Genomic DNA, 104,147 nt, shown 5'->3' on the forward strand with positions numbered 1-104,147 from the left:
GTATATCCGCATCTCGTTGCTTGGGTATATTGGTCAGTAGCTATACATGGTATATGCAGCCGAAGGACGACCTTCATAAACGACAGCCTAACTTGTAGTATAAAGGATTTATTAGTAATCAATATTCCGCTACTATAAACGATTGAATGCCACTCAAATGCCCCATTAAGTACAGACAGTACCAAGTAGTATAGCAGTAACGTTGGTCTGCACTCCATGGAAGGGTCTCAACTCTCAGTCTCGGTCTAAATGTTGGGATTTGTGTCTTTTGTCAAAATGAGCCATTTTCTGGGTAACCAGTCACACAATATCCAATCGTTCGTGAGGGATTCATGAAATAGGATAATGTAATACATTTAATCAATTATTGGCAACAAAAATGTGAATCTTATTAAAATGCGTACTATTGAAAATAAACATGTCTGTTTAATGTATTATAAATATCATTATATCATAACATCTGTGACACCTGTCATTGTGCACAAGCTTGATATAATGTAATGTTTTCTTGGTCACGTGGACTCAGATACTGAATAAACCATTTGTTAAAATTCTTGTTAAAATCAAATTACGATGCCCGCTACGAGTACACAGATCTTTGTTTACCAGAAGCGAGAAGTAATGTATACATTTATATTGTTTTAAAAGATTTCTCTGTAATAATGTAAACATTAAATTTTTAAATTGACAGATACATTACGTTATATTTCCCAGGAAAACAAAATATTATATCAAAATTTCTACCAGCCGCATGCGACAATCCTTTAAAGTATGTATTTCTAATTTGATCCATTAAACCGATACCATACAGCTTACAATATCTAGAAACAAAGTCCTGCTTTTAATATTCAATAACCGAAGTAGGAAAATATTAATAAGAATGTATATCAGGACTAACGCCATTTCCAAGAATCCTTTTCAAATATTTTATTCTATTTTTGTCCTCAAATTACATCTGTGAAATGAACGCTGGTCGTTAATTATGCATCATCTCGATCACGTGATCACACCTTTGTCGAATAGAGCTCATTAGTGCAAACCGAAGCGAGACTGTTGGGTTCAAAGTATTTCTAATGACGAAAAATACCCCCAACAGGGAGAGAGCTCTCTCGACATACGGGCACTATCGATCGGTAATTATCCACACAAAGGTAGCCAACATCTCCCCCAACCCCTAGCCCTAGCCCATACCCCTCCCAAATTGACGAAGAATCGAAATACTGTAATTATTGAACTATGGGGTTTACCAAACGGAGAAATGAACTTCCTAACGTATTGCTTTTTATACTGTATGTATATAATTATGTCGCTCGTATCGATATCACGCAGATCTAATTTTCATTTAACTTCTTACACAAAAGAAGCCAAGTTTAAATTTTCGAATAAAAGTGCTGTTTTTCTGAAAATATGAAAAAACTTTGTAAAGTAAGATTGTTCAAAGTGTGAATTCGTACAATGTATACATCATAGGCGGATCCAGAGGGGGTTGGGGTGGGTGATGCACACCCCACCCTTTGTCCTGAAATTTTATTAAATGACCAGTGAAACGCTCCTGAAAATGAAGTGTGCACCCCCCTTTCTCAATAGTGTGCCCCCCCTTTTTTTTTCTAAAAAAGCTGTATCCGCCCCTGTACATGGAAGAATTTCGGATCGGGTTTACAGATAGTAGACTGTTTCATCAAAAGAAGCAAATTGCCAAATCACAAAGGTGTCTGTTTAAAAGAGAAATGCTGTGCAGTACAAAACGGTTTTAACACATTAAGTTCCAATCAAACAAGTCGTAGTACTGTATCTGTTGTTCGTGTTAATAGCAAATTTGGCAATGGCATGTTTAGGGTAAAAGTCACTGAAAACCTGTGTCTGGAGATGTGCAAAGGTTTACCTAATGTAAACAATATAATCTATTAACAGAGAGGCCAGATCAGTCTCAGCTGCATATTAGACTTGTGGGATTCTTGAACATTGGTAGCGGATACACTTTCATCTGTATTTAATATCATAGACCTTTCACGTTATAGACATTTTATACAGTGTTATTTTATTATTGGTTCTAATTTTGAACTTTTGTTGCCAAAAAGAAGGATTTATGAAATTTGAAAACTTCTACTATTTTACAACACCCTGCGCACATTGCATATGTTTTGATCGTCACTCTCTTCTTATACCTCTACTCTTACATCAGGACAGTGCGAACAGGAATATACCCCTGTGTACCGAGGATGGATGGAAATGCACCGGCTACCCATTTCAAGAACATATTACTTGTGGCTCAAATAACCAAGAAAGGTAAGTCTTATTTAGAATAATGTTTTACTTCATTTTTAAATGTATAAAATGTGACTTCATCTACAATACATTGATGTACAATATGACTTCATACATGGTACAAGCTTCTACCAGCTCGCTACTACTACAACTGAAGGGTCTATGTACAGTGGATTTCAATGACCCGTGAACTTATCTAAGGCAATAAATTAAAGCAGATTAAACACTACAACATTCAAACAGTAAAATATATTATATCTCGCTATAGACAAGGTTCATAAATATATTGCACATGGTACCCGCCTGTTATCGTCACGGAATGACAATGATGAAGATATTCTTCCATACATAAATAGATACACTCTCACACACACAAAAGTAGGTTCGCAAAACGCTCACTGCTAAAACACATAGCCAAATTGCCGTTCATCTTATGACTGAAGCTATAAGCTGAGCGGCCTGCATGAATGGTTATTTCTAAAAATATGTTGGAAATCGATTTCCATACCAGCGTCGGTTTAAGTGCTTGTATGGCTTTCGCCTTATTTGATAATGAACAGCTGTAAATTTGCCCTTAACAGAATCAAGCCAAATGAATCATATATTTCGGAATAAAATTAAATTAAATGTAGAGCATTTTGTATTGCCTCATCAACAATGAGCGAAATTGCGAACAAACTAACATTTGATAAGAACACACATATTTACACATTCATATTCACAATTTGACTAGCTGGGACTCATCCTTGCTTACAAGTATCATACGATATCACCCGTAAGCTCAGTACAAAAATAGCACTTGGAAATATTTCACTAATAACTTAATAACTATACACGAAATGTCAGCGTCGGGCGACATTTCAAAATCAGTGTCTGCGACAGCTCTGTCCTTTGTTTCGCATTGTCCATGCTGTGGAAACATTCCTCGGTGTTCGTTCTGAATGATTAATGTCAAATATGTATAATTTAGCAGCACATCTCTGGAAAACCTTTATAGGGTGGTATAATAACGGTGGTGAATTTGGCTTACCCTTACCCCGGCCCGAACAAAGGGCAACAGATTGGGACAAGCGGCCATAGATCTTCGTATCGATTATTGTTATCAATTATGCAGCATCCGGGCGAAACAATGTCAGGACGAAAACGCCATATTGAAGTCAGTGTTTGGAAGTCTTTGTACAGTTGAGACAGATTTCTCCCGTTGATTTCTGTATTTCATATGAATCTATGAAACCGTCGAAGTTGATAAATGAATGAATAGTACACAAACAACAACAGATGAATGTCAACCACTTTCTCGCAAGAATTCTCTCATTGGATTTGGCAGTGGTAATCTCTCGATACAATTTTCCTCATTAAGGTTGGTAAGAATAGTCGCTCGGCAGCGGTCTTGCAGGTTGGAAAAACTTCGCCACTTTAACCCCAAGGTCATTTCTGTCTTAGCAGCTGTGGAGCAGACGATAGGATACAAACCTTCGGATATTTTCTTCAGTTCCGTGAATGCAACTCCCAAACACTCTCCGTCTTTGAAATATGTCAGTGTTCCTGTAGACCAGTCGAATAACATACCCACTATTGTCGACTCGTTTTCCTGGAATGGAGAACAATACCGCCTCCATTTGCCATTATGCCAGAGAAGCCCCTTGTGTGAAAGTCCCCAACTGTGCTCATCTTCCCCGAGCAGGTTTACAAATGCATCCACATGCAGACGGGCATGTTTTGTTCCGAGTCCAAACATCATGCTGGTTCCAAATATCCTCTGAGAAATCTTGATCTCCCAGTAGTGTCTTCCATAGTTCAGGGGTTTGGTACCCCGAACACCGGCGGTTCCGTTGCTCCAGTTTGGATGGAAATGTGCCGTCTGCATCTTTTTGCCATACAATCTTACTTCGTGAGATTTGTCCCGTCTGCTCCATGCCCACCGGGCCTCGCAGCCGTCTTTCAATGAATCTGGCATATTGCTGGAAGATTTATAGTTGTCGTCTGCTCCAAGTGTTTAAGCCGGCTGTTTGGGTGTGTTCCACTCGCGGTGTTGGACGGTATCCACGGGTGCAACCGCCCCTCCACCCACCCGGTCCAGGCCTAACATGCATTGTGCGTCCCAAGCTTGCCTTTTATACGTCTTTTGGAACCGTTAGGCAAACTGGCCTAGCCCTCGGTAGCAACTGCCGACCTTGAAACAAAGAGCGCACCGCACAGCGAGAACGAATCGTGTTGTGTACGCCTGTCGCCCATCCTTTCATCCCTGCGGGAATATGGTCGCGCGCCGGCCACGTGTCGATAACGAGTTATCAGTGAATGTAGGGACCGCCCATTGCTGGAATAGGGGTGACAGCCTGAGGTATTGTTTCCCCGGTCTCAGAACCAGCCCCTAAACCTGCCTGATTTTGTTGCTGATAGACATCTTCTATACAATCACGATGGAGCAAAGAATATCATCTTTCTAGCATGTGCATGTGCCATTTGTTTAATATAGGAGGGTCCATGGAAAGAGTTTCTGTTATATTTGGCAGTTTGCCGCCGGGAAATATGCTAACACTAATGATCCCGCTTAAGTCATTCACCGATTTGGGGAAATACCAGAAAAAGGTACCGAACAAAACAAGCGAATTTGTAAAGCAATATAATCATATTTACAACGAATTATATTTTTATTGCCTGTTACTTACAACAAACAATATGCTGTATAAATAGTTATCAAATTATCAAATGTTTAAATAAATATATTTTGAATGTTTGAGCAGCTGTTAAGCATGCGGTTCTGGTTCACAGGCAGGTTGAGATCGATAGTCGTATTCAATATTATCAGTTTTTGCTGAAACGTTATATATTTATGGTTTCCTGTTTTGTCAGCGAGTTGATCGTTACGTCTTTATGGGCATATTGATCGGGTTGGCAGAATTTGAAATAAGACAAGTCGATCGGCGTGCCTAATCGGCAGTCCAACATTGGTGTGCGACATGGGACAAAGCAGCCAGTCAGGCCAGCGTTCCCAGGAGATGCTGTTTAAGTCTATGTTAAAGAGGTGGCTTAGTCTGTAGCGGTCTCACAGTACCCGAATCGTATTAATTCCGTTCTACCCAGGATCAGGTTCTGAATTTTCCACCTCACTGGGGCTTCTTTCATGTGCAGTTCTTTGTTTCTGTCAAAATTAAATAGTTAGCGTTTTACTATTGTATTTGACGCACGATGGCCATAGCGCTAACATCTCGTGTCTGTGTGCGTGCGTGCGTACGTGTGTTTAGTGCCCAATCAAAGCATCCTCGTTTGTAGAGGGTATTAAATCTATAATGAATACCTTGGCCCTATTCGCCATAATAGCTTTGTTCTGGAAGTTATGTCGCCTATGCCTTCCCGTCTTGTCACTTTATAACTTACCAAGGCATTTTCCCCGTTCACTACAATACTTTGACAGCTTTCTTTCGTATGGTGCTCTGACACTGAATTTGTCCTGCGTGTCGTGGTTCCTTGATTAAACACATGGATGTTTAACCAAACACGGCTGTATCGAAGTTGAAAGGCTTTTAAGGACGTACATACATACTTCGAGTTATCCGATGTTCGACACAACCGAAAAAAATATAAGAATAAAACGGATGGTACTTCGAGACAACCTGCTCATTCCCTTCAGACACTCTTTACCCCCGACGTTTAATTGCAACGATAATAACGGGGAGAATTATGCTCATAAAAATCGATGCGCAATGTTTAATTGAGAACCAGCGTTTAAAAGGGAAATGCGGCACAATTCTTTACAGAATGAAAATATAGGTACTCTGCATAAGTGAGGATGCCATCAAATATGAAGAACGGGGTGTGCTAGTTCCGTGTCTGTATGTTTATATGTGCTTACATGTGCGAATCCCAAAGCATTCATGGGAATTCCATTATCCGTTCAGATGTTACCAAGCGTCTAAGTGTATGTTACCTTGGCCAAAAACGGAAATATCATTACACTTTTTCTATACATTTCTTTTTCAAAAGGAAAACCTTTAAGAACGTTAAGGAGACAAATATTTGCTAATGTACTTTAAGACATAAAAACGTCAGTTTGACGCCGACCATACATTTTCATCCAGCTTGACATTCGAAAATGCCATATTGCCATTTTCTCATGAAAAATGAGACAACACATACTTAAACAAAATATAACTGTCCATTTTTGTCACACCCCTTGCAAATTATTTTCTCATGTTACAATATGAACCTGTCATAATTTCAGAGTAACAATACCCACCCCCACCCTTCCCCGGCTAGTATCCCCCAAAATATACCCCATGCCTACCAACATCCCCTCCCAGCTAGCACGGGGCGTACACATTGAGCCATACATCCGCTAGATGAACATGACCTGAAGGAGACCAGAAATAATATACCGAGTTTATTTTCACTTTGGAAAAATAGGAACTTGTTAAATTTGACTATGTATGTTTGATCATTACACATTCTTACAACAGATTTTAAAAAAATAATCTGATTTTGGAAAATTTTATGTAAAATATATTGATACAATGAAAACGGTGGTAAAATATGGATTTGCAACCATTAGACCCCTGGTTTTCAAAGATTAAATTCAAAGATAAAAATGTTTGTTGTGCAATTTAATTTTTTTTAAAACTTATATTATAGTTTATTTAAAATAAATAACACAATGTAGAAGTGTCCTTTGAATGTTAAGCGTTAGTACAGTTACTATTGTGGATATGATATCGCTTATGTAAGATATTTTCAATTAAAAATCAAACAAATGATAAAACCTAGAGGTATGGATTCTTTTGAAGAGGAACACCTTTTATGTATAGACAATTTCTTTAGTGTAGTGGATGCAACGTTTCGGTGTAGATCCTAACACCGTTATCAAGCAAAATGGTGTTAGGATCTACACCGAAACGTCGCATCCACTGCTATAAAGAAGTTGTCTACCCATAAAAAGTGTTCCTCTTCTTAATACCAGCTTCTAAATGCCACTTAAGGAAGTTATGGATTCTTTTGTTTCTCAGTACATGTATATGTTGAATATTTCCGAAATATTTCCGCATGTCCATGTGTATATGGATAAGCATTAAATAGACATTGGTACAGCTAAAGTTGTTCTGCTAATGCGTTGAGATAGTGTCAGCTGGTGTAGCCTCTCATCAGTGCGCTTCACCAGCTGGTGGTGAGTTGGGGTAATTTGAGCAGCATCAAGATGTTGTATAGGTGTAATATATTTGTCACAGGATACCCGCCACGGCTGTGAGTTCGCGTGGGGTAGGGGGAAGGAAATATAACGCACGACCCCACCCCACCCCCCTAGTGGAACACGCTGGGAACTGCTTTCAGCGTTAACACGGCTGTTGCATTCCTACTGAATAACCAAATGCTGGAATACGACAAAAGGGTTGTCCTTTGAACAGTTGAAACGAATCAACACGTGATAAGAATTCAACTTTCCTTATTTTGACTATTGTTTGGGTTTATTCCGGGTGGGGCCACGTGTTTTACTTGTCAATGACTTGGTATCCTAGCAGGGGCCCCAGATGTCACGTGTAGCAAATGTTATTGGCTGAAACTAAAGCTGCTTTGTCTCTTGAGGGCAAGTTAATCAGTTGGTTGCGTAAATCCGAGCACCGTCTACACACGAACACGATCTAAGTATGTTGAGGCGGAAGGCGGAGAAGCCGTGATGACTTTGAAGCCTCAGATTTCCCTGATCTGCTTTTAACCTCGTCCATCACCCAGTCCGATTTTACCGTTAGCTTTTGTCTGAGGGTTTGTCCCAGGAGATTTAGACCAGCTCTTTGTATCGGTCGCGTGGACGCTAAGTCAATAATGAGTGAAAATGACCACCGGACAGGCTGACCACAGCTGTCGTCTGCTTGGTGTGATTTGACCAGCTGTCGCGTGCCACGTGCAACGAGCAGACGATAATGGTGTAGGGTCAGTGAGGTAATAATTTATGACAAATACGTGTTGTCAACACCTGATTCCAAAATCAAGCCAGACCTTACCTAATACAGACGCAATCGACACAGGTGACCGGCCGACCTGCTGGTACAAATTTGACTTGTATATGTAATGGTTGTCAATTACAGGAAGCACCCCATCGCGACCTAGCCAGCCAACGAACAGGTACAGCCAAACTGACGCATACAATGCAGGATTTGAAGAGAATATTTAATTATAGCGTCACAGGTTTTTCGGCGAAATGAATGGTCTATGAGACAAAGGATTAAATATGCAACTTTACGTGACAATTTCCAAATTGAAAAAAAGCTAATTTAGAAATCTATCCGTAAAAGAACTTAATGTGAAACCAAGAAACAAAAAACAATCTTCACTCAATAACTGGTCTTCTTGAACTGTGAGATGAAGTGTCTTCAAGATCATTCTCTAACTCACTGTGCCACACAACCATAGGGGCATGTCTCGCTTAGAAACGACGTTAGAAATACATATAGGTGTATAGACCCAACCCTATTACTATATAAAAGGAAAGGGATGTAACGACGAAACCACCCTCTCCTCAATCAAAGTTAGATTTCACCACGTAAAAATATTTTTAAGGCCCCGCCGTGGCCTTACAATCGAAAGCTAGATGATTTCCCTACAAAATGAGCTATAAATGGGTCACAATCGGGTCATTATTTCAAAAGTTATACGCCACAGCTCATCGAAAACAGTCAAGACAGCGAAAACTCACCTTCTAAATTCGTTTATTAATTTCCAGTTCCGTTGACAGCACCTATGTAGAGCTAGATTCGATCGGCGACCATATTCCACGGGTCTACAAACTGATTGCAACATCTACATATCATTTCCTCGGCAGTAAGCAGGCATTTTCTCCAAAATCATCGGCAATCATACTCACTTGTCGGCCATAGAGTCTCCTCTTATTGCAAGAATACGTTTCTAGGGAACTATTCCATCCCGGGGGATTCGACTTAAAGGTGTTCCATGACAGAAAATATTACGAAACACACAACAATAATCTAGCCTTTTTTCAAGAGAAGGAAATTGTTACGTCAGTATTATGGTTAAAACGATTTTGAGTACTGGACCATTTTCTTCAGTTGTGCTATGTACTATGTACATAGAATTTTACCGAGTGTCTTTGGTGTAAAAAATATCACAACTTCTAATGTTGCAGGGGCTTATACAGCTTTTTGAGAAGGGTTGGTGGGGTGGATATGAACACTCTTGAGAAAGTGGGGTGCACACTTCATTTTCACCCTGATTCAATGGTCATTTAATAAACTTTCAAGACAAGGGGGGGGGGGGGATGCGCACCCCTGCAACCCACTCACCCCTACTGTAAACAGTATAAACTGGGCCCCGTCTCATATCGCGATATACGCAAGCTGACGGCACACAAAGAGTAAGTTGGTTGGTTGTTTAACGCCGTACTCAGCATTATTACCCACGTAGTCAACGTATGGGTAGTTGCATACTAATTTCGTACGTCACACGAGTGTCGTATCGCGTTGACCTGTGTCGTAACGACTTGACCTGAGATTGTAACGATTTGATTGGATAACCGATGACCTCTCAATTAGGTCACATTCTGACGTAACTATTTTTTCATTCATAACAAACACGTGAATTCATTCTACAACTTAAATGCATTGTGGGAATGTAAACATTGCAAACGTTGCCGTGTCGCTGTTTAATTGTGAGTCGAACTGAGACATTATATCCGTCGAAAAACATAAACGCACTGTTTCCACCAGTGATGTTAGCCGAATGAAGCAACTGGAAACCCAGAAACGAGGTGCTACGGAGTAGTTTACTCGGTCAGATACCACAGGAAGGACACTCGTTTCGTATAATTCGTATGTAATGAGACCTCGTGTAGTATTCTCTATATACACCAGCGGCGGTCTGTAAATAATCCGGTCTGGATCAGACAATCCAGTGACAAACGTCATGAGCATTGATCTACGCAATTGGAATACGATGATACTGTCAACCAATTCAGCGAGCCTGACCACCCGATACCGTTAGTCCTCTTACGACAAGCATGGGTTACTGAAGACCAATTCTAACCCGGATCTTCACGGGCCCGCACAAAGTGAGACTTGAGGCTCAGGGGCCCGTTTCACAAAGCGATCGTAGGAGTTACGATCATCTTAGCGCTACGATCGCTTTGTGGAACGGTTTTTGTAATGTGTAATGAAAGTAATGCCCCTCACTTACCACGTAGAGACAAAGTGTCAACAACACGTATAGCATAAAATGTCAGGTTTCTGTACGATTCTCCTAAAAATGTGTAATATTTTTCATGCCCCTCCTACAGAGACTACAGAGATTCATATACTATTTGGAGACGCTACCGTAAAGTGATTCTTTACCCTAAAACACCGTTAGCTCGAAAGTTTTTCTTTGTCTTAAAACACCGTTAGATCGAAAGGTTTTCTTTATCTTTAAAAACCGTTTGATCGTTTGAAAACAACACCCTCAGAAAGGTTTCTTTCTTAAACAACGTTAGCACGAAAGGTTTTCTTTCTCTTAAAACACCGTTAGATCGAAAGATTTTCTTTACGTTAAAACACCGTTAGCTCGAAAGGTTTTCTTTATCTCAAAACACCGTTAGATCGAAAGGTTTTCTTTCTCTTAAAACACCGTCAGATCGAAAGATTTTCTTCATCTTAAAACACCGTTAGATCGATATAATTCTAAGAATGCTACTCCCATTAAATCACTGCAACAGATCCTGGTATATCCCGGCTTGTTTTGGCAGTGGTGTATCAGAGGTAGACATCGGTATGAATTATAGTCCAATGACTGAAACTATGGATAACTCGATACTTGTACCGTTCAAGTGAGTTTTATAATCAGTTTGTAGCATCGGCCCATGTACAAAAAGTAATACAAAATAATACAGTGCGTAATAGCAATAGGCAGACATTTAAGTTGTCAGTTTACAGAAGATCGACATTTAAGAGCTGATTTGATACATTTAGCACAATTCAATAAAAGTACCATGTCATTAGAAGTTATTAACTTTATGAATTTACAATCATTTGTTAAATTAATCCAATAGAGGTAAATACGTTTTAGTGTTACATATTTATCACATTCAAACAGGAAATGGACTTCATCTTCATTTCTATTACTATTACACATCTCAAGAATTATATATTGGCAAGAATTATAGTCCAGTGACTGAAACAATGGATACTTGTAGCTGAACCGCATAACATGATGCGGATGAGAATCCAATGTATATAACAATCCTAATTTGAATAGTTTCTGGGGCGGTGGGGTAGTCTTGTGGTTAAAGCGTTGGCTCGTCACGCCGAAGACCCGGGTTCGAATCCCACATGGGTACAATGAGTGAAGCCCATTTCTGGTGTCCCCCGCCGTGATATTGCTGGAATATTGCTTAAAGCGGCGTAAAACCAAACTCAGTCAGTCAGTCAGAATAGTTTCTCTTACCGCAAATAGCTGCAAAACTGCTGATGCGTCCTTAAGCATACTCACTCACACACTCGAATAATTTAGAGACAAACAACAGCTCGCCCTATATCCATATTCATTAGTGTTTCACAGTAGTTATTAATTCAAACAGGACGATTTAGTAAAATTCCTAGGGAAAACAGACTTTGTAAATTTTGTAATCTGAAACTAAAAGAAGACGAGTACCGTTGTATTTTAATATGCCCGTTGTGTCTCAGTTTCGTTGTAATAATAAATGCACCTCTATATGTGTATCAATATCCAAATATTGATAAGTTTAACAAGACATTGACTTTGATTGTTTCCCAGTATCTGTCTGCCTCTACGTATCATGCATGTGAACTTCAATGTGATAAGATGTATGAATCGACAGGGTCCCGATCAGCAAACACGTGATCGTAACGTTACGACCTGTCGCAAGTTAATCATAGATTTACGAATGTCGTATCTCTACGAACGTTTTGTGGATCGGGACCTTGGATATTTCAGTATTTAATTAAGGATATGGTGTGTTGCTGAAGATCACTTCTGGATCTTCACAGGTAATGGGCATTACACACATGGAAAACAATATCTGATGCGTCAAGTCAGATCACCAGATCTGCTTTGCAGTCTTCACTCCTGTGACAGGCCCCGCGGGTGAAAGCGAAAGAGAAAGTAGGTTTTCGCATGCACATATCTCAAATGCGCCTATAATTATACAGGTCACGACAGCGTTCCGCAACAAGCTACGTCATTACCAGTGTAAGCAGAGGACAAACAGGATTTGTTTACTCGACACGTAATTATGGAGTTAAACATGATAGTTTTATAAGTAGCGAGTTTGTGTAATCAAACATACGACGTGACGAATCTAAAACAGTTAAGGGGGCGGGTCGGTGCCCCTTTGCGAAGGGAAGGTTAGTCCCAGATTTGACAATGGCGTAAGTGAATGAGCCTCGCTGATGGGAACAGCTTTAAAATGTAGTCAGCTATGTGTACCAGTGTGAGTGTTGGGATCGAAAATACTATACCCTCCTGCACTACTGAGAGCTACGAAGGGGTCGACGGTTGGGGTGGGTAGGTGGTACTTTACATATCTCAGAGGTGGAGTGTAAAAATAGCTTATGCTTAAGACTTGAGGGTTGAGGCTGAATGTTATGGTATGGTTGAAGTGGCATGTCCTGCGTTTGGGTGAGCGTGGGGCTGCGTTTGACTGTGCACAGTTGATGGTGTTCATCTTGGGGTGAGGGTGGGGCTGCGTTTGACTGTGTGTTGGGGTGGTCATCTTGGGGTGAGTGTAGGACTGCGTTTGAGGCAAGGCAACTGGGTGTTGGGGGTCGACAAAGTGGGGTGGATGAGCTGCCTGTGGAAGGTGGATCGTGGATGGTGGGGTGGAGTGTGGGGTGGGGTGGGTGGGGTATGGTGGGGTGGAGTGTGGGGTATGGTGCGTGGAGAATGAGGTTTAGTGTGTGGAGGTTAAGGGGCGTGGGCTGCATTGTGTGGTTTTGGGGTGTATGGGGTGCAGAGCCTGGGTTGTAGTTTCGTGTGTATGGGGCGTGGTGTGTAGGTGTGGGTGGGGTGCAAGGTTTGCGGTGTGCAAGTATGTCGTGGCATTTACCAATATTTCCTGAGGATTTGGCCCTGTATAAAACTTTGCACACTAACATAACCCCCTGCTTTTCACAAAGGCTGTATCTTTGCGTTATGTCATCCTCAGTTATCCAGTGTAGATTATTATTGTCATGATGACGATACCCTAGACCAATAGCTCCATTTCACCACCTCCATCATTCCTGCACAGCAACGCACTCACGTGTAAGAACAGTTTGATTGGACATTTTGATCTTAATCCGACTCTGAACCTAACAACGAAAGTGAATGGGTCAAGGTATTTGTCACAACAAGATAGGGAAGTAATACACTTGATAACTAATGATTACTTTGAGTAATGTTCCCTTTGAAGAGTGAGTGCGTGAGTAATTTGGCCTTTATTCTGCCTTTCACAATATTCCAGCAAAATCACTGTGGGGACACCAGAAATGAGCTTCACAGGTTACACCCATGTGGAGAATCGAATCGGCAATGAGCAAACACGAGAAAATACACACATTATATCAGTGGTATGGATTAAAAACTGAACATATATATAAAACAATGCTTGTAGGAATTTAAAGATTCTTTGACTAAATGATTATTTTGTTTATATAAGCTGAATCATCAATTCATGTTTTAGCACAAGGGCAATAACCTAGACAAGATGGATGTCATGATGGATGCAACCATGGAAGATACCCCAATCTTTCAACAAATCCGTGTATGTATCAGTTAAAGAACACAATTAACAATTTTAGGGAAAGTAATACATGGGCCATTCAAATGACTTTGATTAATGAATTCTCTAAGGACTGAAAGGAATAACCAGTACCCAATAATGGTGATAAAGAGGATTTACAAAAATAAATAAATAAATCGTTACTAGATGTTCCAATAATAATGTGTCTTGGGACCAGAACAACAGATGTAGCCTACTTTCCTCCTGCCTCTTTTTGAACATAAAAAGGTATTTTTTACAAGAAAAAATAAATCAAAAGAATAGAAAACAAAACAAAAGAAAGAATTTATTTTCTTAGTTTCTTGCTCTTTCTACAGAATTTCAGTAATTCATATAGAGGCTTTAAATCTGTTGGAGTTTCCCTGTATATCATGTGTAAATGTTAAATAGATTAGGTTACTAGGTTACTTCCTGATTCTCATCTATTTCTTCATAAGAACAAGTTATGCTCAGATGATTATTAAGTAGTATTGTTGCATTCAGTGTTTTGATAATCTAATCAGGAAAGACCTTTTAATTCAGTGATGTTTATATTTGAAGTTATGTGGTGAAATCTATTATGAACTGTGTTATTTATACCTTTAAAACCTCATTTTAATATTTTTAAAAATAGTTTGGAAACAAAATGGCTGTACAGATACTTACACCAACCATAGCTATGATATTAAATTTAGCATGTAAAATTTTCATTTTCAGACCAATATTGAGTTAGCATCAACATCAACAGCAACAGCAACAAGACCAACACCAACAGCCAAACCTGTGTGTAAGTATATTGATAACCATAAATCTATCACCAAAGTGGTGCTCCAAACACACAGTCAACTTTCAACAGGGTCAACAGAGTTGCTTCCCTTGAATTACACAGTTCTTACTTTGAGTATTGGAATAGCTTTCAGTTTCTGTTTCCAGAGACCAAATTTAATAAATATTTTGTATTCACCCAATTGATGATTGCTCAAAGGTGATTCCAGTGTTACTGATGAGAGAAAACACATGTGTGTAAGAGAAAAACAAGATACACTGTAACAGATACCAGATGAAAAAAATTAAAATCTGTTTGGCATAAATCAGAGTGAGTGAGTGAGTTGTGTTTTACGCTGCTTTTTGCAATATTCCAGCAATATCAGGGCGGGGGACACCAGAAACGGGCCTCACACATTGTACCCATGTGGGAAATGGAAACCAGGTCTTCCGCACGATGAGCCAATGCTTTAACCACTAGGCTACCCCACCGCCCACCTCAGAAAGAACAAACACACTTTCACAAGCCCCCAAGTTTAGCAATGACCATCTCAGAAACAAGAACCAATTGCCATGCCTCTTTGATTGCATCTTCAATTTCACAACAAACAAGCATCAATGCTACATAACTGATTACTTTGTTGAATACTATCTTCAATACAACTGTAAATACCTGATAGCATCCCATATCTCCATTATCAGAAAAAAATGTTGTTTTGATTTAATCCTTTACAACAATCATAAACCAAATGTGTCAATCATGAATTAAATGTATCGAGGACTTGCAAGCACTATGATGTTATTTATGATTATATCATCCGGTATTTGCCCAAAATCTCATATTGTGTTTCCAAAATGTGTGGTATTTTCAGCTGAACTGTTTTTAACTTGCAATGCTACTTCCCTGCAGGCATCTTACACTGGGACAATGAGAGGACGGCCAATAAACTACGAGCCGAGCTTGGAGAACAAAGCATTTGTACAGAAGAAGACTTGTCCAGTAAGGTTTAGATATAACTTTTCTGTAACAACCTCACCAAAAAATCACTGAGTGTCCAGATCTCATGTAGAAGTAAATTGAAATTTCTGTTTTGTTTGCAGCAATAAAATTATTTTTTGAGTATGTACAGTTTATCATTAAAAATCATTTCATGTTTCTCTTGTCCTTGGCTGTAGACTACCTTTCCTGTAATGTATTTTTTTTAGCACTTTTAAGAAATATCTAATTCAACTCAAATTTTGCTGTTGCTTATGATATGCTATTCCTGGTATGTCAGATGTGCACAGGAATGAACATGGCATGGGTCTTCCCAGATTTTGATCCTCAGGGGTGTTGGCGAAACAGGTTGCTATAACATTAGAATGAAGTTTACATCTCATAGATTTGTAACAAAAGAAGTAAAGAAATGAAATACCAAAGACTGTAGTCTTTCCTCTCTATCCAGTCATGAGCAATATCAGAAACAAAATGTTTTCCATGAAATATGAATAAGTACTGAGCAGTGAATATGTCACTCTGTTGAATGAAATCAAGTAAATTCTTTTTTCATATTTCAGCAATTTGCTTTCGAGAACATGTCAACTTTGAAGCCTTGTATCTCATTGTCGATTCAAGAATGGCAGAAAAGTTTATGAGAGAGCGAGTATTTGATGCCCTGAAATGGTTGGACAGTAAGTTGGATATTAACTTGTTTAAATCATAGGTGTAAATGAGTGTAAACATTAGACCAGGCTGATTTAGGCTGGATTGTTTTCTTCCATAATTACTCCAAAAGAAGACTGAGGAGGTACTGTTGGGTTCTCAAGTTATGATCACAGGGACAGAATTACACAATGCCATTTTAGAAAGTGGTCAAATGTAACATATGTTATATTGGGATTACATTTTCTTAGTAAAGTACTTTAGTGGAAGTCATGGTAGCTGAGCGGGTTAGGCGATTAGCTTACTTTGTGTGCAGGGGATTAGGTGCCTGAGGGTGTGGGTTTGAATCAGGATGGAGCTCAACCAAAAAAAGGACTAGAATTTGTACTTTACTAAGAAAGTGTAATCCCAAATATAACCTATGTTACAGGGACAGAAGTTCTGATCTTATTTAAATCAGATCTTTGACACCAAAACCTTTCTGCATCAAGACAGACAATTACTCCATAGGACTGTTGATACGTGAACTTTGAAATCAGCCGATCCACGTCAAGGCTCCTAAATTCTCTCAACAAGATTCAGATCACTACTTCTGATTTCTTTGTTATGAAACAAGCTTAGACTGTTCAGAATGTAAATAATAAAGGTTACACCATTGGGACAAAAAGGGAACACCATTGAAGGAATGTTTTTTTTATTTCAATGGGTATACTTGTGTGTAAAATGAGAATCAAGGTGGTAAAGAAATTATGCCAAATATTATTTGTATTTGTTACTTCATTCAGACAGAGCTGTCAGATTTCACTTCGGGTTTGCCAGAAGCAATCTTCTCCTTGCAGGTTGTCAGATCTTCATGTGGAGATTCTAGTAACAAAAGGCTTTTTTGGAAAGTAGCTGATTATACAATGACATTTATGTATGTACATCCATCCACTCCCCCTTCCATCCATACATTCATCCATCCAGTCCCCTTCCATCCATCCATTCATCCATCCATCAGTCCCCTTCCATCCATACATTCATCCATCAGTCCCCCTTCCATCCATACATTCATCCATCCATACTCCTTCCATCCATCATCATTCATCCATCATCCATACATTCTTCCATCCATACATTCATCCATCCAGTCATCCCTTCCATCCATCCATTCATCCATCATCCAGTCCCTTCCATCCATACATTCATCCATCAGTCCCCTTCCATCCATACATTCATCCATCCCCCCTTCCATCCATACATTCATCCATCCACTCCCCTTCCATCCATACATTCATCCATCCACTCCCCCTTCCATCCATACATTCATCCATCCAGTCCCCTTCCATCCATACATTCATCCATCCAGTCCCTTCCATCCATACATTCATCAATCCGCTCCCCTTCCATCCATACATTCATCCATCCACTTCTTCCATCCATACATTCATCCATCCACTCCTTCCATCCATACATTCATCCATCCACTCCCCTTCCATCCATACATTCATCCATCCGCTCCCCTTCCATCCATACATTCATCTATCCACTCCCTTCCATCCATACATTCATCTATCCATCCACTTCTTCCATCCATACATTCATCCATCCACTTCTGCAATCCATACATTCATCCATCCACTCCCCTTCCATCCATACATTCATCCATCCACTCCACCTTCCATCCATACATTCATCCATCCACTCCCTTCCATCTATACATTCATCCATCCACTCCCCTTCCATCCATCCACTCCCCTTCCATCCATACATTCATCCATCCAGTCCCCTTCCATCCATACATTCATCCATCCACTCCCCCTTCCATCCATACATTCATCCATCCACTCCCCTTCCATCCATACATTCATCCATTCACTCCCCCTTCCATCCATACATTCATCCATCCACTCCCTTCCATCCATACATTCATCCATCCAGTCCCTTCCATCCATACATTCATCCATCCACTCCCCTTCCACCCATACATTCATCCATCGACTCCCTTCCATCCATACATTCATCCATCCTCTCCCCTTCCATCCATACATTCATCCATCCACTCCCCCTTCCATCCATCCGCTCCCCTTCCATCCATACATTCATCCATCCAGTCCCCTTCCATCCATACATTCATCCATCCACTCCCTTCCATCCATACATTCATCCATCCACTCCCCTTCCATCCATACATTCATCCATCCGCTCCCCTTCCATCCATACATTCATCCATCCGCTCCCCTTCCATCCATCCATTCATCCATCCTCTCCCCTTCCATCCATACATTCATCCATCCTCTCCCCTTCCATCCATACATTCATCCATCCACTCCCCTTCCATCCATCCGCCCCCTTCCATCCATACATTCATCCATCCAGTCCCCTTCCATCCATACATTCATCCATCCACTCCCTTCCATCCATACATTCATCCATCCACTCCCCCTTCCATCCATACATTCATCCATCCGCTCCCCTTCCATCCATACATTCATCCATCCGCTCCCCCTTCCATCCATACATTCATCCATCCTCTCCCCCTTCCATCCATACATTCATCCATCCACTCCCCCTTCCATCCATACATTCATCCATCCACTCCCCCTTCCAACCATACATTCATCCTCCCTCTCCCCCTTCCATCCATTATGCAAAACAACCCGCATGAACAATAATGGACCATACAGATTTCAGTATCAGCTTGCAGGTGTACTAAACAGATAAAAGACTGGTCATGTGATATGCAAGTTATCTTGTTGCAGTGGTTTTATGATAATTGAAATGCAGCTATTCACATCTTATCCAATGACCATGTTAATCTCATTCATATCACATCCTGTGCTATGGTACCGGTTCTCTGTTTGATGCTATTGGTTATAACTGCTTGGAATGACATCATGACTGTATATTGTATTAATACTTCCTACCTCGAGGATTACAGGCTTCTTTTGATGTAAAGAAACTAACTGTTATTAAATTATATCCTTTGTATAATAGAATACATAATCAAGCCTCTTGGGCCTCTAATTTGTAACCTGTTAAAGAATAAATGTACTGTTGATTAATTACCGAATGATTGGTTTGGTTGGTTTGTTGCTGCACTCAGCAATATTCCAGCTATATGATGACAGTCTGTAAATAATCGAGTCTAGAATAGACAATCCTGCGATCAGCATGAGCATCGATCTACGCAATTGGGATACGATGACATGTGCCAACCAGGTCAGCGAGCCGGACCACTCAGTCCTGTTAGTCTCCTCTTACGACAACCAGGTCAGCGAGCCGGACCACTCAGTCCTGTTAGTCTCCTCTTACGACAACCAGGTCAGCGAGCCGGACCACTCAGTCCTGTTAGTCTCCTCTTACGACAACCAGGTCAGCGAGCCGGACCACTCAGTCCTGTTAGTCTCCTCTTAAGACAACCATGTCAGCGAGCCGGACCACCCAGTCCTGTTAGTCACCTCTTACGACAACCAGGTCAGCGAGCCGGACCACCCAGTCCTGTTAGTCACCTCTTACGACAACCAGGTCAGCGAGCCGGACCACCCAGTCCTGTTAGTCACCTCTTACGACAACCAGGTCAGCGAGCCGGACCACCCAGTCCTGTTAGTCATCTCTTACGACAACCAGGTCAGCGAGCCGGACCACCCAGTCCTGTTAGTCACCTCTTACGACAACAATGTCAACATGGATTGCGGAAGACCAATTCTAACACAGATCTCTACGGGTCTATTACTGAATGAACACTTACATATACACACGTTCTCTTCAAAAAGGGGGGACTTTTTAACTTACGACTGAAAAAAAGTGGGAGATATATCGGAGTCAATCAATGTTGATATGATAATAATGAATGTTTTAAGAGTGCATCACCACTTGCACTTCCTTATGACCATAGCTGTTTGTACAGTAATCGCTTTTAAAAGATGACTGGTGTCTAAAATTTGCATGTGTATGATTTTCATTTTCAAACCAGAAAATGGTTAGAAACAAACACTAACAACTGTGTGATGCAAGATGATTGTCAAAATTAATGGTCTACAGTGATTTATTGACCTCCTGGAAAACCATCAAAATCAAGAATGACACCCCATGGGGCTACTGCGTTGTGCACATGCATCCCATGTTGGGGTGGTGTTAAAGAGAAATGGTGGCGTGTTCTTCAAATGTCTGTCTTTGAAAAGTTTTTTAATGCTTATACTTCCTATCCAAATTGATAGTTCAGGGCCCCGATTTTCGAATCTCTCTTAGCGTTAAGATAGTCGTAAGTGCCGTACATTAACATTAACTTACGACTCTCTTAGTGCTAAGAGAGCTTCGAAAATCTAGGCCCAGGTTCCCCTACTTTTTTTTAAGAGTATAGTTAGCAAACAAATTAGCATTACATTTCTCATCAATCTTACAAGGTTATATCAACTCTTATTTTTTACCTGCTTATATTCTTCTGTTTTCATCAGGATTTTCTGATCTTGGGAAGCCTATATATGTCATAGATGACATTAATGATGAGAGGAAATTCAATACAACATTTTACCGCCTTCCTCAATCAGCCGAAGCATACCACTGGCAGGCTGGAAACAACTCACAGGAACCTTTAAGTATGTAGAGTAATTCCTCTGTAACTATGTTACAATACTAGAGATGGTGGTGCTGATGGGGTCTGGTTTCAATATGATGTAGTAGTAGTAGTAGTAGTAGTAGTAGTAGTAGTAGTAGTAGTAGTAGTAGTAGTAGTAGTAGTAGTAGTAGTAGTAGTAGTAGTAGCAGTAGTAGCAGTAGTAGTAGTAGTAGTAGTAGTAGTAGTAGTAGTAGTAGTAGTAGTAGTAGTAGTAGTAGTAGTAGTAGTAGTAGTAGTAGTAGTAGTAGTAGTAGTAGTAGTAGTAGTAGTAGTAGCAGTAGTAGTAGTAGTAGCAGTAGTAGCAGTAGTAGTATTAGCAGCAATGGCCATTGTCGAAGATGTAGCTAGAGAAGTAAATATGGTATAAGTACTGGTGATATTGCCACTTGTTTCAGTCATGACAATTCGTGTAATGTGATTGTGTCATTTGAACCAGACAATTCGTGTAATGTGATTGTGTCATTTGAACCAGACAATTCAGTGTAATGTGATTGTGTCATTTGAACCAGACAATTCAAGTAATGTGATTGTGTCATTTGAACCAGACAATTCAAGTAATGTGATTGTGTCATTTGAACCAGACAATTCAGTGTAATGTGATTGTGTCATTTGAACCAGACAATTCAGTGTAATGTGATTGTGTCATTTGAACCAGACAATTCAAGTAATGTGATTGTGTCATTTGAACCAGACAATTCAAATAATGTGATTGTGTCATTTGAACCAGACAATTCAGTGTAATGTGATTGTGTCATTTGAACCAGACAATTCAAGTAATGTGATTGTGTCATTTGAACCAGACAATTCATGTAATGTGATTGTGTCATTTGAACCAGACAATTCAAGTAATGTGATTGTGTCATTTGAACCAGACAATTCAAATAATGTGATTGTGTCATTTGAACCAGACAATTCAAGTAATATGATTGTGTCATTTGAACCAGACAATTCAAATAATGTGATTGTGTCATTTGAACCAGACAATTCAAGTAATGTGATTGTGTCATTTGAACCAGACAATTCAGTGTAATGTGATTGTGTCATTTGAACCAGACAATTGAAGTAATGTGATTGTGTCATTTGAACCAGACAATTCAAGTAATGTGATTGTGTCATTTGAACCAGACAATTCAAGTAATGTGATTGTGTCATTTGAACCAGACAATTCAAATAATGTGATTGTGTCATTTGAACCAGACAATTCAAGTAATGTCATTGTGTCATTTGAACCAGACAATTCAAATAATGTGATTGTGTCATTTGAACCAGACAATTCAGTGTAATGTCATTGTGTCATTTGAACCAGACAATTCAAGTAATGTGATTGTGTCATTTGAACCAGACAATTCGTGTAATGTGATTGTGTCATTTGAACCAGACAATTGAAGTAATGTGATTGTGTCATTTGAACCAGACAATTCAAGTAATGTGATTGTGTCATTTGAACCAGACAATTCAAGTAACATTTGAACCAGACAATTCAAATAATGTGATTGTGTCATTTGAACCAGACAATTCAGTGTAATGTGATTTTGTCATTTGAACCAGACAATTGAAGTAATGTGATTGTGTCATTTGAACTAGACAATTCAAATAATGTGATTGTGTCATTTGAACCAGACAATTCAAGTAATGTGATTGTGTCATTTGAACCAGACAATTCAGTGTAATGTGATTGTGTCATTTGAACCAGACAATTCAAGTAATGTGATTGTGTTATTTGAACCCGACAATTGAAGTAATGTGATTGTGTCATTTTAACCCGACAATTGAAGTAATGTGATTGTGTCATTTGAACCAGACAATTGAAGTAATGTGATTGTGTCATTTGTACCAGACAATTCAAATAATGTGATTGTGTCGTTTGAACCAGACAATTGAAGTAATGTGATTGTGTCATTTGAACCCGACAATTCAAGTAATGTGATTGTGTCATTTGAACCAGACAATTGAAGTAATGTCATTGTGTCATTTGAACCCGACAATTCAAGTAATGTGATTGTGTCATTTGAACCAGACAATTGAAGTAATGTCATTGTGTCATTTGAACCAGACACCAATTAGTGATATGCATAACAGGATGGAGACATAATGCACGGAATAATCGAAGACACAGGGTGTACCAGACAAAAAGTGTATTCATTGAACTTGAAGGCCTATTTGGTCCCATCTATCCCTGAAACTTGGAAGGAGTTATCTCCCTTGCGAGGGAGTTCAGATCCATTATGAGTGTGACAATCACTCTCACTTTATTTGATGCTGTCTTGATATTATTGGACTATCTGACAGGCTGCTAACTTTGTTTCAGCTAATTCTTTTGTCCAGATTGGTTTGGAAAATGAGTGTACACTCAAGACGGATGATCTTGGGTGTAATTATATCACACAGATTGGGGAGTCAACAAACATTGCCAACATCCATATTGGTAGGTACTGATACATCAATCATGACAGTTTTACTGGACTACAACCCCTTTGAGTTAAGTCTCCTGTCTCATCTGCAACAAGAATTTAAGGTTTATAGGCTTTTCATAATTCCTTACTAATGAATACATGCAGTGGGATAGGCTTGTGGGTTTATGTGTTTGCTAATTATGCCAAAGAACCAGGCTTATTTCCTCATGAGGTACAATCTGTAACACCTGTTTCTGTTGATATTGCTGGAAAATAGGTAAACATGGATATAAGAACATAGTCACTTAATAATGAGTCATTAAGCCATATATTTGTTATCATGAAATGACCAGTGTAAGGGTGTTTGACTGTAAATATTGGCTGTCATTGACTTGTAGAGACACATAATTTCAAATGGGTACAATGTGAAAGAACCTTTCTGGTGTCCCCTGCTGTGATTTTGTTGGAATATTGCTAAAAGCTGCGTAAAACAATACTCACTCACTCACTCACTTGTCATTTCTGCACTTACCATGTATTATCCTTCCTGTAACAGGAAATGCTACATCGGATAACAGAGCAAAAATAACCATCACATCCATGGAACAGGATTCCAACACTGAGAGGAGACTCTTCAAGATTTTCAAGGATAATCAGTGTATCATCAATAGTTATCTCCCCCTGAATGGTGCTCTTCTGACCTCTGTAGAGAAAGGCTCCATTATTCTCAACCTCAAGCTGGACTCAACCATCAGCGTGCAAGATTTTCTCCAGCACAAACTGAAGGAGATTCTCACATGCCTGCTGAGTATTGTGAAGGATAAACTGAGGCTTAATGTCCATGTTGACAGTCAGTTCTCGGTTGACCTGAAGGATGTCATGTCTGGACATAAAGGTAAGCTAGTTGTCGTTGGACCTAGTTGTAAAATCATAAATCTATGGCACATGTCACAAGCATGGAACGCATGTGATGTGGCCGGTAACAAAATATGGGTGCCACATACAACTCTCTACATATAGACAGTGGAGAAGCAGCTTTCTGGTGAAATAAAACAGAAATATAAGGCTGTCGGCAACAACTATTTTAGTTACACAATTATTTTAGCTAAACAACCTTCTGTCAAAGTGTCTTAAGAGCTTAATGCAAAGATGTATCAATTTTATTGATTTCAAACGATCTTGAAGGGCAAAATCAAAATCAAAATCACGTATTAAAAAATGTGTTACATAATAACTCGAGGATTTTGAATACATAATTTGGGCAGGGAATTGAGGTCTCCAGTTTTGAGTGACCATCACTGAAGGTCATAGTCACTGGTATGTTTGACAGTTAGAAGACATGCATGTCAGGAGGGCTAACCACCCAATCCTGTTCTAATGACAAGCATGGGCTACTGAATACCATTTCTAAACCAGATCTTCAGATTTGTTTCTTTGATTGAATGCCACACTCAACAATATTCCTGCCACATCACAGAGCACTTGACGGGAAATCAAACATTCCTTATGTTTTGAAACATATTTTATTTACGTATTTTGATAACAGGAAGTTCTCCTGGTATTTGTATTTTCACAATTTGTGTAGTTTTGTGTCTTTTTTCAGGACAACCTGCTGTCACTAAACCCAAAACGTTCACCGATAAAAAGATTCAGACTAAGCTGACATGGATCAAATCAAATCCCAAAATGATTCACAGTCCATCACCTAGTACCAGTACTACTGTCCTGCCACCCAAAATATCAAACAAAGAAACACCACCAACAAAACTAATGGACCCCCCTTCTCGGAGTGAAACAGCTTCTCTTTCATCCACACCTTCCAAGTCAGATGATGACACTGAAAAAGTAATAAAAGCTCCAAAATACAAACCTCAAACAAAGTCACCTTTGAAAAGTTCAGATTGGTCCGACCTTGACCTTGGTAAAAAGGCAACAATGTCCAAACTATCAACATCAAGACCTTCACCAGGGAAAACATCTGTTTCTCCAGCTAAAGACAAACCACAAGCAGTAAAAACACCAAATAAGGTGAGATAATGAATGTAACAGAATAACTTAGGACTGTTGGAGAGTAACCTTTGATCTACTAGGAATAATGGATGATCCATTCCTATGTCCAAGTTAATTGTCCAAGTTTATTGATTTTCCATAATTTAATTCAATTATGAGGAGAGTCTTTTGAATTCTTATTACTTTTTGTTATTCCGAATTTTAAGACTAGCACAGCATTCAATTCCATATTCTACTAAAAATATCACAATACATCATATTCATTTACAAACAGTCAAAATGTGCCTGTCTCTGTTTCAGATAAAAGCTTGCCATAAATTATTCAGAGGACAACTTCCATATTTTGAAAGACCACAAACCAAGACAAGCGGCTACTTTAAGATAGCAACGGTCCTTGACTATGAAGACTCGGTAGAGTACTTTCCGCTCTATGTTGGCAAGTCAGATGACATCGGTCACCGACTTGACCAACTTTTCAAAAGTCAACCAGACACTGTCACCAGCTCTTCATCTCCATCATCCATTGACACATACCTAGCAGGACTGACACCAGAGGAGTATGAAAACATCTCCGTGTTCTGGGTGGACAGAACACAGGACCAACACCAGTGCAAGGGGCGCTCCATGCGTGACTGTTTCATCAGGAAATGGGGTGCTCAGCTGCATTTCATGGACAAAGATGAAGATTGGTCTGAAGGGGAGGAAACAAGAGTAACACATACTGCCAGGAAAGTAATTATTCCTGGTAAGAAGTCTGTGCGGTCTGGGTTTTCATCATCTCAAAAGAAGCCTTATGTCTCTCCTACTCAGAAGACATTCAGGTCATCTCAGCTGTACAGACCCCCGGCAAGTAGAAACAGGGATGTTGTGGACAACCTTAAACATGAGTCTGAATACAGAATCATGGCTCCAGCATATGCTTCAATCTTAGAATACCTTCCTAAGAGTTCTGTTGGTGGTCCAAGAAGCACATCCAGCACAACATCGGGATCCAGCACAACATCGGGATCCAGCACAACATCGAGATACTCCGATTTAGAAACTAAATACAGTCTAAAGAGAACACCCTTTGATTCTAGCCCGGCAGACATACCGCTCAAATTGAAGAAACCGAAATTAGAGAGAGAGTTGCCATCATGAAATCAATGAGCGTCTCTAGAAGGATGCATCAAGTTTCAAGGAATACTAGTGTATGTTAATCTATATCGAAGTCCTCAATGTTCCAACTGTCTTCAGTAACTAGTACATACTTCGGTCTGGGAAGGTCACCAGATGATTGACATCACGGATACCAGGGCAGCATGACAGACAATCATAGTCAATTGCAATGGACCAGAAATTTCATACCACATACTGATTTCAATATAACATTTACAAAATTTATATGTATTTCAGTTTACAAAATACTTAAATGAAAGATGAAAAATACTTAGTGTAAATGAAGCACGAAAAATGAGTTTCAGTTGCAGTAAAATAGATATGCTCGACGACGATGATATGCTGGCACTGTTTCTCCGCGCAGACATACATGACTTAACTGAAATAATTGACTATGATACATGGGAATACATAATACTTTCATTTTCTCACTTCGTATGGAATCTAAAGAAACATCTGATGTACATCTATTAAACACAGCCCTACTGCCCACAAATTGTACATTGTAAATTATCTATTAATGAGCAGTCTAACATATACTTCCATTTTGTTACAAATGTTGTTCCATTTTGTTTAATGTATGTGATGTATTGTAAATAATGTTATAGAGCAACAATGTGAACTATGTTTTATACAATTTTATACATTTTTATACTGTTTCAAATAAATGCAATTCATACATTTCATATACTAGTATGTGTATATTAAATGATAGTTTATAAAAGTCACTTGTTACATGGATATCTGGCAAAGGTAAACACACCCCATAACCATAAATTAACTGCATGTTCCTTGCTTATAAATACTGCGGTAGCATCTGCATAGCTTCACTCTTAAACTGCAGTCAGACTTGTTGGTCATATTTTGTTACTGTTTAGGTAAGACCTTGCATTATATTTTTCATGTATTACTTGACTTGCATTTAATGTATGAAAGGTTACTAAATAGGTTTTAACTATATGTAACGTGTATGTACCTCTTGTCTATGCAACAAGCATACTTAATAAGTTATATTTTGACATTGCAGAATAAGTTATGATCAGAAATACTAGACTTTGACATGTATATGTAACTTGCTATTTCATAATATCATTTAGGTAGTTCTGTTTATGTAATTGTAATATACCTCGGGTATAAATGTAATCTATAACCATGTTGTCAATTTCTCAAATATGTGTTTGATTATGAATATATACTTACGGCATTATTCTTGTCTTTACAATAAACACTCTTGAACTGCAGTCAGACTTGTTGGTCATATTTTGTTATTGTTTAGTTTTAGATAACTTGTGAGATACAGGGAAACGGCCCGATCTCAGTAATGTATTTGCCTTTGTACGATCTTCGGATTCAACTCTGGAGGAAATAAAGACACATTCATTCATTCATTCATTCATGTGGCTTTATACATGTATGATTACAATAAAAGTATACAAAGTTCAGTTGCAAACGAACAGTTTCCTACATAAGCTGTTGTTGCTTTCTTTGTTGGGATATGATCATATGTGTGTGAGTCTTGTTGTGATATGGGTCTGGGGTCCCAATGAAGCTCCTGGTGGAACACCTTGTCTAACTTGCGTGCTGGTCTGCTTGTGGGGAATTACCTCAGCAAAGAGTCCGAAGTCACAAGAAGTTAATTACAATTTTAGTAACAAGAAACAGAATAACATGGGGTGGCCACAGAGAGTCGGTACAACCCTCTGGGCCGAGGGCTAGAGCTAACCTGTTTTGGGGGAGTCTAAACCCTACTGACAAACATTTGATTTTCAAACTATTTATCTAGAATTAAAACGATAAAGAGAATATAGCTGCGAGCAGTGATGGTCCTATTTGGCTATGCCCCCCAAAGAACCAGAGACCATATTATATGGTCTCTGAAAGAACTCAAATGGCCATTTAGAACTTCTACATTGTCAAATTTCTGGTTTGGGAAATACGTGAATTCTGTGAATAGAAGCAAAAATATCTGTCCACGTCCATAAGTCTGAGAGTCGATTATAAAATTCTGACAATCCGATAACTTAGATCATATTATATGGTTTCAGGGGAAATATTGATACCACGTGTCACCTGGTTCTTAAAAAAATAGTAAATGGTAATCTTGTATGGATCATGTCATTTCCAGTAAAAGGAAATGCTTCCTTCAATAACTTTAAAATTGAATAATCATCGAACTGAAAGTTTAGATAAATTAATTACAAAGCGTATTTTCTCGGATTTAAGTACTAGTACATCATTTGTAAATGACCCTCAAAACAGAGGAAACCTTTGCTCAAACAGCCAGGAAAACAGAAAATTTCAGGATCTCGGTTGAGATAACAGAACAAACGTTTCCAGTGGCTTATTTCAAGAATATATAAAAAAATTTATCAAGGACATTCTTCCATCTCACACCAGATCCTCGTCCATTGAAATGCAGCTATGGGAACATTTCAGCTATTTTAAGGATGCTTCTTAGACAAACAGAGAACATTAGTGCTAGGAATACCCAATCTTGACGATCTTGACAAACAGATCCCATATGGTGTAAAGGGGGAATAGATTTGAAAATAATATGAATTGGATCACTGAAAACTGGTGGTGAACGTGTCCTGCCCTACTGTGGCACCATCCATTAACAAAATGTTAGTCCTGTTAGTCTCCTCTTACGACAAGCATGGGTTGAGGTAGATCCTGTTAGTCTCCTCTTACGACAAGCATGGGTTGAGGCAGATCCTGTTAGTCTCCTCTTACGACAAGCATGGGTTGAGGTTGATCATGTTAGTCTCCTCTTACGACAAGCATGGGTTGAGGTAGATCCTGTTAGTCTCCTCTTACGACAAGCATGGGTTGAGGTTGATCCTGTTAGTCTCCTCTTACGACAAGCATGGGTTGAGGCAGATCCTGTTAGTCTCCTCTTACGACAAGCATGGGTTGAGGCAGATCCTGTTAGTCTCCTCTTACGACAAGCATGGGTTGATGGGTTGAGGTAGATCCTGTTAGTCTCCTCTTACGACAAGCATGGGTTGAGGCAGATCCTGTTAGTCTCCTCTTACGACAAGCATGGGTTGAGGTAGATCCTGTTAGTCTCCTCTTACGACAAGCATCCTGTTAGTCTCCTCTTACGACAAGCATGGGTTCAGGCAGATCCTGCTAGTCTCCTCTTACGACAAGCAGATCCTGAGGCAGATCCTGTTAGTCTCCCTCTACGACAAGCATGGGTTGAGGCAGATCATGTTAGTCTCCTCTTACGACAAGCATGGGTTGAGTCTCCTCTTAGATCCTGTTAGTCTCCTCTTACGACAATCATGGGTTGAGGTTGATCCTGTTAGTCTCCTCTTACGACAAGCATACGACAAGCATGGGTTGAGGCAGATCCTGTTAGTCTCCCTCTTACGACAGGCAGATCATGTTAGCTTACGACAAGCATGGGTTGAGTCTCCTCTTACGACAAGCATGGGTTGAGGCAGTTCCTGTTAGTCTCCTCTTACGACAAGCATGGGTTGAGGTAGATCCTGTTAGTCTCCTCTTACGACAAGCATGGGTTGAGGCAGATCATGTAAGTCTCCTCTTACGACAAGCATGGGTTGAGGTACACCAATTCTAACCCGGATCTTTACGGGTCCATTACTGAATGAACATAGTTCATCATAGTTACATTTTTTATCAATCGCTATCAGCTATATTTTTAAACCTGTCTATAGTCTTCAGTTTTCATTAGGGTTTTAGAATCTCGGGAAGAGTATATATGTCATGGATGATATTAAAAATTCTCGTGAAAATGAACTGTGTCGCAGTTTTTCGTCCAGTTACAAGCTGTAGCTTTAGTCTCTCAATTCGGGCATCTCTGTCCCTGTCAATACGTGTGTTTACCATTGTCGGTTTTAGGGCACCACATACGTGCACAGCGTTTCACAGCACCACCAAGACCTTTCTATCGTCTAGACCGTTTATCTGCTGTCTTAATCTTCTTGATTTCTTTTATGAACTGGTAAATGTTAGTTTGTGACCGGGGAATTCTCTTCTTTAGTCCATTGTGAAACCCCTCCAGGTGATTGTTGGAGCGAGGTCCAGTGTTCTCGTGCTGGTTCCAGATATTACAGGGAAATCTGTCGTCGTCTTCTACCCAGGTACTTGTTACATAGTTGTTGACCATCTGGACCTTGCTCCTTAACTTCAACCCAAGCATCTTGGACTTGATCCAGTGACAGTAGTGGCAAAGCTGCAGCTCGTCGGACGTGGCTCTGTACTGCAGGATTGTACATGTACTCTCGTACAAGACCCCTGTCAGCCACTTGAAACCACAAAGCTTCTTAAATACTTAAACCATTTATGGCATTATGTTATTGTTTACAAAATCATGAAAAATATATATATCGTCATATTGAAAGTGCTAAGAACATAGCTAACAGAATTGTGCTGTCTAATGTGAAGTTTTTGATAAGAATCATGGGACTGAAGGAGAGATAAAATACACGAACGTGCGTTTGTTGACATAACGGCTCTGACTGGTCCAACTGGGTGTTTCTGACGATCTTGCGGGCTTGTTGTGGAGATTGTACGTGCGCTTCCAACAGTTTTAGGAAATGTAATTAAAAATCGCTACGAGTAATAGTGATTAATATTATATCTATATGTAACTAATCAACTTTAATCTTTAACATATATTTCACATTTCTGGGAATATTTTAATCTGACCTTTTTTGGGTCATTCAAATATTTTTCAGAGCGAATTCATTTAAAGCTCCATTTGGGGTATGACAGAAGTTACACGGATGTTTCAGTTTGAGAAATATTTTAAAGTCATTTTTGAATTTCTGCTTTGGTATTTAATGTAGCTGGATTTTTTTATAAATTATATTTGCATATTCAATAAAACAAATCCCATTTGTGATTATTAAACCCTTTTCAGAAATATAATTGGAAATATAAGGTGAACACCTCGAAATAATTACGTCAGAATATGTTTTGAACAAGTATGTTTTTTTCTTCTTTATTTTTATCACGGAGGTTTAATTCTTTAACATAAATAAGCAAAAACATCTACCCCCACCCCACCCCCCAAAAAAAATCACACAAAAAACAACAACAATAAAACCAAAAAAACCCCCAAAAACAAAAAAACCACAAAAAACCCCCAAACAAACAACAAACAAACCCCAAACAACAAACAACAGCAATACAATGTATGAGTACTTTGGAATGAAACAGGAATAGAGTTATCATTCCTGTTTGAACTGGTTCACTACACCAATATGAAATCCTTCCAGAGGGGAAAGGGGCCGCTATTCGGCTTGTCCCGGAATAACACGAGTTGGTCACGAATGACTCCTAGCACTGATGGCAGCCGATTCCAAGTCTGTCTGGATCACTAAATAACCTGACATAAGTCTGCTTGGTCTTGTTGGGGAGCCGTGAGAATGGTGCCATCCACCAGACAATGAGTGAGTGAGTGAGTTTGGTTTTACGCCGCTTTTAGCAATATTCCAGCAATATCACGGCGGGGGACACCAGAAATGGGCTTCACACAATGTACCCATGTGGGGATTCGAACCCGGGTCTTCGGCGTGACGAGCCAACGCTTTAACCATTAGGCTACCCCACCGCCCCCACCAGACAATGAACAATGTACACCTGCAACCACAAGCTAGGGTAAACAACGAAAGTACCATCCATAAACATGATGTCAGACGAGTAAGTCATGTTTATACTACAAAAACACGTGTATGGTTGATCAAAGAAAGAAGATAAGTAAGCCATGTTTGTACAATCAAAACATGTATGGCTGATCAAAGAATTAAGACGATAAGTAAGTCATGTTTATCCAATCCGAAACATGTATGTTTGATCAAAGAATTAAGACGATAAGTAAGTCATGTTTATCCAATCCGAAACATGTATGTTTGATCAAAGAATTAAGACGATAAGTAAGTCATGTTTATCCAATCCGAAACATGTATGTTTGATCAAAGAAAAGAAGATAAGTAAGTCATGTTTATCCAATCAAAACACGTATGGTTGATCAAAGAAAGAAGATAAGTAAGTCATGTTTATGCAATCAAAACACGTATGGTTGATCAAAGAAAGAAGATAAGTAGGCATGTGTATCCAATCAAAACATCATGTCACACAGACAATGTACAAGATCTATTATTTTTTTTAATGTTAACAGCAGTTGGGTAACACACATTATTATGATGGGGTGGCAGAAGTGGCCATTATAATTATTGTAGGCGATATGAGGTGTAGGCGATATGAGGTATTGTATATCGATTGAAATCAGTGGACCGTACTAATCCTTAGAACAATGGACATTTAGGCTATTGTCTGTAATAGAAAAGTATGCCAGCAAATAAGGAGAAACGGTAAAGTTTATCACATCATTGCATATACCAACCGCAAATACAATATATACATGAATATGAATCATTTGACAAATATGTGGTGACATTTTAAAATTTTACTAATATTGCATCTAACATCAACTAGTACACGAATATGGATTATTTCGAAAAATACATGTATATACATGGTGAAATGTAAAGTTTTTATTGCAAATATCATCGGCAAATACATAAATATGCGTTAAATGTCATATATGTAGTTATCTTTATTTTAGATCGCACAAGGAAATAATGACTGAGGTAACTAATCACTATGAACTGTGTTCAATGTTGTCAGTGCGTGAACTTAGTGAACTCCACTTACACCAACAGATTATAATTAATCCTAATCCGCTTACAGCCAAGGCAAAAAGGGAACACACCCTTCCAGACCCGGCGCTTATTACCGGTACAATCGTTCTGTCTTTCAATATCGATATAACAAACCTGTCATAGGCATTACCAGGATCTTGCACAGGATCCCATACATATTTTATATATAAATACACATGAAAACCCTGATTGCAACTTCGACGATTACATAACGCAACTGGGATACGTTAGTTGATACTGTAAGCATGAACAAGAGTGTCGATGATATTGATGGGGATATTTTATTTTCTTCCAATAATATAGATAAGATTGCAACCGATTTAACATCCACAATAATGAAAATCTGCGATCAACATATACCAAATAAGACTGTCACTATTAGACCTGCAGATCCGCTCTGGATGACGAGTCAGATACGTTCTTTGATTCGGAAACGTAATCGCCTACATAAAATTGCAAAGAAATGTAACCATCCAACGAAGTGGGCTAACTTCAGATCAGCAAGAAATAGAGTTACTTCCGCTATTAGAACTGCTAAAAAAAATTTCGTTTCTAAAATCGGTACGAAAACGCGGTGGCGTCTGACGAAAGGGTTCATAAAATCACGTAACAATGACAATCAATTTGGGACAATTATCTTTAACGATACAATCTATAATGACCCTGAAGAAATCGCAAATGTCTTCAACAATTACTTTATCGCTCAGTCGACTATTGCTGATCCACATCGAGATTTGCCCGATACCGAGTTTCCTTGCAGCCCAAAATTAACTAACATCACTCTAACCCGCGATGACGTCAGAGATATTTTAATGTCACTGGACACATCAAAAGCGACCGGTCCGGATGGGATAGGAAATAAAGTACTTAGATATACCGCAAATAGTCTAACATCCATACTTACGAAGTTATTCAATTTGTCCCTTAGCCTGTCATTTTTTCCCAGTCCATGGAAAGAAGCATCGGTAATACCTATTCACAAGAAAGATAGCGTACATGACTGTTCAAACTACCGCCCTGTCGCACTCACATCCTGTTTATCGAAAGTCTTTGAGAAATGTGTATTTAAATATGTATTCAATTTCTTAAGAGATAACGACTTAATGACACATTTACAATCAGGATTCATGCCAGGAGACTCCACAACAAATCAATTAACCTTTTTGAACAACTTTATAGCCAAAGCTCTTGACGAAGGTAAAGAGGTTAGAGCAGTCTTCTGCGACATAAGTAAAGCCTTTGATAAGGTCTGGCATAGAGGAATTATTTATAAACTGAAAACCTATGGTATCCAAGGTTAACTATTACAATGGTTTGAAAGTTATTTAGAAAATAGAGTACAACGGGTCGCAATTAACGGCTATAAATCTGACAAGAAAACTGTACTAGCTGGAGTACCTCAGGGCTCTGTCCTTGGACCACTTCTTTTTCTGATATACATCAATGATTTTGTATGTGATGTTGACAGTAACATTCATCTCTTTGCGGATGACACCTCATTATATGTTATCATAGACGATCCATCAGTTGCTGCTACCTGTCTTAACAAAGATCTAGATAGAATTTCACAATGGGCCCGTAAGTGGCAGGTTACATTTCATCCAAATAAAACCGAAACTACTCAGTTCTCACGTAAAACGAAACCGTCTCTAAAACCGAACCTATTCATGGACGGAACAATCATAAAAGAAGTCAAAAGTCATAAACATTTAGGATTAACACTCCAAAGCGATTGTACGTGGAATGATCACACTAATGATATTGTACGTAAAGTTCGCCGTATGATCAGTTGTCTGAGGAGTTTTAAATACCGATTATCGCGTAAACCGTTGGATATTATGTATAAATCCTATATCTTGCCAATATTTGACTATTGTTCGCACATTTGGGATAACTGTACTTCTGAGCAATCGCGTACATTAGAAAATTTACATCTTGATGCTCTGAGAACTATATGTGGTGCCGTTCGTGGCACAAGTCATAACAAACTTTATAATGAAACCAAATCTCAGTCCATGCAAGATAGAAGGAATTGCCAGAAGTTAACTTTTTTCTATAAGATGTACAACAACCAATTGCCAAAATATCTTTGTGACCTGATCCCAAACTCCGTCTCCGGAACTACAAACTACAGCTTGAGGAATAACTCTGAAATACAAGGAATTTACAGTCGCACTGCCTCTTATGCTAAATCCTTTTTACCTGCCACAATAAATTTATGGAATGCCCTACCAAACTCCAAAGCGTCATGTAATCTCACACAATTTAAAAAACCTTATTAAAAACACTGAAAACAAGATTTACTTTAACCTTAATTATGGCACTCGCTTTTGCCAAATCGTTCACTGCCGCCTCAGGCTCGGATGTAGCGACCTAAACGCCGATAAGTATAACAGACATTTAATAGACAGCCCTTATTGTTCTTGTGGACATCAGAGTGAAAACGCCCTACACTATTTCCACACTTGCCGTAACTATACTCGGATAAGACTTAATATGTATTTTTACACTACCGGTTATAACCTGGATACTATTCTTAAGGGAAACAAAGAACTTACTCCATGTGTAAACCAGAAAATAGTTGAATCCGTCCACGATTATATAACCAAGACACAACGCTTTAAATTTTCTCAGGAAAATAATTAAATTTACTCAACAACCTTCTCATGATTGACTTATATTTCTACAATGGCTTGTGAGACACACACAACTGTAACTCTCTAACTTATGACTACTTAGAGAATAGTTGTATTTCATGTAATCAATATATATATATATATATATATATATATATATGTGTGTGTGTGTGTGTATATATATATATATATATTAAAAATATTATATTAATGCAATGGTCAGTATCGATGACGTCAAATCCTCCAATTTCATGTTGTATTATATGTTGCATGGGAGCGGTGTTAATATAAGCAGTAATGCTTGTTCACCAATCCCAGTTCATCTTCATGAATAAAAATATGTTTAAATCAACTGGGATACCGAACCCAGTCAGAGCGGGTGGGCGGGCACTTAAGTGTAACGAAGCCTTTCATTGGCTGGTTCATTTTGCCGATACGTTCAGGGCTCCGTTCCTCAAAGCGATCGTAGCGCTGCGACAGTCGTAAGTCTCTGTTAAAGTATGGGAGTTACGATCATCTTAGCGCTACGATCGCTTTGAGGAACGGGGCCCAGGGCTCTTTGTGTGTGTATATATGTCGGTCGATCCTACTAATTGGACAACATGGCCACATGTCTTGACTGGGAGTAATATAATATAACTATTCAAGACATTCCAAATATATATTGCAAAAGGCGAGACAATGGCGTCACAATGCCCAGTTTAATGTAACGCTTGTTCTCCGGCGGTACAAGGGTTTGTAACCGGTTTACAAGCAATCTACCAATCACAGCGCGTGTTGCAAACCGGGGTTGGAAATTATCCAGTCGTGTTTTTTTGTACCACAATATACGCGACGTCGTGAATATAGACGATTCGGAATATAGACGATTCGACTCCCGTATCGTATACACAACGTCGTTCATATAGACAATGTAGACGATTCGTGGGATTTGTAAATACATGCTCATTTTTTCTGCATTTGCGTTCGATTCAATCAACAAATACTGAGATGGTGAACTACTGTGTGGCTGGAAACTGTCGTGCGTCCAAGTACAAAGCAGGACTTGAAACTAACAATCTGAGTTTGCACCGGTTTCCGTCCGATCCAGTCATCCGAGAAAAATGGATTCAGTTTGTACGAGAGACGCGTTCATGGTGGCAACCTAACAAGCATGCGCGATTATGCTCAGATCATTTTAGTGATGGCTGCTGGGTGAAGAAGTTGAAAAAAGAGAATGCTGTTGTCAAATGCTATACCTTCGATGCATACTCCAAACACCGGTCCTCAACTTCAATACTTTCCTCAGCCTGCTCCGGCACCAGTCAAATCTCATTGTAAAGGTACCAGTGTGTATAAGGTTTTGCAATCAACAGACATCATAACATGTCGTATACAAGTATCACACCTGCCCGACTGCGTAATTGCATAATGTGACAGAGACAGATCTCAAGTGCACGAACCATAAATCAATGTGTTTTGTTTATGGTGTATAAGCCATAGCCAAATTGCATGTGGTCAATGTAATGTTGTGTATTGCATATTGTCATTAGCAGACATGCAGGCAGACACGGTGTACAGACTTTTCCCCATCAGGACAATTCCCCACTAGGCCAGTTCTCCACATGACATTTACCCATCTTGACTTTTCCCCACATCTGTTTTGTAACCAGTAGGGCAATATTCCCCACACCCATCCCAAATAATGAACAAACACAAGCTGAGATGGTATATAGTTAAGAAGGTACACATAAAATTAGTGACACAGTTCCTGACGCTTGTTCACAATAGCACAGAAATGTTCTTCATGCAGTGCTTGGGATTTGCCAGTGAAAACTCCATAGACACATGTAACAGGAGTGTTACCAAGTGGAGCTCGCATAAATGGTTATTCGGAATGAATTCCATTTCAGAAAATTTGGAATCTGACAGCATTTTACCAGAATATTAATACATTATTGTAAATCTCATTTTATCTTGGTGAAAGTTAATCTTGGAGAGGTTTATACCGTAATGTGGCCTTTGCTAGATGGGCTGATGGACACAAGAAATCAATTATTACTTTGGAAACTTTCCCATCATCTTGAGTCCCATCTTGAAAACCACAGGAAATCATTTTAAAAACATACTAGTGACCTTACTGACCAACATACCCCTAACATACAGATTAGTTAATCCCATCGCCCCTAATAAGTGAATACACATAATGCACATATTAGTTCCCATCGCATCTATTGTACTACAATTTTATGAGTGGGGAATTGTCCTACTGGTTATAAAACAGGTGTTGGGAAATGTCAAGATGGGGCAGACACATAGGTGTCAATAAAACAGAAATTGTGTTTTGTCTGGGACAGAGGCTGCTTATCACAATCAACATGTTGTTTTTTTCTAGAAGAAAAAATTACATTTAGGCAGTAGCATTCATAGATTTCTAGAAAGCCTTTGATTCTGTTGATCGATCAAAGCTATGGAATTATTATGTAAAACTGGTAAGGGAAGGAATATGTTAAATTCAATTATTAGTATATATCATTCACATTGTTTTCTCTCATCATAAGTGAATTGTCAGGTGAACTATCAAAACATAGTAAATACGGCATACAACTTTTTAGTTATTTGTTAGAAATTCTACATCTCATGTTTGCAGATGATGTTGTATTTGTATCGGATACTGTTCCCGGATTACAAAACCAACTCAACATATTACATGATTTTACAGAACACTCCGGTTAATGGGGAATCTTGATAAAAAAACAATATTGTTGTTTTCGAAGGGGTATGTGTGGGGGTGTGTGGGGAGACGCTTAGCTAAGCATGAACAGTGATTTTTAAATGAAAAAAGAATTGCTGTATTAAATAGTTATAAATACCTTGGTGTATTATATTCTTCAACTCATAAAATGGGAAGCTGGATTGCTAATTTAGCGACGAGAGCTAAACGTGCATTAATGAAAGTTATTATTAATCTAAGTAAAGTCAGAATGGTAAATTGTAATGTTTTCTTTAAAATATTTGACACACAAATACAACCAATCTTATTATATGGCGTCGAAATATGGGGTATGCACACATTTGATAAATTAGAAAAAGTTAATTTAATTGCATGTAAAAGATTTTTAAATGTTAGACCTCAAACCCCTAAGGCAATTCTATATGGGGAATACGGCAGGTATCTCTTTATGTAAAACATTAAGATATTGGCTACAAGTTTTATATATGCATGAAAACCGAATCCCACTTAAGGTATATAAAATGCAGTTATGTTTTTTAACTGGTTACACTACTTATGCATCATATATTCGTAGTATCTTATGCTCACATGGTTTTGGTTATGTATGGATGTTTCAATCTGTAGAAGATATATCCTCTTTTATTAATGCCTTTAAAACTGTTGCTATTAATATTTTCTTCCAATCTTGGACTTATACTCTGAATAATAGCTCCAGATATTGTATTTATCGTGAATATAACATCATTTTAGACCCTGAAAAATATTTAGATTGCATTATTGACAAACGACTTAGGAATATATGTGTTAAGTTCAGATGTGGTTTATTAAGATTAGGGGCGGTGGGGTAGCCTAGTGGTAAAAGCATTGTCTCGTCACGCCGAGGACCCGGGTTCGAATCCCCAAATGGTTACAATGTGTGAAGCCCATTTCTGGTGTCCCCCGCCGTGATGTTGCTGGAATATTGCTAAAAGCGGCGTAAAACCAAAACTCAGTCAGTCAGTTATTAAGATTAAAATATAACGAAGGGAGATGGTTAGGAATAGATAAATCTCAACGTTTATGCCCATATTGTAATAGGTATGAGTACCATATTTGTACCTTATTATAGCACTCTACGAATTAAATACTTTCCATATGTATATCATCAAACTCCGAACATGTATAAATTTAGATCTTTCTATTGATGGATAATGTACCAGTAGTAGTTTTACAAAGTTTAAGTAAATTCTTATGGCATTCATATAAATTAAGAGAGAGTATATGTAAAACTTGAGATGATAGATATCACATGTACAATATTTGTTCACCATCGTACTGGAAATAAACACTTGACTTTTCTCTGTTTCCATAGACATGAATTAAAACATTTCAGTTTTCAAGCTGAGCAATTTTTAACAATGAAACTTAGTATTTCTAATGCTACACTTTCTTGAAAAGTTATTTTGCAAATCTGCCAACCCCCAAAAAGCAAGATGTGAAAAAAATAAGAAAAAATATGGAACCAGTGTATTTTTATTACTGCAGACCCAAGAAAATTGACTATTTTAAAAGTATTAATCCTACCTACTTAACATTTTGTGTATAATGACCCCAAACCATTCAGTGTTTTCTGTATGCTTGTTATCCATACGTCCTAAACCAGGATTCTCTAGGGTTCCCTCGCTGTCACGTCTATCTGTTACTGGTTCAAACACGTAGGGGTCTACTTGGGTGTTGCTGTCAACTTCCTCCTCAGTAGAGTGTCCATCTTCTGAAAAGAATTCACATTCCATATCTAAAGCCATGTTTGGTGAACTCGAATCACTGTCAGAACCCGACATCTTACTCTTATTTGACAGTTAGAAAGTCTGACAATCCTAAACAACAACTTTGCTGTTAAGTATCGAACTGGGAAAGTGACTCTGTAAGAAGAACATGTGGTGAAACAGTCAAATGAATTTATAAATATAAACAGTTAAATCGGTAATCTACTGTCATAGCATATAAAAAGATTGCACCTGTGAAATATCAGCAAAACATTAGAAAAATAGCTCACATCAAAGCCTACTCCGAGTACTCACTGCCAGCAAAGGTTTTCCGTCTTGAAATGTCGAACGCCTCACTGGTTGACACATAGGTGAGTAGATCTAGATCCTTAACAAGGTTCTTTTATGCAACGAGTAGATTATTTACTTTTTGTTGTTTGTGTACACAACCAAGATAGACTTCTCGTGCTCACGACCTTATAATCCGGGCATCCCAGTTTAAATTGCACGAACCTATTCACTGCGCATGTGCTATGTGCGCAGCACAGCAGAGCTGTTGAAACCACTTTTCACCCAGCTGGGTTTTGTTTAGTGAATCGTTTGAACTCTGATTTCGGGGGAATTTTTTCATCACATTATTTTTCAAATTTATAAGTTGAATTTACTTTTTTGATACCAAAAGCAGAGACCATATAATAGAATGGTCTCTGCCAAAAGGTATCAGAATCTGCAAAGTTGTCTTTTGCGTTGCATGTAAGCTTTAAGCCATAGTATAAGGAAGGATGTTATGTAGAGTCGCTGCAAAAAGTGTGAAGGTGTGGATGAAGACAGTCCACAAGACATACATTTTGAAGATATATTTCTTTTTGAAATCCAGATTTGAATTTGCCACTGTCAGGCCTACCATGCAAACGGTGAACAAATCATCAAAACTGATCTCATATACACCAAAACAGAACAAAAACCACCAAAACTCCAACAATATCCTCTAAAACCGAAACAATACATCTGTAATGGAAGACAAATTGTTTGAAATGGAAACAAAACTTGCGTATCAGCTACAAAAGCGCACCAGAACGGTCACCGAGCGTACAAAACGGCATTCATAGCATCCCAACACGGTAGTCATAGCATCCCGAAACGGCATACAAATCTTCAAAGATGGCGGTGAGGGGAGACGTATAGGCTTTGGTACATAATTGTTTTTTCGTCACTATGAGTCTAATCTTGAAAATTTGATATCGGGATGTAGTTCATAAACCCCCTATTGTAGTAAGCTTCAAACCTATGTCCATACTTCTCAGTGTCAGGCTTGCAATTCTACACAATGTGGTCCCTCGTTCGACCGAACAGGATTTCTGAAGAGAAACATGACCACGGCATGTTGACAAGAAATCCTGTTCGGTCTAACGAGGGACCACATTGTCCACGCACGCACTTGAACGTCTATTTGGCCCCATCTATCACATGAGTTATCTCCCTTGCTAGGGATTTCGGATCCATTATGAGTGTATTTATAACAATATAAAAATATCACCCTTACCATTTTTTATCCTGTCTTCATATTATTGGACTATCTTACAGGCTTCTATTTGTGTTTCAGGTAATTCTTTTATCGAGATTGGTTTGCGAAATGAGTGTGAACTTCAGACGGATGATCTTGGATATAATTATTTCACACAGATTTGGGAGTCAACGGACATTGCCTTTGTCCATATTGGTAGGTACTGATACATCAACCATGACTGTTTTACTGGACTACAATCCCTTTGATTTAATTTTCTTGCAACAAGAATTTAAGGTTTATAAGCTTTCCATAATTCCTTAATAATGAGTACATGCGGTGGGATAGGCTTCTGGTTGATGTGTTTGCTAATTATGCCAAAGAACCAGGTTTATTTCCTCATGAGGTACAATCTGATACACCTGGTTCTGTTGATATTGCTGGAAAATAGGTAAACATGGTTATGGGTGAAATAATAACCGCCAAGCGAGTGGTTCGCTGTGATAACCCCCTTGAGGGAACCGAGAGGTGATTATCGAAGCGAATCACGAGCTTAAGGTTGTTATTTCGCATATACCACAAGGTCAAAAACATACTTATTTTAGTTGAATTATAATTAACTGCAATGTTCAGAACCTACAATGAGATAAATGTTTTGAATGGTTCTGTATTTTTTTATTGAAGATGTTTCCTGTAAAACATTGAGGTAGAGGCATAGGGTTTACAAACCCGATATGCTAAGGAAAAAGTTCTTCTCGAGGTGTGATACCGGGAAAAAGGTGAGGCGAAGCCGAGCCTTGTTCCCGGTATTGCACCGAGAGTTGGTCAGATAATATGCAATAACGAAAAATAATAGCTGTCTCCTACACAGAATACAATGTATGGAAAATACACTGTTGGCGAGATTTGTAACGAAATGTGCACAACTAAGTAAAGACTATGTTAATAACGAACAAATATGAAAAGGCATTCGCAGTCTCCTACATAGACATAAGTGATATATTGAAAAAAGAAAAAATTAACAGCGCAGCTTTTGCTCATTTTCTTTCGGGACTGTTAAAAATACAAACAAGCTTAACAAACGCCATTCAACACTTGAAATTGACAATGATTTTCAAAGATCTTGCATTGTATGCCAGGTAAGTGTGCGAGATACGTTGCTGCACCAGAATCTCGTGCAAGTAGGGCAATTAACAATCATGTGCAATGGAAAAGCACGTGATTTAAGCTGACAGTGTTATACAAGCCATCACAGCAAATGAATTCCGACATGGAGGTGCTTTTGGCTTCTCAGAGAGCTGCTACGACTCTGTTCCAGGCCGGTGTGGATTTTGAAGCAAACTGGTCATGTGGTAAGTATCGTACCCTACATAACATTGTCTATATCTGTACTTGTACTCAGTTGAAGCGTGGTGTTGTTCTTCCATTTTGTTCTAGGAAGGTGAGACCCGTGAACGTCTGGGAAAGAGTTCAGCCCGTACCCCCTCTTTTTACCTAGTATATTTGCTCCAGGAGGAATCCTTCCCCGGTGTATTATTCCAAAACTGAAATAAGTTCATTGATTGTTTTTTTATATCTGTTCTAGTTTATTGAATGTATATTTAGGGTGAGGTATGCATGTTGGTTTGTAATTTTGGTTTTTCATGGGGGTGGGGGGTACAGGCGGAACTCTTTCCAAGGTCTTGATTAGATTAGTGGCCTTCAGTAACCCATGCTTGTCGTGAGAGGCGACTAACGGGATTGGGTGGTCAGGCTCGCTGACTTGGTTGACACATGTCATTGGTTCCCAATTGCGCAGATCGATGCTCATGGTGTTGATCACTGGATTGTCTGGTCCAGACTCGATTATTTACAGACCGCCGCCATATAGCTGGAATATTGCTGAATTCGGCTTATAACTAAACTCACTAACTCACTTGGAAGGTGAGGTGGGTGGGTAGTGGGTGTCATCAATTTTCTTCACATGTACTGGGGGTCTGCAAGTTTGTGAAAATATTTTAAAAAATGCTGAGAAATTATAGGAAGAGGGAGGGGTACATAATATGCAGGGGGTTACTTACTTCGTCCATAATTTTTAGGGTGGTTGGGTAGGGGGATTATTCACATTGTACTTGCTTATCCATAAAACTCATCATCACCCCCACTAGCCATAAATTTTGAATGGTCCCTAGGGTACCCTTGAATTGGGCTTAAATTGGGTTGGGAAATTGAGTTGCCAGCACGACAGCATGAATTTGGGAAGTTATCTGATTGTTGAGAGTACCATTGGTTATTATACAACTGTTGCAGGTGTGCGGACGTAAAGGAAAGTAAATGAAGACCACATGAAGATGGTCAGCAGCATTCTCACAAGTAACAAGCCAAAAACAGAGGAAGTACGATGCAAAGCGGAACACAATGCTTCAACTCCAGAAGTATGTTTTCTTTCTCTCAGTGGAAACATAATTTTAGGGAATAAACATTCTCAATACTAACTCTTCTAATGAAATTAAACATTATTGGTCAGGGGAAATTGCACTGTTTATAGGCCAGAGTGCCCTACCGCCTTCCCATTCCATTGGTTATCTGTTTGTACTAAACCCAAGTCTATTGGTATTCGAGAAACTTGCTTGATACTGATGCATGTAATTTGTTGGTAGACGTCATTTTCACATTAACAGAATGTATCATAAAATTAATCATTGGGGTAAATCAAATTATTCATTACAAAAAAAATACCATGAGCATCCTGTTTAAATAACTATTTCATTTTTCAGATTATTCAAGTGACCCTGTGGAGAATCGAAAGGTGGAAGGAGGTCCCGCCGCTTCCAATTTATTAATTGCAGTGTGCAGATATTGTAAAAAATAAATAAAAATATTTTAATGGTTCTGTATTTTTGTATTCAATATGTTTCCAACAAAAACATTGAGGTAGAGGCATAGGGTTGTCAAACCCGATATGCTAAGGGAAAAGTTCTTCTCGAGGTGCGATACTGGGAAAAAGGTGAGGCGAAGCTGAGCCTTGTTCCCGGTATCGCACCGAGAGTTGGTCGGATAACCGCCCTAGGGGTTATATGATAACCACCCTAGGGGGTTATATGATAACCAACCTCTGGACAAGGTTGGTTATCCGATAACCAACCCCTTGAGAGGTGGTTCACAAAAAGAATAACCCAAGATATTGACCCGATAATCAACCCACGTGGTATATAAGAACATAGTCACTTAATAATGAGCCATTAAGCCATATATTTGTTGACATGAAATGACCAGTTAAAGGTTGTTTGACTGTAAATATTGGCTGTCACTGATAATTAATAAAATTTTTGCTGCCTTCAGAAATATCATGGTACGGGATACCAGAAATAGAATTCACACATTTTAAGGAATTTTGAGATCGAACATAGGCCTTCGTCAACCTGAATCTCATCACCTACATCTACAAGGGGCATTTAAACAGTAGTCAGCCTAACTATATTCTCGATGTCCAATGTTTGAAAAGTTTTGATTTTATTTTAAAGGAATCTTTAGCAAAGCCATATAAAACATTTCACATATGTGCGTAATGTGTTTAACAAGATATTAGTCATCACAACACATTGGGGTATAATATTTCTTTAATGAAAAATGATCTGTCATTTGGTACCTTATGGATAATCATATGCCCCCATATGACATCATGTGAAATAGGTTCAGATAGTATTGAATGACTACCCGTTATAATCAACATTCAAAGATTTGGATTGCTCGATTTATATTTAGATGGGGGCTGTTTTTCAAGGACACACACATTTTAATCTTTTAAAAGTGTGTCCAGATATAATTTCAAGCTAGCACTGTTTACAATATATTGAGAGCTGACACTTGTGTATTTAGTTTGGACTCTTTTCATTATGTATGAATAAGTGAAAACATTAGAATAAGTTATGTCCTTATGAAGGGGGTGAGTCACGGTTGGGTAGCCTAATGGTTAAAGCTTCCACTCGTTACTATGATGACCCTGGTTCGTTTCCCCACATGGGTACAATGTGGAAAGAACTTTTCTGGTGTCCCCTGTCATGATATTGCTGAAATATTGCTAAAGCTGTGTAAACCTGCTGCTGCTGCGTCATATCTGCACTTACCATGTATTATCCTTCCTTTAACAGGAGATGCTACATCAGATAACAGAGCAAAAATAACCATCACATCCATGGAACAGGATTTCAAAACTGAGAGGAGATTCTTCCAGACTTTCAAGGATAATCAGTGTGTCATCCCCCTGAATGGTGCTCTTCTGACTTCTGAAGAGGAAGGCTCCATTATTCTCGACCTCAAGCTGGACTCAGCGATCAGTATGCAAGATTTTCTCCAGCACAAACTGAAGGAGATTCTCACATGTCTGCTGAGTATTGTGAAGGATAAACTGAGGCTTAATGTCCGTGTTGACAGTCAGTTCTCGGTTGACGTGAAGGATGGCTTGTCTGGACATAGAGGTAAGCTAGTTGTGAATGGACCTGAGTGGTGTTGTAAAAGGCAATCTCAATGCGCAGGTTGTTGTTACTCCCATTCACTGACAGAAGCTGTTCTTTGTTGTTTGACGTAGTATTTAGCAATTTTAATGCTGAAGGAAAACCAAGTTCTATGGATAGTCAACTTCTTTGTTGCAATGAGTGCGATGTTTGAGTGCTGTCACTTGCTTGATAAATGTGTTAGTACCTACACCGATACGTCGCATTCACAATGAAGATGTTGACTATCCATAGAACTTGGTTTTCCTTCATCTATACAACTTCTAAAATGCCTCTCAAAGACGAATTTTAAAGCTGTATGACAGCAGTCTGTTAAATTGAGTCTAGATCAGACAATCCAGTGATCAACAGCACGAGCATCAATCTATGCAATTGGGATATGACATGTGTCAGCAAGTCTGATCACCTGTTCTCGTTAGTTGCCTCTCATGACAAGCATGGGTTGCTGAAGACCAAACCTAACTTGGATCTTCAGGGTTAAAACAGTTGAAATGCTAAAGTTGGTGTGTACATGGGTGATCAAATCTCAAAATGTTTTGAAAAATATTTGATTTATTTATTTTGATAACAGGAAGTTCTCCTGGTATTTGTATTTTACAATTTGTGTAGTTTTTTTGTCTTTTTTCAGGAGAACCTGCTGTCACTAAATCCAAAACGGTCACTGAGAAAGAGATTCAAACTAAGCTGACGTGGATCAAATCAACTCCCACAATGATTCACAGTCCATCACCTAGTGATCTGCCACCCAACATGTCAAACAAAGAAACACCACCAACAAACCTAATGGACACCCCTTCTCCGAGTGAAACAGCTTCTCTTTCATCCACACCTTCCAAGTCAGATGATGACACTGAAAAAGTAATGAAAAAAGCACAAAACTCAAACCCAGTCAGATAGTTACATTGAAAAGTCACCTTCTAAAAGTTCAGATTGGTCGGGCCTTGACTTTGTTAAAAAGGAAGCAGTGTCCCCACCATCACCTCCAAGATCTTCACCTGAGAAAACATCTGTTTCTTCAGCTAAAGACAAACCACAGGCAGTAATAACACCAAAAAAGGTGAGATAATGAATAGAACTTTGAATAAGTTAGAACTGTTTGAGTTGGAGAGTAACCTTTGAGCTACCAGGAATTGTGGATGATCCATTTCTTTGTAAAAGTTACAAGTTTTTCCTTATCCTGCTTATCTCCCTTACCCTTTCGATGGTTACTTGGAAACCTGAATCCCTTTGTTCCCAAGAACAGTCTAAATTCACTCACCCATCCGGGGCCCCACTTTCCTGCCAAAACCGTCTCACGTGACCTGAGCCAAGCTCTCCTCACTCTCTCCTTCATCGCCGGTTGGGCGGTTTCCTGGGTCCCTTATACTGCTTATATCCTTTATAATTTCAGCCAGATTTTCAAATTAAGGCCGTGAATTGTATTTTAGGACATTATATTATCATAACGGTATATTTAGTAACAGAGGAAGACTGCAGTTTCGACCGCTAAAACGCTTCCTCAGACCTTGTCTCGACAGTCTGCAGAAGGTATCCATCCCTCAGCACCCAAAGTCGTATCTACACTGGTGGACGGACAAGGCAAATGTCTGCGGCGGAACCTATTTGAAAGAACCGGCCTACAAATTTTATCTCTTCGTGGACACATCTCTACAAGGATGGGGAGCGCATTGCAACTAAGAGGTTGCATCGGGAACATGGTTGCCGGAAGAAAGGGCTCTATACATAAACTAGCTGGAATCAAGGCGGTCATCGAGGCAGTTCAACACTGGGCGCACCTGCTGAGGAATCAGTTCCTTATGATCTACACAGACAACTCAACAGTAGCCTTCTACATCAATCTACAAGGCTCAACGAGATCAGCGCCGCTGCTACAACTGACGTTCCAGCTCTTCAATCTAGCAGATGACCTCAACCTATGGATGAAGGCCTGCCACATTCCAGGGGCAAAGAACGTCTGAGTCAATGCCTTATCCAGACCGTTCTGACCATCACCCACAGAGTGGATGCTACATCCGGAAGCGTTCCAACTACTCACCAAAGACCAAGGCCGACCCCTCATACATCTGTTTGCGACACGCTTCAATCACTAAATTACGACTATCGTCTCACTGGTACCAGATCCTCAGGCCTGGGCTCTCGACGCTCTAGCCATACCATGGGAGAGACCAAACGCATACACGTTCCCACCGCTGATCCTGTTACCACAGTCTACACAAGATTGCCGAGACCAAAGTCCTACGACTGATTTCCAGAGAACCCGCGAGAACCTGGTTTCCAGACCAAATACAGCTCCTAGGAAAACCAACGCTGCGTTTACCAGATATTGGCCGAATCTACTGATCCAACCTCGCACAAGGCACCCTCACGGCAATCCACGAGGGCTCCAGCTATTCGCATAGAACGTATTACACACTGCCTGAAGAAAAGTCGGTACTCCAACAGAGCAGCTAAGGCAGTTACACTGGCCTTCAGACGATCAACTCACAACCTCCACGATGATAAGAGGAAGAGTTTCTACCAGTTTGCTGCACACAAGGGGTTTTCGGGCATGAAAGCATCACATCCGCAAGTAGCAGAGTACATGTGTCATCTGAGAGGTACTAGACAGCTGAAGGGATCTACACTCTAGACATATTTGGCAGCCATCAGCTCCGTACTCACCATGAATACGTGAGTCAAGCTCATTAAAGTACCTGAACTCATTGCTCTACTGAGGTCATTCAATCTTGAAGATCAGCAGCAGAAGTTAAGAAATCCAGCCTGGGACCTCAAAGTAGTGCTGCAACATCTGACCAGCGACAACTACGAGCCACTGAGACACACTACTTTGAGCTGCTAACACAGAGGACGCTCTTCCTCCTCACCCTAGCTACAGCTGTTCGAATGTCAGAGATATATGCCCTCGACTATGGACGAACCTGATTCGACTCAAGAGAGCATCCTGCAGTGGCACCTGGGACTTAGATGGGACTTCATAGCAAAAGAATCAGTTACCAGGTCAACCAGATAGACAATTCCATGTCCCAGCATTGTCTATGATCCTCAGACCAGATGATGCACGAGACCTGTCCCTGTGCCCAGTCCGAGCCTTGAAGATCTACTTAGAATGGACTGCTACAAGTAGGAGGAAATTCAAGCGTCTCTTCGTCCCGCTATCACCCACCACAACTAAGTCTCCCAAACAACGATCGTTTTGGATATAAAGAGCTGTCATCCTATGAGCCTACAGAGCAACAGGGTTGGATCTGCCCAGAGCCTTCACCCCACAAGAAGTTAGAGCATTAACCTGGACAATCGACCTGCATGGGAATTGTTCTTTATCATCCATCATGGAAGGCTGCCTTTGGAAGACGGACACAGTGTTCGCCAACCATTATCTTTGAGATATCGCTACAGAAGATGTATCCGGTATCCACCAGTTGTAGTACAGCAACTCACCAATCCAGCCAGACGATGAGAAACTCACCCTTATCATGTTGACTTGTTGATGCCACACTGTCACTCCTTTATAATGTCTATAAACATCTAGAGACACCTAAGTCATACATCAGGATCCTCTTCGTTGACTTTTCATCTGCGTTCAACACTATCCAGCCACATATCATGATACAGAAACTGTTAGACATGGGCGTTAACTCATACCTCATCAAGTGGATCGAAAACTTTCTTGTGGACAGACAGCAGTACGTGAAAGTTAACGGGGCTGTATCGAGTAAACGGACCACCAACACTGGTGCACCACAAGGCTGTGTAATATCTCCTGTTCTTTTCACCCTCTACACTCATGATTGTGCAAGCTCGAATTCAACCTGTTCAACTGTAAAGTTCGCAGATGATGCAGCAATTGTGGGCAAACTGAACGACACTGATTCTGAAGAACTGTATAAAGAGGACATTAATCATTTTACGACATGGTTTGCTGAAAACCACTTACTCTTAAATGTCACAAAAACAAAGGAACTGATAATTGACTTTCGGAGTAAACCCACAGAAATGCTTTCAGTGATAATCAACGGTGAATGTGTTGAGACTGTGTCAGAGTATAAGTATCTGGGAACCTTCATTGACTCTAAGCTGAACTGGAACTCGTAACACTGAAGCCCTATACTAAAAGTGTCAACAACGTCTTCATCTCATGCGTAAACTGAGATCTTTTAATGTTAACCCATCTGTGATGTGTCATCTTTATGTGTAGCATTTATTCAGAGTATTTTAACATTTTCCTTCCATTGTTGGACAACAGGTCTCTCTCAGTTAATCTCAAATCTAAAATAGACAAAATTATTAAAACTGCAGGGGCGTGTTTACAGGCTTGGGTAGCCCTAATGGTTAAAGCTATATGTTCACAATCTCTGTCATTTAAGACCCGAAGTTCGAATCCCACATGGGCACAATGTGTGTGAAGCCCATTTCTGGTGTCATGTCATGTAAAATCTGTTTGTATTCTCCCATAAGTTTTCACATGCAATACAGCAATTAATACTCCCTCGTTGTAACCCGTGTTAGGTGGTATAAACCTACACATGTTATTTGATGTTGCTGGAATATTGCTGTTTTAATTTTAATATTTGCAAAAGACAGACAACATGCACTAGGTGTGTGTGCTAATTATGATTCACATTGGCAAATTATAAAAGCGTAAAACCAAACTCAGTCAGTCAGTTAACACTGCAAGTAAATGGCCAATAGGATTTTGCATGACATAGCGATATCGCTGGAGTCAGATTTGAATGTTCATCGTCAATATAGCGCGGCTACATTTTCTATACAACTAACTGAAAATCGTTCCTCATATGACGCACTGCAGTGCTCTGGCTGACAGAGTTACGTAACCTGTCTGTGGTTTCGCGCTGACTTTTGGCCACTTTTAATCGCCGGTATTAATTAACCACAAGTTTTTAAAGAATAAATGGTGTTCATAAGACTAACCACAAATCTTTCATATGTGAATGGTAATGCGGGTCTCTCAAATCAAATCTAAAATAGACAAAATTGAATCAAGCTGTCAATATCATATCTGACCGTACTCACTACTTAAATTCAGATTTGAATACAACCTCCTCCCTTCAGGAATACAACCTCCTCCTTCAGGCCGCCGCAACAAGGTTCCAATTGTGAAAACTAAGAGAGCCTGTACATCCTTTATTCCAAGTACCATATCTCTCTTAATCAATGTGAAGATACCTAAATCAAAGAATTTATGTAAATATGTTTGGTATCTCTCTAATGTGTCAGTAGCTCTGCTGATGTAACACAAATTCCTGAAATGGCATTAAAGTATTATTCTATTCTATTCTATTCTACTGTCTTACGAGAAAAGACTCAGTTTCGTTAATAACCCTTACCTTAACAGATGGGTCATGATTCAGGTTTGGTAATAGTCCTTACTGTAACATATGGATCGTTCCAGATAACTAGACATCGAGGCGTACTAGTTTATCTTAAAATCCACAAAATCTACACGATTTACTTCCTTATTAACTTAAGAGAAGGTGGTCCCCCGATTGTCATCAGGATGTTTTGGCTGCAGTAGAAGAAGCCGTAAGAAGAGTTCCCAGGTGGTATATGATCAGACGCTATTTTGATCTAACAGTCACAGTGAATCCCGATAGGTGGCTGACCCATCACCCTTTCTGTCAGATTTGGTAAGCAATATAGCATGAGTCAGGATAAGGAAAAATATGTAATTTTATGATAAAATTGACATTTTATACTTATCATGACTCATGATCTGAAGGGCCCTCCCAACCATCCCATCTATGCACTACTGGCTTCACTGCAGGCCCTAGTGTGGGTATATACAGGAGAGAGTGAGGAGAGCTTGACTCAGGTCACGGAAAAGAGGGGCTCCCGATGGGTGAATGAATTTTGACTGTTCTTGGGAACAAAGGAATTCAAGTTTCCATGTAACCGTCGAAAGGGAAAGGGAGATAAACGATATAGCACGAGTCAGGATAAGTATAAAAAATCAATTTCATCATAAAAATTACATATTTTCCATAATTTAATTCAATTATGAAGACAGTCCTTTTATTTATTTTTGTTATTCTTAATTTTAAGAATGGCATAGCATTCAATCCCGTATTCCAGAATATTTCCTATAAAAATATAATACATCATATTTGTTTAAAAACAGTCAAAATGTGCCTGTTTCTGTTTCCAGATAAAAGCTTGCCATAAATTATTCATAGGGCAACTTCGATATTTTGAAAGACCACAAACCAAGATAAGCGGCTACTTTAAGATAGCAAGGGTCATTGACAATAAGGAATCAGGACAGTACCTACCGCTCTATGTTGGCAAGTCAGATGACATCGGTCACCGACTTGACCAACTTTTCAAAAGTCAACCAGACACTGTCCCCAGCTCTTCATCTCCATCATCCATTGACACATACCTAGCAGGACTGACACCCGAGGAGTACGAAAACATCTCCGTGTTCTGGGTGGACAGAACACAGGACCAACACCAGTGCAAGGGGTGCTCCATGCGTGACTGTTTCATCAGGGAATGGGGTGCTCAGCTGGAGTTCATGGACAAAGATGAAGATTGGTCTGAAGGGGAGGAAACAAGAGTAACAAATACTGCCAGGAAAGTCATTATTTTATGTCGTCAAAAGTCTAATGTGCAACCTGGGTTTTCATCATCTCCAAAGAAGCGTCGGGTGTCTCCTACTCAGAAGACATTCAGGTTATCTCAGCTGTTCAGACCTGTGGCAAGTAGAAACGGGGATGTTGTGGACAACCTTGAACATGAGTCTGCATACAGAATCATGACCCCAGAATGTGTTTCAGGGTCAGATTACAGTCCTAAGAATTCTGTTGGTGGTCCAAGTAGCACATCAGAATCCAGCACAACATTGGGATACTCCGATTTAAAAACTAAATACAGTCTCAAGAGAACACCCTTTGATTCTAGCCCAGCAGACATACCGCTCAAATTGAAGAAACCGAAATTAGAGAGAGAGTTGCCATCATGAAATCAATGAGCGTCTCTGGAAGGATGCATCAAGTTTCAAGGAATATGAGTGTGTGTTAATCTATACCAAAGTCCTCAATGTTCCATCTGTCTTCAGTAACTAATACATACTTAGGTCTGAGATGGTCACCAGATGATTGACATCACAGGCGACATCATGTAATGGCAGCCAACCACATTGCAATGGACCAGAAATTTCATACCACATACTGATGTTACGTAATTATGGAACATTTTACTAGTTACATTTACAAAATTTATGTGGATTTCAGTTTACAAAATACTAAAATGAAACACAAAAAATGAGTTTCATTTGACATACATGTATATATGTGCATGTGTGCTCACTCTCTTGCTCACACACACACACACACACACACACACACACACAGTCTTTCATTTATCATTACAATAAAAGTATACAAAGTTGCAAACAAAGAAATCCTTACATATGGGGTCTGTTGCTGTTATTTACCCTGCTGCATCATACCCACTATATATTCTATATATATATGGGGAATTGCATTTAATAAAGTCATGACCAGAGTCGTGTCCCAATTTCGGAGATCAATGCTCATGCTATTGATCACTTGATTGTCTGGTCAAGACTTGGTATTTTACAGACCGCCACCATATAGCTGGAATATTGCTGAGTGTGGCGTAAAACAAAATTCACTCACTCACTTGACCATACCAAACATAATAAAACTTGACATCAAAAAAGGTTTGTCATGGGTCTGCCTCCCTCATATAACAACTAAAAGACTTCTTCAACAAAGATACTCAACACATCAAAATTTTATTTCTGAAATGTTTTCTGTCGTCGTACATCAAAGACTGATGTTTAAAAAATGAATGGAAACTTTATCTGTATTTCTGTCACTTCTGAAAGCTTTCATGTACTGTTTTCATGATTCAGGGTTGCAAATAATGAAAAGATTACTGCTCTGAGTTTGAAAATGACGACTAATTGGTATAAAGACAAATCATCTGGGCATTATATAAAGTGGTCAATAGTAACATGTTATTTTTGTGTAACACTTTCTTAGTAAGTGCTACAATTTGACCACTTTTCTTTCATTTTGGTTTGTCTATTCATAGCTTTCAGCCATCAGAGAGCTGATATTGTGAGCTGGGGATTTTGTCTTTCAAGGAATTATAAAATTTTCTTATTTGGGTATATTTTTTATTACATTATAATAAATATGTACTTCACTGCTGTTTTGTGTTTGCTCTGAGATGAGTGAGTGAGTTTGGTCTTACGCCACTTTTAGCAGTATTCCAGCAATATCATGGCAGGGGACACCAGAAATGAACTTCACACTGCTCTGAGATGAAATGCTGGATTTATTCAGCATCAATTGTCAGTCTAATTTAAATCAGATCTTTTGTCCCTGCAGGAAGATATGTGGTTGCTTCCAGGTTCGACTTCCACCCTTAGAACCTCATGAAACAAACAGGGTAGAATATTCATTGTCAGCCTTGCATTACTGTGACATATTTTACAACACTTTTCATTAATTCTGGATTTTGTTAAAAACGTAACTAACAAAATAAAAGCAGTATGAAAAACACATACAGCAAACCTGACTTGTTACAGACAACTGTGGACAAAAGTTGAAATGCCTAATTTCCTATATAATATTACCCATAAACCCCCATGTGCACACAGACCTTTTACAGAACTGAGACAAGTATACCACAGCAACAAGGCCACTGAGGAATAAAAACACGCCAACACACATGGAAGTGAAGTAATAGCTTTATTACCTCAATTCATTAGCTTGTACATCATATTGTTTCGACAGCTATATACACACTACACCTACAACAAACATTGTATGATCAGAAAACTTATGAAAAAAACAAAGTCCTTCCTTAATCAGTTACCGCCTTTCACAGATATGGAAGCAGGACACTTTTCATGAAAATAGTTGTTGGATCATTCCACACATATTTACAGATAACTGATGCAAAACCTTTAGCTGTAAGAGACACTTTTCCCAACATGGCAGGGATAATTTTTTATTTATATCAGTGCACAACAATATTACTCCAGATGATTTGACACATGATACGTTTCATTTAATATACATACAAAGCATTTCACAAAATGACTTAATTGTCTGCATACTGTTTGTCTGGAAGAAGTCCCAGAGATTACCTTGATATATGTTAGAGTGAGAATGGTTCAATGCCACTTTTAACATTTACCTAGGGATCATTCATAATTTAGGGCTTTGGGGGTGATGATGTTTATGGAGAAGCATGTACAATGCACGTCATGTACAAAATCAATGATACCCCACCCCCCCAGTATATGTGTTAAAAATTGATGACCCCCCACCTCCCCAGAACTACGTTGGTGACCTTCCCTTAAAATCATCATCATCACACCCCCCCCTAGCCATAAATTATGAATGGTCCCCTATCACGGCAGGGAACACCAGGAACTGGCTTCAAACATTGTACCAGTGTGGGGAATGAACATGGGTCTTCAGCGTGACGAGGTTATGCTGGAACCACTTAGCTACCCTATTGCCAAAATGTGCCAAAGAAAGCAAAAGGGGTCTGTTGCACAAAGCTATCTTAGCATTGAGGTTATGATGATTCGCAAATTAGAACCTTCCTTATTATAGTCTCAGCACTAAGAGACTGCTTTGTGTAATAGGGCCCTGATCACATCTGTTTCTGCTGAGATATAGTAGAGAATTGAATTGAATTGAAAGTTTAACCTGCACTGATGTATGCTTCCTCTGTTTAGTTTTGTCTAACACACTCAGCAATATTCCAGCTACATGACAATGGTCTATTAATGATCCAGTCTGTGCAAGACAAACCGGTGATAGATATCGTGAGCAATGACCCACACTCTTAGGTATGATGACATGCAATCAATACTTCACAGGGCCTCTCTATGAATCCATTTGGCCACCTCACATAACACACATAGTTTACTGGTGCCAGCTCTAACTGGCAATCCCTGGGGGTTCAAGTGTTATTAACATGGAAACGCAGTATTCACTTTAACCTAGGTGAATCTTTTCTCAGTTTATTAAACAAAGGCCTTCACGTATGTTTTGATGCACTGATACCACCATCTTTGTAACACCTATCCTTATAGTGAGTGGGTGAGTGAGTGTGTTTAGTTTTATGCCGCTTTTAGCAATATTCCAGCAATATCACGGAGGGGGACACCAAAAATGAGCTTCAAACATTGTGCCCACGTGGGGAATCGAACCTGGGTCTTCGTTGTGACGAGCAAACGGCTTAATCACTAGGCTACCCCATAGTGAGTGAGTTGCTCAGATCCCTGATTATAACGTCCCTGTATGAAACAAGATCACTGTGACACAAATGTTCACCAAATTTGCGAAATCTATGAGCATGAATATGGTGCCAACAAACCAGCTATCAGAATCAGGCAGAATCTTGGATTTGAACCAACAGTGCTAAATCCTTGTCAACAAAGGGAGACAACTCTGCACCGCATATTACACACAGCCTCACAGGACCAGTCATGTCTCAGAATGCCAGGCCAAAGTGTTGTATTCAGTCAACTTGGATGGAATTCTGCATGAAGTTACTGTTCCTAGCTTCCAGTTCTATCCATACACTGAGGAGGCCTTCCTTAGGGCTTCTGTTTGATTTTTTTCAGAATGTTGCTTTGTTCCAGGGCAGCCTTCCGCTTTCTCTGCAAAATAAAGTACATGAATAATAAAACTGTCACCAGATGTGTGCAAGAACATGTTTGTGTGCGTCTGTGATGACTTGAGTCTGTTATACAAGAGCATGTTTCCAAAGATATTCTATGTGACTTAAGAATATTGGCACTACAACATATGTTTCTACGGGAAGTTACTTTTCACTAACTTTTATAAGAAAACTACACATCTGGTAATCACCAGTAATATTTGTGACATATTTGGTAGGTAACTGCTGAACAGCAAACCTAATTTTCTGAGCTTTATTTCCTTTGCAAATATAATGAACAAGTGTTGAGTAGATCTGTAAAGATTCTTTTCAGAGCATTATGACACAGATCCCAGAATGATATATGACTGTTCATGGTTTGGCATTGTTCATTATATGTCTGTTCATGGTATGGCATTGTTCATTATGTGTCTGTTCATGGTATGGCATTGTTCATTATGTGTCTGTTCATGGTATGGCATTGTTCATTATGTGTCTGTTCATGGTATGGCATTGTTCATTATGTGTCTGTTCATGGTATGGTATTGTTATGGTATTGTTCATTATGTGTCTGTTCATGGTATGGTATTGTTCATTATGTGTCTGTTCATGGTATGGTATTGTTCATGATGTGTCTGTTCATGTTCATTATGTGTCTGTTATGGTATTATGTGTCTGTTCATGATATGGTATTGTTCATAAAGTCTGTTCATGATATGTCTGTCCAGACCATATGACTCACATTATATGACTGTTCATGATATGGCTTTGTTCATGGTCATACTATTTCTGTTCATAAAATAACACCTATAAAGACCTTGGTATTACACAAGTAGGAGATTCTGTGAGAATAGGACAATAGATGGCATCAGTTGGGGGTTATAGATCGTATCAACTAGTGAACTGGCCAGTCTGTCCAGACCATATGACTCACATTAGGTGTTCCTGGAGCGCCTACTCCGACAACATCGATCGTCTCCAGGAGCTTCTTCTGTTTGTTGGGAGACTCTGCCGACTGGGGGTCAAAGATAGCACCTGCAGATGGAGGCGTGATGCTGGTGGATGCAGATCCTGGGTCAGGGGCTGGAGTGGAGGGAGCAGATGGGGGCAGGGATGGGGGCTCTGTCTTGATGACCATCCCTCCTATTGGAGTACCCAACGGGTCAATTTCTAATGGCTGGAAGAGATGAGTTGTAAATACTGTAGATATAAGACAATATATATTTAAGTTGCAAGACAGTTATAACCTAAGGCTCTGGGCCCTGTTTCACAATGAGATCATAGCACTATGACAGCTGTAATTTGATGTGAAAGATGGGAGATGACAGTGGTATGGTATGATCACCTTATGACTTTAACATTGCTAACAACATGGAACAACTTCATCGTTAATAACAACACTAAAAATTCCCCTATGCTGATATTCCTCTATGTCACAGCTAATACTGACACAAGAAGACGTTCCTGTTCCTATGTTACAGCTATACTGACACAGGAAGACGTTCCTGTTCCTCTATGTCACAGCAGTGTATGAAATAAGGCCCGTCTGACTGCCCGAGATGACAGTCTGACGGACAGTCTAAATTTTACAGCTCGCCGGCCCGATGGTCTGGTAATAATTTTAGATAACATGTTGTGAATTCACCATATCTTAAAATCTATTTTTCAAATTGAGCTTTGCATTTAGACTTGACAATTACTGTTTGAACATTGAACTGTCGTATCGCAAGCTCAAAGCGCTGCGTTGACATATATTATCACTAAAACAGTGTTTAAACAATAACTAAAAATTGAGTTATTTTCTTTGGATTGTCTGGTGTGGTTAAATCCATTTTGGGCTGGTAACATTTGAAGTTACCAGCCCAGATGTCTGGCTGGGTTTTTGGCTTATTTCATGCACTGGTCACAGCTCATACTGGATACATACCTGTGCGGAGCCATCTGGCTCCATTCTATGGCGTAGTGTCTGCAGCTCATATTCACAGTTAGCAAGAGCCAGCTTCAGCTCATACAACAACACAATGTCCTGCCGCAGCTCATTGAAGTGGTGAACAATATCTTCAGTTGGCATTGGGTTATATTCTGGAAAAATAGAAACATAAACATATTTGTCACCAGGAAAACTTCTTATGGGAAACAGGACCACAGTCATGATATTATAGTATTAGGAGGCACTAAATATACCTAACACAAATAATCAAGATGCATCTTCAAACATCCTTACAGGATTTATGACAATATGTTCTCTGCCAGTGAATTAAGCAAATTAAGCGTGTACATAACTACGTGGAAGGAGAGTACTGAAAGTTTTCAAAGTTCTGCTCCAGAAAGGAGCACTACCAATAAATTCAGTTGAAGCCAAACTTGTTTCCATTCAGAGCCCCAATTTATTAATCCCCTGATTCAAGTAGTAAAGAAATAAATCTCCACAACCCTGTCTCACTAATGTGTCATAAGTAAGGAGGATTCTCAGTCTTGTACCAAATGTTTGAAAGTCACAACTAAAGGCAATAGTTTCTAAATTGAGCCAACAAAATCTTACCAATTCCAAGTTCTTCAAGGACCTGTTCAATAGCTTTCAGTTTCTTCTGACCAATCGATGCAGGCAATTTCATCTAGGAGAAAAACAGGTTTGACTTAGACAGGACTGGCATTCCTTTTAATAACAAATATGAAGGAAACACTAAAGCACTTAAATTACTTTATTGGCACAGCAATGACAATTTTAACATATGTCCTCACCCTTTGACTCCTGAGAGAAACACCAGACTGTTTGAAATCTGCAAACTTGATCCCGCCTGAATCTGGTGTCGTCTGAAAGTAATGGAAATCATCAAAGATCAGGCTCAAATCCATCCAGGATTTGTAATGTTAAAAATATCATTTAATGTGTGAATTATATATTAGAATGTTTTCTGTGTGTAGTGGTTTATGTAAAAGTTTAGCAATACAGGTTTTCACACACCAATGATGACCATGTTGTCAAAAGATGTACACTGGTATCTGTACCGAAAAGAATAAAAACTAAAATCAACAAGTTAATCCTGTCTCCATTGATGAGAACCTATTTAGCCCTGAACATCCAGGTTTTGGGACTTCCAATGGGCATCTAAGATGCCCTGGACATCCCACAGGTATCTATGATGTCCTGGACATCTCATGGGTGTCAGTGATGTCCTTGGACATCCCACAGGTGCCTGTGATGTCCTTGGACATCCCAAGGGTGCCTGTGATGTCCTGGACATCCCACGGGTGCCTGTGATGTCCTGGACATCCCACGGGTGTCTATGATGTCCTGGACATTCCATGGGTGTCTATGATGCCCTGAACATCCCATGGGTGTCTAGGATGTCCTGGGCTTCACATGGGTGTCTATGAAGTCCTGGACTACCCATGGGTGTCTGTGATGTCCTTGACATCCCACGGGTTTCTGTGATGTCCTTGACATCCCACGGGTGTCTATGATGTCCTGGACATACCACGGGGGTCTGTGATGTCCTTGACATCCCATGGGTGTCTGTGATGTCCTGGACATACCACAGGGGTCTATGATGTCCTGGACATCCCATGGGTGACTATGATGTCCTGGACATACCACGGGTGTCTGTGATGTCCTTGACATCCCACGGGTGTCTGTGATGTCCTTGACATCCCGCGGGTGTCTGTGATGTCCTTGACATCCCATGGGTGTCTGTGATGTCCTGGACATCCCACGGGTGTCTGTGATGTCCTGGACATCCCACGGGTGTCTATGATGTCCTGGACATCCCACGGGTGTTGTGATGTCCTTGACATCCCACGGGTGTCTGTGATGTCCTGGACATACCACAGGGGTCTATGATGTCCTGGACATCCCATGGGTGTCTATGATGTCCTGGACATCCCACGGGTGTCTATGAGGCCTTGGACATCCAACGGGTGTCTGTGATGTCCTTGACATCCCATGGGTGTCTGTGATGTCCTTGACATCCCATGGGTGTCTATGATGTCCTGGACATCCCATGGGTGTCTATGATGCCTTGGACATCCCATGGGTGTCTATGAGGCCTTGGACATCCCATGGGTGTCTGTGATGTCCTGGACATACCACGGGGGTCTATGATGTCCTGGACATCCCATGGGTGTCTATGATGCCTTGGACATCCCATGGGTGTCTATGAGGCCTTGGACAACCCATGGGTGTCTATGATGTCCTGGACATCCCATGGGTGTCTATGATGCCTTGGACATCCCATGGGTGTCTATGAGGCCTTGGACAACCCATGGGTGTCTATGATGTCCTGGACATCCCATGGGTGTCTATGATGCTTTGGATCCATGTTCGCATTAATTCCACTTTCAGTACTAACCCCAATTTCCTTGATCTTCTGTTGTGGGTTGACCTTCTTCTTGGTTGTCTTCCTCTCTGTGCGCCGACTGTCAATGCTGCTGTCTGCTGCTGTGATGAGCTTCTGTAGATCTTGAGTTTTCTTTTCTCTCTCCTTCTTCCTCAGCTCAATCTTCTTCAGCTCTGCAATGAGGTAGTCTTCCTCCTCCACCTGATCAACAAACAGACCATGAAAACAAAATGGCTTCCATGTTCATGTGTCTGACTACTGTGAAAATCAACAAACCAATGTTTCACTTCCTTTATCAGAGTTATTTAATACAGAAAGCTGAGCTGAAGAGTATATTTGTTTGTTCAGTTCAATGATAGTTCAAGTTTTAAACACCTAGTTCTGATAATTGAGTCTGGACCAGACAATCCTGTTTATGACAGCATGAGTATCGATCCACACAAAAAGGATAAGATGACATGCAGCAACCGAATCACCCGATCAAATTACTCGCCTCCTAGTACAAGCATGGGTATCTGAACATAAGTTATAAAACAGATCTCCACAGGTGAGTGAGTGATTGAGTTGGGTTTTACGCTGCTTTTTGCAATATTCCAGAAATATCATGGCGGGGGACACCAGAAATGGGCTTCACACATTGTGCCCATGTGGGGAATCGAACCTGGGTCTTCGGCGTGACGAGTGAACGCTGTAACCACTCAGCTACCCAACCGCCCCAAATCTCCACAGGTGAAACCTTGAGATTTCCTCACCTGTTCCGGTGTTCTGTCAAACAACTTTATGAGTTGTAGTTTCCTCTTTCTCTCATGCTCTGCATCGAATGCTTTGATCTTTGGCTCGGAACCTTGCGGGGCACGAACCTGGAAGAGAAGGACGTAGCATCAAGAGAAATATGTCAATGAAGTGTTCAAAACATGTTGAATGAGGACAAACTAGCCCTGTCTGAAAAGAAAAGGGATTGTGAGTGCATTTGGTTTAATGCCTCGTATAGCAATATTCTAGCAAAATCAGAGTTGGGACACTAAAAATGTGCATCAAACATTTCCCCTTACAGGAATATACTGGTGTTTCATTGGTAAAGGAGTGCATACTTATTTTACATGTTTACTACTGAGAAATCAGTTGGAAATAAACTTGCTAACTATTGTAAGTTTTGCTGAATTTGTCAGTCACAAGGTCTTTTCTTCTCTTACCTTTGACAGGGTATTACATACATTGTAATACCTCTCCTTGAGGTCCTCAACACTGCGATCTCGGTACTTCTCTCTGTCCCATCGATCGTGAATGATGATGAATCGGAGATCAAAACGTTTACAGAGATCAAAGAGGTGATCAGTTTCCTGGCGTGGCCAGTTGTCGTCATGCAGATGCTGCTGATACTCAAGGTCAGAGTAGGTCGGCACATCCACACTCTGTAGACAGAAAGCAATGAGTCAAATACAACCTTACTTAAAACCTTCAACCATTGAACAAGATGTCTTTAACCTGAGATAGGGAATGTTGTTAAACACTGTTGTCTGCAATCTCAAGCTATATCAAAGACGTCTGTAAACAATGGAGATAGACAAGTGGTTGATATTACAAGCCAAATACCATGATGTCACAGAACAATGATACTCAAGCTTAAATTCATCATACATGAACACCTGATCAGATTTTGAGGCCTCTTGCTATAAGCAATAGGGTGCTGGGGACCTAATCTAACCAGGTCACCACATAGTGTCTGATAGCTAAATCTGTGAGTACCAACCTTTCCATGTACAGTAAATTATGGTTACCAGACACAATTTGCCTGAGAACAGATAAAGGTAAATCTAACTTACTTTGGTAGTTAAAATGGACAGATTTTTGACTGTCTTCAATTTGGTGTAACACTATGCCAACACACAATATGGCACCATGTGCTGGTGCTCTACCCAACCAAGCATCGTATAAAAGGCAATGGCAAACAAACAATTTATATTGCACAAATAGGGATCGTGTATGCTGATGATGTGCTTTTTTCAGGATCGCTTAACAGATGGGTATATGTAACATCAATTTTTAGGTATATACATTGGAGTTACCTTATACGTGGAGTCGTTTCATTAAAGAAATATGATAGATATATTAAGTAGATATACGGTAAGACATGTAATATTCCTCACCTTGTTGAAACGAGCAAATGGGTAGTCTCTCCCCTCATCTGCAACTCTTCGATAATGGTAGAAGATAGCACCATCCTGAAAGATTACTCTGATTCATCAGAATCCAACTTTTGTAATGACCATGTTCATCAGCAAAATATCAAACAATATAATAACGGCTGTGATTACTGATGACTCATATCAGGGCATGTTCAATGGGTCCTTGAAGTATGCTGCTTCATATCTGAACAATGAGACCATCAGTCTCCAACATTCATCATCTGAGTGGGAGTGTGTGTCATAACAGCAACAGTCAGATGGGACCTATTTCACACCTAAAATTTGCATTTTCAATTTAAAAATTGTCATTGTCACTCACTCACTCAATGTACCTTCGTGGAGAATAAACATCAATCTTTCCTAGAAATGAGTGAGTGATTATGGTTTTACGTCGCTTTTAACAATGTTCCAGCAATATCATGGTGGGGGACTCCAGAAATGGGTTTCACACATTGTGCCCATGTGGGAAATTGAACCCAGGTCTTCAGCATGACAAGCAGATGCTTTAATCACTAGACTACCCCACCGCCCTTCCCAGAAATGAAACAATGAAACAGGAATCGCAAACCATAACAAAAGTGGTTTCTTTACTAAGGCTGCAATGATTCAGTTCGATCCATCGAAAATTGAATCTGACACCTTAGTTTTGCTTTTCGATAACCATTATCACTATTTCGATTCAATATTTGAATACCTATTTAGATTATTTACACACAGCCAGAACGTAATTTTGACTCCAGCTCGAGCAGTTTGGAGAGCTGAAATAAGGTGAAACGTGATTGGTTGATGGGGGGCTAATTATAAAATGACAGTTGTTGTTAGTAGACATCACCAAGTTGACGATGGATTTCACGATAAAAAAAGCTGACTCTGAGAGTTAAATGAAATCTGATGATTTTACCTGTATGTAGAATTGAATCGAAAATGATCGTATCGAGGGTCCAATATCAAAAATCGAATCGAGGTCTGGGTGAATCGATGCAGCCCTATTCTTTACAAAGGACGCTATAGATTGCAAACCTTCCTGGCTGGATTAGTAAATGGCATCCATTTCCAGGGTCGAACTCTGCTGCTGCCGATCTTGGCCTTCATCTGTTTATAACCCTGATTGGTGTCAGAGGGGATGATGGGAGGAGCATCTCTGTATCCATAGCAAGAACATAAAAATGACATTAGCCTCAACAAGCTCCAAACAGGACATTAGTCAACAATGTACATTTGACATACATTATGATAATTACTGAATTCATGACCACAATGATCTCAATGAATTAAGCATCAGTTTTCATTCATTTTTTTCTCAGTTTGAATGCTATTGGTTAGTTTATCAATCATCAATTGTAACATGAACAGAACCATGTGCTTCAATCCAAGTAGGAATATGCTGTTGATTTGGACTGGATCATGGGTATCTTTCGTACTTTCCACAGCATATGAACACTTTTCCGGATTAGAATAAATTTTTACCCAATCACAAACCTAAAAACAAATTGAGCCATTACGTTGGTGGAACCATGCTTTATCATGTTTATCAGAAAAACTTTGATTTACTTGTTATTTTCAACATTATGCTAACCAAGCTGGAAAGATGGAAGCATGTGACGTCACTGAGTGTGTTATGACATAACAGCATTCTAGTGCCTAGTTGTTGTCTAAACTGCATCATATCAAGTATTTACTTCTCTATATGCCCTACATCACTTCAAGGTGCCTAGTTGTTGTTTGCACTCTATCACATTGTAACTGGGAGCACGTGTTTTCATTTCGTGAGGATCTAGACATTTTACTTCCGGGTGTTGGTCGTTAACTTACTTTAGGAACTGTACCCTTCATTGGTCATGGGTGCAGGAAATATATTTCCTGCATGGTTTGGGGTATCATACTGTTTTTGTTCTGTCTGTGGTCGAATTGTTTTCGCCGCCATTTTCTGTTGCAGTCAGGTTGTTTGGTATGAGCAGTTCTGATTGGTGGTGGGCAGATTGGCTGGCCAATCGTGTGTTGGGTGTTATGTAAGACGTAGGGCAGCTACTGGGTATTTAAGCGCGTAACATGAATTGTTCAGTGTCTGTATGATTGGCGACCGATCAGAGGTGAGGTAATACACCGTAATATGTCCCATGATGGGGCTATAAGATGTTCAATGGACGGAACAATGAGCCCCTATTCCATTCCCTGTTAGGTTTAAGTTTATTTTGGCCAATAAAGAGAAATTGAGTAAGACTGTGTAGTTTGGGGTAAATTGATTAGTGGGGACGGCCGGTTGGATTTTAGTGCTATGGTACACGCTAGACAGTAGGAATTTAGTAGACTTGTGTAGGAACAGTAGACTGTAGGTAGGATGTAGTGCTATTTTAAGAGGGTGGCTTATGTGAAGTTAAGAGGGTTGGGTTAGGAGAAAGTAGGTCTATATGCCCTACATCACTTCAAGGTGCCTAGTTGTTGTTTGCACTCTATCACATTGTAACTGGGAGCACGTGTTTTCATTTCGTGAGGATCTAGACATTTTACTTCCGGGTGTTGGTCGTTAACTTACTTTAGGAACTGTACCCTTCATTGGTCATGGGTGCAGGAAATATATTTCCTGCATGGTTTGGGGTATCATACTGTTTTTGTTCTGTCTGTGGTCGAATTGTTTTCGCCGCCATTTTCTGTTGCAGTCAGGTTGTTTGGTATGAGCAGTTCTGATTGGTGGTGGGCAGATTGGCTGGCCAATCGTGTGTTGGGTGTTATGTAAGACGTAGGGCAGCTACTGGGTATTTAAGCGTGAAACATGAATTGTTCAGTGTCTGTGTGATTGGCGACCGATCAGAGGTGAGGTAATACACCGTAATATGTCCCATGATGGGGCTATAAGATGTTCCGTGACGGAACAATGAGCCCCTATTCCATTCCCTGTTAGGCTTAAGTTTATTTTTGGCCAATAAAGAGAAATTGAGTAAGACTGTGTAGTTTGGGGTAAATTGATTAGTGGGGACGGCCGGTTGGATTTTAGTGCTATGGTACACGCTAGACAGTAGGAATTTAGTAGACTTGTGTAGGAACAGTAGACTGTAGGTAGGATGTAGTGCTATTTTAAGAGGGTGGCTTATGTGAAGTTAAGAGGGTTGGGTTAGGAGAAAGTAGGTTAGTGTATTAGTAAAATATTTTAAGTGACTGTGTTTGTATATCTTTTGTTCTCAGGAATTTGTTAGACTTGGTTTATTGTTTAAGTTGTTTCTGTTGAGTCTATAATTTGTTATAAATTATGTCTTTATTTGAGAAATTTGTTTTTTTTAATTGCTCCTCTGCATCCATGAACTGGGAACAGGACGGCTTTGATTCTGAATACACAAAACACAACGCAAAGCATCATGGTCGTATGTTGTAAAGCCGTTCCTGTTACAACATCAAAGTACCTACTTGTCTGTTCTAGATATACCTATTTGTATGCCCTACATCACTACAGGGTGCCCAGTTATCGTCTGTACTTCGTCACATCGAGGTACCTACTTGTTGTCAGTCCACAGTAGACCCCACAGCTCCCTGTGCATGCCCTCTGGTCGCTTAAAAGTCAGTTCAGACTTCTTTGGTTTTTTCTGAAATGTAACATTTAACATTCTTTCTATCACTGTTTATAAACCTTTGACATGTAAAACCTTCATAAAGCATGTTTTGTGGCATGTCATTATTAGCACTCACCTCAATGTGACCGTATACGAAAACATACTGATAGGCATGATAAGTGCTAAATCATTAAACATGCTATATAAGAACTGAACTTTCTAAAACATAGCCTACTAATCATACCAAACTCATAGACTATGTAAATAATCAAGACAAAGACTATAAATATGACAAACATGATGAATCACTACATAAATATATATTTTTCAAGACAGTGATGACTGGATAAACAGCCTTCAAATTACAAGCAAGACCATCAGCCCGAGACTGCCACGTTGTACTGAGGACATGTAAATAGATAAGTTAAAAATGTCACAAACATCTGAATTTGAAATACATAATGTCAATTTACCTATATTGACACTTACCTTTTTCCCATCATTCATTAAGGATTCTTTGGTGACCATTTCCTTTTCTGGAGCTTGCTCCAACTCAAGAATGTCTCGAACATCACTTCCAGCAGCCATTTTAGCGGAAAATTTTTAAACTGGTCTTCTCTTTCAGTAATACTAGTATTTGTATTTGAAGTGAAACTGGAAAACAAATATAAAACATACGAATTATAATTATGTATGTCATATTAATCATGTACATGGATTTCTTTCACTTATGTTCATGATATTTATCACTGTTTAGTGTGACAGGTCTTTACCATGATGACAATGTGGAAAGAGATCCTTCCGTTCCCCCAACCCTAAACCAAATTCTAAACCTAACCCTAACTTAAATTTTGGACTTTTAGTCATTTTGTGAGTTCTCTAGTAATTGTTGTGTTAAGTTTTGTTAATTATTTTAGTATATTTATAAATATTATTTGGGATGGGAGAACGGGAGGAACTCTTACCGATTAAGCTGTCAACCTCTAGCCGGATTAATTACATAACATTGATATACAGCCATATCATTCATTCTCACGTGAAACACTATCTATTCACAAGCCTGTGATTTGCTGTTGTAGTACATTGTTGTGTCACAAACGACAAAATAATAAAGCCTTTCGTATGTTGTCAGTGCTGAGGAAACCAAAGATAATATCGTCGAAAAACTCCATCAATCCAAGATGTTTACCTTGAGAAAGTTTACTGGACCATGCTTCAAAATGTCCTCTTCTTGTTCTACGTGACAAAACAATAATGCAGCAACTTCATATATCCTAAAATCGTGTTAGAGTTCGTATTTGTTGACAAAGCGAATAGATTTCATGGGCGCCGCCATTTTACCAGTAACAAAATTGGAAGGGTGTGTCGAAATGAGATCGTAACAAAAATATCTTTGTTCCATCTTTATTCACATAAGAATGTTGGTTTAATTTCAGTTATTATAATAATATAATAATTGGTATACAGATAGTCGTGATTTTATATATGCTCGTTTTATACGTTTTTCTAAAAACATGCAATTCGTTTTAGAGACACATTAGTATAATTTAAGTAGCCCTCCATGCCATGACAGGAGTTATGCCCCTTCAACAACCTTTGGCCTCATCAGAAGGACACCTGTGTTCGTCAAAATGAACACTTTTCAAAGGACATCAATTTTGATCAAACTGTCCAAAACAAAGCTGCAGCCTTCATCTTCACATGGAAGCCTGTCAAACTGTTTTAGTGTCAATAACTCTTATTCACTTGTTGCTAAATTTCATTCAAATAGCAAACACCTTTATTCACAAGTTGCAAAACATTACAAAATGAAGCCTTATCCAGTTTTAGATGCAGAAGTAGATGTGAATCAACCTAGTTATTCCAAAAACATAGCTGCCTCTAAAGAAAGAGAGAATTTGTTGTTAGAAATGTTGCAAAAAGCTCAAATGGGTGGTGGACAGAAAGCCATAGAGAGGCACACTAAACGAAATAAGAAACTGCTTGTTCAAGATAGATTAAAGTTATTGTTAGACAATGAACAGGAATTTCTTGAACTGTCCCCAGTTGCAGGTTTAGGAATGCAGTATGGGGATGTTCCAAAAGCAGGAGTGGTTACAGGTACAAAGTGTGGCCAATTTATTTGATACGGGTACCAATAGATGTATGTGCCTAACCTACATTCAATGACATAAATGTGTAACACATTTCTCGAACCCATACAAGATGTATCATAAATCATGTATAGTTAATCTGTATCATATAAATGTACATGCATTAATGAATATTTGAAACCATTAAAACTATAAAACCTCAATCACTGCAATAGATGATCCCAGAATGCAGTATGCTATCATATGGATGATATGTAAAAAATAATCTAATTGATGTCAGTTTTGAATTTGTAATTTTACAAATTATTTTGAATTTTGTCAAATTGCCACAGATTAGCCACATGCAGTGGCTCTTCACTCTTCTTTTTCCAATTTTTACCCCTTGTTTGCACCTCCTTGATGGCATGATACTGACCTCTTCACTCTTCTTTTTCCAATATTTACCCCTTGTTTGCACACTGGCATGTTTCTGTGTACAGGTATAGGCAGGGTGATGGGCAGGTACTGCATGATAGTGGCCAATGATGCTACAGTGAAAGGAGGCTCAGTGTATCCTGTAACACTGAAGAAGCAGCTGAGGGCACAAGAAATAGCTCACCAGAACAGACTGCCATGCATCTATGTTGTTGATTCAGGGGGAGCCTTTCTCCCACTACAGGTAAATAAACAAATGTCTTGATATGATACTTCGGAGTGTTTATGTACTGAAAAATGTGTGACAGTATATGTGAGTGAGGTTTGTTTTACGCCGCTTTTAGCAATATTCCAGCAATATCACAGCGGGGGACAAAAAAAAAGGGCTTCAAACATTGTACCCATGTGGGGAATCAAACCTGAGTCATCGACATGATGAGCGAACGCTTTAACCACTAGGCCACCCCACCGCCCTGACAGTATATGTGTATCACAGTACTTTGTGGCATGGACTGATTTATGGCACTACTTATGCACCAACCTGTAATCAGTATGTTCTATCAAGGTAATTCCTTTTCGGACATGACCACCTCTGTGCTCCAGTGGATAGAACAACAGCGAACTTCCTGGAGAGTGGAAGGTTATTGTTGTTTCCCTTCCTGGTGTTCAGCATTAAGGGGAGACAACACTGACTTGTCTCCTCAGAGTCAGTATGAAGTTTCTGAGTGATGTTGATGATTTGGAGATTTTATCTGCGCTTTCCAACATAATGCATATTTTGCACACATCCCCACCAGGCCAATTAGTGTTTGATCAGAAGACTGAAATACAGGGCAACCTGAAAGGCGTGTTAGGGTTGCACAATAAATTAAGTTTCTGAGTGAGGTATTAAGGTTAAAGTATGACATAGTATCTATGTGGACTGACACTATACAGCCATAGAAATCATATAAATATTGCCCCCTGCAATAGACTTGAATGTGAAATTAAACTCCGTTTCATCACACCTCACCTCACTCAGAACCATGTCTCCAGTCTGTACAGATGGCGTTGACGTATGCCTGTTTTCTTTAATGTGTTTACAGGCAGAGATATTTAATCCAGGTGGGCAGACATTCTACAACGAGGCTGTATTATCTTCCATGAAGATCCATCAGGTAAGGCTGCAAAATAGGCCAGTGTAACAGAAATTTGGTTTCTTATTTCTTTTTTGTTAGCGGAAAGCTTAGACTTTTTGTGATTATCTCCCTTAAATAACTTGCTTTCTGTCTGTGCATCTCGTGGAGACGTGTGCGTGAGAATGCCAGATATGGGAATTGTATCTTATAACAATATTGTTGGATGACAACATCGTTTTTATGTATCAAATGAAGATTGGAGAAACATTGAATACCTTTCCAGGGCTCGATTTAGTGCTTTGATACTTGCACTGGTGCAACCCAATATTACAAAGTGCAACCTAGTTATTAGTCTGACTTGCACTGGTGCAAGTCAAGTTTCTAGAATTATATCAACAATAAATCTAACATGATAAGCATAAATATGTCAGCTCATATTTCTTCTAAACTTTGAATAGCTATGGCTTCAAAAATTTGCTATTTATAGACACCTCTTGGCTATGACAGCTCGAGTAAACAGGAACCAGCTGTGTCTCTGTGTTGCTATGGTTTCATGGGTACAACATCACGGAAATATGTTTATGTGCACCGAAACCTCTGACGTTTTAGCACACTACGTTGCAACTGGAATTTGGCTGGTGCAACTAGATTTCTATCTTAGGTTGCACTTGGTGCAAGCAGGTTAACATCTCTTAAATCGAGCCCTGCTTTCAGACATGAACCTGTTGTGAGTGCACTAACAACCAATGATTGCATGACACTGACCAAAATATCAACTGTAATCATTATGTTTATTGTTAGAGGAGTGTCAGTGTTCTTGTCTTCAAGCAATGCACTTCATGCACAGAACTATGCTTTCAGGAGAGATTTCAAAAGATTGTGGAAAGTGTGTTGTTACTGTTTCTGTTTGTCTGCCAGTGATTGATAATGAAGGGCCTTGTTCAGCAAAGCAAAATTATAAGATGATTAAAGTTTGTGTTAAAGTATCAGAGTTACCATCACCTTAGCACTAAGATTGAACTAGGACCCTGGCTAATTGTGTCATCTCACCTGGAAGGTGGGGTGCTTCATGAGCTTGCTGCAGACCATGTTTATGTACTACAAGCTTAAGGGGCAGAGTTGTAATATTGCCCCTTCAATTAAGTTAAAACTATTGCGGTTAAGTGCTGCTTTGATAATATAGCTGTTGTGTCAGATTAATGTCAAGGATGAAAACTGTGAGTTCAGATCCCATGTTTGCCCTCATTATGAACATTTCAGGTTAAGGTTTTAGTTCAATAAATGAATTTCACTGTTGCATACCCTGGATCCATCGTTTGTTGGTCCAAAGTCCTAGTTTGTTTTTTGGTGTCCCCTGCCATGATATTGCTGGAATATTGCTTAAAGCGGCATAAAACTAAACTCACTCACTCACTGCACACTCTTTTGTAAAACGCCTGTAACCTGAATCCTGTTGGTCTTTCTTCTCCGTTTGAACTGACCCACCTTGACACATCCTCGATAATCTCCAGGGTGTACATAACGATCACTCTTCACTATACCCTGGATGCATCCACGGCTTGGCCCGATGATTTTATTACCTCCCTTGGCTGGCTTTTTATCCAATCAGGTGTCTACGCTGGGAAGTTGAGCATACCAAACACAACTCACTTTTGCTTCTAAAATTATCTAAAAGTTTAAACAAGACAACACAATTGATGTAGAGGTACTCTGAAAGAGGTAGAAGGAGATCTTTCATATATTTTTTAAAGTTTCAGATCTCTCAGTTTGTCTGTATTATTTACCCAAAATGTGAGTGGCACTGCGAACAAACCTTCGCGACTGTGACGCTATCTTTGTTGACACTGGCAAGCTCAGTTGTAACGGTGGCTTAGCTGATTGGCTACTGTGAGAATGCGGAGCCAGCCAAGGGAGGTAATAATATTATAGGGCCAAGCTATGGATGCATCCAGGGTATAGTGGAGATTGATCGTAACGTATACCCTAGATATTATCGAGGATGACCTTGGCATAACTGGTGTACTTTTTAAGCTATAAGCCCAACTTACTGATTCATCAAGTGAACTGGAAGGTACACATTTGTCTCCTCCTACAATCTGACCCCATGTAATACCTGTGTTGGTTATTTTCTACAAGGTTGCTATAGTCTGTGGCAGCTGTACTGCAGGAGGAGCGTACGTCCCGACCATGGCTGATGAGGCAGTGATAGTGCACAAGATGGGCACCATATTCCTTGGTGGTCCACCCTTAGTGCAGGCAGCCACAGGGGAGATAATCACAGCAGAGGACCTTGGGGGCGCCACTCTGCATTGCAAGTAGGTTGATGTCTTCATGTTTCTCCGTTCTCAATTTGAAGGCCATTTGAACTTACATGTAGTTCACCTCTATTGAATTTGATACTTTCAAACACTTACTCTTCATTACTTCATTTGTGAATTAATTTTACTTCAGTATACCTCATCAGTCTGCATATAAACTGTTGCTCTCTAAACCAGCCTCCATGCAGTCTGACACACGCTGAACCAGTGTCCATATGATAAGACGCTCTCATACAAGGCATCCATGTTATACAACACTATTTTAACCAACTTTCCTTTTATCTGACACATTTATAAGCAAACCTTCATATACAGAGATTATTAACTGAGTATCATTAATATCATATATTAGGAATAAAAATTGTATTATGAGAGCCTTTGACTTAATAATCTCTTTATCATGTAATGTCATTCTTAAAATTACTCTAAAAAAAGAAGCAAATCTTACGTGAATAATTATTATATGAAGGAAATCGAGCATTCATGTAAGAATACTTAGCGGTACACCAAGGTGGAGGTCGTTCATACATCATGTTCGCCCATGTAATGGAAAATCCCCTGTAAACTTGTGACGACGTCATCAATGAAACGTTAACGTTTTAGGATTCGCATGGCATGTACGGAGTTTCGTGAAAGTAGTTTATGTATTGACCTAATTTGGATATTTATCAGATTTGGATACCAAGTTTATTAGATTGCTTTATGGCACCGATAACACCTTTTATTACATGATAATGCTGGTTATCAGCTTTCAGCCTTCATATTATCTGAAACTCAATTGAAACATCTAGCATGCTATGTCGTTAATGTTTTGTTTGATTGCTCTAGAGTGAGCGGGTGCACAGATCACTTTGCCGCAGATGAAGATGAAGCATTTTCAATGGGAAGAGATATAATTGCCAGCCTTAATGTGGATTGTGCATCTGGTGTGACGAGGGAGCCGGAACAGCCACTGTACGACTCTAGTCAGTTACCAGGATTAGTGGCAGCAGGCAACAAGTCTATTGACATGCACAAGGTAAGGGCACCTGCTGTCTATTGACAATCAACCTGATTCAGTATTCAGACATGCATATGTTTGCCGAGGTCAAACTCCAACCCTGAGCACCTGCAGGTGATAACTACATGACTTTTGGCAGCAGCATGTATCATCAGTTATTTATTCCAAGAACATCTATTGCAGATTATTGGTAGAGTAGTCGATGGTAGCAGATTCCGAGAGTTTAAGAAGATGTACGGAGAAACATTGATAACAGGCTTTGGATTCATTGAGGGGTGAGTTGGGCATGTAAGACATTTTCAACACTGGCAGTCATAATTCAGGGCTGATTTGTCAGACTAACCCATTAGGTCTTTCTTAATGTTTTACAGACTTGTTTTCCTGTTAGCTTTTGAGATACCTCCAGTTGAAGAGTAACATCTAATATGCAGAAACTTAGGAATGGCTGAATTAGCTACTGTGAAAAAGGGTAATGACACATTAGGTTTACTTCAGTATAGTGACTATTGGTGTTGCTACAGGCATCTCACTGGCATCATTGCCAACCAAGGGAGGTTATCAACTGAAGCAGCAGTAAAAGGTTGCCACTTCGTCCAGCTGTGCGCAGAGAGACATGTGCCTATAGTCTTCTTACAGAACACGGACCCAGAGGAGCTGCCTCACAGTGATGGTAAGTGAGTGAGGAGGAATGAAGGAATGATAAAGAGTTAGGGACGTGGTGAATGAGTTATGTGTGTATGTGTTGTATTGTCCCGGTAGGTGCACACTGGGCTGGTACTCAGCAATATTCCAGCTATATGGCAGCGGTCTGTAAATAATTGAGACTGGACCAGACAATCCAGTGATCAACATCATGAGCATCAAATCTACATAACTGGGATACGATGACATGTGTCAGCTGAACAGCTCTGGGAACTGATGTTGGAGGTTGAGGGGTTACCTGTGAGTAATGACTAATCATGTGTTGTGTTCCAGGTGTGGCTATCAGTGAGCAGCTCAAGGCACAGGGCAAGATGTTCTCAGCTGTCAGCTGTGCTTCAGTTCCCAAGATTACAGTCATTGTTGGCAACGGCATTGGACCAACTCACTACATTATGGTGAGTGTTTATAAATTATGGTAACAGAGCCTGTCGTAAAATAATTGATTCTTTTTTAACTCTTTCTATTTTTTACAGCTAGTGTCTTTTTCTAAATTTTGGGCTTGTTTCTGTTTGTAAACAGGGTGGTCGAGCAGTGAGTCCAAACTTTCTCTTCACCTGGCCAAATGCTGTGACAGGCATAATGGAGCCCAAGACTCTGGCCAGTAACCTTGCTCAGGTGAGTAGCCAGTAGCCTCGCACAGATGAGTAGTCAGTAGCCTCAATAAGCATAGCCAGTAGCCTTGATCAGGTAAGTAGCCAGTAGCCTTGATCAGGTAAGTAACCAGTAACCTTGCTCAGGGTGAGTAGCCATTACCCATGTTCAGGTGAGAAGCCAGTATCCTCGTTCAGGTAAGTAGCCACTTCCCCTGTTCAGGCAAGTAGCCAGTAGCCTTGCACAGGTGAGTAGCCATTACCCCATTCTCTTCCTACAGAGGTTACTTGTCATATCTTCCTACGAACCTCTGTTCTAATACGGCCATATTCCCGGTGTCTCGTAAAATCCCCTAGCGGCAAAAAATCGCAACACAACTTATCTCCCTTCTTTCTATCCAACACGTTACATCGACTTAGATCCAACTTGACTAATACAAGCAAATGTGGGGCCACAAAAATCCCTCCTCAGCCGTGGACTTGTGTTGATGCGACACACAAGACATTTATAATGGCTAGTTTGTCCGTTGTCAACGAGGGCAATGGAGACGCCATTGATCCGCCATTACATGACTGAGTTCAGTTTAGAAGAGGTTCTAGTTTTCCCGAAGCATACGGATATTACCGAGGCCTTGTGAATGATCACTTTTTAATCATCACTGATTTCACAACTAAATCTGATTGCAGCCAATAACGAATCCTTAACATTCGCATCCATGAAAGGGCTGTATTAGAACAGAGGTTAGCAGGAAGATATGACAAGTAACCTCTGTGGGAAGAGAGTAGACAAACAAGTACCCAATACCTTCACACACATTGCCAGATAAAGGCTTGACAGATTGACTACAGTAATATAGATGAAGCTTTTCCTGATGTTCTTCCATTAAGTAACAATGTTTAGACATGTTCATTTTGTAGGTTATTGTGAGTGAGTGAGTGAGTTTAGTTTAGTTTTACGCTGCACTCAGCAATATTCCAGCTATATGGCGGAGGTCTGTAGATAATCGAGTCTGGACCAGACAATCCAGTGATCAACAGCATAAGCATCGATCTGTACAATTGGGAAACGATGACATGTGTCAACCAAGTCAGCGAGTCTGACCACCCGATCCCGTTAGTCGCCTCTTACAACAAGCATGGATTACTGAAGATCAATATTCTAACCCGGATCTTCACGGGTATTGTGACTTAGATGTTACTGATATCAGTTCATTCTTCCAGGAAAAGGCAGCTGCAACAGAAGAAATAGACGATGTAGAAAAACTTTCAGATGACTTGCGTGAAGTGTTCACAGGACGCATGTCTGCCCTGTTCACATCAACCAGAGTATTAGATGATGGAGTCATACTGCCTCAGGATACCAGGAAAGTAAGGACCATTTTCTAAAAATATTTCTTTTTCATTTTTTCATGTTTCTGAGACTTTCTCATGATATCTGAATAGAAGTTACATAACTAGTTACCCATCTTCCCCCTCTGTTGCAGGTTGTCAGTCAGTGTCTGGGTATTGTGTCGGCCTACCTGCCCCGACAGGACACCAAGTACCCTGTTTTACGGATGTGATACTACTTATGTTGCAGTATGTCACCACATACCTCATGTGAACATGGTTTTATCTAGATTTGCTAATATCAAGCCCAAGTCTGCAGCAGGTGGCAGTCAGAATGCCCAAATCTGAATTAAAAATTGCCCATTTCTGCACTAAGTGCACCTATACAAGGGTAAATAATTTACATCATTACTGGATCCGTGAAGATCTGGGTTACAAGCAACCCATGCTGCTGTAAGAGGCGACTAACAGGATCAGATGGTCAGGTTCGTGAACTTGGCTGACACATGTAATAATAATAATAATAATGTGTCCATTTATATAGCGCCAAACTCCACACTAGGTATACTCATAGCGCTAACAATCAAGGCACAGCACATTATTACCCCGGATAACCCAAGCTGCCTGTTAGGCGCTAGAAGGTTATAGTCATATGACTTTTTCCACCGGGTACCCATTTTCCTGCTGGGTGAACAGAGACAATTTTGAACAAACTCACTTGCCTAAGGTGAGACCACATGTGTCACATGTGCTTCTTTGTTGGGGCAGGACTCAAGAAACTCCTAGAAACTCTCAGGAGTCAAGCTGCCAAACACGGTCACCCATCCAAGGACTCTCCGAGCTTTTGTGACCTGAGCTTTGAGCACAGGACCACGCGCCACCACATGTCATCTTATCCCAATTGCGCTGATAACTTGGTTCACAAGAGCATACACATGTATGTCAATACTTCATTTTGATGGTTTTCAGTGAACCTATGCATGTTCCAAGAATTTGTTGTCATCAACCAGTTTGTGTCTATCTGGAATGACTGGTTTGGTGTTTCCTTTTTTTAGATGTTAAAGCAATGACAGTCTGAGTGTTTGCAAAACTTAGGAAAATTATTTCTAAAACACAAAAGATTCTTAAACAGGAATCAATATACATTCATGAATATGTATCTGTTTGAAATAAAAGCCTATCATGACACCCCTCTCCCAGGACAAAACTGGCATTATTCTTCATTCCTTGGGGAATGTGGGGAATGACATAAAATGGAAATTGCATGCATCAGTAACAGTGAAAACATTTGACATCTCTGGAACCATCATTTTCAGCTCAAGATAATTTTGTTTACACAATGCTTGTGCATGAGGGCGGACCTGTTTATTGTTAAAATATCATAAATAGTTATAATTAGTGGAAGCAAAAACGTCTAATGAAGTTATCAGAGAAAATATATGTAACAAATTTTGTATACCTCTTACACCTGTTGCTTCCACAGGAAGATTAAAGATATTGCCCTGGTTTGAATCACAATGCAGTGATTTATAGATTTTCGTTATCCAAACCTCTAACGAATTATTGGTTTGAGCTGTACTTGCAGAAAAAGATAATAAATAGATGTGTCTCTTTCATACTTAACTTAATGAAAAACAACATCATATTAGTCGTATTAATTATTCATGATTCATGTGAATCACTGACAGTTATTGATGTACTTCAAGTTTGTCTAATATGTTTAGTATTTTAGGAAAAACGAAAAATATATGATTATTTTTGTATGGCCTAACCAAAGACGTAAATGCATTTACATCTTTGGCCTAACAAATCAGCATGTGAGATGGGAAAAGTTATAACTAATGATTCCAGTGCTAGCATACATATGGTATATATGACAGCGACATTACTGGGGTTTCTTTTGATGCCATGGTTACCATGATTACTGTGTATCAAAGATACAACTTGTGTTACTTCTGTTTATTTTCGACAGGTGTTGTTTGTCAGTGCTATTCCCTTCTTGTTACATATTCCACCCGTGAAGATCCGGGTTGGAATTGGTCTTCAGTAACCCATGCTTGTTGTAAGAGGCAACTAAAGGGTGGTCAGACTACATGACTTGGTTGACATATGTCATCGTATCCCAATTGCGTAGATCGATGCTCATGCTATTGGGGGCGGTGGGGTAGTCTAGTGGTTAAAGCGTTGGCTCGTCACGCTGAAGACCCGGGTTCGAATCCCCACATGGGTACAATGAGTGAAGCCCTTTTCTGGTGTCCCCCGCCGTGATATTGCTGGAATATTGCTAAAAGCGGGGTAAAACCAAACTCAGTCTGTCAGTCATGCTATTGATTGTCTGGTCCAGACTCGATTATTTACAGACTGCCGCCATAGCTGGAATATTGCTGAGTGCAGTATAAAACTAAACTCACTCATTCACTCATACTCTTGATGTATCTATGTTACGTATAGTCTTCCCCGAAGTTACTGAGAAAGTTGTTTCGGCAAATATCTAATACATTTGTATAAACGATAGAAGTTTTACTTAAATGAATATGTTGAGATATGATTCTCTTACAGTCTAAGTGTCTTTTCAGTACTTTGTGAGACCTTGCCCTGCAATACACGACTGAATGGGCCTAGGTACACTACCGGTCAAAGTTTGTTGGAAATCCTTTGACAGCATATCCCAATATTCGACCACTTTTTTCTTCATATCCTCAATATTTCTAAGTCCTTTTTTGTTTATTCTGTCCTTCATCAGTCCCCACATATTCTGAATAGCCTTAAGATGTGGGCTGTAGCTGGGCCAGTCTAAAACTTGACCATTTTCGTCCGACAATCACTGTTTTGTGTACAGTAGCCTGCAGTGTGTTTTGGGTCGTTACCATGCTGGAAAATCCAATTATCTTCATAAAGTGTTCGGGCCGTTGGAAAGAGGTGACCATTTAAGATGTCAACATATCGTTCCTTCGTCAAATTTCCACACAACAGCGTCAGTCACTCCACGTGATGATATCCCACCCCACATGTGACATTTAGGGCTATGCCTTGGGCGTTGGCAGATAGGTTTCTCAGTATCTTTTGTCCAAAAGCCAGACAGAACTTTCATCAGAAAAGAAAACATTTTCCTAATCTTGATTTTCGTGAGCCCTACCCCACCAGTTAAAACGTCTTTCTTTTCGTGCGTCTTTCATCAATGGTGAAGGAATTCTGCGCTTTTTCACCCAGTTAGGGTTTTGTAATTCTTGTCAAAGGGTTTCATTACATACCCGAGGACGCCTCTATCAATCATCTCATTTTTGATATTCTCAGCGCATTTCAATTTTCCCCTACTCACAATCTGAACAAGTCACCGACGATCCGTAGACTAGTATATGCCAAGTTAAAAACGATTGAGGCATCAGTACATGATTAACAAGCAAGGGCAATAATTTCAACAAGCACAACGAAAACACGTCAATTTCACCAGGCAGTGTTATCGCCCGAATCAACACATGTCCGGATTAACTGTAATATGTAATATGTAATGCAATGCCTCTTGAAGAACGCCGTCAGTTTGGCTCTTGTTACACATGAATCTTTTCGAGAGGTTTTAATCTTTATCAGTCATTTTGTTTGTCCAAGTTTCATCGTCCGCTAAACGTTAATTAACGCTGGCTGGTGTCTTTGGATTGAGCAAACCAGTGGTCGATAGCACGGGCAAAGTCAACAAGGTAACACGTTATAAGCAGCCTATCCCTATTTAAGGCAATTCTTAAACGTGGGTACTATTTAACATTTCTGTCCCTGAATCCCTAGGGATCGATCTGCATGTGTGTTTGGTTTAATGCCTCTTTGAGCAGTTGTCCAGTTTAATTTTATATCATGGCATGTCACCCAGAAGTGATGTAGATCTCAGATGTTTAATACTTTTCGTGAAACCAACGGACACGGGTCTGACAAATCTTGAAGCACGATCGGAAACCTAAAAATATCACCTAAACTCAATAACTGCGCAGCTAATTGCAACGCCGGTAGCGATCGTACACGAAACGAACTTGTTAGTCAGAAAAGTCTTTTTCGGATAATGAAACATCCCGTCTCAGATGACTTGCACTGACCTGCAGTCGTGTACATTGCGCTGGGGAGTGTCCTGAACTCACGCTTATTGTGACGTGTTAAAATTCATGAGTTTCAAAGCGTTATGAAAACCCCTTTATTCGCGTCGACCTTTACGTCCAAGGTCGCCCTCCGTCTCACGTCCCTAAATCCATATTATATACTATTCACACTTTGCTAAGGATCAAATTATGGGTTCAACAGAAACTATTATGTGGCATCAAGTTGGTTTAAATACATAAGCTTATTGGAAACATCCTTAATATTTTAGGTGTCAGTATGTCATTGCACCTTGTGGATCACATACCTGCTATTGACATGTGTTGTTTATTTGTCAATGACACGTTCCATGGTTTCCAAAATGGTTGATAGGTGCCATGAAAACCATTTTTATGGTTACTCATATACCAAGTGCATAAGGTTAGATTAAAGTGGCTGTTTTCCTAAACAGGGGTTACCACATTATTATTCATCCAGTTTTAAATGGATACAATTTCAAATTATAAATCTATTTGTTGCAATTCGATAAATAAGCAACGGAAAATTAAACAGAAATTATGTGATTGTAGGTAAGATGATTCCTCACAAATGTGCAAAATTTGACTTGATCTTACGAAAATTAATTCATGAATATAATTTTTGCTACAATAATTTAACATGTAAGTCTATGGAAATTACGTCAAATGTCCGAATACCTTTTGCACGACTCAATACTGTTGAAACGGCGTTAAACCCAACTCACTAACTACAACTGATACACAAATAATGTGCGATGGCAGTTGCTGTACTTTAGACGTCAACAAATCCATAGTACTGGACTTCCGTAGCCTCCCTACCCGTCTTGTGCTCAATCCCAACTCCTGACTCAATATTCTTCAAAGTTCTGTATACTGGAGACAGAGGAATGTCATGTCTACCAGCTAACTCTTTTTCATTAGTCACACCCCTTTCAAAATCATCTAGAACCAGCTTTTTTCTTTTTCTGCTGCCAAATCTGCCATGTCAACAAAGGAAGCCGCCTGCTACACCAGGGGAGACAACTCTTGATGTAGTAAGGGTCATTCTTAAGCCTACAAGAGTTGCCTCCCATATTGAGTACCTTACTACATAATGTAACACCTATTTTAAAAATTCCGTTATCAGTATTAGGAAACAAAGATTTTCTCAATAATTTCTTAGAAAAATGATTTATGCATATATACATTGTATCTTCTTAATAAATAGCAATATAGAAGAAAATGTTGTGATTAATTCAACGAACATACAAGTTATTGAAGATTGAAGATTCCTTTCATGTTACAACAGAATTCCTGGCCAGTTGTTGATTGTCAGTGTCCTGTTGTTGTATATATGGTACATGTTCCTACATATATACACAGTATCATTTTTACAAATAAATAATTCAATGAAGTGGAAGTTTTGTTTTGTTTTCTTATTGGTGTAGGTATCCAGGACGGATTCCACCATATAGCTGGAATATTGATGAATGCTGCATTAAACTACAAACCAAACAAAACCAACCAGGATGGATGCAAAATTCGTCATCACTACAAACCTCATGCTTGATTTATGATTGGATGATTGTGTATCATCATCGCTGATCAATCATTGAATATTTTCTGCCTGTTTTGAGGTTCTTGGAATACTGCAGCATAAAACAACATTCACTCACTGATACATCAAACTTCTGAGAGGTGAACATGCAGTTGTCTAAGTAGCCAGTTCACCATGCTTGGACTGTCATGGATGGCGATCGTGGCTACCCATTTGGTGGGGTCTTCCAAATTAAGTTTCTATATTTGTCAGCACTATGCCCATACTGTTTGGTTTCACCCAAATCAGATGAGAAATGACAGGCAACTTTAGAAGGCACAAGCAAGATTATACACATACCTGAGTTAAAAAAGCTATTGCTATGCATATTGATAATAAAGATGCTGTAAAAACCATATGATACGTTGCTCTGTTACCTTCCAACTTCTAAATGCCCATCAACATCTCATATTGATTCTGTTAGTGAGGTTCATTTTAGAGGTATGATATTATTGACTCAGATATTTTTAAGAAATTACATGTTTGTCATGCCGAGATCAGTGAGAGTGGCCTGTGAGGTAATTATGCCGGGACTAGACAACAAGGTCTACCACGATCCCTGTCTTCTTATACATTTCATCATGTTTTAATGACACATTTGACTCCCCTGTTTCTTTAATCCATCAATGTTTAATTTCAATACAACAGATAGTACCCTAATCAAGCACTTGCTTGATGAGCCCCCAGCGTCTGTACTGAAACGTTCTCGATGTTAACGTCCTTTAGGTACCAGCCTCAGTGCCATAACGATACATTGAAAGAATAATGCAGTTGCACTCGTCAAGTCTACTCTGTCGTTATTGAAGCTATGTGGTCAGGCTTCTAAAATGTCAATTAAAGATATACGACTTTTATGTCTGACGTCATCACTCTTTTATACCTTTACATTAGAGTTCATCCAAACTTGCCTATGCGGTCAACTTTCTAATGAATTATTCATATTCCATAAAGTACGCGCATTCTTTGTACTCGCATATTAAAACCGATCTCTTAAAGTGACCCAACTCGTCCTCGTCATTGTTGAGTTTAATACAGAACCCATGACCTTCCCTGGCGCTGGACACAAACCGTATTTCCTATAATAAACACCACTACGCTCAGTTTTTGCATTTGGGGCCATCTAGTTTACGTGCTGAAAATGTTTACTTGTAGGAGTGAGTGAGTTTAATTCAAGTCACGTCGGCAGCATTTCAGCCATATTACTTGTAGGAAGCAAAGCAGGCTTATCTATAGGCGCGAGTTCTATAGGAATGTTCATCGTGTATTTTAGGAAGTACGGTAATACTGTATACGGTCTAAGGTAGGGCTATTGCGTTTTAAAGGGCTTTATGCCTGCTCATGAGAACAGCATGAGACAATTTAATGATGGTAGAATAATTGTCCACCTGGTCACCCGAGTCACCTCTGCTACATCTTTGTTCCTAGTCGTGTACCATCAGCTTCACAACTCGGAGATACCTCAGGGGAGGATACAGCTTTTGAGAAAGGGTGGGTGGGGTGGGGTGGGTGTGCACATTATTGAGAAAAGAAGGGGTACTTCAACTGAGTTTCAATGGTCATTTAACAAACTTTCAGCACAAAGGGGTGGGTGGGTGCGTTGCAAAACCCCACCCCACCCACCCCTTTCTGGAGCCTATGTACCTTCCACCTTTATCAATGGCGTGCCCGTTAAGAGTTAGTCGTCATGAGTGAGTGAGGTTATATACTGGGCGATCTCAAAGGGAGGGAGGTTATATACTGGGCGATCTCAAACATAGCTTCATCATCAATAACTAAGTTATCTGCTTCGGCAGGTATGTCATGAATAATAGTAATACGGCTTTGCACACTGATGAATAAACAACAGTAATTCCATTAGATCACGATATGCATTTTACACATGAACGTTCACAGTTCGGGTAATCTTTTAGAACAATTCAATATGCATCAGTATTCACCTCATGCACGTGTATCTCAGCTACGTCTGTAAGATATTTTATTTCCCTTCATTCTTCAAGTACACGGGTGACGTGGGTTGGGGCTTTTACCCCCTTCCCCCCAAAAAACCCCCAACCAAACCCCCCCCCTCACCCACAAAACCCCCAAAACCCCAAACAAACAAACAAACAAAAAACAAAACAAAACAAAACAAAACAAAACAAAACAAAAACGAACCAGCACATGTAGAATTTCGATTTGGTAATGAGTTCCACAATCAAACAGTGGATATATAAAAGGATTCACATGAATGGAATATATATATGAATAACACTTGAGTAAATATCCAATGGCTAAACATTTCTAAACGCTGTCCTACTTATCAAAGCCAATACGTAAACACGTTAATGATTAACACTGATCAATATCGATTATTCAAGCCAGATCAGTATGGATTACTCAAGCTGTCACTCATCCGACCCCGGGACATGTACTCCCGAAGGACAAGCTGTGTAGACCGATGAGAAGACCTGGACCAGCTGGTTCCTTTACTAGTTGATAAGCGTTGACGGCTGCACCCTTTCATAGTTCTCCCGTTAAACTTTTATTGCATATTCTTTTCGATAGAAAATAATTGTTTTTTAGCAGCGAATAGCTGCAAAATTGGGTAAGAGTTCCGCCCGTAACCCCCACTTGAAATGTATTCTATTTATTATGATTATTTAGAGGTGTTAGGGTTTAGGGTTTAGTGTTTAGGGTTAGGGTTAAGGTAGGCTTTTTAAAACATCTATTTTTGGTTAGGTTTAGGGTGATAGAAATCTTTCTTTCCCAAAAATGCAGATGCGGCTTTAAGCAACATTATTTCACTCACCCTCTCGTTAAACATTCCCAACACCAGAATGTCATGTTATTGCACGAACACAGACTCATTACTGACAGGTTATGTAATAGCATGCTGGGCGTATTGCACCCCAAGTCATGCGCTGTGAGCGAGGGAATCTGACCATGTGATCTATGTCAGGGAGATTGATTGAAATATACATGCTCACCAGCAGAAACGGGAACAACGTCACTTTTGTTTGGTTTGCAATTAAATAAGTAAAATATATGGTAGACAGGTCTACAGGTGGGATTAATGTAGGTTTGAACGTGGAAACAAACAAGTATTTTCTCAAAGGTTTGGGTCATTTAAGTCTTAAATTTCTTATTTTTTCTGTTTTTAATTAATTATTGCCCGAGTTTCATTTCAGCATTTCAGCTGATGCCTAATATTGAGCTTGTTATTAATGATCAAAACTATTTGTGTCGGCAGCTTAAAAAGCCGTGCAACAGTGGTTGTAGAGTCAACCAGCACTATTTTCAAAGGTAGACATAGCCTTATGCCAAGTCTAAAACGACCGAGGCATCAATACATGAATAACAAACCCGGGCATGTACATGTTGCACAATGATTTAGACAAGGAACCCGTGAAGATCCGGGTTAGAATTGATTTTCAATAACCCATACTTGTCGTAAGAGGCGACTAATGGGATCGGGTGGTCAAGCTCGATGACTGGATTGACACTAGACTAACGTTTAGTCTCTGAATATATATAATTTAGGGCTCCTTGCCTCTAGGCAGGAGACCTATTGTAATCGTTCGGATTATTATTATTATTTATTATTCCGCCAATTTTTGTACCAAACATAACTCCTAAACCAATGCTCCGAATCGCTATAAAAAATCACACAGATGCGCACCGAGGTGTAGATACTAGTATTCCCCTTAAAATTCTCTAGGCTCTAGGCCAAATAAGAAAGGGGAGATCATTCAAACTTAATTCCAAAATTTCAAAGTTTGACAGCAAATATCTCAAGAACTAATTGTTCCAACACTTCCAAATCTCATGTACAGAAGCACAATCGAATTCCCAACAATTTTGCCTGGATGGGTCAAGTCGCTAAAACGTACCGTTTGGCAGTTATTTTTGTTTTCAGTTTTTTTGGCCATGTTTTTCAGCAGTTTTCTGAGTAGTTTGCTCCCAAAATGTGCTAAGCTCCAACCATCAGCTCTAGACATTCCAAACTGCCATGGCTGATGTCCAGTAACCATTGTGCAAATTTAGTGCCAGTATGGTAGATGAAGTCTTGGTGATTTCAGAACACTAATTGTTTTGACCGTAGACCCAAGAACAACTGTGATACAGCCTTTTAAAGAGGGAACTATTTCTTCTCCAGAACTTCTCAAAAAAAAAAAAAAGAAAAAAAAAAAAAGGTACATTACCCCTGCGACCCCGGCTGTATTTGGAAGATCCGCTCGCCTGTCAAAAACGTGTTCTGGCTCCGTTTTAGACGATGATTTCTTGCCCTCAAATACAATAGATAGAACTAAAGCCATCATCGTTGCATGCAACTATATTTTTGATAGTAACAAACAAACCCATATATAATTGAAAAGGAGCCCAAGGCAGACCAGAGATTCAGAACCTGATTCCTGAACCTGAGGAAATCTAGACTTGCTTCATTTAGGGCTTTAGCATTGCAGAGAGGGCTTGGCAGTAGGGAAAATAATGTGGTTCAGGGACTGTGAGACAGACTAGATTGACACATGTATTCGTATCCATATTGCATAGATCGATGCTCATGCTGTTGATCCCTGGATTGTCTGGTCCAGATCCGATTATTTACAGACCGCCGACATATAGCTGGAATATTGCTGAGTGCGGCGTAAAACTGAACTCACTCACTCACTAAACAAGGAAATCGAAAACACGTCAAGGTCACCCTTCAGTTTGATAACACATGCCCGGTATAACTGTTTAGATGACTATTCCCGAATTAAATCAGGTATTTCCGAAATAACGGGGCATAACGACACCAATATGCACTGCAAAGCCTCTTGAAGAACGTCGTCAGTTCGGCCATTGTAATACAATAGTTCATTTTTTCAAATGGTTTTAATCCATGTAGTTCTATTTGTCCAATATTCAACGCCCGCAAAAAGTTTAATTAACGCTTTTATCTGGGCGGTGTCTTCAACCAAAACATGGGATAACCAAACCAGTGTTGATAGCACGAACACCCATCAACGCCGGTCACATGCTATAAGGAGCCGATCCCTATTTAAGACTGTTCGTAAACGTGGGTACTTTGGAACATTTCAGTCCCTGAATCCTTAGGGAGAAATCTGCGTAAATGAATAAGTGAGTTGGGTTTAACGCCGCTTTGAGCAGTATTCCAGTCCCATTACATGTCGTGTCAGCTCGAAGTTCCGCAGGTCGCAGATGTTTATTACTTTTCGTGAAACGCACGATCACAGATATGCGTCTAGTCTGTCATACAGACCCTGAAGCAAATATATCCATGAAGGCCCACGCAAGTCTAGAATATGTCTAGATTTCCACAGCTTCATGAAGAAAGTCTCTTGGCTCCGTTTTATTGTATTTATAATTTTAATTTAAAAACTTTTATTTTCTGTAAAATATGTTCATTTCAGAGACTAGCTGTTAGTCTAATATGCGTCTGACAAACTGTTACGACTAAAATTATTACAATTTACGTCAATTTTTATTACAATTTGCGTATTACAATTTACGTCAATTTTTATTACAATTTTCGTTTTTATTACAATTTACGTCAAATTTATTACAATTTGCTGCAAGTATTACAATTTGCGTTTTTATTACAATTTACGTCGTAACACAAACCTTGAAACACGATCGGAAACCTAAAAATATGACCTTAACACAACAACTGCGTAGCTTATTGCGGCGCCGGTAGCGATCTGTACACGAAACGAACCTGGTTGTCAGAAAAGTCTCTTTTTTCAAGTAATGAAACATCGTTACCTCCCGTGTCAGTTGACTTGCACGAGCTGCAGTCATGTACACTGCGCTGGGGAGTGTCCTGAACTCACGCTTATTGTAATGTATTAAAAATCACGAGTTTCATAGTGTTATGAAAACCCCTTTGTTCTAAGCCGTCGTCCGTCTCACCAGAGACCATATAATATTACCGGATATCACGTCCTAGATCCATATTATTGTCCCATCCTGCAGCCCTTCTGTAATACAAATACGATAACTGAAGCAAGTCTAGATGTTCCACAGGTTTTGAATCTCCCATCAGACTGAGTCTCCTTTTCAATTTAAATGTGTTTGTTTGTTACTATCAAAATCATATTTTCAGGACTGTTAGTCCATGGGCCACCTTTTATTTTAAATGGACTTAGTTTTTAAATCATAACTGTGTAGTTTTAGAGAGTAAGTGTTCGTCTACCTGGGCTGCGACAGGCAGACATGTAAAACGTGTACATGAGCATGCATTACCAACTGTGTCAGTAGAACACACTGGTATTAAGATCATGCAAGAAAAGAACATGCAAGAAAATATGACTCATGTGTAATTAAACTTAATATGTGAATGCCACCATCACGCTGGTTGAATGACGGTGGCATTGTGTATTCATAGGTTGAATGACAGATCGAAAAGACTTCCGCAAGTTGCCCCCCTAAAATTTCATTCTGCAAAGTCCAAACCCTAACCCTAACCCTTATTTTATGGCTCCTAGTCAAATAATAGTACCTATAATATATATATAGAATTGAAGAAATTATATCTGTACCAAGGATCTTCAGACTTTTGTCATGTGCGTGTGTGTGTGTGTGTGCGTGCGTGTGTGCGCGCGTGTGTATCTTTACCAGTTAAACTACCGTAGACTCTTTAGCTCTTGATACGACCGACTACTGATACTCTTGAAAACAAGTCATATTCAAACATAGTATCATAAAAAGAATATCGACTTTCCAGTTCCACATTTTTTTTTATAATATCAATATTATATCATTACAAAATGACTGGCAATCTTGAGTATAAATATTGGAATTGTTTTACAAGTCTTGGTCTTCCTTTTATCTATTGTTTAATTGATCCACTTTTCTATTAAGTCTAACATCCCTTGTCAAAGTGAATGGTAACTGGAAGTGTATCTATGAAATGCAACAAAATACAAAAAACTAACCATATACCAACTACAGATGAGAACCCAATAGCAATAATTAGCATTCGGCATATCCACCAACGGTATCGGAATTCCAATGTTATTCTACCGTGTTATCTACAATAATATCTTAATGGAATAGCGAAACTACCGAACACGTGTCAGTGAAACCTAATGACACTGCTTAAATCTCTGCTCTATGAGGTTTCCAGTATAGAATACGTCCTAATGACCTAAGCGACTAAATGAATCGGATAGCCAGGTTTGGTGCTTTGATGTGTTGCGTGTCATCGTGCCCTGGTGGATTACTGCTCATAACGTCAATCATTGAACTGTCTGGTCCAGACTCGATTATTTACCTACCGCTGTCTCGTGACACAGTTGAGAACTGCAGCCTGTGGCGTTAAACGACAACACCCAAACAAAACCGACAAAAGTTCATACGGCTTCCAGACTGGATTTAGATATAATCTGCGTTAACACTTCAATCACTTGCCTCAGACAATAGCAACTGAAGAACTTCAGTATCAGATAAACGAAATATGTGGGAACGTAAGTGCATGTAGAATGTAAACTTGAATTATAAACAAAACAATCTGACACAATAGGAATTATTTTGCAATATTTGTGATGTTAGATGTTGAGCCCATCATCCCCAGCCTATTGGAATAAACACCAAACCCCCACCACAAGGTAATCTGAAGCAGTTAAACTGGCTATAAGATTTTATTTTGAATTACCCCCTAAACTTTACAGCTTTAAAAGCATACCTGATATATTTTGTTTCAACATGCCAGTCAAATTTTCAGTTTCTCAGTAACTATTACGGACTTTGATACATAAGTAGCATTTTGTTCCCAAAACATAACCTGTCCCCAAACACTAAACCAACGAGGGTATATACAAATAAACTTTGTTCTTTTTTGTGGTGTGTGTGTGTGTGTGTGTGTGTGTGTGTGTGTGTGTGTGTGTGTGTGTGTGTGTGTGTGTTTTGTGTGTGTGTGTGTGTGTGTGTGTGTGTGTGTGTGTGTTTTACTTTTTAAAAAAATTTGAGTGTTTCAAATTCATGCATAAACGAGCCAGCCACTGAACTGAATGAAGTTAACGACGTAATTTATCAATCGTAGCCACCCGGTACTTTCCGTAAACGGAGAGGAGGTCATCAGTTTCCGGACCCGAATTGTAAGACCATCCTTGAGTTTGGAGGTGCACTTTAGCCTTAAGCAATACATCCCACCTTCATGTAAGTGTATCATTATAATCGGCGTGAGTACAGCTAATTACACATGAGAACAAATCTTGACAAGACCCCAGGTACTTCTTAATGACTCTAGGTCATGACGTCATTGCAGGCACGTGTGTAGATATATACACGTCTATAATGATTGATCTACTGACCTACATCACTGATCATAAGCTATATTAATATACATTACTGACCACACACAGGTGTATATGACGTGCATGAATTGGTATCTAGGAAGTATACCTTGGGATAAAACTCGGAGGAGCGTCTCTTGGAATACTTACGTAGTTACTTATTACGTATAAGTAATTAATGTTACATTCGTGTAATGGCTATGACGAATGGTGTGTTGTATGCGTAAATGATCACATTTAATTGCAACCACTCCCCACAAAATATTAATCTAAACTGGTTACAACTTGATTTTCAAATATTTGGACAATAATGTGTCCTTACATTCACGTAATAACAAAAACGTCAGTTATACAATTTTGAAAGGTTAATAGATTTTTGTAGTTTATCTTGTCAATTATCTCTGAAGTTAATTTCATATTTCAATTTTCAGTATTTTTGTATATATTTCATTGTCCATGGCAAAAGAAAAATATATTTCAAGTAAGCATGCGTGCTGTGGGGGTGATTTTGCATGTCATTGTTGACTAATATAGTATCTACTCCGAGTTGACCAGTGGCCAAGGGGATGGGCGTCATACGTGACATTCTCCGTATCAGATTTGACCTGGTCAGCATGTGGCCTTGAATTACTGACTACGTCAGGCGGATACCTTGACACGGTTTGCATATATACTCAAAATGTTTAGAAACGCAACACGACCATTTACTATCTCTTGATATCATTCATACGCATTTGTATATCTACCTCCTTATACTGGATTAAAATTAATTGTTTGTTTATTGTGTGGATGATATATTTACTGGGACAATATGTACCTAACTGCGTCCCTTATATATACACGACGAAAATACTCATGTGTATTGTGTAAATTATACACATAATGCACATGAGAGCATGTAAACAGGGCGTTATGTTTCCTTGACAATATATTGTATAGCAGTGTTCCGTACACGAACTTCAATGCCATAGAGTGACATTTAGTTCAAGTTATTTTATTTAAAATATAAATCTACAAAAATTATTAAATCCAAATGAAGCCCATAAGCCTTTAATTCTAATAAAGGAATCTAGACTTGCAAATCTTGCTAGACTTGAGTACGACTGATACTTAATATTATTGAGTAAGGTCTGGGAGACAGATGCCCCTCTGTTTGGTCTACTGCGTACTTCAAACTGTACCGTTACGCCGAGGCTTATTGTTGATGGTCAGTGACACGGGAGCAAGGATCTATGACAAAGCACAATGATCAAGGATACAAAAAGTTTTCCGGAGGATGAAGACGTGTGTGTTATGGCGTCTTCTGTGCCTGACAAGAGCTTAGCTTACTGGGACATACCGGAAACAACCTGTGTTGAAAACAACCGCTCTGACGTATGTCATGACGTTGATTTGCAGTGGTGCATTTTTTTTAAATTATTTTTTTAACAAAAGGCTTTGATTTATTAACTATTAAAAACATATTTTGCATGACTGAATTAAAACAGGAAAACATACGGACATAATATTAATATCCATTTTCTTGAAAAACGTAATCTCGAATGTTACACGAGATGCACAGAAACTTGATTTTACTGACAGGTCATTTCTCTTAGGCCATAGCAAATTAATCATTTGCATTTCGTAATCTCTACAGCCGTTTTCTAGGGAAGAAAAGTGGTCTTTCGTGGACACGTAAACCCTCTGCGAGACTCGTGAGAAATAAACAGTACCATTTTATTAAAATGGACCATTTAACATATAACATGCGCAAGATAATGTCAATGTCTTTGAAAGCAAAGCATTTGTAATTTCGAAAACAAATTCGTCCCTTGTAGCCTTGGTTTAGGGATGACCTTGACATTCTATTGAACGCGAATGTACGATTGCACAAAACAAACCACGTTCTACATCTTAACGTAGATCTGCTTTGACAAAAATTTGTGAAGGAACATCTACATTTCTGTAAAACTCACTCACTCACTCACTGTAAAACTAACATGACTACTTGAACAAACGTCGTTACAATGAGGCTAAAGAATTATCTTACGTAACGTGAAGATGGTTGATGGAACTGGTCTCCAGTACCAATGCTTAGCGCGGAGGTTTAGCTTACTGTCTCTTAGAGCTAAGATGGTCGTAAGTTAATGTTAATGTTTGGTACTTACGACTATCTTAGCTCTAAGAGAGCTTCGAAAAAACAGGCCGTAGTTGCTGCATGTCTTCATATCACAATTGTGTCGATTGATGCTCATGCTGTCGATCACTGGATTGTCTGGTTAGTTAGAAACCGTCGTCATATAACTCGACCGAGCGCGTGTCAATGGGATAATACTGTTCGCTTGGACATGGCACTCAGTACTCAGTACACGTGCACTCAACATCAGTATCGACTTACGATCGTGCAGATAGGCGAAAAAAAAAGTGTTCGAAGATCGATGGCAAATTGCACGTCAATATTGCAACATGCCAATCAGTTATCGATGAGTTGTTCCAGGGGCGTGTCAAGTGCGTTTTATGCCGCGTTGAACAGCATTTCAGTTATATTACGGCGAAGCCAGACGTGACGTACATCGTGTAAATGTGCGTGGCTATGACCCCTCTGGGACTCAAACCACTGTTAATGGGTCCCGGTCCAAAAGCGTTCGTAGCGCTACGACATGCGTTAGCCCATGATAAATTATAGAGTTACGACTGGTCGTAGCGTTGCGAACGCTTTATGGATCAGGGCCTAGATTTTCGAAGCTCTCCTAGCGCTAAGATAGTCGTAAGTTAATGTTAATGTATAGCACTTACGACTATCTTAGCGCTAAGAGAGCTTCGAAAATCTAGACCCGGGTCACGATCCACAAAGCGTTCGTAGATGTACGACATTAGTAAGCCTATGGTCAGCTATAGAGTTACGACAGGTCGTAACGTTACGAAAGCTTTGTTGATCGGGACCCAGGTCCCAGGCCCACAAAAGGGACGTGACTTTGGACATCGAATATAGTTTACAGAAAGGTGCTGCAGAGACAACATGCATGTGTAGACCCAATTACAAAGTTTCACACAACTCAGTCAATCAGTTTCTACGTTCTCACGTATTTCTACGTCTTTTTGTTTTAATATTTACAACTACCACGTGACTACCCGAATGACATATTATATATCCTAATGGGTGTTAGAGCACCTTTTGACGAGGTGATTACAGTTTGTACAGCACATCCAAGCACATGTGGAACGAACCCATTGTTTATGTAGACAATCACCACTCTGACAATAACAGTAAACTGTAACATATTTACTCAACTTCAAAGGTTGTTGCGTTGAGGTGTTCATTCTGAAGTAGTGAAGAAAGATTTGCGGGAAGATTTTAGAAAAAGAAGTGTGTGAAAATCGAGCACCCTCAGAGGGTATGGTGTGAGGGGAACTCGGGTTCAGATTATTGAACTAAGTCTTATACTACTCAGAAATGGTTCTGGCTCACAACGATCAATGAGTAGCATGCACAGACGTACATGCACGTGAGTGTCTGTGTTTGTGTGCGTGTGTGCGCGTGCGTGCGTGTGCGTGCGTGTGCGTGCGTGGCTGCTGGCACTAGTCCGGGTGTTTGCCAAATTATAGTGCTAGCCCACTAAGATACCATGCCCCATGTACACCCACACTCAATATACTGACTGTGTTGTTGTTGTTGTTGTTTAATGCCGCAATATTCCATGCAGCTATATGGCGGCGGTCTGTAAATAATCGAGTTTGACCTGGACAATCCAGCGATCAACATCATGAGCATCGATCTCCGCAATGGGGATACCATGACGTGTGTCAACCAAGTCAGTGAGTCTGACCACCCGATCCCGTTAGTCGCCTCTTACGACAAGCATGGGTTACTGAAGACCAATTCTAACCCGGATCGTCACGGGTCTATACTGACTCTGAGCCGAACAGGGAAACGTTCAAATGCATGGTTGACAGCTACCCTTTCAGTACATGGCATGGTTGGGGTACATAGGTGAAAAGAATGGAGTGCTTATTTTCTAATTTAAAAATAAAATCTGAGTCTGTGATCGGGGATGAGTTTTTAACCATATGTTTGCTTTTATTTTATTTACATCTCCCAAAATCGACATAGGTAAGTGATTTATGTTCAAATGTTAGAAAGTACGCTTCCCGAAAACCACTAAATCCAACCTTTTCTGCACAATAAGCTCAGTTATATGCACAAAATGGAGCCAATCTGAACTCTCTTTTGAATGAGCATATGTGATAACCTTCATGACTATTAAACTTTCTAAACCTTTTCCCCATTATTTAGATAGTTCAAGTGGGCAAAACGGCATTTAAGCTGTCTCGTCGTTTAAGTGGTCTTAGGTAAAAGTATTAGCTAACACTTATAGAGACCATTAGATGATTAACTTCATGTGATTAAAACTCTTGCTAGGCGTGTCAGAAACACTTTATTCGAATCTCAGTTTCGTCCTGGTAGTGTTTCTACGTATGCCAGTATCTGACCTGATCGATAACGGTACAGGCATCTGTTCCGAAACATTGTATGGAAGTACTTAAACAGAAATCAATACATTAGCACTGAGTGAACACTTAATTCGTCACATAAGAACAAGCGAAAAGCATGTTTTAAATTGGAACTAACCCGTGTGACCATTCCAGTAATTTATGATGGCATGAAACCAAATATAGATATGTGTTAACATATATCAGTGATATGTAGGCGTATGTAATCCCAGTTCGTTATATTTTTGGATCACGTATTAATATCCAACAATAGATGAAAAGAGGTAGATCTACGACCATCTTAAATATATACCTGTTGTGTTTTTTAAATAAACTACAAACAACATTTCTTTCTTTTTTGGTTCGTAAATCAGCATTAGCAGATCCTGGCTGTAATCCGCCGCCATTTGAACAAACAAAAAATCTATTTCAGGCAAACATGTCATCATAAATACAGTGATTGTTTCCAAGATACTCGATACTGGATGGAATTCTTTTGTAAACAGTATTATTTTTGTCAAATAAATCTCTGCACCGGCTATTTGTAGGTACCTATCACAGATTGGCCCAAAGGACCTTTCAAGGCCAGGTATTTCAAAGGAAATCGGCCAACTGTTTTATATTTACGGCAAGATCTAGTTTATCTAGTCTGCGATATCAGCACGTGAAATAGCATGTATATAGCAGCCAGTCACTCATGATAACACTGACTTGTATAGACGCGATCAGTCTGTACTTTTAAAATAGATGAACAAACTATTTAGCAATTTAAACACACATAAATGTTTAGAAAACATATATTGTCTGAATGAACGATGAGATTTAGCAAATGTGTGGCCATCTCGTCTTGTTGTTTTACGCCGCAGTTGGAATGCTAAGCGGGGTCCCGTCTCTCGTATCGCATTATAGCTTTGGCGTAAGTTGAAAACTCGAAATAGAGCCGGAAACCAGTTTATTGCAATACTAAGGCGATATTACATGTTTTGCGCTTCTTGTTTTTGGTGACGCATTAAGTGTTCACTCACTGCTGATCTATTGATGTCAGTTTCCTTTAAATACTTCCATACAATGTTTCGGAACAGATGCTGGTACCTTTAATTATCCAGCAGGTCAGATACTGAGTGAGTTTAGGTTTATACGCCGCTCTCAGCAATATTCCAGCTATATTAGGACGGCGGTCTGTAAATAATCGAGTCTGGGCCAGACAATCCAGTGATCAGCAGCATGACCATCGATCTACACAGTTGGGATGTGATGACATGTGTCAACCAAGTCAGCGAGCCTGATCACCCGATTTAAGGCGTTAGTCGCCTCTACGACAAGCGTGGGTTACTGAAGATCAACTCTAACCTGGATCTTTCGATTCTGATATATTTCATACGTGTATTATAGTTACGTTAAGGGGCCTTAAACTTGCAGTGTTTTGGAGAACGTTTTCAGCCGAGCAAGGTCTTGATAGCGTTTGTAAATGCTTGGTAAAGTCTATTTCTACTGTATAGTTTCTTTCGCCTGGCAGTTTTTTCAACAACTTATCTTTCAAACAGCTGCTTTCAGTCCATGATGTCTATATCATCAGATGGCAGTTTGGTATCTAGACATCTGTGTGATAACACTGTTATTACCCGTTCTTCTCCATGTTCATATCAGTAATACCTGACCTTACTCGTTGACCGTTTTGATAAATATTTTCTTCGTCACTGGGTACTGATAAGATTGCCCAAAAGGTGTTCAGTTATGCTATGACCTATATTTCTGCAGGATTAAATAGGTTCCAGAGTCAGTGGAATGTCAAGCACATCTAGCACTTGCGGTATTTGTCTTTGAGTCTGTGTCACTTGGTCCGTCCCCAAGGTTAGGATTGCACAAGTCTCTACGGCGATAATTACTAATATACATAATAATTTCTAGATTATATAAATAATACGTTGTCCCTATAAAGACAGATATCCTACTCCTGGTTATCTAGCCTGGCTATAAGGATAAGCTTTATACACATCAAAGGACTTATCATTCAGTACACCTCTTTTACCCTACGCCAGTAATGCAGACCATTCTTGATATACCAACATTCTATTATGGTACATATATAGTATAACAGAATGGTGATATATCATACATTGAGGATGCAAGTGAGTGAGTGAGTGAGTTTAGCTTTACGCTGCTTTTAGCAATATTCCAGCAATATCACGGCGCGGGACACCAGAAATGGGCTTCACACATTGTAGATGATGCAAGTAATATAACAGTAAACGAACGTTTGGTATAATCTAATAACGTCCATAGACGTTTTAGCCTTGCTTGAAAACTACACCAACGTCATCATTAATTACGTTGCAAGAGGTTTTATCTTTAACAAAATTATTTAGGTATATCCTGGCTTAAAATCTAAAGTTATATTTTAAACAAAAATATTTAGATCCACAGCTTGGGTTAAAAATAAAAATATTATCCAGGATAAGAACCTAAATAATTTTGTTGAAGATAAAACCTCTTGTAACGATGTATAACTATTTTCTAAGTATCAATGATCAGTGAGCATGTCTATACAAAGACAGTTCTTTGTTCTCCTACTTATATAGCGCTTATAATATACTTCACTCTTGTACGTCCTTAGTCTCTTCCTACATTAAGTACCCGAGAAGATCCGGGTTAGAATTGGTCTTCAGTAACCCATGCTTGTCGTAAGTGGCGACTAACGGGATCGATTGGTCAGGCCCGCTGGTTTGGTTGGCACATGTCATCGGTTCCCAATTGCGTAGATCGATGCACATGATGTTGGTCACTGGATTGTCTGGTCCAGACTCGATTATTTACAGACCGCCGCCATATACCTGGAATAAACTCACTCACTCACTCCTTCATTAAGTTGCTTGCTTAGCATTTACAAGTACACATTATCAAGTATTCTCACTTCAACTTTTGAGTGTTTATACACGTTCCCTTCATTAATATGGTTTGCTTATTTATACATTTACAGATATGCTTACCTGTAGGTAAAATGTACTCTTTCAATTTACCCTTTACTTTAGATGTTTGACTACCCTCATAGCTTTGAATATATTTAATATTACTAACAATCTTAAACTCAAACACTCGTTTTTACACTCGTGTCACCAATATTTTAGACTCATATTGATGCACGAATCAAGTTTAAAGGTGATGTACGTTGTTGACTATTTCACCAATGTTCCTTTTCATCAATGTCATGATTATATATAGCTATATATTATAGGGGTATTTGAATACGCCACAGTCTCTTTTCCGTCCGTTATCTCATCCACCTGAATCTTGGACCTTTGCTGAGGTCTCAACTTGAACGTAACAGTGACCTGGTCTCCCCTAGCTGCCAGAGAATGCAGGTAGTGCAGTAACTATGGGTTAATACTCCATTTGACCTCCTCTAAGATGATATGTCTAGTAACCCAAATGTTTAGACTGCTTAAGTCAATGTCAACCTGCTCCGGAGATTTGGGTGTTTTCAATATCAATAGGTGCACATTGATTTCCTTTATATTCCTACACAGTCTATATATATTCCAATATGAAAATGTCTTCCCCACCTCTGTCTGGTGGTATTGGATTACGACTATTTTAATGTAGTTAATGTGGATGTGGGTGCATATAATTACTTGTTTTAATTTCATAGTTGCATCAACAGAGCCTATTGTTGATCTGACAATTACGCAGAATGTTTTCATGTTAAACGAGCTGGCACGTCACTCTTCAGCTTACACTGACTGACTGACTGAGTTTAGTTTTACGCCGCTTTTAGCAATATTCCAGCAATATCACGGCGGGGGGACACCAGAAATGGGCTTAACACATTGTGCCCATGTGGGGAATCGAACCCGGGTCTTCGGCGTGATGAGCCAACGCTTTAACCACTAGGCTACCCCACCGCCCCTCTTCAGCCTACATGTACGAAGTGTTGAACTCATGCTGATGGCGGGAAACCACTCACACCTGAGGCAGTTTGTCTAACTCTCAGTATAGACTCTGGCTTAGTCTCACAGTCCCTGAACCACATTATTTCCCCTACTGCCTGGCCCTCTCTGCAATGCTAAAGCCCTAAGTAAAGCAAGTCTAGATTTCCTCAGGTTCTCTGGTCTCCCTGGGGCTCCTTTTCAATATAAATGGGCTTGTTTGTTACTATTGAACTTATATATGTTCAGAGACTAAGCTAAGGCTAAGGCTGACAGTTTCCTTCTTTTATGAGTGAGTGAGTTAGGCAGGGAGGGAGCCTGATGACAAACTCGATTGTTTACAGACCGACGCAATATAGCTGGAATATTGCTGAGTGTGGCGTAAAACTACAAACCAAACCAAAACATGACACATCACACTGCACTTCGACATGCTGCACACTTTGTGTCGGAGATGACTCAGCAGGTGCGCGTCATGCATGAAGAAACATCGACCCACAGTGTGAGCTTATATAATGTTTCTGTCAGGAAAGTTGTTATTCATAAGTGCAGTGTGACCCGTTTCAGCTCAAAGACGGTCTTAACCAAAACAGATAGATAAAAAAGTCACTATCCGCAATTCGAGATAAGCGGAGTGTCGAAGTTTCCTTTCAGGTTATGTCGAGGTAAATGGAATTTGAGAGTTACTTAAAATATTTCGTAAGGGTTTGTATAGAATTTCATCTGCATTTATGGAAAGTCTTTATTTACAAAATGTATTTTCAATTGGTTTTAATTGTAGAATTCCATTAAAGATATTTCAGTATTTTATGTCTATTTTATACAGCTGAATTAATGCGGTCCCAGCAACGTAAGAAAAATTCAAATCACGAATACAAAACTGAAGTAAATATTAATATGACAAGCTGAAAGCAAAGCTGTCATTTTGATTAATTGAAAGTTATCCCCATAATTGATGGACAGGTGTGTTCTATAATTGTAATTAAACAATGTCATCAATTGAAAATTGCGTTCAAATAATCTCGAGGAAATAACGACCAACAATAATAAATATTTTTTATATGGAAATCGTTTCTAATTAATGCTTAAACATTATGGAGATTTATCATATAATTATAGGCTGCCATTATATCTTAAAGCCATGATCAGTTGATACATTATGTAAATAAGGAACCCCTCCAGATATGTAGTGACACGTTAAATTGATGGCCCGCCACAAAATATCCCCGGACATTTTAAACACCGCAGGTAATAGCCATGTAAAATGCAGTCTTCTTGTCCATGCTCGATCAAGGTTAATATGTGATGTGGTTGGCCCCTCATCGAGCATACTAAACATTTACATCTGGTGAATGGTTTAGCTATGCGACTTCAAGGTCAGTTCAGGAAGCTGGGCTGTCTCAAATACAGCAATAAACATTAACTACTGTGTGAAGCAGTTCAAACATAATGATCGTTTTATTGTTCAGTAAATATTGTCTCTACTGTAAAATATGCGAATGAATTCAATTAAACATTTGGGTTCAAACATAACCGGATATTCAAAGTTCTATTAATATTTATTAATGATTATCAATGGTGGAAATATTCGTTTACATAATTTCTTCATAAACGTTTAATTGCTAGTTTCGTAAAGGCATTCTAAAGTGTTTGATGTAGGCTTGTTGTTTTACGCCACACTCAGCAATATTCCAGCTATATGGCGGCGGTATGTAATTAATCGAGTCTGGACCAGACAATCCAGTGATCAGCAGCATGAACATCAATCTACCCAGTTGGGATACGATGACATGTGTCAACCAAGTCAGCGAGTCTGACCACCCTATCCCGTTAGCCACCTCTTACGACAAGTATGGGTTACTGAAGATCAACTCTAACCTGGATCTGACGTAACGTGACTGTTTGAAAGGGGGGTAGGCCTACTCTAATATGAATTCCGTTGCCACCGAGCGAGGTGGGCAGCCTAGTGGTTAAAGCGTTCGCTCCTCACGCCGAAGACTCGGGTTCGATTCCACCATTTCTGGTGTCTCCCGCCTTGATATTGTTGGAATATTGCTACAGCGCCGTAAAACCTTACGAAGGCTACCACACCCTCACTCATACATGAGTGGTTGAGACCTACTGACTATGACGTCATAATTTGGATTTAAATCAAGAAGAAACCTTAAGATTCTAATCAAACTCCAAACTCTGTGAGACCTTGATAATACTCAAACCACATTGCCTCGAATAGTTTTATAAAACAAAATGACATGCCTACCGTCTCGAATTATTGGGATTTGTATTGTATTGTCAACGGTATTGTGGCCTGGAGGTGTACTATTACCGAGCGCCATACGGTGCCACGGCCAGGTACATTCCCATTAATACAGACCCGGTACAAATGAAAGTGGACTTCTGTTATTGAGAGCAAGCATTACCTTCAACTAACATATAGTCTCTGAAATGAACATATTTTACAGAATAAAATGTTCATAAAAAATAATCAGAAAATATAATGAAAAGGAGCCCAGAGACTATCTTCATTTTTTCAGAAACTTGGGAAATATATATACCACATATTCTAGACTTGCTTGGGCTTTCTTGGATATATTTGTTTCAGGGTCTGTATGACAGACTAGCATAACCTCAACTCCCGTTGGGGGCGGTGGGGTAGCCTAGTGGTTAAAGCGTTGGCTCGTCACGCCGAAGACCCAGGTTCGATTCCCCTCATGGGTACAATGTGTGAAGCCCATTTCCGGTGTTCCCCGCTGTGATATTGCTGGAATATTGCTAAAAGCGGCGTAAAACTAAACACACTCACTCACTCAACTCCCGGTGACCATTCATTTGGGGTTGGTATCGACTTGCATGCTTTAGGTAACAAGGCCATTGGCCTGCTTTCCACTACTTCCAGCTACTGGTAATGAAACTATATACGTAGCAAGCCTTTAATTAAGCTTGACCGCGTTACAAATGAATCATGTAACGGAGATTCCTCCCTTGACAAGTGACCGCCTCCGTGGTGTAGTGGTTAGAGCGTCCGCCTGGAGAGCGGAAGGTCGCGGGTTCGATCCCCGACCGCGTCATACCAAAAGACGTTTAAATATGGTACTTGTTGGTCCCTGCTTGGCGCTCGGCATTAATGGGTACAACAAGGACTGGTCGGCTCGGAGTCAGTATAATGTGTCTGAGTGGGGTATTCAGGCTTCACTGCGGTATGATATCTCAGTGGGCTAGCACTATAAAACCAGCTTAAGTCTGGGCTAGTACAAGCAACCACACACACATACACACGCATGCACGTCGTCATATGAGCGAAATATTCTCAAGCACGACGTTAAACCCAATTTCACCTCACCTCACCTCCTTGACAAGTTGAGTATGGTCTTATCCCGTGAACTGCCATCGGGTTCCTTGTCTTTGTTTGTTTACACAAGGATGATGTCGTATACTGAGGTATTGTACGAAAGTTTCCCTAAATTTTAATGTAAGTATATTTAGTAAACCCGTGGAAGTCACATCCAGGAGCTCACCACAGAGGTATCAAACGTCTACGATTCGCTTCACTTCTGGGGCAAGTATAGGAATAAAGTTATTGAATTTAATATCTATTGAAACTGTTGATGTAAACAAAAATCCCCGGTCTTATCTTAGCTGTGGTAATGAGTGAGTGAATAATGTTTTACGACGCGTTTAGCAATATTTCAGAAACATCACAACTGGAGACACCAGGGATTTTGCTAAACACATTTTACCAAAGTGGGGAATCGAACTCGGACTTTCACCGTAGAGAACAAATGCTTTTTAACCCCTAGGCTACCCCGCCACCCCTAGTGCTACATTATCTGACTCGCTGTGGGAAAATACTGTCTAAGTGGTTATATTTCAAACAGAAACAGTATGAAACTCCCAAACATTTCTGCCAGACCACAGGGCTTGTTACATGTAAAACATGCCAGCCTCGACCAAAATCTTACCTGCCCGGAAATGTTAGGTTTGACAAGGGACGTAGTTTATCATCCAACTGGAATTCATCATTATTTTTACGAGTGAATTAATAATGATTTATTGTCCTGAAATATGATGAATATCTTCATATACATGTTTAAATTTTAACCCGACCGTCGGGCAGGTGAATTTGAGAATATGTCAGTCCGCGTTGAAATAACCCGTCCTGGCCGGTCAGACAGGCAGGTATTTCGAACGCTGATTTCAAACCCAACCACAAACCTACACATGGAGCAGTGTACAAAACGCTTCTTAATATGTACCGTGTAGGCACGTGTTACTTCATCAACACATGGGGCGGTCGGGTAGCCTAGTGGTTAAAGCGTTCGCTCGTCGCACCGAAGGTCCGGGTTCGATTTCCCGCATGGGTACAATGTGTGATGTCCCCCGCCGTGATATTGCTGGAATATTGCTAAAAGCGGCGTAGACCTAAACTCACTCACTTATTCATTAACACAGCTATCATGAGACGGGGTATTTCTTTACACCAACAGTTTCAGTAATATTAAATTCAATAACTTTAATCCTATACTTGCCCCAAGTCACACGTTCCGCACAAAGATATTAATGGATACCACACCTGTCAACATGTCACCTATAATTCAACAAAGAAAAGACAAGATTTCAACTCATAATTATTTATTCAACGTTGGTTTTCCAAAGTCGTTTTCTTACGAGACACGTAAAACCACACAGTTCCTGTGTCAAACATTAATTACATTCTTATAAAACTCGTTACCAATTTCATTGCATTACATAAACACCAATCTCCCTATTAAAAGGTCACATTTGTCAGCTTGCACTACTCTCCCCTCAGGGACTGGAATTTGATAAGGTGCAATACTTCCCAAACCACAATGAGTTTATTCACACACAAATCTGAAACTTGAAACTAACACGAGTCTATTTGGCACATGGTCAGCAAGTCTGTTTGGATAACGTTAGACGTTACCACAGTCTACAGTGGCATTTCTCCAGAGATCATCACACGGGATAATGGTAACGTGAAACATGCTGTTTCACAGCAGTTCACACATAGTTTAGTGTTTGAACGTCACTCATGTCACATTTCAATCATGGACACAATCATGACACCTGATTCACATGTACAGCTGAAATAATTCTTTATGGCACCGACCGCAGCTGCAGTCGGTTGAAAATGTCAGTG

The 104,147-nt window shown here is 39.5% G+C and overlaps 5 protein-coding genes and 1 long non-coding RNA gene across 9 annotated transcripts; 4 read left to right on the top strand and 2 right to left on the bottom strand.

The window, feature by feature from the left end:
* Positions 1–2,291: 2,291 nt before the first annotated feature.
* On the bottom strand, positions 2,292–4,536 carry LOC124285879 (SPRY domain-containing SOCS box protein 3-like). Its single transcript, XM_046722158.1, has one exon. It carries the CDS (start codon positions 4,220–4,222, stop codon positions 3,551–3,553), a length of 672 nt encoding a protein of 223 aa, XP_046578114.1. The 5' UTR covers positions 4,223–4,536; the 3' UTR covers positions 2,292–3,550.
* A 7,877-nt stretch (positions 4,537–12,413) lies between these two features.
* LOC124285898 lies at positions 12,414–54,540 on the top strand. Its single transcript, XM_046722181.1, has 11 exons — positions 12,414–12,447; positions 13,919–13,999; positions 14,714–14,783; positions 15,672–15,761; positions 16,319–16,432; positions 20,840–20,980; positions 23,309–23,425; positions 23,950–24,288; positions 24,997–25,421; positions 25,704–26,427; positions 53,193–54,540. The coding sequence occupies exons 2-11, from the start codon at positions 13,943–13,945 to the stop codon at positions 53,324–53,326; spliced, it is 2,211 nt and encodes a 736-aa protein (XP_046578137.1). The 5' UTR covers positions 12,414–12,447; positions 13,919–13,942; the 3' UTR covers positions 53,327–54,540.
* Positions 36,969–53,186, top strand: LOC124285902. The gene is made up of 5 exons (XM_046722187.1): positions 36,969–37,214; positions 41,954–42,070; positions 45,985–46,311; positions 46,976–47,404; positions 52,511–53,186. Exons 1-4 carry the CDS (start codon positions 37,109–37,111, stop codon positions 47,242–47,244), a joined length of 819 nt encoding a protein of 272 aa, XP_046578143.1. The 5' UTR covers positions 36,969–37,108; the 3' UTR covers positions 47,245–47,404; positions 52,511–53,186.
* On the top strand, positions 43,949–44,726 carry LOC124285903. Its single transcript, XR_006900906.1, has 2 exons — positions 43,949–44,268; positions 44,611–44,726. It is a non-coding gene; the product is annotated as an uncharacterized LOC124285903 (long non-coding RNA).
* Positions 54,541–55,778: 1,238 nt separating the features above from the next.
* LOC124285901 (DNA methyltransferase 1-associated protein 1-like) lies at positions 55,779–68,419 on the bottom strand. Of its 4 annotated transcripts, none has more exons than XM_046722184.1 (13): positions 68,273–68,419; positions 67,573–67,737; positions 67,031–67,116; positions 64,562–64,682; positions 63,503–63,577; positions 62,549–62,767; positions 62,108–62,215; positions 61,368–61,556; positions 59,761–59,832; positions 59,561–59,633; positions 58,946–59,100; positions 57,953–58,195; positions 55,780–57,019 (listed from the first exon to the last, which is right to left on the bottom strand). In XM_046722184.1, the coding sequence occupies exons 2-13, from the start codon at positions 67,669–67,671 to the stop codon at positions 56,957–56,959; spliced, it is 1,503 nt and encodes a 500-aa protein (XP_046578140.1). In that variant the 5' UTR covers positions 67,672–67,737; positions 68,273–68,419; the 3' UTR covers positions 55,780–56,956. The 4 variants fall into 4 exon arrangements, with proteins under 4 accessions (XP_046578142.1, XP_046578140.1, XP_046578139.1 ...); XM_046722183.1 differs by having other exon boundaries at positions 64,562–64,688; XM_046722186.1 differs by lacking the exon at positions 68,273–68,419 and having other exon boundaries at positions 55,779–57,019; positions 67,573–67,684.
* A 243-nt stretch (positions 68,420–68,662) lies between these two features.
* On the top strand, positions 68,663–77,169 carry LOC124285899 (probable methylcrotonoyl-CoA carboxylase beta chain, mitochondrial). Its single transcript, XM_046722182.1, has 11 exons — positions 68,663–69,183; positions 69,656–69,834; positions 70,676–70,747; positions 72,845–73,023; positions 73,855–74,044; positions 74,210–74,301; positions 74,548–74,696; positions 75,002–75,123; positions 75,248–75,343; positions 76,540–76,686; positions 76,803–77,169. The coding sequence occupies exons 1-11, from the start codon at positions 68,715–68,717 to the stop codon at positions 76,878–76,880; spliced, it is 1,773 nt and encodes a 590-aa protein (XP_046578138.1). The 5' UTR covers positions 68,663–68,714; the 3' UTR covers positions 76,881–77,169.
* The last annotated feature ends 26,978 nt before the right edge of the window (positions 77,170–104,147 follow it).

This window comes from Haliotis rubra, unplaced genomic scaffold (genome assembly GCF_003918875.1).
Source record: "Haliotis rubra isolate DU_JTF1 unplaced genomic scaffold, ASM391887v1 Scf37, whole genome shotgun sequence".
Classification (NCBI taxonomy): domain Eukaryota; kingdom Metazoa; phylum Mollusca; class Gastropoda; order Lepetellida; family Haliotidae; genus Haliotis; species Haliotis rubra.

What these genes read in the sequence shown, in the direction of transcription:
- LOC124285898 (XM_046722181.1), top strand. Translation starts at nt 13,943, where the DNA reads ATGGATGTCATGATGGATGCAACCATGGAAGATACCCCAATCTTTCAA. An exon ending in ACCAACAGCCAAACCTGTGT is followed by an intron (nt 14,784 to 15,671) that starts GTAAGTATATTG and finishes ACTTCCCTGCAG; the next exon opens with GCATCTTACACTGGGACAAT. An exon ending in TACAGAAGAAGACTTGTCCA is followed by an intron (nt 15,762 to 16,318) that starts GTAAGGTTTAGA and finishes TTCATATTTCAG; the next exon opens with CAATTTGCTTTCGAGAACAT.
- LOC124285901 (XM_046722183.1), bottom strand. Translation starts at nt 67,671, where the DNA reads ATGGCTGCTGGAAGTGATGTTCGAGACATTCTTGAGTTGGAGCAAGCT. An exon ending in TATGTAATACCCTGTCAAAG is followed by an intron (nt 62,216 to 62,548) that starts GTAAGAGAAGAA and finishes CTTCTCTTCCAG; the next exon opens with GTTCGTGCCCCGCAAGGTTC. An exon ending in AGCCAGATGGCTCCGCACAG is followed by an intron (nt 58,196 to 58,945) that starts GTATGTATCCAG and finishes CATCTCTTCCAG; the next exon opens with CCATTAGAAATTGACCCGTT.
- LOC124285879 (XM_046722158.1), bottom strand. Translation starts at nt 4,222, where the DNA reads ATGCCAGATTCATTGAAAGACGGCTGCGAGGCCCGGTGGGCATGGAGC.
- LOC124285899 (XM_046722182.1), top strand. Translation starts at nt 68,715, where the DNA reads ATGAACACTTTTCAAAGGACATCAATTTTGATCAAACTGTCCAAAACA. An exon ending in AAAAGCAGGAGTGGTTACAG is followed by an intron (nt 69,184 to 69,655) that starts GTACAAAGTGTG and finishes TTCTGTGTACAG; the next exon opens with GTATAGGCAGGGTGATGGGC. An exon ending in GGCTTTGGATTCATTGAGGG is followed by an intron (nt 74,302 to 74,547) that starts GTGAGTTGGGCA and finishes GTGTTGCTACAG; the next exon opens with GCATCTCACTGGCATCATTG.
- LOC124285902 (XM_046722187.1), top strand. Translation starts at nt 37,109, where the DNA reads ATGCTGTTGTCAAATGCTATACCTTCGATGCATACTCCAAACACCGGT. An exon ending in CATTGCCTTTGTCCATATTG is followed by an intron (nt 42,071 to 45,984) that starts GTAGGTACTGAT and finishes TTCCTTTAACAG; the next exon opens with GAGATGCTACATCAGATAAC. An exon ending in TGGCTTGTCTGGACATAGAG is followed by an intron (nt 46,312 to 46,975) that starts GTAAGCTAGTTG and finishes GTCTTTTTTCAG; the next exon opens with GAGAACCTGCTGTCACTAAA.